General features: G+C 40.1%; 2 protein-coding genes across 3 annotated transcripts; one reads left to right on the forward strand and one right to left on the reverse strand.

Annotated features, from left to right (window-relative positions):
- Window positions 1–23,980: 23,980 nt before the first annotated feature.
- LOC120417083 (homeotic protein ultrabithorax) lies at window positions 23,981–112,493 on the forward strand. Of its 2 annotated transcripts, XM_039579061.2 has the most exons (3): window positions 23,981–25,382; window positions 49,560–49,610; window positions 110,740–112,493. In XM_039579061.2, exons 1-3 carry the CDS (start codon window positions 24,746–24,748, stop codon window positions 111,027–111,029), a joined length of 978 nt encoding a protein of 325 aa, XP_039434995.1. In that variant the 5' UTR covers window positions 23,981–24,745; the 3' UTR covers window positions 111,030–112,493. The 2 variants fall into 2 exon arrangements, with proteins under 2 accessions (XP_039434995.1, XP_039434996.1); XM_039579062.2 differs by lacking the exon at window positions 49,560–49,610.
- Window positions 47,206–49,546, reverse strand: LOC120417085 (uncharacterized). The gene is made up of 2 exons (XM_039579063.2): window positions 49,129–49,546; window positions 47,206–47,724 (listed from the first exon to the last, which is right to left on the reverse strand). Exons 1-2 carry the CDS (start codon window positions 49,242–49,244, stop codon window positions 47,394–47,396), a joined length of 447 nt encoding a protein of 148 aa, XP_039434997.1. The 5' UTR covers window positions 49,245–49,546; the 3' UTR covers window positions 47,206–47,393.
- Window positions 112,494–144,179: the final 31,686 nt, after the last annotated feature.

The following is a 144,179-nucleotide window of genomic DNA, read 5'->3' on the forward strand; positions in this document are numbered from 1 at the left end:
AATGACTAAAATGACCAAAATGACCAAAATGACCAAAATGACCAAAATGACCAAAATGACCAAAATGACCAAAATGACCAAAATGACCAAAATGACCAAAATGACCAAAATGACCAAAATGACCAAAATGACCAAAATGACAAAAATGACCAAAATGACCAAAATGACCAAAATGACCAAAATGACCAAAATGACCAAAATGATCAAAATGACCAAAATGACCAAAATGACCAAAATGACCAAAATGACCAAAATGACCAAAATGACCAAAATGACCAAAATGACCAAAATGACCAAAATGACCAAAATGACCAAAATGACTAAAATGACTAAAATGACCAAAATGACCAAAATGACCAAAATGACCAAAATGACCAAAATGACCAAAATGACCAAAATGACCAAAATGGCCAAAATAACCAAAATAACCAAAATGGCCAAAATAACCAAAATAACCAAAATGACCAAAATGACCAAAATGAAAAAAATGACCAAAAATACCAAAATGACTAAAATGACCAAAATGACCAAAATGACCAAAATCACCAAAATGACCAAAATGACCAAAATGGCCAAAATGACCAAAATAACCAAAATAACCAAAATGACCAAAATGACCAAACTGACCAAAATGACCAAAATGACTAAAATGACTAAAATGACTAAAATGACCAAAATGACTAAAATGACCAAAAATAATTAAAATGACCAAAATGACTAAAATGACCAAAAATACCAAAAATACCAAAATGACCAAAATGACCAAAATGACCAATATGACCAATATGACCAAAAAGGTCAAGTGACCAAAATTACCAAAATGACCAAAATGACCAAAATTACCAAAATTACCAAAATGACCAAAATGACCAAAATGACCAAAATGACCAAAATAACCAAAATAACCAAAATGACCAAAATGACCAAAAATACCAAAATGACCAAAATGACCAAAATGACCAAAATGACCACGAACCAAACGAACCGGTTATTTTGGTCATTTTGGTCATTTTGGTCATTTTGGTCATTTTGGTGATTTTGGTCATTTTGGTCATTTTGGTCATTTTAGTCATTTTGGTATTTTTGGTAATTTTCTTCATTTTGGTCATTTTGGTAATTTTGGTAATTTTGGGTAATTTTGGTAATTTTGGTAATTTTGGTAATTTTGGTAATTTTGGTAATTTTGGTAATTTTGGTAATTTTGGTAATTTTGGTATTTTTTGGTAATTTTGGTATTTTTGGTAATTTTGGTATTTTTGGTAATTTTGGTAATTTTGGTAATTTTGGTAATTTTGGTAATTTTGGTAATTTTGGTAATTTTGGTAATTTTGGTAATTTTGGTAGTTTTGGTAATTTTGGTAATTTTGGTCTTTTTGGTCTTTTTGGTAATATTTTGGTCATTTTGATCATTTTGGTCATTTTGGCCATTTTGGTCATTTTGGTCATTATGATCATTTTGATCATTTTGGTCATTTTGGTCATTTTCGTCATTTTGGTCATTTTGGGCATTTTGGTCATTTTGGTTATTTTGGTCATTTTGGTCATTTTGATCATTTTGGTCATTTTGGTCATTTTGGTCATTTTGGTCATTTTGGTCATTTTGGCCATTTTGGTCATTTTGGTCATTTTGGTCATTTTGGTAATTTTGGTCATTTTGGTCATTTTGGTAATTTTGGTAATTTTGGTCATTTTGGTCATTTTGGTCATTCTAGTCAGTTTGGTCATTTTGGTCACTTTGGTCATTTTGGTCATGTTGGTCGTTTTAGTCTTTTTAGGTCATTTCGTTTTTTTGAGCATTCGGGTCAATTTGGTCATTTTGATCATTTTGGTAATTTTGGTCACTTGATTTTTTAAGTTATTTTGGTCATTGTGGTCATTTTGACCATTTTAATTATTTTTATTTTTTTGATTTTTTGAGCAATTTGGCTATTTTGGTCGTGGTTCGTTTGTCAGATGCAATCAATTGTAATTAAATTTGCATGGCAGTTTTAAAATCATGATTTGAAAACGCTGCAAACTCATGTTGCTGATGTTTTATAATTAACCTAAAAAATTAACAAGATCAGTTAATTAAAATTACTACAAATAACCAACATTAGTTGCGTCTATCGCTAATACTAACACGCAATAATTACTAGCGGTTCAGCAAAATCTCAACAAACTGCCATCAACAGGTCACCTTGAAGATCCGTTACCACCAAAGAGAGGCTGGTCACTTCGCAATTTGATGACAGAAAAAAAAGGTTCATCAACCAGCACAGGGCCATAAATTTAACCCAGGACCAACGATGCAATGAATTGAAAATTGATTTTCCGTTCGAGCATTTTTGCTTCAGATTTTTTCTTCTTCTCAAGCCACTTGCACAAAAACTGGCCTTTTGGTTGACTTTTCTTGTCGCCGTCAGTTTTGCGGCCGGAGGATGGAGATAAATTATTTGCCAGCAATTTAAAAGCAATTTGCCGCGAAACGCGCCTCGATGAGGTATTGAAAGTCGTCGACGAGAAGCCCTTGTGCGCGGGAAGTCGCCAATGGGCACAGGTTATTACTTTTCCACTTATTAAGTGGCGTTGATTGCTGGTCAGTGCACTTTTTTTTACCAAATCTGGACGTGCTGGCGTTGCAGTTTGTTGGGTTCAACTTGTGTTTTAAATAACCATCAAAATTGAAATAAACTTTATTCAACCAAAAAGAATATTTTGACCTAAAACGGTGGCATTTGAGAGGCAAAAACTACCCATTTTGCCATTCTCGAAATGTATCATTAATAAAACATTCCACGGATCATCCCATCCCGACAAGCAGCAATGCTTCATGGCTGAGAACATGGCCGTCTCTTCGTTTTTGGGGCGGTTGGGCCGTCATGACCGAGCTTTCAATCATCGTGACTCCTGGTGGCAAGAAGAAGCTCACTTTCAAACGCGGCACCGGCTGAAATAACGTCGTAACTCAAGGCAGGGCTTCGCTCACCGCACACCGTCGTTTGACGTCGTCATCGTTCTGTGTGAACATCAACAGAGGGAAGAAAGATCGAAAGCCAAAACAGCTGCAATTTCAAACAATTTTCCTTGGCTGACTTGGCTTACAAGAGGCTGCTCGTTTGGTTTGATTTTTGACTCGAGGCGGTTTTTCAAAGGTGATGATACGGAGTGGAGAAGCAAAAAAATCTTAAACGGCATAAATTGTACAGCGCTACTTCTAAATCAAGAGCAGCCAGGAGTGGAATCTTGAGAGTCTGCCAAGAGATTGAGGTGTCTGTTTTATTTTCAAACCATTGGGGAGAACCACGTTATTTATATCAGGCTACTTGAATTAGTTTTTTTGTTCTCAAAACGATCCATTTCATGTGTCAATAATTACGGTTTTGATTTCCGTTCGTGATCCATGATTCGGCTTGCACTTTCCTCGAAACCACCCAAAATTCGTTGACCCCGAATCCGTTGATCCCAAATGACCAAAACAACTTTCGATTCCAAGCCCCGCCTCAGGGCAAAACGCAAAACCCCTCCGAAAATCCCACTTCTTTCGCGCGTTCTGCTCTTTTAATTAAATCAATAAATAAACGCTAACGAAAACAAGAGTCCCATCGTCAAGATGGTGGCGCTGCACGGCCGACCGACATCACCCAGATGAAAACGAGATTCGAGCTCCGCGCAACTGAAATCGTAGGTCAGAATTTTGATTTCGTCAGAGAGCAAGCGAGATCCCCAAATAAAAGAGCGAAACGCGGAGGTGCCTCGAAGCATAATTTGTAGTGCTATAAAAAGCATAAAATCTCATTAGATTGCAATTTCGATAACGAAATGAAACCCAAGTGCGTACCGAAAAAAAAAGCAGCACAACACGTTGATAAACACACAGGACACACTCCGTGCATGTTGTGGCCGTTGGCAAGGCGTTGTTGAGGGTCGGAAAAGCGTGCTTCTTCGGTCGAGTTATAATAAATTCCGCCCCTGAGAAATGAGTTCACGGCTAAGTTTTAAGAGAAATAGGGTTCTTCGATGTTTTACAGGAAACCAAATTCCATCTTTTAAGATTAAACATTTGGAACCAAAATGGTTTGTTGACGGTCTACACTTTTTAAAAGTCTATATCTCTGGACATGATAAACGAAAACTAAACCTCTAAAAGTGAGTGCGTCAGATCTTAATAATAGTTTTAACAATTGTCTTGTTCCTCAACCTAATTGCTGTAATTTGAATGAACCTCGCTGATTACAGAGTAACTGTATTTCAAAATCTTTTCTGTAAAAATAGATTTTCTTTAGTGTAAATTCCATATTTTTAAGCTGAAATCTCCAAAAGATATGAAAAAATCTAGCTGAATTTATGATAACTTCTGGTTAAAGTTCCCCAAATTAAATCAACAACAACAATATCATCCATTAAGAGTGCTCTTACATTTTAACTTAGTGCCCTGCATGCCTAAGTCTTCAGTTTTAATAGAAGCTGATTGAAAAAGTTCTTTGCTCAGTTAAAATTTTAAAATTCATCTGGAATATTCATCTTAAATATTTGTTTTTCCTGATCAATCAAGTAGTTTTGTTGCAAATAGCAAAAAAAAAATATCTCCAAATCTCTCGAAAAGTTATTCCAATTAAAGGGTTAAGATTGCTATAATTTTTCAAAATTCATATAAACAGCTACATTAGGGTCTCTAAATCTTTGAAAAGCAGACTTGAAAGCTGGAAATTTTTTCTAGTTGGTTTAAAACAAGTTTAGATTTAAATTCATTATTTTCAAAAGGCCAGGGTGGCCAATGGCCACTCAAATCGGGAAATCGGGAAAGTCGAGAATTTTTGTCAAAAAGTCGGGAATTCTGAGCATACTTGTTTCAAAAGTGATTTTTTAACTTTTGAACAATTTTCAAATTGAAGTCACTCATTTCTGCTTTAGTAATTTTCTTTAAATTTAAGGTTCTTTTGACTATTTCAATATATTTGAGTATTTAATAGCTGTTTAAGACATTCAAAATCTTAATGAATATTGGGGTCTTTGACACAGATTTTCATAATATTTTTCTATGAATCAAATGATCGCTATTATTTTTTGTTCATTAAACAAGAGGTAAAGTCAATGAAAAACTAATATAAAAATAAAGCCTAATAGATTCTATTTAATTTTGTCACATAATTGAATATTTGAAAACAGATTCCAAATTGAATGTGGCAATGGTTTTTTTTTGTAAATATTATTAATTGTTTAACTAAATTCATTAAGTAATTTAAAATATGTTTTTTTCCAAATGTTGCCCTTGAACTTTTATTGTGAGTATGGGTAAATTACCTACCATAGATAAAGCTTGATTTTCAGTTTTTGGAAAACTAAATCATGGCATAAAATCCAAAATTGAAAAAAAATACGTTATAATAATAAATAATAAAAAAACCAACAAATTTTGAGTTATTGCAAAATTGTTTAAAAAAATAGTCTCATCAAACATTTTGCTTAAAAAAGTGGGAAAACATACAATCATATCAAACTGAATTTTCATTGAAAAAACAAACAGTTAAATACTGACCACTAGATAAATTAACATTGATTAGAAAATTCAATATCAAAAAATTACAAAGTTAAAAAGGGAACTTGGCAAAAACATTTTTTTATGAATTTCTTGAATTTTTTCTAAATCCTTTGAATGAATTATAACAGCAAATATGTTTTAATCATTTTTTGATTTAAAATGATGATGAAGTTTTAAAAAAATAGGATCGAGATTTTAAGTTCAGTTATCTTTAACTTTTTGTCATTTCCAGTTGAAACGAAGTATCAAAAACTATACGTTTGCCAATTTAAAAAATAACATGGAAGTTTTAAGTATTGTTGAACTTTCGATTATTTTTTCAAAGACTAATTGTTTGTGTTTCTACTCTAAATCATAATAATGAAATTAAATTTTCGAAGTTTTTTTTATTTTTTTGTTTAATTTCTGTAACTACAAAAAAATGCCTATATTTGGTTTTTTTTTTTTTAAATTCATTGAGAATTGTTTTTTCGGTGGTTAATATTGACTTTTTATAGAAAGTTTTTTATTTGAAATCATTCTTTAGATAACAAATGCCTATTATTTGAGCATTCTGGAAAAATCTGGAAAAAAAAGTCGGGAAAAAGTCGGGAATTTGAAAATGGAATTTGAGTGGTCACCCTAAAAAGCGCAATATCTCAAGAAAAAAAATTCCCGTATTTCTTATTGGTTTAAAAGATGCCTTGGGACCAACCCTATACAAAAAATATACGGATATACGGAATACGGATCTTGGAAATTCTACAATCAGTTATAAATTTTCAGTTAACATAATGGGTATTACCCATTGGGTGATTTTCTAAGAGTTTCAGTATTTTTCTGAATAGCCCAATCCAATACAAACTAATTTGCCTAAGACACCAAATCGATCAGAAAATTCATCCCAAACTACAGGTTTTTTAAATATTGACATTTCTGTACAAGGCGATTTCACGGCAAACCTGCAGAGTTTAAACCAAAAGTGCTCTGATTTGGTTCAAATTTGAAATCATTATAATATCCGAAATAACGTGGTCCAAAAAATAAGTTTTTTGATGATTTTCGCAAAAAAAACCCTTTTTTAAACATTCTTTTCTCCGGTACGGCTCACCCAGTTTTAGCACGCTGCGTTGCAATAGATAGGTTTAACGTCGAATAAAATTTTTTAAGACATTTTATAAATATAACTGAATACAATTTTAGATCAAATGAAAACATTATATGTTGATTAGAAGGTCTCGGGACCAAAGAGTTAAAAGCTGATATTTTTATGATATTTTAAAATGCTTTAAAATGTCCCGCCCGTGTGGATCAATCGGACCGCGCACTGGACTCACAACCCAGAGGTCATACTTTCATACACTTAGGAGCCCAAGTCCTTGTAGATAAAAAGGAAGACACTAGTGGTTGGTACTAGCAATGGTGGCCGACAGCTATAAAGTCAACTTCGTTTCGTTCGTAACGTGACATACTAAAAAACTTGTGAATATCCATTAGCGGGTTTTTTAAGAGTTTTTTTTGTAAAACAAAAATTATCGAATTTTGTTACAGTATTCGCACATAAAGCACCATGCGTCTCCAGCAAAGTGTACTGGGAACTAATTTCAAAGGAGAAGCATGGTTCTTTTAGTTCGATTTGAATATCAAACAATCTAATATTAAAACATCTTTAAACAACCCTATTCCTCTCTGTCCTACACCAGAAAATCCTCCCCAACTACTCGCAATTGAGCGCTTTAATTTTTGTTTATTTTAATCACTGAAACACGTGCCGCCCCCAGCCCTGCCCTTCCCGGTCCATAGCAACAGCAACAGCAGCTCTTTCCTCCGCGTGCGCGCCAAGAAGTGCTCTTTGCTGAGCTGATAACAATCTCGTTACTTACGGCCGGGGACGTAGACTCCTCCCGGACCACGGGGATTGCAAGAAAAGCGAGATCGACGCGAAAAGGATCACCGGCGAGCAGCTTTTGGGACCTTGCATAAATAATGCACTTAGCTGTGGCCCTTCGACCGGGTTGACCGGACCGGGGTGTGGCTGGGATGTTTTTCTTGAGGGGTTTTTTTTTTTGGTTCGTTGTTGTTTGTGAAATTAAACATTAATGGAAGCTCACACTTCACTTAAGGTTGGGGCGTTCGCAACGATGGGATTGAAAACGACTTTTCGCCAATCCATTTGCACCCGAGCGCGAGAATTTAAGCTGCTCTCAGGGGGATTGAAAAGGGGTGTCGGTTGAAGGTGGTGAGCCTTTGTGAGATGCGTAATTTATTAAATTGAATAAATCGAGTTCAAGTGAGCGTGCTGGGGTTTGGGTTCTGCTCCGTACATGAGTAATGGACGGCGAAGGTTGTGACCATGCTGGGCAATGGCGTCGCGTTTCGCGTAAGAAATTGGAAGAAATAAATGCTTTATCAAGATTTATGGCCTCTCTCTCTCTTGCGGTGTATCGTGGTGACTTCGTAATGGACACTCGTAAATTTGACATTTTGCATGACCCGGTTGGAGGCTGCCTCGTGTTTATGATTTGAATTAAATCATTTTGAGTTTTATTACGCGAGCGGCAGCTTTGTTCTAAACGTTCCAAACTTGTGTGTGGCCGGTAGCAATGGAGCGAAATTAAAAGTCGATGATGAGCCATTGACCTCTTGATGCTTCTATTGACTGCGTTCTCAATCAGCAATAACTCAAAGTTATGGCCGGCGCAAGAAAAACACCACGTCCCTTAATGGCTCTCGCTGGATGCTACACGGACCGAGAGAGTTGGTTCTTTGTCTTGGTCGGAACGACCGTGGGACGGTCCGGTCGACATCGTTTCGCTTATCGGACGCACAGCACCGGGATTACACACAAAGACCAGCCAGCAGTAGTTCTGGACTGGTGTAAATCTCCGGTTATCGAAAAGTCGATCTTCTTGTGTTCTCGATCGAGCAGGAAACTGTTTCTTCTTAATACACACAGGGTTGAGTCGAAGTCCTCCCAAAAGGACAGCAGGACGTAACGTTTCTAATTTAATGTCTCAATTGTTCGCCGAAAACGAAGAAAGGATGAGCTGGGACTAAGAGGAGAAGAAAAAAAGATCAACACAAAGGTTATCGTTGAACGTTCATTTCTCCTCGCTGTTGTTGCACCACGAGAAAGCAACTTCTCTACCCTCTTCATTTCCAAGGGGTTAATAAATCATGTCCCATGTCTCTCTCTCTCTTCGGGAGGAAAGCGGGTCAGCCATGTTGGTTTTGGCTTCTTCCCTATCTCTCCTTCATCAGTCTGCAGTGTGGTGTCTCCGGATAAAAGAACAACCATTCCCGGGCTTACCCTACCCTTCAAGCTGCACACGAGATGAAGTCTCAAGAATTTCGGCGAGGGGTGAAAAAAGCCATTCGTTTGATTTATTCGGTATTGCATTACCCCGTGTCCCTCGAACTTTCTTTCCACGTATCCCAAACTTGGGCCCGTCCCAAATCTTAGGCCGAAGGGATCCCGTAAATCTTTTGTCACAAAGGGAATTCTCACACAAAATTGCACAAATAATTACTTCAACTAAATCTAATGGCATTGTTAGTTTTCGTTCCACGCTCGAAAGAAATTATTTATGCTGGTCTCCGGACTCCAGAATCCACTCACGGGACTGGCGGAACGATCCCAACTCGAGGGGAATCGATGAAATAATTTGTGAAAATGTGAGTTTAATCCTTCAACCACGAATACCGGCACAGTTGAGGCTTCTAGGCGATTTATTAATCCGCAAAATTTTACCCCGAATCCTGGAGCGACCCAAAATATCCATTCTGACACGCACATTTTCGTACTTTTTTCGAATAACTCACCGCGACTTAACGTCGCGCTTCTTCGCCAGTTTGCCACATGTAATAAACAAGGTTGTAAATTAGCATAAACTCGCTCTCGCGTTGCTCTAGCATTGTGTCATATCTGCTTCGTCCAAAACCCCGCTCCGATGGTAGGTATTTGTTATTCAAATCAATTTAAATTATGTCATTTCTTCGTGAAGATCGCGCGTCCGCAACATGGCCGGTGGCTGAACTACCTGGGGCTTATTATAGATTCAGAACTTCACAGCTCGTAGCCATTTCGGGGGTTTTGAAAATGGATTCTTATACCGTTTGCTCGAAACGAGGCAATTCAACCGATTAGATAAATTAAATGTGAACAAAAGAGCCCCCTGGAAGATGATGGCACGCCACCAGCGCAGTTTGTTCCGCCGTTTAGACATTGTTGTGGGCTTTCAGCCGGTAGTTTGGAGGAATTAAGCAGATATGATACGGAGTATAAACTTCCTGGTTTGTAATGCAGTGTTCATCATAGACTTTTAGCTTTAAGTTGACCGTTTCATGTTCTATTAATGTTGAAATGGTAGTTTTATAGTTTTGCTTTGAAAGCAAACTAACACAGTCAAGACTCGATTATCTGAAGTTTCGATTATCCGAAGGTTTGTATGGGACTTCAGATAATCGAATCATGTTTTTTTTTTTCATTCTTGCTTTTAACACCAAGTTCGAGTTGCCTGTTAGCAAACACGGAGAAAAAATTGTTTCCAAAATTTTTCTCCGTGTACCAAATACATTTTTTTTTTCAATACATTATCACTTCCATTTTGGCCGCCATCTTGGATTTGAAAATTTTAAATCATTTTAGTCATGTTGATTTCTTCAAGATCTGAAGAAAGATTAGTGAGTCCGAAACAGATTCTGACTGTACAATGGACATTCCGGATAAATCAAGGGCGCTGTATGAAGCTTAAAAAAACAAAAAATTTCAAGATCGGCAAACGATTGCTTGCATGATTGCTGGCCGGATGGCTATCGCCCGAAAAAGTAAAAAATCCGAACTAAGGAACAGATTTTTAAGTTCTTGAAGGAAGCCGATAACTGCATTCATTTGGCTAAAATGGTAAATTTAATGAGGGTAAAAAAATGTGTTAAAAAAACAGGAAAGCACATAAAACCACATGAATTCAAAACAATGCTGAAAATGTCTAATTTTCAGCACTGTTTTATTGGTATGCAAACATATGCCGTTAAATGTCTCTCAAATTAATGGAAAAGTTGAAAGTTTTACAATGGAACTGCTAAAAACATTGCAAAATGTTTCAAACATATTGAAGATTGGTTCAAATAATCTTTCGCCATCAAATCCGAATCCGATTTCCGATTTGTGCTCCATAAATTGAATGTTTTTAAAAGCATAAAAGAGACATTTTTTTCAATGCGATATATAAGCGTTATAATATGTTTCCAGAATAGTTTATTGTGTATTGTGCACATTTTTCATTGGAAAATTTGATTTTCAGCAATATTCTTTTCCTCAGATTTTTTTGGAAAAAGACTGAAAAATTTGATTTATTTTACAAAGAACCATTGTCAATTACAGAATAATCATTTCATTTGTTCATTTTAACTGAGAAAACTTTGGAACTCTTGTTCATTTGTCAAATTAGAATAACAATTTCATAGTGGGAGAAGTTATTTGGAGAACTCTGCTATAAAACCATAACATGACTTCCTCAAAAAGATTCGGCAGAAAGAACTATGTCGTTTTTAAGCTTCGATAATTGAACGAAAACGTTGTAATAGCAAACTAAAATAAATATTCTATATTTGATGTATTGATTGAGTTTGATTTTATTATATTTTTCAAAGCTATTACACTCAAAAACATAAAATTACAAACCATTTCCCAACCAGTCCAAACATAACATTCCACCAGAATATTCCACCACCCCGCGCACGCTGGTATTGGTGACGCAACAGCACATTATGGAAGCAGCTTCCACCGTTCGAAATGCAGATGTCGTCTCTGTAGCAACGCCCGTCGGTCTTCCCGTTCGTGGTGAGCAACGCAATCCCGGTTAGAACATGCCAGCAGAGCATAAGAACACACCACCCAAAGGCGCAGCATAATAACGTGAAGCAAGGTGTGGTGAGTTTCAGGCTCACACACAGCTCTCTGCTGAAGGCATGGTTAGAGAGCTTGGTTACGTAATGATTTGGTGTGTTCGTGCTCTCCTGTCACAAATGCCATTTGGTCAGATTTTTTGTGGTACCTTTTTTAGTAGATTTCGTTGAGTTAGAAGCTCAAAATAATTTCATTAAAATTTATTTTTGTTAAAATTGTTGCGACGAGCACCCATCACATCGACGAATCCAGTTCAAGTTAGCCAGCAACGACGACGCCACAGCAGAACCTCTCTGGTGGAGGTGAAACGCACACCACGAAACGGCGTGTGCGCACTCCCGCGTCGGAGCACGGGGGTTTGTGTCAACACTCAAAATTCTGTTTTATGGTACAATTAAAAAGCCATAAAATGGTCGTAAAAAGTGTGTGAGGTACTTTGGCCGCATTTTTTTTTTATTTGTCAGCCGGATTCTCTCTAGGAGTACCTCCAACCCGACCCAACTCATCCGTCCACCGTGCTTATGTTTACTACTTGTTAATTTACAACGCCTCAACCAAAACAAATAATTAAATGAAACGATAATGATGATCGTAAAAGCGAGTTGTAAGATATAATTTTACGAGCCCTCCCGTGATTTACGAACTGATCCTAGCGCCACCTCACGTCACTCATCAGCTAGGGGGAACGGAACCAGATCGCTCCGGTGTACGCCGAGTTCATTGATCCTAATCCATTCCTAATCACTAATAGGCCACCGAGTAGCGCGCACTTAACCACGCCCGGTACTTCGGTAATTGAGCCAATAATGACCCGATGTGACCGGGTTCCTAGAGTTCGCCCAAAGGGGACTCCGGAGCGCTGGTTCCCACATAAAATTGAGCGCTCGCTAGTCGTAAAAACTGAAGTTGCCATAAAAAAGTCGTAAAAATGAAATAAAAATCACAGTAAATTGTGTTCACTCGCTCGTTGCTCATATGAATTGGCCGTTCGGATCCTCGGGACGAGAGAGACAGCACACATCGCAAGTGGATTATGACGGATGAAGGCTTGTCGCCACCGCTGACTAACTGGCCAAAAAGAGGTGCCACCCTGAGTGACGGGAGGAGGTGCCTTGATGTTTGATTTATAGCCCAATCCACGCTCCCTGGATGTGTCGACCCGTAAAACGGCATTAAATGAGACAGATTAGGATTCTTGGCGTGGCGTGGCAAGTGTTAACTGCTGCCATAAAAATGCTATTAAAAGTTAAGGAAGATGCCACTGGCTGGTGACTGGTTGACTTTGTTTGTTTGTTTACACTTTTGTGGTGTGGTTTTAAGCTCAGTAAAATTTTACGACTTTTCTGGCCAACCAGATGGGCCGGCTTTGATGTGTGTTGCTTCTGTCTAGCCGTTTTGGATGGTGATTTCCGTAATTGAATCGAAATCGGAACGAGATTTGCACTTGTGCACGGATTTATGCGAAACTGGGTGGTATTTCGAGTGGTTGCTTTTTTGAGATATCGGGATGCATTTTAAATGCATCTGACTTGCATGCGATTACTGAAGTAGTACATTTACCATTATTCTTTAAATTCAATTTGCACTGTAATAAATGCCTTTATTTAATGTGAATTTCATTCTATTTTCAGGTTGCTGTCACGAGGTAAGAAACTGTTATAATCGAAATTGGAATTCAAAAGGCTGGAGTAATTATTTTCTTAGTCAAATCAAACGATACCAAAAGACCACTGATTCCCCAACTATTTTGGCCCTGACCTCACCTTTCTTACTTCAATGCACAGTGGTCCAGAACGCAAAATTAAGTGGAAAATGGATTTTTCCGAAAAATAGTGAAAATGGATTTTTCCGAAAAATAGTGATGAAGCTTTAGTGTCTTCAGAAGAGTTGTTGCAAATGAAAAACTAACTTAATCCACCTATGTGGTTGATGCCTTCCTCACTTTTTACCAACAATAGGTAATATGAGTGGTTTAGACACACATTTCAGCTATTTTTTTTTAGGTCCCGAAAAATAAGTACACAGATATAACTTAAGTGGTCAGAACACGAGACAGAGTTGTCAGATCATCAATTTTGTGGACTCGTTAGAAAGGATTTTCGATTACCTAACCAACAATGGGTTGGATGATGGATCCGGACATCGTTTACATGCATTTAAGTGAGACCCGGTTTCAAAAAAGTACATAAACATCACTTAAGTGGTCATAACTCGAGACAAGGTTGCCAGATCTTCAATGATGTGGACTCATTAGAAAGGTCTCTCGATCACCTAACCAACGATGGGTCGGATGATGGATCCGGACATCGTTTACATGCATTCAGCTGAGATCCAGCTTCAAAAAAAATACATAAATATCACTTAAGTGGTCATAACTCGAGATAGGGTTGCCAGATCTTCAATGTTGTGGACTCGTTGGAAAGGTCTTTCAATTACCTAACCAACGATGGGTTGGACGATGGATCCGGACATCGTTTACATGCATATAAATGAGATCCGGCTTCAAAAAAGTACATAAATATCACTTAAGTGGTCATAACTCGAGACAGGGTTGCCAGATCTTCAATGATGTGGATTCGTTGGAAAGGTCTCTCGATTACCTTACCAATGATTGGTCGGATGATGGATCCGGACATCGTTTACATGCATTTAGGTGAGATCCGGCTTTAAAAAAGTACATAAATATCACTTAAGTGGTCATAACTCGAGACAGGGTTGCCAGATCTTCAATGATGTGGACTCGTTAGAAAGGTCTCTCGATAACCTAACCAACTATGGGTCGGATGATGGATCCGGACATCGTTTACATGCATTTAAGTGAGATCCGGCTTCAAAAAGTACATAAATATCACTTAAGTGGTCATAACTCGAGACAGGGTTGCCAGATCTTCAATGATGTGGACTCGTTAGAAAGGTCTTTCGATTACCTAACCAGCGATGGGTTGGATGATGGATCTGGACATAGTTTAAATGCATTTAAGTGACATCCGGCATCAAAATTCCAGCACCCGATTCGCAACTATGACACTTTTTTATACGTAACTTTTGAACTACTTATCGGATCTTCAAACAATTCAATAGTGCAGTATGGGGCACCAAACCGGACCGAATGCAACTTGTTTGACTCAAATCGGATCAGCCAGTGCCGAGAAAACTTGGCAAGAATTTTGAGCACCAAGGGGAATACGCACACACATACACACACACACACACACACACACACACAGACATTTGTTCAGTTTTTGATTCTGAGTCGATAGGTATACATGAATATAGGTCTACGAGCTGTTTTTCAAAAGTTACTTTTTCGAGCAGGATTATAGCCTTACCTCAGTGAGGAAGGCAAAAGGGCAACATTTGATTTGGTTGAAAATTAGGGTTGTTCACGATTAGGGTGATTTTAAAAATCTTACTTTTTAGGAATATTTTTGAGATTTTTTTCGTTTTCTAGAAAGTCGTTAAGTTCATCAATTCATGCAACTTTGTCCAAGACACCAAAAATTTATCTCGTTATCTACGGTTTCCATTTAGTTTAATCCCAAAATATGACCAAAAATCGATTTGTTGACAATTTGGCTCAATTCTGAGGGCAGATTCAGATTCAGTGGGCAAAATTACATGGAAAAACATATATTTGGAAAATTTTCGAATTTCGTTAGGGTGGTCCCATATGGTTTCCCCTTGAAAATTAGACCTTTTCAAATGAAGATATCTCGAGTTTAAAGAAAACACCCCTGAGTTTTTTTCAGCGTTTGTAGTGCTGAATCTCCTCTTTGGAATGCAATCTGGTGCTTAAAATTTGGCTTGCACCTTTTCGAGATATTTAAGTTTTAAATTTGCATCTTTTTTACCTTAAAATGGCTGTATCTTTTGACCCTTAAGTCCAAATTGACTTGTCAAATAAGAAAAATGTTTTTTTAGAGTCCTAAAAGTGCTTCGAAGATAACTTTTCTCTAAAACTTAACCCTGAATTGCCACATTAAAAAACTAAGGTTTGTTCAGATGCTTTCTATAAATTGGTCGACAACCCTAATTTCAACCAAATTAAATGTTGCCCTTTTCCATTTGCAACAACTCTTCTGAAGACACTAAAGCTTCAAAACATCACTATTTTTCGAAAAATCCATTTTCCACTTAATTTTGCGTTCTGGACCACTGTGTTATGATTGGGTCCAGTCCTCACTTTGGGAAATAGTGGTTCAAGCTATGCAAAAAAACTATTGTTAAAATTTGACAATCAAATAAAGTTCAAACTACCCCATTATCTGCGAAATCGACTTTAATGTTTTGCTAAAACTTTGGGGCTTTCCCCAATTTTTAACTCTTTTAGGCCTGATGGGCCATATATGACCCAAAAATGAAAATTTTCAAAACCATCCTGAAATTTTCGTACGGTCATAACAATCATTCTCCCAACATTACCTAAAAAATGTGTTGAAATCATCTGGAAATAAAGGGTTAAGGCAATTGCATATTTTATTTCAAATTTTTGTCATTCTTCCTTCAAAAATTCTTCAAAAAATCAGGGAGCAAAATAAAATTTCATTGAAAATGCTTATATGATTTTTGGTGAACTCTTCAGAATACATTGTATGACGCTCAATTTTTATCAAACTTTTACACTTTTTACAAATTTTGAATTTTGGTACCACAAATCGGAACAAGACTTCAAGATTTTTTTGTAAGCATAACAGCACTGACTACACTGAAATAAAAAATAAGTACAACATTTTTATATTCTAGGAATTTTGGCTGCTTTCCTCATATAGTAATCCGAAAAACCCAATTATTAAATAAGAAAATGAGGCAAAATTTCTAGAATTAAAGACTTTTGTAATCTCTTCTTTTGATTTTTTTGATTTGAAAAAATTGGATGTATTGAAATTTGGATTGTGTTGTGTAATTTTTGTGCAATTTTTGTGATGGTGCACGGAGAAAAATTAGTTCTCAAATTCGAGAAAAAAAGTTCATAAAATTAAGAATTACGAACAAAGGGTTTAAATTTCATGGAACGTTTGAATTACGAACAAAGGGTTTAAATTTCATGGTACGTTTGTTCAAGATTATGGGAACTAATTTTCTCCGTGTGGCCGCCGGCTCGGGGCACTTCGGAGCAAAACCGCCGTCGATTCATCTGCCGGGGACAGCTCTCCAGCACTCCGGCGCCGCAGCAAGTCCATCCCAGCTCTCCTCTGGCGAAATGATGATCCGCTTCTCGCAGCTGATGAAGCAATTGATCCAGCAGCAACTGCAGTTTCAGCAAGCGCTTTCGGCCATGCAAAGCGCGATGGCGGCCGCGCCATCTTCTCCCATCATCCAGCCTGTGCCCGAGCCACAGCAACAAGTTGAGGTTATGCCGTCCACCCGCTGCGAACAAGGGCCCTGTCACCTGTGCCAGCCAAGCGAACCTCACAGCAGCGTTACCAGCAGCATCTCCACCTCGCAGCAGACCGTAAGCCAGGCTCCAGCATCGCCGACGCGAGCCCCAGCAGCTTCCGAAGACGGTCAACTATCAGCAGGTGAGACGATCAGTGACGTCACCAGCGACGATCACCATCGCCGAATCATCGTCCATGTCCCCAAACAAGACGGAGCGGACAGTTTCGGCCAGCGGTTTTGTCCCATCCTCGTCGCCACTTTTGTGTTTGAGCGCGGTACGAGGGTGGTCAGGGTTGTCCCGGTATCGGAACCGGATTAGGCGCACAAGACACAATAAAAAGATGTAGTTTAAGAACTAAAACGTGTATTTACTACGACAGGCGAAATGGTAATGAATATAATAAAACAAGAGCACTGACAGATTGCGAGCATACATTTATGCGCTGTCACGCATCACAGGGTGATAGTCTGGCCAGCACTCGTGAGCCAGCGGCGTGCGAGGGGCGAGACACCTCGCACAATTCTTCTGTCCACAACAAATGTGAAAAAATGAAAATGAATATTCACCAGATACTGATGAAAATTCATAATTTTCTGATGTAATATTACACATTTTTTGACACAAAATCTGTCACCATTTCCTGATGAATATTACCATCGTTTTTTCTGTGTACTATCAGTATAATTTTTAATTCTTCCCCTAAAGTACAGTATACAAATTAGTTTACAACTAAGTTTGATTATTTATACAATCAGATTGTTGTAGCATAGGTTTGTCAATTTCTGAACATGAAGACAACAACTTCTTTGTTTGCTGTGTACCCTTAAAACAAGTACCAGGGTTTTAAGAACCCTATTTTTAATAAATGTGTTAATATCTTAAATCATTTTTCAATTAATTTCAGAGTTTAGGTATCGAACCATAAGGTATGTATGTCTGTACTGTAGTAATGGAAATGTGGGAAGATGAATTTTATTTGAAAAATCTAGGAAGTTTTAAAAATAGGTTTGCTGCAGAATCAAGTCATTTGTCTCGTTTTAAATTCAATTCAGTCGATTTGATATCCACAAGCGTCTCTTTCCCAATCCAACTAAACATTTGTGAGCATTTCGAGTCAACAACAAAACAACAAACTCAGCCTGCAAAACACAGACATCAGAAGGCGTCACTTTCCAAAAAGAGCAGAGGACATATCACTTATCGCCATTGACGGAGAAACATACTGAAAACTGCACTTTATGTTCTGTGCAATAAAACATTCATGTTCTGGTGTGGTAAAGAGCCTCGATGACAATCTTGTTCCTGGGCCTCTTATTTTTGTCCTGTGGCAGAATAAACTTTCTCCTCTTGTGTAGCTCTTACGTAAGCGGGGACAATCGTCCTTGTGTTGCCGTCAGGCCTACAGGACAACGAAAAAGATTTTTTTGATTTATTACCCAAAACAAGCCAAAAACGAAGATGAAAAAAAGCACAACTTTCTCCTGTTATCTTGGGTCGCCCCGAAGTAGTCGCTCGATTTTTGAGGGAAAAATTATTAGGTGAAAAATCGAAACAATCGGCTGCTTATGATTTATGAATTGCTTTCGGTTGAAGTTTTGTGCCTCTTTTGCTTCGGGAGACTGGGCAGATTTAACGGTGGTGGTTTGTTCCTTTTGCGATTGAGTCCAGGGCGAAAGGAGATTTTTTGTTTTGGCTGTAGTCCTGATAGGCGTGAAATATTTATTGCTCTTTCAATTTGGGCCAGCGGATTTTTTTCTCATCATTAGAGCAGGAATTTATGGCTTGTTGAAGTGTCAAAACAAAACTCCGTCCAAAAAGCAAACGTTCCGTAGTGAATCGAGCTCTGCTAAGTTATTCAACTTCCTGCTCGAAAGCTCGCCAGAGAAGAAAAAACACCGCGCTCGAGCAAGTCGGGAGCCTCATAAAGTGGTAAATTTATGTACAGAAAATCAAAATAGACAAAAGCTAATGGGCAATAAGCAAGTAGTAAAAATCATTACGAACTCATTTTATATCTGTGGAAGGCTGGAGGGAGTCGGATTGAGAGTGACTGAGGGCAAAAAAGAGCCAAGACAGCAAACAGAGTGTGGCCAAGGATGCTCCGGCTGTCCGGTTCAAATCTCTTGGGTTTCATCGACATGTGACATCGTTCTAGTGGAAGTCAGAAGCCGGGTCTAAAGGATGTAACACCAGCAGGGGAAAGCCAGCACACTGTAGCCATGGGGGAAAACAAAGAAACAAAACAGTTTTTCTTCGAATCTTACGAGCTGGCCTGCCCGATGGCTATCACAGGATACATCTTTTATATTTTCATATCAGGGTTGCCTCCTACCACGCTGGGGGAAACTCGACAAGTGCTCTGTCGAGACTTGGCTTCCAATCAAGATGATTATTTATGGCAACTGGTGGGCCAACCAAAAAAAGAGCTGAGAGCGACACTTGTGAAAGCTCTTTGTACGCCCTCTGGAGATTTTTGTCTATTGGCGATCCCAAACTGTGACATGTTCATTCCGTCATTTTTACGAGCTGGAGTCTGTGTCTATATTGCTCAATTTTTTATTCAGTTTGTTTTGTTTTGGTATATAAATTTCGGCCTGATTGCCTCACTCGGTTGAAGCATTTGGCAGCGTATAAGTTAGAGTAACTTTTAAGTAAGTAACAATATCTACAGGGGAAGGGAAAAAATCGCCCAAGCATGAACTGGAACTCAATTCGGCACTACTATTATTCTAGGCGAATAGGGTTGTCAACCACCTCGTGGCGTTCTTCGTGTTTAGGTTTACTACTAGCTGGCAACTCTGTGCTGTACATTCCCAGAACGAACTTTGCTCTATTTCCAGCGACTTCTGGTGATGTGTAGTACATGTTTCAGCAATGGAATGTTTGACCGTTGAAGGCAAAAATGACTTAAACATCATTTTGTTATATTCTTGGTTATAATAAAAAATAGTTTCCCGGGAAACGTCCCAAAATTGATAAAAAAATATTATGAAAAATGTGCTTTTAAGCCACTCTTCTAATCATCACAACTCAATGGCAACATCAGGCACCAAACTGACGACAAAACGCCAAACTCTGACGGTTCTCCTGCCATTGCTGCTGCATCGAATGAGGAGCGAATCGAGCGCAACGAATGTGAATGCACCATGGCCAAGCTGAAAGGAGCCAAGAGAGCTCTTCCAACCCGCCGCACCCAGGTCCCACCACACCCACGACGTTACAAGCCATTGCCAGAAGCACATGTCAACCCAGGAAAAGGTTTCCCGAATGAGGTAAAAAGGCTTCACACACAGCATGTGTGTGGGGTTGTGTGTGTGAAATTCTACTAAAAGACCGACGAGGGACGCTAGCATACACACACACAACACATAAAATAACTTCAATTTCAAATTGACTTTGCTTAAGTTTTTATGGTGTGATGGTTTGATTGTCGTTTTTATCGTTTTATAGCGATATTGTTTCGTTTGTTTGTGTATTATTCCGTGTGTGTTCATATTTATTTTCACATCGTGGTTTAGTTTATGAATCTTACCTTTTCTTCATGAGTTTCCTGAAAAACACGAGTGCATGCAAATTAAATTAGACTTCATTTTATCTGCAATAATCGCTTCAGCCAATCAACTTCATTTTTTTCTCACAACAGCAAAAAACAAAAAAACACAACCTCACAGAACCAGTACCTCTCCTGCAAAACAAATAAATAATAATGATGCACGTTGTGATAATAAAGCAATTAACTCCTGGCCCAAGTCTATGACCACTTTTCCCGTCGCCAGAAGGCGGGGCGCGTGTGTGTAACCTCTACGATGGGGTGGGGTTGGTCCAGCCTGGAAAAGCCGAGGGTTAAAATTTTAAACTCACCTCCTGTTCAGTGAAGTCCAGTTTGGACCCTTTCGACAAACGTTCCCCCTCCTCGTGTGGGAATGCTTTATGTAAATAGCGATGGAGAGTCGAGAGAGAGAGAGATAGAGAGAGCAAAAGGAGTGATAATAATTTTATGATTCATAATAATTACAACGGTCGAGGTAATAACAATAATATAACAATTATGAATATCTCGGCTAGGCGCTCCTTGAAATTAGTGGCAAGATGGATAAGGGATAAATGGGGCTGCTGTTTTGGGCAAATTTCACATGTGGAGTGTTAGACTAGGTTTGATTCAATTAAAGATTTACGTTAGAATGTTGAAGATTGCTGTGAATTTGGTGTATTCAACAGGAATATCTAAAGCAGAATCCTCATTTTTTATTGGAAATGTGATATGATTTGAAAAAAAGCTCTGAGTTGACTCTACTTTTTATTTCTTTTCTTTATGAATTTATCAAAGCTTACCAGAATTTATATTCAGGGTCTTTTGTGGTCTCTGTTGCAATTTTCTGCTCATTTCTAGGCGTCCGGTTATGTGTGGTGAGTCAATCAAAACCTCTTTTACGCTAATGGACCGACGTTTTACTTCCCCATTCGATAGAAGGCATATTCATATGATCAGTGAAAAACAGAAAAATAATGCTTTTCTTAGACATAAAAAACTGAATCAACTTAGTTATGAATATTTTAACATCTTAAATGATAAAAAAAGGTTTTAATCAGTTTTCTTAAGCAGCCTTAAAAGTATTGCTTGATTTTTTTTGCTTGTTTTTGATAGCTTGTTTGGTTAAAAAACGCCATAATTTGATTCTTGATTTCATACAACGTTATTATCATTAATTTATTCTTCAAACATACGTAGACTACATGATCATTGCTTAGTTTCTAATTACAAGGGGGGGACATCTTAATTTGTAGAAATTTTTTTTATGGTGAATTTTGTCATTTTATGCTTCTTTTTAAAAAGCATACATGATTGTTTGAAAAATACTGTTTTATTTACTAATTCTAGTCTACAATAGATACAAAAAATGAACATAAAATTCCGTTAATTTAATAAATAATTTTTTTTCTATGTTATATACTAATGGAGGCACATGATCCATAAATATGCCACAAGAGGGTGACGAGTAGGAATTCCCGGGACAAATTTCCCGAAAAATCAGCCATTTTTGAACCTCTCGATTCTAGGCAAATTTTGTGAGTAAAATTTATCAAATATTCTTATTTCTTAGAACAGCCTTGCCTGAATGTATGTAAACCGATGTTTAAATCACTACACTGAAATAAAAAAAAGTACCAAATTCCTAAAATCTAGAAATTTTGCCTCCTTTTCTTATTAAGTAATAAAAAAAACCAATTACTAAATAAGGAAAAAAAACATTTTTATTATTTCAGTGTACCGAAAGTTCAACTAAAATATTGAATGATTGGATCGAAAAGAAAACTTGAAGATTAAAGTTCGAAAATTTACAATTTATTTACAAATCTCTAACTTGCTTTTTTATGAAAACATGAAATTTGTTTACGGGTACCACGATATTGCCAATATCAATATCAATCAAGTTGCAAAATCTCTTTCACGTTTAGATCAAATTTCATCAAATGTATGTATTAGATGTGTTTCATTTATGCCTTCTGAATAGATTTTAAAACACATTTTAACTCTAAATTGTGACATTTCATTAAAGCCAGAAACGAGCAACATCAGTTCCGGAGAGTCCAATTTGTATAGAGTATTACAAAAATCGTAAATTTTTCCAACTTTCTCACTTGAAATTTTTTCGAAGCGTCACTTAAAAAAACTTAAAAAAATAAATTTCAAATTTGTTTCCTCATACACGAAATCCAAACATTTTATAACAAACCAAATCAATTTTGTTTGTTCCCTTTAGTTTATTTAATCACTTGAGCACATTTTACATTTCGGTAAACACATATTTTCATTAGATTATAGATTAAATTTGAGAATCAAAATTTCAAAAAAAGGAATGATTAACTTATATTCACTGATTTAACTATTGAAATTAAAGTATGATTTGAGGGGTGTAACAAAAACTTATAATTATAAGCAAAATTACGAAATGTGCCATTTAAACAGAAACTCTTAGTACACCAACAAAACGTTCATTCGAGGATCATTTTTCCGTGATTTTTTTTGTGGTCAACATAATCTCTTGAAATTTCATAACTGTAACTTATGAAAGAAACGTTCTTATAAAAAAATCTTTTAATTTTTTTTCGTTACAATTATTTACAGAAACTTAACACCTTCAAACTATTTTTACCAATTTCAATCTTCCACAATTTATCCGAACCGAGAACCACGTTATTCCTTCACCTCTCGCACGAAGATCACCCAGAAGCCAGGACCACTTCTTCCGACCTGTACGACGATCCTCGTGTCACATCTCACGCGCCCGTTCCCCGTGTCCCTCACATGGCGTTCCCGTGTGCAAGTGAAACGGCAACAGTCGGAACCACACACCGTCCACCGACTGGCACAGGACATCCAAAAACGCACGCCAAGCTTTTTGACCAGCGTAGAGCCTCATAAAAATGAGTTATCTCTGCTCGAAAAGCCCACCACAAAAGTCGGTGTGTGTGCGTTTGTTTGGGATTTGACTGTGTGTGTGGGAAAAGGATGGGACCAGGACCCCGTGTGGTGGGAGGGGATGAAAGAGGTGCCAGAGAAAAGATGAGATCGGAGACACAGTAGGCTATTGATGAGGACGATGATGGCACACCATAAAGCCATAAAAACGGAGAATAGCAGCGCGAAACCGAAGCGAATGTGTGTGGGGGAGAGAGCGAGAGAGGGGTTGCTGGAAATGTGCAACATGCTCCGGCAGGGTGAAAGGGATGCAGAGCCCTGCTGATCGCGCTGCGAGCAAATCGGGCAGTAGTCGAGCAATCCGTCGGAACGAGAGGCAGCGATCACGTGTACGGAGAGCGAGCGAAACAACGCTATTGCGCGCAAGCTACAACACGAAGAGAGGAGATTATATTTTATTTTAATGTATTTTATATGCTCATAATAATGATGTATTTTGTCGGATTTTATGTGAGCGTGAATGTGTGGTGCGCGCTCAACAGTGTGTGCGAGAGATTCGAGCAGCCTCGCGTGCGCTCTCTCCGGTAGTGACGGATTCGAGCGGTTCACCACCTCACCGCCGCCACCCCTCGGGCAGGCGCGCGACTCGAGTTGAGTTTGAGCACGTTGTGTTTTCGGATGAGTGTGTTGGTGTGGCTGCCCAACACTCACTCACTCACTCATTCAGAAACGGACCGCGCGCCAGCCAGCCAGAAAGCACTCGGGAATCTGTTTTGTTGCTGAGAATCGGTTCGAGTTCGAGTTCGAGCGGTACACACTTTGGGTTTGCTCCGCGCTCTTGACTCTGCTGCTCTGCTTGCGCGCTCTGGGTCTGGCCGAGATATTGATAGTTTCGGCATTGTCGTATCAAAATAAAGTGAACATTCGTTTGAAGGCAACCGTTTAGACAAGGCGCGTTTTATTTTTATTGTTATTAATATTATTATTGCGCGCTCCTCTCGAATATAGACCAATAACATCTTCAACTTTTATTAGTAATATTTCGGAAGTGTTTGCAAGTGAAAGCACCGTAAAAGTCGGAAAATTTTGCACTGGATGCAATTGCAATTTTTCGGAAAATTTGGAAAATTTTCGCGAGTGACCGGTGACCAAGTCCCGTCTGAGGAAAAATGAAAATTTGCGGCCAAGTCCACGGTGAACAGTTTGAGGACTAGCACGAGGAAGATTGTGACAAAAGTGACATCGACAATTCCTGTTGAACGTCAGGTTCTGAATTTTGGGAAGAGAGATTCAGTTGTACTCCGGATGAAGCTTATGCAATATGTGTTTCGAGTGTGTGGTAGCAGTGATATGAAGTAGTTGGAATCGTGCAAAGCTGTGAATTGTCGTTCAGCAGTAGCAAGTGTAGACTAGAAAACAAAAATCATCACAACATAAAAAAAAACTCAATCTCGCACGAACGAGGGGCGAGACAGTGAGTGGTTTTAAATCCTTCCAAATAGTTACGACAAACGTTCCTTCAAAATTTTGGCCAACATGAATTCGTACTTTGAGCAGACCGGTTTCTACGGGCACCCGCACCAAGCGGCCGGGATGATGAGTTCGACCGGAACCCACCACGATCAGACCACGGCCGCTGCGGCTGCCGCGTACAGAGGCTTCCCGCTGTCCCTCGGCATGTCCCCCTACACGAACCACCATCTGCACCAGAGCCGATCCTCGCAAGACTCGCCGTACGACGCTAGCTTACAGGCCGCGTGCAAGCAGATCTACGAGGGTTCCTACAGCACCAAGGACTGCGGGAAAACGGGCAGTGGAAACGGAACCACAGACACCACCAACGGCTACAAGGATGTGTGGAACTCGACGAACGCGAGCGCCAACAACAGCAACACCAACACAGTGACTGCCGGAAACGTACCTGCCCAGCAAAACAGCTCAGTTCCTGTCCGACCCTCGGCATGCACACCGGATTCCCGCGTCGGAGGCTACATCGATGCATCGGGCGGTAGTCCGGTCAGTCGGACAGGTTCCACCGCTGCCACCGGCGTCACCGGAACGTGGAACACGAACCAATGCTCAATAACCGGTGCTACGACCGGTGGCCAACCCGCACCCACCACCGGTCTTCACCAGTCGAACCACACGTTCTATCCCTGGATGGCTATAGCAGGTATGTCGGTCACTCTATTAGTGCTAATTAATTGCTAAACAAGCTCGCGAAATTCGCCTGGCGCAGGAATCGAACCCAGGTCCTTGCACTGACCTGAAATTCCAATCGCCGAGCCTTCCTCTGTGTTTGCATCTTCACCGTGCACAGTCCATAATTTGAATGAAAATTTATGAGGGTTTGTTGTTCCGTTCGCTGTGTGTCCGCGTCTCTTTTTTTCGGGGGGGAACTCAGTGCGTTTGGTCACTTGTCTGAACCCCGAAAAAAAAACTCGTCCACACTCGTACGCCAGAGCTCGCACAAGTGTGAGGGGGAGATTATTAAAAAACGATTTCAGAAATATTCCCGCCGGTGTATTTAGTGTTCAGTGCATCGTTTTTTTTTTGTTCCTCGTGGTTCTACCTGAGCGAGACCGGGGCATCTTTCCTTCAGATTTTTTAATATATTTACAATGTGGCAGCAGGGCACAGGGGCTTGCCGTTCCGCGATCCCAAGATCAATACTATGTTGTATCATTCGCGCTTCCATCCGCGGAGTCCGGTTTTGTTAGTGCCGTCCTTGTCTCCTCTCTGCCTTGTTGTTCCGTGCAGAACCAGATCCAGAAACACGCCAGGGGGTGCACTCGTAAATTTCGTTAAGCATCTTTCAGCCTCTAATTGATTTAAAAGCTGTTTTCTATAATTATATTTGGACATTTTTGCCGATGCTTCCACGTGATTTTGACGTATGTGGGGAGAGCGTCGCGGTGCAGCTGATGCTGATTTTTTTTCTCATTTTTTTCGTGAAAAAGTTCCAAGACAATGTTTTACACGGTGCGGAGATCGCACAAGAAGGAAATATCTCCCCTGACTGGAGCCCTCTGAACTCGGGAACTTTGGCGTTTCCTTCACGTACCGTGTGGCGTATTTTTTTCTGTTGCCATTATCAGCATCAAAAGAAAAACAAAAACTGAATTAAAGGAAACGCTCGTATACGTCTTACTCCTCGCGCCATACGGACTTTGTATTTTGCGCAACAGATTCTTCTCCGTGGTGTTCTGGAAGGGTCCTCCGTCGTGGATTATCTGTTGACGTCACGATAATTTCTGTTGGCATGAATTTGAGAAATTTGTTCCTCTTCCTCCGACTGTGTGTTTCTGGGAAAACTATCCACGGAAGAAAATTGAGCTGTTTGCCAGAGTCCGTATAGTCACTCCCCTTGTTTTTATGCTTTATGCTTTCAAGTCGGATTTCGCTCGATCTCCCTAAGTCGGATGCGGTGCGCAGTAATGGTTGACAATGTTATTTTTAAATCTCCCTCCGCTCCGGTCTCGAAGGGCTGAGCGATTCGAACATGTGTAACTACACGCACAGATTGATCTCGACAAGGCGGGTGAAATTTGAGCGAAGAAAAAGATCTTCGGCCTAGAATTGAAACGTTCAACGCAGAATTCTAACAAGACGCCATTTATCTGGCTACACGCATCAAATTTGAGGCTCTTTTCCCCTCAAGAACGACAGGCCGTGACTCTTGACCAGCGCGGTAATAATCGACCAGAGAACACATGTCCAGTAATTTGTCCCGCGAAATTATGGTCCTCGCGCCTCTTCAGCGGTCACCCCCTCGTAGTACGTCAACCCCCCCACTCCGTCCATCCGTCCTTGAGGTCTTGTTCGAAAATATGTCGATTGCGTTCTCGTGATCATCGCGCTTGACGATCGCTTAAAATGCAATAAAAAGCACTTCTCCCGAGCGAGCCTCTTTTCCCTTTCAACTTAATTTCCCCCTCCGCCGCAACGCCGTGGAGTCCGCCGTGGATCGATAGCGGCGCAGGGAAATCGATACTGGCTGCGTACGTGCTCGAGCCCTCGCCTGACTTGCCCCAAGTGCGCTGGCGGTTCTTATAAGAGCCCGCAGATTCTGGTAGCGTTTCGCTCGCTTCGTATAAGAACTTCCCGTGAATTCCCCGGCAGAACGAAGATGAAAGCGAACCTGCCAAAAATTATTAGGTACGAAAAAACCACCCAAAAAATCGTTAAACTTAGTCTCGGGACCCCGGCGAGAAGATGGAAAAAGTTTCTTCGCTGCAAACTTCAGCGACGAGCGGAGCAGAATCTTACTCCGCGAGAAGCTCCGGTCGTTGGACGGCTGAAAAATGAAGTGTCGGATTCAGGGAATCCAAACTGAAGCTGCAAAAAGCTAATTTATGATTTACAAGATGAATTTCGATGTAATTGAAAGACGCACAGATCCTTGGGTGGGTGGGGTGTGGTTTGGGGTTTCGGGGAGAATGTCCAAGTCAGACGGCCGCAGGGAAAACGGACTGGAAAATAATGATAACGAGCCGAGAAAGAGAAAGAAGGAGGAAAGTTCGCTTTTTTTCGCTGCTGCTCGTTTTGTCCGTGGAGTTGGAGCCCTCGGAAGGGCCAACGACGACGACGTGCCTAAAATGCGTGCCACGGTTTCCCGGTTCCCGGCCCAAGGTGGGAAGGGACGCGTCAATTTTTATCATTTATTGAACTTTGTTTTATCTTGATTGGATTTCTCTGGGTGCGAGGCTCGAGTTCTCGCGGTGGTGGTGGCTTTTTAATGAATTTGATGTCTTGTTTTTGCTTTAAATGGTAATTTTTGGCGTTCTCATTGGCAGAAAATTGATTTTGGAAGGGGGACGTGAAGGAAGAATAACTGGGTTAATGGTGTTCTAATATGATTACCCCTCTGCGAGGTAAAGTGATTCTTATTAGCAAGAAGGTGAAGAAAATAGGAATGAAGTACGCTTTCTTTTTGCATCTTATATGGCAATTATGAACTTTCTTGTTGGATCTACAGATGTGATTTTCTGACAAAACTGATTGGAATTAAATCAATGAGATGAAATATTTCACACTTATGTCTTTCCATTAGTTTCGTGTTGTTGATTGTATATTTTAAAGATAAATTAGAAAATTTCACGTCTAAGTCAAAAATATAAAAATTGAACTTTCTTATAATGCTTTGATGAAAATGTGTCGCCGAAAAAATAAAAATAAAAATAAAAAATCTAAATTTCATATGTCATATGTCATATGTCATTCATACGAAATATTGAAGCAAAAGTATTTCAAAATGCTAAGACACTAAATTAACCAGTACAAATTCAAAGTAAAACAAAATAAAAATGTTGATTTTTACAATTTTGTTAATTGTCATTTTTTAAAGTTAAAACCTTATAGTTTCTTAAGGTTGTCGGCATAAAAAAACACCAATTAACATAATAATTAATGATATTAGTAATTTTTTTTCAACTTCGAAAATGACAGAAAGAAAATAAGTAAGATACAATGATCAAACATCCTATATGATTTAGGCTTTAATATCAAACAGGATCCATCGGTTGTTAACTGATTTTTTTATTTGTACATTATTCAACGTTTCTTTAAAAATATTTCTTTTATATTTGTGTGCATATTACATTTATTGAACGTTGCTATAAAATAATTCCAAATTTGCATGATTTATCAAATGTTTAAAAATAGTACCTTTTCTGGAATTATGTTTTGTGATAGAGTTGTTGAAATAAGATAGAATTGTTGAAATATTTTTTTTTGTTAGGATCTAAATGATTTAATTTAGTAAATTACGTGTCTTTCATGTATCAAATAATTGCTAAATTTATCTGTATTTACAAATTATGAAAACATTAAACCGATTTCTTTTTTTTTTTTAAATCGTAAAACCATGATTTCAATTTAAAAAAATAGTTTGCAAAATCTAGAAAAATCAGCAAAACTGGTTTTTTGGTTTTGATACGACAAATAGTGTAATAGTAGAGACTGTTTTATTTGATTCAGTTTTATCCAATCGAGATAATAAATCTATAATAAAGACTTTCTACTAATCAACATTGTTACTCAGTTTTGAACAACTTTAATTGAAAAATTTCTCCTTTTCTCCTATTTGATATCACATGGAAATACCGATCGTGCGATTATCGTAAGAAGAGTAACATCTTTAAAATGTAACAATATCGATAATTTATGCTCGATAAATCATCTCAAAACATAATCATATTATTTTATTATTGACGATCATTCGCACACACTGAGAAAGTGTCGTTAATCTTAACGATCTCCGATACTGTCCAGCCTCAAACACAAATCAGGGTCAATTTTCCAACCAAGCATCATTACAAACAATTTTCGTACGAAATCGCTCACCAGCGGTGAAGCTCGGCTTTGCCATGTTTCAATTTTCGCTTAATGGCACTTTTAATGGTGATAATTATCAGGTGTGTGTGGGGGAAAAAAGCCAAACCACCAACGTAAGCTACTTTTAATCTCCCCTCATATTTTATTAACGGACACTTTTTGAAAAGTACTCCACGGCAGCGGGAGTTTGAGCTCCCATCACTCCCGGGACATGCCGCCAATTACAGGCGAAATTTATGCAGCGTGGAAACTGTAGCAGAGTCAGTTCTGCAGTGGGTCGCCCGATCGCTGCTTCTGGATCGCGCAGAAATCTCGCCGGAACATGGGCGAAAACCAGCACCAGAAGGAGATAGTAGCGAGCGAATGATTCATGTGCGGTATAATTACTTGTTCTCTCTCTGGGGTAATCATAATGATAATTTGCATGCAAATCAATCGGCGCACAGTTGGAGGTTAATCCGGCTTGCGCATCTTCGCCAGTGTTTGTTTCACGATTCTTGCGACCGATCCGTTCTGGGTGCTTGGGCCGGGGTCAGGGAATTGTGCAGATTAGCGCGAGCGCCCCAGAGTTCAGAGGTAGATAAACGAAGCCCACTTTGGAGTGGTTTGATGGAGGGTTCGAGGCGAAACGATGATCACGGAACGGCAGTTTGCGGACACAATGTTGCACTAAATGGTTTCACACTCTGCCTTTATGGCGAGGACAACAACAGGAAACTACGACTTTGGAAGTAATTAGGCAAGTTATACGAATCACAAACATCAGGGATGCGATCAACGTAGCAGATTTTTAAAAGTATTCGTCAATCGGTTCGCGAAACTATTAATTCAAAATATAAACATGACATCATAAAGCATCACACATCGTTTTGCACGTCGTAATCCTCAGAACCGAATTGACGAACGTGAGTGGAATTCATGCACGGTGGTGGCCTCACCAACCTTGGCGTTGGCTCTTGCGCCAAGGTGTGATCCAGGGTAGGTGCCAACATCGCCTATTGTGGCTGCACCAAAATAATAACAATATCCAAGTGTGTAGGAAACGCACTTTTTGCTTGTTCTTGAATAAAGTAGCCAATTAATATGCGCAAAAAAAATTGCAACATTTAATTCGCCTCGACAAAACCCAGCGAGCCCCAACCGCCGAGTTCAGGGCACAACACTTTTTTTTGTTCCTTTGTCCACCTCCATATGACGACTACCGTATTACGGAACTCCCGGACAACCCCACTCACGTCGGAGGGCTATCCTTTTGGCTGTTTGTTCTACCTCACACCTCACTCACATCACAACGCCGGGGCGTTTTATTATGTATGACTGACATGAAAATATTCAATTTTTCGAATGAATATTCATTGGAAACTTTAACTTTCGTAATTGTTTTCAATATCAAAATTGTTGCTGCTGCCGCTGTGCTACTCATTTGGGTACAATTTGGCCTCGCATCCAGCAAAGTTGTGTGGCCAATTTGTAGTTGCAGTTCGGTAATGCTTCCCTCGGTGCACATCCGAGCCGAGCCAGGCTGGCAAACAAGTTCCAGCTGACCTTCGGCTCTAATGGTCGAAAAATTTGTAACGGTAATTTCGGACAGTTTTTTTTCGCCTTTCTTCCATGAAGCGTCTTCTAATATAGCAATAAAAAAAACAGTGCCGAGGTGAACAGCCGAGATTTTTAAATTGTACTGTCACGTAAGAAAACCATAAAAATGAGGGATTCTCGTCACTGGGTCACAGCTCCTACCTCTCTCTCTCCCGGGTTTGTGTGTCGTAATAAGTATGATTAATTCTGGCCGGGGGTTTTATTACTTTCTTCTCGCCTCTCTCTCAGTATCTCTTGCACACTGCTGGCAGGTCAACCGAAAATCAAGGACACCCCAAAAAGAATCGTTTCGTGATCTTTTAAAATCGCATTTCCTGCAAAAGGCACACGCACACATACACACACTCGAGAGCCCCTTTCTCGCACGTAATTACTGTCAAAATAATGTCAGTTTAGGTGAACGGCGAGATGCATTCTGCTGTTGGTGGTTTTGGTCGTCGTGGGTTGACGATGCGGTGGGGATCCATGTTGGTGGGGAGGATTTCTCGTAAGGCATGCAAACATGTTGGGTAGCATACCTGGGTGGGTGTTAGGGTGGATCACATTTTAGTTTAAACATTAAAATTGATCTGTTTCAAATTTATTTTGATATTTAAGCCCAAATACATAGAAAAAAAATTTAGCTAGGAAAAAATATCAATTTCAATAATTTTAAATTGGCAAAACTAGGAATGCCCAAGTCCAGATTGAAACTTGGATTTTGTCTCGATTTTGAATAGATTTTCAGTAAATTATTTATTGCATAAAAAATTTATTGATTTTTTGTATATCGTTGAATTTGATACACAAAATCTTCAAATGCATTTTTATTTTTTTTTAATTCTTGATCTACAACATAGTTCAAAACCAATTATTTGCGAAATCTAAAATCAACCCATTGTATTTTTGAAATAAATAAACAAATATTCAAAAACAAAACAAATACAACAAAAATATATTTATTGCATTCGAATTATTCATGTTTTGACCAAAATTTGAAATAATTGCCTTACACTTGTTTTTTTACTAGAAATCTAGTTGGTTTTTAAGTTCAATTCACCATATTAAAAAAGGCATAACAAGTATACAAAACATGTTTTTTTCTGATATAATTTGGATATTTGTCCACTTTAATTTGGTTTCATTAGTGAATACTAAAGTAACAATAGATTTATTTGAAATACATTACAGAGCTTTGAGTTGCTTCCTGCTGTTTTCACAAACAATTGTGTTTTGCATGTGTTTTCATAAATTCATAATATTTTTTTCGGTTTTCCGGATTAGTAGTATCCTCAGAAAAGCTTAAAGCTGCCAGAAATAAATGAATTTACAACTACAACAACTTTATATTCTGATAGCTATGGACATAGTATAAATATCATTAAATATCTAGTACGTATTGATCACAAAATTTGATTGTTTGTGGAAATGGAAATTTTTAGATAATACCCGTTTTTTTAAAGTAATGGAGACGCATGGTATTTGCCTTTTAATTATCGCGGCTCCTATGTTTCTAAAAATTTAAAAACCATGCGTCTCCATTAGTTTAAAAACTGGTATTTACTAAAACATCGATTTCCACTGATTATTTTATTTTTATTTTCGGCTTCTCATCCACATTAGTTCTAAGTAAACAAAGAAAGATCAGTCGAATGTTGTGGTCAGATATTTTTTTATATTTTATATTTTTTTTTTATTTGAGAAGGATTACAAAAGGTCAAAAGATTTTTTTTAAACCACCCTAACCAGTCCACACATGCAATGTGTGAGCCTTCAAGCTCTTCCCTCGGAGCTGGAGCTCGCGCGCGAAAAAGGCACCATAAATTATATTTTTGAAGGAAATCAGCATAACAAATCGTTTCTGAATAATAAATAATAACAATGATAACAACAACAACAACACTCATACACAAGAACCCTTCACTGCTGCTAAGAAGGAACACCGTGAGCGTGATTATGCCTCCTTGTGTTTGTGTGTGTTTGCAAAAGTTTGAGGATTTTAACAATAAGAAAAAGTCTCAGGACTAATAATGGGGGCCTGCCTGCTTTCGGGGACGGAAACAGTTTCAATATTAAAAGCCAAATTTATGCGTCATTCATCCATGTGACGAATCGCGGCGCGACAGGGCTGAAGTTCTGCTTTACGGGCGACGTTGATCTATGTGGGGAAGTGCGCCTATTTTAGAGATCTTCGCGCGGGAGTTAACGATAGACCCAGGCGACTGTACTCGATCATGTAAAAGATGATTATCCGGTAGGTAATTTGCGAGTGAACAGCAGTTAGTTGGCGATTTATTGCACGGGATCAGCTTAATCGGTTGAGACAATTGATTTATACGAACGTACACGCATATGGAAGCTGGCAACACTGGGGCTATAATTAGGGTCTCCCCCCTCGAGAACGTTTTGTATCCGGAGCCGGAGAAAATCGGCCAACCAGTCCAAGCCAAGTGCAGTGTGTATGTTTTGCTTATCAATTTTCATTCCGATCCTCTCTGGCCGTGGTCTGACCGCAACCAAAGGCGCGCAAGAAATAAGAAGAATTACCTTGCAAATGGATTTTTCTTGATTTATTTGTTGTGTTTTGGGTGCGGATCTTTTTCTTCGCCGATTCATATTATTATACGCCACATCTTGATGCCCCATTCCTGGCGGCCGTCGTCCGGTTGGCCACCTTCGCGAAACACAACACAACACGAGAGCAACATGAGGAAAAAATTAGTTAAAAATCGATTCGTACAAGGGGAAACGGAGAACCTCTGAGTGTTCAAGAGATCAACTTTTTTGAATTTGTATTCTCGCTCACACACGTGCCAAAATATTCCTCCAAACTCGGTAGATTTCCACTTCCTTATGGGTGCTCTACCTGAAACAAATGGCCAGGGCTGCAAAAAAAGTACATCAAATTTAGATGAAAACATTCGTTTTGAAGTGCTTTTGCCATCCCTGGCGACGACCGTCGCGCAAATAAGCCCTGCCAATCCGATCCGGAATCCACGGCCAAGTGTCGTGAAATAAGCGCGCGAAAAATACGCCATGAGTCAGACGCGACGACGATCCAGTGTCGGGTTCCTCGTTCTCATGCAGCAGACTCACCACACCAACTGGAGCAACAGCGCAAACATGGTTGTTGTTTTTTTTTTGGGGGTTAAATTTATTGGATCGAAGCTTTATTAATGTGAGAATTTTGGAGTCGATCGATGGCTTCGCTTGGCTTTCGTGAATGAGCGTAGGAAATTTGAAGTTGCAGGTGTGCTGGTCGTCATGTGACTTTACCGTTTTCTGTCAAGTTTGATCCATCAATCGTGAAAGCTGGAGGACGTCACAAGTGGCATCAAAAATATGTTGTTATAACGTTTTATTGCCCTCCCAGACAATTATGTGCGCCTCCGCAGCAGCGGAGTCACGGGGAAGAGCCATCGGCAGACAAAACATCGCAAAACTGTTGAGCAACAGGTATATTTATGAAAAATGGGAACGAAGGAATACAAGATCGAAACCGATAGATAAACCCTTCCTTCCCTTTTCGGTCTTCGCACGAGGTTCGCGGTACTTGATCCGCAGGAACTTTTTTTTATAATAAACAAAATTATTATTATTTATACATGAAGACAGCGTTTCGTCTGCCGAGGCCTAGACGGCGGCGGGGTTCATCCGAGACCCCAAAACCGCGCACGCGGAAAGCAGCCTAGTCAATCGAAATTATGCTTTCAAGAGATGCACTTAACCTCGCCTATTTTGTGGTTTGATCGATGCAGAAACGAGTACTGGAGTCGGCAGACCACGGCTTTGGAAGAAGTCCCGGAAGGGAGGTAGAGTGCAATAATAATAGTAAATAATCGGAAAATTGCACAATTCAGGCCCCCTCCTAACCTCAAAACGAATTAAACCATATGTTACCCTTCGGAGGTTTTCGCGACCTGGACTAGACTCGGTTGGCGAGCATCGATGATTATGATAATGACGCTTTTCCTGGCAGAACACTTTTTCCCCTCGGTGCAATCATTTCCCTTTTGGAATTGTTTGGCGATGTTGTGCATTTTAAATGAAGATAACCGCTTTTCTTCCCACACTGATTATAGTTTTCAGCAACTCCGGACACATCTCCGCGCCAAACACGGTGCCCCGATTCTGGGTCAGTGCACCACTTCTTCCGACCATCGGCGACGACGGTATTGGCGGCATTGATTTCTATGATTTATGTGGCACACAATGCCTAATAAAGCATTCCACCGAGCAAGCCACCTCATCGATCCCTTCACTCACCATAAATTACGACGACCAAATCGAACCCGTCACAGCGCGCTCAGCGCCGCCGCACGGGAGGTTACATAATTTCCAAAAAGGACGCCGCTTAGAGCTCGTGGAAAGGCATAGAGAAAAGTAAAAAAAAAACCAAAACACCAAATTAAAAATCGAACTTTTCTATTGATCGATTCAGAAAAATTATTAATTTATGGCCGTGCTCGATCTCGCAGTTTCTCGCGTTCTCTCTGTTTCACTATCAGCCATGTTACAGTGACGGCCAAAAGTGTTGGGACACCCCCTTAGAACACACACCACCTCCTCCTCGAAGAAGGTTCTTAGCGTTTTCTCTCGAGAAAACAGCAGGGGCGAGCACATTAAGGCACCACTTACGCGGACGAGAAAATTTGTACATAATAACATGCAAATATTTAATGAAAACAAACCATAAATCATATCGAGGGATATCACACAAACACCACACTCCCCCCGGTAGAGGAGGTCCTCGCTGTTGCTTTTGGTTTTGGCTTGGATTTTTCGTACTTGTGTGTCTGTGCTCGCATGCCGGTTTTCCTTGGCTCGCATTCTGCATAATCACAGGGCACACACAGAGCGCGGTCGTCGGAGTCATGCCATCAAATCGCGTCCAAGAAACGCCGAGCTCGCGCATACTCCGCTGGGGTTTTGGTTAAGGTGGAAACATAGTGAGGTTGCGAAACTTTGGATTGAAGGAATTGGTTTTATTAGTTTGTAAAAAAATAAAAATTAAGATAAACGTGTCAGAATTTCATAGATTTTTAGGACATTTTCAAAAAAACCTTAAATTTGAACTTAACTTCCATTTTTTGTTATTTTCCTATGTTCAGGAGCTCATTTAGCAGGTTCTACCTACTATTATTTAACTACTGAAGTCTGACAACGGCATTTGGAACTGTTGATCAACTTGTCTTCGAAATCCTTCTCTAATTGTGGGTTTTAAAATATTGATTTAAAGATTGAGATTAATTCGTCTAGTGGTATAATGCAATGATTAGTGCGTCCATCCCGGGAATTCCCGAGACAAAAATCCCGGGATTTTTCCAAAACCGGGAATTCCCGAATCCCGGGATTTTTCATATTTTGTCCCGGGAATTCCCGAAATTGAAAACATATCAAATTTTGGTCTAGAAATTCAGATTTGGTTGTGGAAATTAGTAATCGATAAGCATTTTAAAGCATTAAATTTTTTATTCGGCATATGACAACATTAATTTGGCAGGGAAAATTGTTAAAATTTTTGTTTACAGATCCGCAAAATGCTTTGCGCCTTAGATAATTTCTACTAAATTTTATTTATTTAAAAAAAGACTTTTTATTATATTCACGTTCATTTATGACTTTAAACTTGAAAAAAGCATAATATTTTAAAAATTATTTAACTTTTCATCATAAACCGGCATCTGGAGCAAATCAGGAAAAAGTAACGAATTAAGACAGCTGTTTAAGCTAATTTGTTTTTGAATAATGTTCTGATTGTTTTGATTGATTTCGATTACAACAGGAACAGATCAAAACAATTAGTACACAAATTTCCAAATTTATTGCTCTAAAATCTCCTGTACCTATTCAGACTGTAGTCCCGATTATCCCCAGTTGGTAGTTGATTGGTAGTGACTTAAAGATAGTTTTTAAAATATGTTTTTAAATATAAAACATAAAATTCGAAACTTATCCAAAGTGTTGCATTGTCTGGTATAATTTTATTTCTTGTTGTTTTAGACACTTTCAATGAAATTGTATAAGCTTTTGTAGTTATATTATGTAAATAAAAAAATAAAAGAAATATATTCAAAATTCTGGTTCAATTAAATTCCAAAGCACATCAAAGAACACATTTTTTAAATTGTGTTTTACACTATCTAAAGACTGCTGACCATGTTCAGATTGAAGTGTAGCTTATCACCATTAACAGTTTTGAGCTAATTCTCTGATTTAAGCTAGAAAAACGTAACAAATATAATGAAAACATAGATTTTATGACTGCTGCAAAAATTTCCCGGGATCCCGGGAATTCCCGGGATTCAAAAAATATTTTTCCCGTTTCCCGGGAAATTCAAAACCCGGGAAAATTGGACGCCCTAGCAATGATTAAAACAATGTTTCAGTTAAACATAAGCAGAAATGCCAAAGCGCAGTTGCTACTCCGTTATTGAACAGAACCTTCAAAAGTTACATCCACGTGCCTTTGAAGATAAGTGAGAGCTATCTTTCCTCGTTTCGCAACTTTTTAAACAACTTTTTAAAGGCCTGCTGATCAATACCGGTGCCGGCTACGACCAGTGGTAGTAGTGTTAGTCCGATACTTTAGTGATAGAGTCTCCACCTAACGGTAGTACAATGATCAAGACAATGATTCAGTTTTTTTCAAAAAAGTCATCTTAATACCGTCAATTGAATTTTTTTTTATCTAATCGATTCACAAATTTCAAATTTAATAAAAAATAAAATAAAATACTGGCATTCGCATTCCGTAACGCATTCCGCGCTCACATTGTAATCCATCCTTAACCTCCACCACGACTTTGCTGCCGGGGCCGAGCCAGAAACACGTGCGTGTGTGGCTACCATCCAGGGACGTACCCAGTGGATCTGCCCATGCTGATCATCCCTCCCAACCTCAGCAGACTTCAACCCTCACAATCAAGGAATGTTGTTGTCGGTTGCACTTTATGCTGCATCATCGCGCGCCAAGTTTTATGAAGTGTTGTTATCTCTTGTACCACCACCGCGGCCACCCTCCAGGGTGGTGGTGGCCAGGTTGTCGATTTGACAGTCAGTGCAGCGGTGCTGCCTTCGGTGTCTCCCCGGTGTTATAGATTCATCATTTGGAACAAGTGGCTCGTTCTATTGGCCGACGAATCCTTGCTTGGGATTTTCCGTCCGTTATCTTTTTGTGAAGAGGGTAGGGGGGGGGGGGCACCCCCCGAGGGGCTCTTTTTCTTCGGTTAAGGACGAATCGCACTCTCACCGGAAGGTAAATGTAGTTCAGTGTGTTGTTTCGCTGCGGTAATGATTTCCTACGGCGCTCTGTGGTATGATTTATGGCCGGACCGGCCGGTTGGAGTTGGGTTGGGTTGGCTGTGTGGCGTGAATTTTGAGTTTTGAGGGCCTCCGGTACGTTCTGGTAGTGTTTGTGTGGCACTTGGATCATAAACTGCGGCATAAAAATTAATCAAGCAGAACTAGCAACTAGCGGTTCTTGCAAAAGTTTCACCAATTAAAGCAACTGATTTTCTTGCGGCAAAATTACAACACCAAACAAGCGTTATCTACGTTCACCGCGCACTTGTCACTCGTGTTGCCACTGGAATTGGCCCCCGGGGACCTCCCGCCGTGTCCATCAACCAATTTTATAGCCAACTTTACACCGCAATAAACACTTCATTTGTTGTAGTCCAAACGATTTGCACCCGTTTCATTATGGTCAGGCAGCCGGCAGTGTCCGGCTGTTGGGGGGACAAAAAATACCTAAGGTATTTCCCACCAACGACACACACGGAGGAACTGGTCACTGCTAATCCGATAAAGCTTATTTATGAATAATTACGTTGACCGTAATGGCAGCGCAAACTCGGAGACGATTGTACCGTCGGCACCTTGCAGCTTAATTCGGGGTTCGAGCAAACGAGCTCGAAACTGTCGGGGAAGAATTTCTGTGAAAAAAAGGAAAGAATTTTTAGAAACTTTTGACATTGATTAAGCACTTAATTTTGCTCGCGTTGAAATGTTTTTTTCCCGAGTTTGCTCAAATATGGTTGGAATCGTGCCAGGAACGCCGGCCAAACTTAAAGTGACGAGCAGACTAAATTCTAACAAAAAAGAACACACATTTTTCGGCAAAGGTGTGTGAATGGCGTGATAAAATGGTTGTTGTACCTTATCGTTCTGTGGTGTGGTGTGGTGTGTTGAGTCCAAACTGCTCACTCTGTTGCATAATCCGCCTCGTGCCAGCCCGCTCGCACTCACACCTCTCACACTCATTCATGTGCCGTGTGTATTTGTTATTCATATTTCTGCTTTATTCACATTTTTGCCCTGGTGTACGTTGTTGGCAAGCCTCAGGTATGCGTCCGCTGCTTTGTGTGTATGCTCTCCTTCCATTGATGTGTTCGAGATATGCTATCGCTCATTTGCACTTGGCCGTCCCTTTCCCGCTCAAGACGGTCAGGTTGCGATCTTTTTTGGAGGTTCCCCGAGGCCCTTAAGACGACAGGTAAGCACGGCGAAGTTTGACTTATGGCCCACGGGCCAAGTTATTAATAACCTTTATCAGCGAGTGCCGCTAGGAGCATCTTCACTAGCTCCGCTAGTATCAGAGGCATGTATAATTTAGCAGCTTCGGTAAACATTTGTGGAGACAAAATTATGTTTACTCGCCAGGGAACTCCTGGAGGCACCGTCTGGCAGTGATTGCTCATAGCTCTCACACGGCGAGGCGAGATTCTGCAACAAATTTTCAACACTTAATAAGTTAGTGGAAATTTATGAACCGACTCTTACATCGGGAGAATCCTCGCAGATTTCCTTTTCTCAAAGCGAAATTATGACCACTACTTTGCCCACTGTGTGCGCGCGCTGCTCTCGATGACACCGTGGAAGCAGAAAACTGCACAAAAAACTACACCACACCAGCGGAGCCGAAAATTATACACGTGTTCTATCAGGCGATATTAAATCATTCTTCATTTGTTTAATGGTGTTAGCATTTTTAGCTTTTCCCGGTGAAGGCGGAAAAGTTATTGCCCCGCGACGAACCTCGTCTCCCCCCACCACGTGTGCAAACTAATTTTTATCCAGTTGCGAAATTTGAAAGAACCGACCGAAAGGATTCCAGCTCAACCCAACCCAGCTTGGTGTAGGTCATGGTTTGGACCCTCGTTCCGAATTTCATCGATGTGTCCCAACCGCATTTTTACCCAGCACATTGAGAGGGAAAATCACACACTCTACTCCAAGTCGTCGTCTCCAGGGTGGAAAAAAGGAGGAAAAGTCCTTTTCCACTCTTTTTTTTTTTGTTTGCCGCCCAGGACGACGACGCCGCCGACCAGGATGAAAGCGAGTGTCCAACAGATTGCATGTGTGAAATAAATTTTCCCATGTGAAAATATTTACTCTTTATTACTTGCAACACCGAGGTTTTTCCTGGCTGCTGCTGCAGCAGCAGTGAGTCGTGAATCGTGAGACGTGAGCGTCTAGCCGCGTCGACGTCGCTCGCTCGCTCGACTTTGGGAAGTGTGAGCAAGAAATTATTTATGGTGTCTGTCTGTGCGAGGAGAAGAAAATAAATTAAACTTTACATGCTGACTGGACGGGACCACGCTGCTGCTGGAACTCTCTTGAACACGCGGGACAGACGGTTGCTGCCGAACCTGATTGACCGATAGGCGCGGAAGCTGGTCACTTTGGCCAAGGTGTGGGGGGTTTTCGCGCGCGCGTTTTCTCACGTGGTACTGTTTCAAATCAATTACCTAGAAGCAATCACTCAGTTGAGTAGAGGGACTATCGTTAGATATGGTCAAGACGTGATGACTAGAGCCTTCTGTTTTGTACGCAAAATTGTTTGGAATCACGTTTAAGATGTTGATTGCGTCTATTGTTGTTACAGGTTGATTTTTCCATAATTTGAGGCGGAAATTTCATGGTTTTTATTTGCGATCTAGCTTTAATGAAAAAGGTTACAATTTTGAATAAGAATCCGCGTTATTTTTTTATCTAGTGATTAAAAAAAAATATTTCATAACTCGTATTCACAGAAAATTTGATTTAGTGATTTTAGAAAAATATTTCATAACTCGTATTCACAGAACATTTTTATTGTAAAATTATTTTCTTAAAAATATATTTTTAGAATATATTAAGACAGTATTCTAAACCTAAAAATTGTTTTTAAAAAAACCTCTGTGAAAAAAATAAAATTCTGATTATTTTTTTCCCTTCAAATTGTTTAGACTTATATTGAAGGTTGCGACATACCTTATGTAATATTTGGCTTGCATCAAAAAAATTTTTTTTTCTAAATTTACAAATAAATTTTAAATCAAATGAATTGATTTTGGTAAAATGATAAAACAAATTAAATTCTTTAAAAAGTTTAAGACAACTTTTCATTAAAAAAAATCTCTTTTTGGGAACAATAATGACAATCCTCATCCATCTCTAAAAACCCTTTGAGAAAACCAGCTCGAGTTTTGAGCCAAGAAAGGGGAAATATACCCATTTTAATCACTCTAAGCCGTTCGACCAATTCTCATCACTATTGCCGATTTCGGCTATTAAATCAACATTTTAAGATGTATCAACAATGGAGAGTTGCTTGCTTACTTTTATTTGAGCTATTTATTACTTTGGAACAGTCAAAAACACTTGATGAAAGCTGTAATTCATGATCAAAGTGCTGATAGGCTGATAATAGAAATCTAATCTAATCTAATCTAATCTAATCCTAGCGCAGCCAGTCTTTCGAGGGCATCCTGGAAAATGCCTTAGGTTGATTAACGCCTAGCATCCTCTTGTCATTATTAACAATTGCAGTGCCCCAATGCAATAAATTGCTTTGAAACATCACAAACGTTTAAGCGGCCAGGCCAACTGCGTAAAGTTTACCGCAAAGATGATTCGTTGAAGTGGGTTGAGTTTGAGCACGAATGTTCAAACAGCAACACAATTCTGAACCTACAGGGGAGGAAGAAACGTGGGGATCCCCCGCTCACGTTCCTGTTTGTTAGAGCAATAAATCGATGGGAGCACCATGCTAAGAAGTTTTGGTGCTCCGGGACCCTCGGGGATGGGACATTGTATTTCCACAAATGCCCTGGATACTATTTGCCGTGGTTATAGCGCCACAACTCGCTAGCTTATAGGCTGATAATAGAAATAGGCTGAAAAAGGGTATAGTTCCCCTAGTTCAAATTCGAGTGAAATTTCAGAAAATTTTCTCTTCAGAAACAATTAAAAAAACAATCATTATTGAGTAAACATTAGAACCATTTAACAGATTTAGGGGAAATTTTCATATGTTTGTCAGGTTTATGATTTGATCCTATTTCCGTCCTATTGCCAGATTTTCAGAAATGTGTATGACAATATATGGCAAAACTCTTTTGCAATCTTTTGAAGAAACTTGGTGAGTTGCTTGCTGATATCCTACTGAGTTATTTAATTCTCGATTTAAGCTGAAAACGCGTTTTAGAATCAAGGTTAAAATTAGATTTATTGACCGTTAAATTACTGAAATACAAACATCAAGTCTCAATGTCAATATTTGCTTGCTTTAAATCGACTTTAAATAAGTTTTAAAATTTAGATTGAGGTTTTTTTTTGTTGGTTTATTCAACTATTGAATTTTATTTGAATTTTGTTATTTCAAGGCAAAATGGCTAAAAAAACATTTGCATACCCTGTAGTCATTGGAGCGAAAATTAATAATAATTAAAATTAAAGAGGCTCCTCCAAATCGCTCATCTACGTAACAAATAATAAGCAATAATCCTTGGCTCAATATTTACTACATTAGCGCATGCAAAATCGATGGAGCTGCATACGAAAAAGGGCCGCCAGTTTGCAAAAAAAAGTGGAGTCCATTATAAATAGCCATAATTATCCCTCATCCGCCCATAGTAAGTAGTAGTGCCAAAGTACAAACCGAGCTAATTTCGTACTGTTTCACCTGAGCAAAACACAGCCACTACAAACTACGCGATCACGGGGGCCCACCCGGGCTTTGAGCTGGGTGGCAAAAGTGGGTATGTGCAATAATCGATGTAATTAACAGCACGATACAACTATTTCCCCCTCTGCCGGGGAGTCGGAGTTTGAGTCGGAAAGGTCGTCAACTCTTTTTCTTTTTTTAAGGTTTTCCTCGTTTTCCACATCACAAGAAAAGAGCAAGGGGGGAAGGCCTTGCCGTGTGCGCCTTTAAAACAAACACCTCGTTAATCGAAATGAGTTATGAGACGAGAGAACCAACGAACCACCAGACGAAATCGAAACGATTTGCGGTGATGATGAAGCGTCCAGAGTTATTATTTCGCCGGGCAACCACTTCTTGTGAAGTGAAATAATATTTAATAATTTTTACACTCTTTGAGCTCAGGTCGTTGAGGCGCGACGCGACTTGGAGGACATCGTCGCCGGGGTGACAGTGGCCAACATGTCGAGCTGTCATGTCGCTCAATTCGATCGCGTTGACTTTGTGAATGTGCATCTGATTATGATTAACTTATTACTGCTCGGGACGGCTGAAGCGGCTGACGTTCTGCCAGAGAGTTTGAGCGACTTGTCGTGTGGCATGTGATTGAAGGCGGTGGGCGGCAGAACATTACTGCACTGTTTAGTATTCACGCCCTCTCGTTTATTATTATTACTGTTATTACTCCGTGTGTGCGAACCGATCCGAGCAGAAGCAGTCTCATTCGTTTTCGCGAATCACCTCTATGAACGAGTCTTCTTCACACGATGCAACTCCATGACGTAGTAGCAGGAGCAGCTGTTTTGAACTCCGCACACCTGGCTGAGCCAGAACACGAACTCGGCCGGATATGAAACAACTCTTCGACGTCGATGAAGCAGTGGAAGTGGGTCAACCCGGCGATGCTTATGAAACTTCCGAGCCGATCTTCTCGCTGGCGTCGGGACGGAACAGACGTCGGCCCAAACTGGCGGGAAAAACTCGCAGCGCGGCGCCTCCCGATGCAGTGTGTGTAAAACATTAACCAAGCGCGGCGCGCGCGCTAAGCATCTCTTCAGCTCCAGTTCAAGCCGCGTTGAGTAACACCAGTAGTGTGGCGCCGCTCGACGACGACGACATCATCCAATCAAGCAATATCGGGTATGAAGTGACCACGCGGTGGCCTCGACCGTCGCCGCCGGCGGCGTATGCACACGGCGTGAAATTAATTTGTATTTTGCATAAAATATACAAACACACACTGACCGACGCGATAAACGCGTAAGAACGTTTGAGAGCGCAGTAACTGCGGTGAATTTTATGAAAAATAAAACTCAAAATAAGTATCAATAAAAGCGCCATCAAAATGATAATCTCGCGCGCCGCACCGCAGAGAGTCCGATTTCCAAGCTGTGTTGGCCACGCGACGACCCCGCCGGTGCCAAGCCGTTGAGTGACTGGTCATCTTTATAGCTCCATTCAAGCCATCGGTATAATCAGCAGTGTCATAAAATTCTCATATAAATATCACGGCGCTTCTTTCACGACCGACTTCTTCGCCGAACTCCGCGGCAGCGTCGGTAATTTGGAGTCTAGCAGCACCGCGTGCTGCAGTTCTACGTAAACAATGCGCTCACCGGACTGGTTCTCGGACTGGCATGTGCTTGGTTCGAGTTCTGCTCGATGGTCTTTTGCATATACACAACCATATCCATGACCGCCGCGCATACCACCGCACAGACCACGTTCCATGTGTAAACATATACATATTTTCTCATATTCCGCTTTATGCTGGACGGAACTCAGCGTTGGGTGGTGGTAACTCAGCCCCGGCTCAGCTGTTCGCCGCTGGTGAGCGACTCCCTCTCAAGCTGAGTGGTCACGTGACGTCACGCGCTCGGTTGTGTTGGTGTAACTTGTGCTGCTACCAAAACTTCTTCGGGTCGAAGAAGTTTTGGGCGCTGGAAGTGGAAGTGTGTGCGCACAGGATAAAATGTGCAATTTATGGGACTGGCTGGCTTTTTCGTGTTTTTTTTTTCGTTTCTCGTTTTTCTGCAATCAATTTTTATGGTCTTAATGCAGGTACAGACTTACGATAAGAAGGTTAATTAAGCCATCACCGTATGCCGATTGGTCGGGGACGGTCGCGCTTTGCATATGTGTGTGGAGTCGGTAGTCAAATTAGCTCATTGCATTCGACGGGGATGGATCAGGACCATTGCGAGATCTTTGGTTCGTAGGATGTCTTTATCAGCTGTATGAGATAAGAGAGCTACACGGAACTTTACTCTTCGACATTTACGTCCTTCTACGTTTCTATCGTGGATCTGGAACTCTTCAAGAAGCTTTGACAACCAAAGTCAGAAGACGACGTTCTGACTTCCAATGTAGTTATAGAGATTTGAACCTCTTTGCATGAGAGTCTATCTCTTTACCTCTGAGCCACAAACGCTGTTACGACCGAGCTAAAATCTTGTTTGACCTGGCACTGTTGTGAAACTTAATTTAAGAAAAAAGAGCGATAGGGATTCCACAGAAATCTCATAACTTTATGATGAATACCCGAATAAAAAACTACCACAAAAATACCATTCAATAAATGGTTAACTAAAAAGTAAATAGTTTACATATGGTAGTTGTCTTTGCGTGTAGTGTCATCAAAACGCTTGAAGTTAGCAGATATTCAGAACGCAACTATGTTATTGAATGTCAGTACACGGAGAAAATGAGTACTGAAAATCGTGAAAAAGAGTTAATGAAAATGGGAACCATGAAATTTGAACACTTTGTTCATGGCTTCCAATTTGAAACGCATGTTCATGATTTTGAGAACTCATTTTTCTCCGTGGTAGGACATTGCAGCCCCACTGGATGACACTTGATTTGGGTGTAACAAAGTTTTAAGAAAATCCTCAACTATTCCAGCAAAATGTGATTTACAACCATCCTTAATTAATTTATGCCCTCAGCTGTCCAATTTATTAACCACCAGGGCAGGCAGAAAATGCAGCGCCGATTGTGCCAAGTTTTTCTTCCACCAGCCGGACTTGATTCCGGCGTCGCCACAACAGACCCTACCAATCCTACCGGGCTTGCTCGCAGCAGCAAAAAAAGAGAAATGCTTCCTTTCGTCCGATTCAAACCGCCTAGGAAAAAGCCCATTGTACGACGACTCCCGTGTGATAAGTGCAACCGCGTGGCACTAGTTTAATTTAATATTTATGACCGCAATCTGACAGCTTGGGTCCCCCTCTCAAGTCTCGGCGGCGTTTGCCGATGACGGAACAGGTTCATCGAATTTTCGGCCTTTGCGAACGCGCAGAGTACTGAGTAGTACTCACAGGGGTATGCAAATACGCGTTTCCCTCCTCCGACTCCGTCGGCCACCGTTGGCTTTCCCCGAGCAGGCAGGTTGTGAATATATTTGCGATGTTTGCTTTACATGCTAGCTGTCACACATGTCGTTGTCACAGCATAATAAAAACTTGAAATGTGGCGAGCGGTTTCGAAGGGGTCGACTTGCGTTTTGTTCCATCGAATTTGCGTCGAATACGACCTTTTGAGAAGTTGGCTCAGCAAACATGTGCGCGCGTCGAGACGAAACCTTGAATAGAGATGACAGATTTTGCGCACCACAAGGCGATCGCGCGTAACGTCCAAGAAATGAACTCGATACTCTGGCGGAGCTTTTTTTCGGGCCGCGAGATTAAACGAATAAATTATAAGTTTTGTTCGCAACCGGAGCAACGAAGATCGCGCGAAATAATGCAGCCCGAAGGGAAGATCACACTCTCCCGTGGAGAACTCTCAGGCATGTGCAGGGAGAGTGGAAAATGACGATCAAATTCAAAAAGTCGTAAATCTTACTTACATGACATATTTCGCGGTAAGGACTCTCGCGAAGAGGTTGGTGGGACAGCTGAAACCCCAACTGCGAGGCTGATTTCTGTGCCAGGTCGAGACTCGCACTAACTAGGGGGACGGGAGGATCAGCATCTCCCGGACATGTGTCATGGGCTCACCTTCTTTTTTTTTGTTGGCTGGAACACGAGATAAGCTGGAGGTTGTATATTTCATACCGGAATGCCGATTCCGGGGTCTCTCAAACAGAGTTGTTTGCTTGCTTCGGGAAGGCGTCATAACTCATTCCCCGTTGGTCACAATGCCACTTGAGGGTTGGGAGGGTTAGAATCCGAATTCCGCTTTGACTTGCAAGTTGCAACGCAGTTTCGAAAGGAAAAGAGAGTGATAAAAACAGTTAATTAATTCTTTTCAATTAAAGTTTAATTCGGAATGGCCACTTGTTCCCCTTCTTTAATCCTATTTGTGACAAACGTGAAGAAAGCTAATGAATTCAGTTCCACCGGGAGATAGTGAACGCCTCGTTACGATTGGCAGTGTCAAGTCCCAAAATGAGGTGCCTAAAAGCGAAATTACCCAACCGATAAGTCCCAAATCCCTATCGCAGCCCAGCAGATAACCTCGCCAGATAAGCGCGACACTATCAATTCCCACCGCGGGTCGCGTTCCGTTTCGAATGCCCCGACCACGCCGACTCCGGGTAGTTGTTGTTCTACATTTTGCTCCGTTCTTCAGGGCTTCAAACAACTTCAAATGCCTCCAATGGAACCGGTTATCTTCGCTGTCGAGACTGGAATACAAAAATTAAAACGTATAAATAAAAATTCATTCCTCCACACTTCACACACATACAACTCAAGGAAACTCCCCCTCCCCCTCCCACCTCCCACCACATTCGATTCACATCAACCAAAAATAAAAATTTCGTATTCGTTGTCGTAGGAGCCGCGCGCGACATACTCCGAAAAGAAGTTTCATTTTTTATATATGTAAATTTCGTCTTCCCCTCGCCTGCGCGAGCAGGCACTTTCTTCCTCGAGCCCCCTCGGGAGAATCTCGCTCGCTGTCTTTTCAGCGGAAAATTTATGGTTCCACATCCAACCATTTTTATTGCTTCATTTTATCAAACATGATTTAGAGTCACAAGGTCCCACAGGCCCACCACCACACCCTCTCCATGAGTTGAGATTACGCCGTCGATGGGCTGCGTCCTGATCGCGCTTAAAAGTTCGGGGGGCTCGCCGATCGCGTTTGAACTGTGAACTTTGCTGCCGAGGGAACGAAGACCATTTTTCATCGTCTTATCCATTAGGAAGCGGGTTTGTGTTGTTTTCGGTTCAAATCTCAAGAGCGACATCGTGGGTCTTGCGAAATTTTGCTAAAAATATTTCCAACCCAGACGTGTGTGAGCAGCATATTGAGATATCACGCTGTCACGACCGAGCTGAAAGCTTGCTGGCACTGTTTTGAAACTTAATTTAAGAAAAACAAGTCGAAATGAATACCCGATTATACAACTACCACAAAAATACTATTGATTAAATGGTTAACCAAACAGTGAACTGTTTTCAAAGGACAGTTTTCTTGCAAATGATACGAACTTGATTTTATTGATTGGCTGCGTACTGCGTTCAAGATTTTGCAACTTTTCCTATCAGAAAATCGTTCTTACAAGAACTAGGACCCTAATGGAATCCATTTTCTTTCAAGGACTGTGCTGTTTTTGCCGCCATCCCAAGAGATTAAAAAGATTTATCTGAGAAGGGTTGTCCATTGCTTCTCCTTCGTCTCGCTGAGTCACTTCCTCATTTCTTTGTTTCGCTTTAAAAAAAAAGAGTAGCGAGTCGTTCGAATAAATTAATTACAAAAGTAGGGTTGACTATTTTAATTATCTTAGCGGTCAGCCTTCTGGATTAGTGCTCGCACTGTGATTACGCTTTATGCAGATTTGACCGAAACTGATTACCATGCGTCTGATCCGCGGTGGGACGGACTTTTCTCTAGTTGAAATATCTTGCAACGGTCCGTAAAATTAATGGTTTTGCTACCCCAAAACTAGCCAGTTTTCAAGGGGTTGAACGTTACAGTTAAGTAGCGTTTTTTCGGGAAAACCCCTCTCGCGGTCGTAAATATGGCCTGCGCAACACGATGAAATACACATTTTGTTTAAAAATTAATATTTCATGTAAATTACCTGCAATTATGTTGGTACACCTGTGCGCACACGTCCAACTCCCCCACCGCAGAGACCTGTCCGGGGTTGAAGTCGCAGCCAGCGTCGGGTCTAGGATTTACGGCTTGTTTGAGCATCCGAGGAGATCTTCGAAGACGACGACGACGCTTCTCGAAGACGACTTCCTCCGCAAACGTGATTTTTCCGGGTTGTGTGTTTTCAGCCGGCGGAGGGAAAGGCCTCACGGGAATTTATGAGCGACGTGCCACGGGGCCGAGATTGAAAGTTTTGCTACTGGTTTCTGCTGGCCGGGAAGTTGGCTGGAAAACATGCGCCGCCATTTTCGGTGGCCGTGAGTCGAGAGAAATGAAGATTAATTGTAATTCATACATGATTATGCGCCGTAAACTAATGGATGGTTTTTTTTTTTCTTTCTTTTTCTTCGTTTACAGGTAAGAGATATTCAGAATCTCTTGCGGGCACACTTCTTCCAGACTGGATAGGTAAGTCGCTTCTCTTTTTTTCTGTTTATTTAAGTTTAAGTTTAGAGTATAAGTTTATTGTCAAAATTATATTATATTTAGTTGCGATTTGACATTTTTGATCTTTTCTCTAGTTTTCTAATACGATATTAGTTGGTCAAAATTTTACTAATTTGCCTATTTTAGTTGTGTTACGTTGGAATAAATTTAGTTATCTTGGTTTTGATTGAATCTCTTTTGGATTACTTACTTAAACCTTTTGTTAGTTCTTTTGATTTCCTTTATGCTTCCTCGTTTAACCTTACTAATCCACTGCTGCAAAGTGTGTTGCCCGTTGGAGGGAGTGATATCACATAGAACCCAGTACCCCTTAGTCACTACTAAACATTCGGTTGCGTGTAAGTAAGTAACGTATTTTTGTGTAACTTAATAAATAGGTCCATGGAAGTATGTGGAAAGGTAATTCAACTCGACAATAGCACTTAGACCTATTAATTCAAGCTCGATGGGTTAGGATCGGCGTGGTTTTTAGCGTGCGTGAGCTAATCCGAGAACCTTTGTACATAAAATTGGTGAAGAAGCATGAGAATGGTTTAAAAACTAGTTCTTCCGTTTGCTAACCCAAATTCATGACATTGAACCTACTTGTTGGTTGGTTTATAAATAATTCCCCCCGCCTGGCACAAACACCTCACCACCAATCCACCAATAATTTGAAAAAAAAAAAAGAGAAAACACACATTCCGTGCCCGGCTCCTCAAGCAAAACAATCAACTTCAATCGATTTTCCCAACATAAAAAAAAACTTCATCCAAAATCAAAGCGCGCCTCAGCGGCGCGTGGGCCCGGGGAAAATTGTTTATTTAAACTCCAAAAGAACACCAAAACACCCACAGAAAAAGTGACGTGCTGTTGCACTCGTCGGAGTCGTCGTCGTGGCTGCAAAGCAAGAAGGCGCCACTTAAACACTTTTTCGGAGTAAACAAACACTTGAATGGCCCGCTCGGGGGGGTTATATAACTGTTTACGTTACACGGTCGTCTTGCTTTTATGCTCGGCTCGGAAGTTGGTCGAGCTGTGATGCTGGAGAGCGGCTCTTTGGAGATTTTTTTTTTTTACTTTGACCAATTGGTTTTTTATTAGATTTGGAACATTTGTTGAGAAGGAGATGAATTTGATAAATTTTGATTATTTTCCAATCATATAAGAAGAGAAAATTAAGAAAATTTCAGAGACATTCCATTTCTTTTGTGAAATTTTTCAAAGATTTGTCTCAGTTTTCAAAAAAATGTTTCAAAACTCTTCAACCATGGCGTTTTTTAAAAAACAAACTTTTCAGGACAAAATAGTCATCGCGACTTGAAAAAGAGTCTTATAGGAAATTTTCTCAGCTTTCCGATGCTTCATAGAGCGAAATGTTTCAGCGAGGAATTGCTAAGAAACCTTTTTTTTAGTTTTTTGCTTAAAATTCCATCATTTTGTTTTGGAAACTTTTTCATAACAGCTCAAGGAACTTCTCAAATTATGTGTTTTATGTGTCAATTACTCATCAAAATGTACAAAAAAAGACAAGAAAAAACTTTGTGGAGATTACAAACCACTAAACATTTTGAAAATTAAGTTTTAACTAAGTTTTTGAATATGTAGTATTAGTTCAGAAATGAAAATCATAATACCTTATTAAAACATAATTTTATAAAGAATAAATAAGTAAATACTGATAGGGTACATTATCCATTAGTGGACCTCTTTCCTATAGTGGACCCTCTGAAGGGTTTTTGATGAAAAATTCAATCAAATCAAAATTTCAAGCGTTTTGTTGCCTACAAATCTTTTATTTGGCATGGTCAGCATCATTTAAATCAATGTTGACTGATATTGAATTGTCCTTTTCGCCAAAATAGGTGTTTTGAGTTCGACATCTGAAATCAGCCATGGCCACTAGCATTTTCACGACAAAACTGCATTTAGATTTTATTATTGAATTAACTATTCAATCATTTTTTGACTGATTATTTAACTTCAGCAAGTCGAAATAATGTAAGTTTAAGGAACTTTACTAAAATAAAGCGAAGAACTGCTCATTTTCGAGCAAAAATTAGGGCTCCAATATAGGACAACGAAAATCCAAACTTTTCCAAAAGTGGACCCCTGTTAATTAAACCTTCAAAAATGAAGAAAACTGTGTATTTAAGCAAAAGTTTCTCTTAAACATACAATAAATGCTTGTTGTTATCAACCCAAACGCATATTTTTTTCAATTGTGAGTACAAATATAGCTGTTTTATGTTAAAAGTACCAAATATACTTAACTGAAGCATCATAATTGCAGTTTGAAATGATATTTTATAATAATAAATCAAGAACAAAACTTTTTTTTTAAATAAACATGCGTGGTTTTATCAGCAACTGTAAACAAATCTATTGTTTAGTTTCGGACCACCATTTATATAATTAATATAAAAAAATGTGCATCAAAATAACTTTTTTTAATTATTTTTATGTTTACAGTGGTTTTTGAAACGTTTTCTCTGATTTTTTTTTCGAAAATAAATGTGTTTAAATGTCTGTTATGTTTTTTGTTGTTGTTTAAAGCCAAATTTGTTAACAAAACATATTTGTTCTTTGATGAAAAGTGAGCAAAATCCATCTTTTATTCATTATATCTATCATTAGACCTACACCATGCATCAAAACATCAAATATCGGTTGAATTTGGTATAAAAATAACAGTTTGCCTATAGTGGACCCGGGTCCACAATCGGATTATGGACCCGGGTCCACTATAGAAAAAAGGGGTCCAAAACCGGCAAAAAAAAACTTTTTTTCAAAGGACTATTTTTCTGCTCAAAAACAAATAAACTGATGAAACAAAGAGTCAAAAAACTTCAGTTTTCATTTTTTTGTACAAAAAGTTATGAAAAAGTGCTTAAAATATTGAAAATTTGTGAAAAATGTGCTTCGGCTCTACTAGGGGGTCTACTAATGGTTAAAATACCCTATCACCTGCCAGCTCTGATTCAGTTGATGTGTTCAAAACTCAGTCACAAATATTGTTTTATATTCAAACAAAATTAAATATTATTTTTAATATTTTATCAAAAAAATCAACAAAAACATTCATTCCAAACTATTTGAACAACAAAATAATCAAGGTAAAACAAAATTCGAATAATCCTGACAGGGCGAAACCAAAAACATAAATTTTGATCAAATATTGATCGTTCATCTAGATCCTTTGAAAAATGCCTTCATTTATCTAATGCAAATATCAAAGATTTTTTGTATTGATTTCTGCTAGATTTCGAAAAAAAAATATTCAAGAAAGTGATTTTTTGTAGTAAATCGAAAGGAGGCGCGACAAAAGTATTTTGTTATTTTGACTTGTCCTAGAATTCATTGTTTTTGCCAGCATATTCTATCATTTGAGACGTAATTATGAAGATGAGAAACCCAATAGTAGTAAACATTGCCAACAAAAGCAATAATATCAATATTTAAAAATGAATAGAAATTTTCAATTGTAATAAAACTTTATATACTTCAAGAATTTTATTTGTAAAAATCTAAAACTGACGTACTTGATTTTTTTTTTTTAATCATTGAAAATGGCTATTTTTCAAACAATTATTTTCTTTTTTATTGGAAATTGCGATGTGTCATAAATAGAGGGTGACGATTCTCGAGATTTTCAATTTCCCGGGAATCGAGAGTTGAATTTGGCTATTTCCCGGGAATTCCCGGGACCCGGGAGATTTTTTTTTACTACGCCAACAGTGTCAAAAATTTAAAATGAAAAGTAATAAATTTGTTTCTTTTAAATGAATTCAGTTACTGTTAATTCATACTAATTCTATGAAACGTTAATTTGAGCAGCCTCATTGTTTTGAGGAACTATATAAAACTTTTGATTTTTTTTTCTGAATCTGCAAAAACAAAATCGTTTCTTGAGTTTTTTTAAGACTCAAAATTGTAGTTTAAAATATTTACGAATCTTAATTCGCACTGAGTGATTTTTCAAAAGGTTCACAAACTTGTTATTAGATTTTTGTAAAAAAAAACTGATATCTATATATATAAAAAATTTCGATGGTTTTGTTCGAACGCGAATCAGTTCAATACGAAGCGTCGGATCGAGGTGCTTTTTGTTGCGTTGGGTTCGTATAAGCCCAAGGAAGGTTCTTACGCTAACCAATTGACACTTTGGCCACTCTGGAACTGATTCCGGAACACCTGTCGTTTGTATGGGAAAAGTTGCTTAAAATCAAATTTTGATCACAGGAGGCTGAAAAATCAAACAAGTAAAAAACGTCAAGAAATCAAAAAGGGCAGGACGAAGTTTGCCGGGTAAGGCTTGTAGCTTATATAACGAAACTATTGGCACTACGCCCCCCGGGGCTTGGCCTTCCTCTAACGTGGGATTTCTGCTCCAGCGCCTCTGACGAGACAGGAGAAACCGGGACCGACGTTTTACTTCACCATCCGATAGAAGCTCAGTGGATAAGGCGGGAATCGAACCCGCGTCTCATAGCATCATCGGGATCGGCAGCCGAAGCCGCTACCCCTGCGCCACGAGACCCAGTAGCTTATATATAATTTCCCATTTTATCGGGAATTTTGCAATATGATAAACAACGACTCAAGACAACAAATTAAATTGTTTTTTGTAATTTTTAAGTTCAACATTAAATATATATTTACAGTTATCAGGAAAACCCAAATGTTCACAAGAAACTAAATTGGATTGGTATGTTCAAGAGAAGATATGGAAATTGAACTTAACTTGAAAAAGCTTTTCCCTTTTACAAATAATTAGAAAACATAATATTTGAAAATAAAACATTTGATTTCATATCTAGGGTGTAACTGCTAAATAATGTTTAAGGTGAATTTTTGACAAGTTAAAATATACACTTTCTGAATAAGAAGATTAGAGAAAATTGGTTTATTCGAACTTGAACATCGAACAATGGACATTCAATGTTCTAAACAATTTTGAATTTTTCAAATGTTTTTCTGGTTTGTTTATATAATTTTGCGTCGATATTTATAAGTTTAAATTTCCCGGGAGTCTCGACCGAATTTCCCGGGAATCGAGAGGTCCAAAAATGGTCAATTTCCCGGGAAATTTTTCCCGGGAATTCCCGCTCGTCACCCTCTAGTCATAAACATAAAAAAGTGAATTTAATCGAAATATTTGGCAACATTGCTCTAAATATTCAAACCCAAAAAAAAAGATATTTCACTCAAATTGATCTGAAGTGTTCTGGGAATTTGTAATACAATTTGACTGATTTGGCATCGCTGAACTCAATTTTGACTTCGAAAAAATAGTTTTGAAAGTAAGAAAAAAAAATCTAATTTGTTGTTACACCTCAAATTCCTCACCTCATAACAACACTCCTTGTCGACAAACCCTGCGCAGCCATAAACTATCGGGGCACGTTCCACACACCACTAAGTGGACCTGATTATTACTACTGTTGCCCGTCGTTATTTACCAATAATCACAGAGTATGAAACTGCCGGTCACTGTCGACACCCTTTTCCCGATGGCCGTCATCGTTGCTTTTGCTCCACGCGAAAATCCTTTTTCCTTTACCCTCCCCAATCGCGCTCGACGATCGGGAATAGAAGGAGAGCAAGCGCGATGGCGAGGTGTTTGCTTTATCGATGTTTATAAGAATGATTTGTAAACATCGAAAGCACCTCCGGGCAGCTGGTGCGAAAACCCGACGTCCGAGTTGGTTTCGTTAAGGACTTCATCCCCGGTCATAATTGGCGGCTAGGAGAACCCACCCCCTTGCGGGTGAGTGTGAAACATAAAAGAGAATCGATTTCTTGATTTTGATGTGGCCGTTTGATGTTTATTGCTGCGCGCGGATTGGAGGGTTTCGATAAATTATCACTGATTTATACGCGCCGTCGGCGCTGCCAGATCAATCACGACCGTGTTTACGTTTCGCATCGCTCAGCGCAAGCGGGAATTAATCTTTTTTCCCCTCAACTGCGTGCAGAGTACATTACCTGGCTGGGATGAACTTCCTCAAACGAATGCCGCGCGTGTTTTTTTTGCCTCTATTTTTCGTGAATGAACCGTTACACAATCGGCCCCGGCGACAGGTTGGAGGGCCCCGAAGTGGCGGCCGTCTGACGATCGATTCGATTTTCTGTTTGTTTGCTTTTCTCGTGGTTGGTTGGTTGGAGCATTCCCATGCTACTGCCGCTGCTGCTGGCGGAGTTTTTGATCTTGGTGAACCCCACGGTGGTACGGAGGAGGAAGTACTTCCTGGCCAGCTTCCACATCTGTGACGAAAAATGGGAGGGGGGATGGGGGGCTTTTATTGATCTACAAACTTTGTCTAGACGATGGCCCTTTTTTCCCTAAGCGTATTATGTAACAATTTGTAGGACCACACTCGACGCTTGATCTCGTTGTGACGCCACGGCCTGAGAACATCAGTAATCTGGAAATGTATTTTTCATATTTAATAATTTTATTCAGCTACTTAAACATTCAGTGCGCTCGCGGCAGTAGCGGGACGCGTCAAGAGGGCAAGCTTTCGCGCCACGAATTATGATGGCTGACGGCGATTCATAAAATACAAAACATCCATTTCATTACGGTTTGTTTAACTTTTGGCCACTGCCGGGGCTGATTGTTGTAGCGATTTGAGATTAAGACCCGTGATAGCACCTTTTTATGGCTTGTTTTCACAAAATCAACGGGCTCACCAGCTCGGCTCTGTCTCTCTCGCTCGTTTGGAATTATGATTAATCGGAACAAGCCCGGGGGGAACACGCGCGATTCGAGATAAATTGTGAAGTGTGTTGAATATCATTGAAATTCGTCACACACAAAGTGTGCAAACCAAGTGGCCGATGTAAAGGGCCTCCGAGATGATAATTGCCGGTCATAAATCGCCTGCTGGAAAAAACGAAGGAGCGATAGGGTGCACAGTAATTAAAACAACTACCGAAGCACATTGGAAGCGATTACCGCAAAGGGCTTAAACAAACAATAAAACACTTTTAAACAACCAGCAATAATCGTTAAAGTTCGACTTCTGTTCAACTTGCGAGTCGGGCACTTGCAACTCCTTTTCACCTTTAATTACCCTACATTTTGCCGCCCTGCCTGCATGGGAATCTGCAGCGGAACCTTCTGGCCGTCGTCGCACTACCACCAACCGGTTCGGGGCCAGGAAAGTCGTAAAACACATAAACACATCGAAGCATAAGCGAATTCATGCTGCTTCGAGAGCAACTCCTCGAAATCGAACTGCTTGACTCCACTACTCTCACGCACACGTCGCCGCCGCCGACCATAATAAAGCAGAAAATCAGCAAGTGAATAATGGTATCGCCAACAACAACAACAATAAAAATAATGACTTTAACCACGCCCTAATGTATTTTATTTTTATACCTCTCTCATTTATGCTCGACTTTTTTTTCTTCTGCCTTCTTCTTCTGCTCCCTCTCGTACGGGTTTTCCTTTCGAGCAGTCCGTCGTCGTCGTCGAGCCACCAATACATCAACATAATGTGCTCAGAGCTCTACCATCTTCAGCAGAACCAAACTGACTTTACGGGCTGCGAAAATCCCATCCGCACCGGCCCTGATCAGAAGCCGTTCGCACCCCACATAAACCATCGAATATGTGTGAGTGTGTGTGTTCGTTTGCGTTTGTGCAAAATTCCGATAGATTTCGAGCTGAGTCGGAAATTTTCATACATCAAAGGTTTTTCCACCGTTGGCCGCGGCCGCGGCCAAATCGAGCTTAGAACCGATTTTTCGACGGTAAATCTGTTTGTGTGCGGCCACGCGGTGAAAATGGAAAATCACTTATCCACATACACACACATACATGTACGTGTGTGTGTGTGTGCGGTGGCGGCCATGAGTTAGAATCGGGGTGCGCGCTCCAAACAAACCGGAGTAGAGCAGTGCAGATCAAAGCCGCCATCCCCCTCGACTTCCCGGCTTCCGAGGGACCTACTTTCGTTCTGTGTGCCATCCACATATCTGTGCACCGGCAGGCAGTGGTTTCGGTCCTACCGCGGCAAGTACCTCTACGACTAGAGAGCTAGGCGGGGAGCAATACCCCAAGCAAGAAGTTGGATGATTTATGTGTTGACATAGTTTAATTCTTTTTCGTTTCCCCGCACCAAACCTTGTCCCCTTGGCTTCGCCCGAGTGTTCATTGTTGGGCCATTGTCGACGACACGATTGTCCTCCCCTTCTGGCATCCCCGTCCGAGGTTGGGTCCGTGGACGGAACGCGGAGATAAGCGGCGCGAAGCGACGCATGGACCGAAAAATCCATACACATAGGGCAAAAACTGTGTCGCCAGAGGGATTGCGGTTTGCTCTCTGTGCAGCATCAGCCGGAATTAAAGGTGACCGATTGGTGTGCGAAAAAAAAAAAACGGAATCGACGTAACACCTTATAATGTGGCCCTCTTAAACCTTGCGGTTTCGTCAACGGATCCACAGGCGTGTATCGTTCTTTTTGCGACAAGACTCCGCCTCCCGGGTCTCCTAAGTGTGAAGGTATGGGCACGGGGAGAGGGCACCGAATACCTATATTTACACTTAGAATTTTTTGCGTCCGCCTCGGGATTCGAACCGGCGACCTCTGGATTGTGAGTCCAGTGCGCGGTCCGATTGATCCACAAGGGCAGACGTGTGTGCGATGTGGAAATGAATAATGGGTGAAAATTTAGGCGATTTATTAAATTTGAAGCACTTTTTTCTCAAATTTCCGTTATTTTCAATTTAAAACAAACATTCTCACTACAGTTCAATTCAAATAGCAATCAAAACAATTGCAAACAACTTCATGTTTAATTGAGTGATACATTAGAGATAACCTGCAGCAGACGGGGGCTAGGTTGAGTCGAGACTCACGAACCTGCTGAAATGATAAAACGTACGTCAGGTGGGCGTTACAATCAGATAAGCGTAATGACTATGTACCGGTCCTAATCATAGAATCAGCCGTATTCGAGTGAATGGAAACGCACTCCGGTTCATCTTTGCTGAAAAAGCAAACAGTTCAATTTAGAGTTTCAGTTTATTAACTAAAAAAACTAGTTTAATCATCAAACTAAAATTGGTAATTCAAAAGATCCAAAACAATGTTTTTTGACATCAAACTAAAGTTTTGGTGCAGAATCAACTAAATCCAAAAGATCCGGCTTCAAGAAATGCATCAAAATCACGTAAATGGCAATAACTTGAGACAGGGTTGCCAAATCTTCAAACTTTAAGATTCGTTTGGAAGGTCTTTCGATTACCTGTCATACGATTTCGGAAAATTAATCCGGTTATAGTTTTCCTACAGATATGTGGCATCCAGCTTTAAAAAAGTACATTTATATCACTTCAGTGTCATAACTTGAGTCAGGGTTGCCAGATTATCATGTTTTAGGATCGTTTGAAAGATCTCTCGATAAACTATCCAACAATATGTTGACATATGGATCTGGACAAAATTTTCCTACAAATATGTAAGATCCACCTTTAAAAAAAAACATAAATTTTAATTTAGTGGTCATAACATGCGACAGGGTTCACTCTACAAAATTTTTGACGCATAAGATGTTTTATTGACTTTGTGATCTCATTCAAATTTATAATAAAACAAATTTCATTCAACTTTTACACCTATTTATCGGTTGAGACAAATCAATTAAGATTCAAATGGGCACCGAAATCCGTATTTTGGGCTCCCAAGTTGAACCAATAAGGGTGCGGAAAACTAAGTTAAAATGTGGACCACAAAAAAAAATAGAAAATTGTCCAGTGTTTATTTTCAAAACTGTAGAATGCAAAAAAAACTCATTGCAGAATTCTATCAGTTTTATACCTATCTATTATTTATCAGTATAAGAATATATCATTTGTTGTACATAATATTAATATAAACAAGTCTTAAAATCTGCTGATTTAAAAGTAGTTACACTTTGTATGATTATGAAAATATACACTGAAATTTTGAAAAAGTACCAAATTCCTAAATTCTAGGTATTTTGCCTCCTTTCCTTATTAGGTAATCCAAAAAAACCCGATTACTTAATAAGGAAAAGAGGCAAAATTCCTAGAATAAAGGAATTTGGTACTATTTTTTTATGTCAGTGTATATTGTTTTAAATATTTGTTATCATCAAATTTTTATAAAGCAGTTGTTTCTTGTTTAATCGACATATTTTCACAAAAAATCTTTGCAAATTCACCTGATTTTTGTTTTAAGTCACCAGTATTTTTTTTCAATTTGTTGGATACTTTTTTTTTCTCAAAAGATAAGCCTTCTAAAATCTACTGAAAAAAAAGGATTAAAATTATTAAAATAGAACAATATTCTGAAGAACTCAAATTACTTGTTTCAAAAATAGAAAACGCAATCGAATCGATCAGCGTCTCTGCCGTCGGGAAATTGAACAACACATCACAAGCCAACATCAACGTCAAACCAACCCGTTTTCAATCAACTTCCAATCAGTGCGCCGCAGTACATTGCGTGTCAAATGAAACACGAATAAAGTCACAATTGTCAGCGCATTGTTGACAATAATCGGATTGCATTTGTTCAAACACGGTTAGTTGAAAAGCAGAGAAAAAAAAAATTTAAATCCAGCACGCAAATGGCCCATTACGAGGCTCTGACTAGTAGTTCCCTATTTGGGTGTTGTTTGATGAACTGCAAGTTTTTTTTTTTTGCTACTTTTGGTTAGATTTATTTCATCTAAAACAGCAGAACAATTCCGATGCATGCCGAAAAGGCGTTTTTGATCCGCGACCGCGGCAGCATTTTAATGGCCGAAAATAAATTTCCTCCATTTATTGATTCGTTCTCTCCCATCTTCGACCAACACCACAAGAAACGATGACGTCACAAACATCGAGTGTCACAAGTTAAGAAGCACTGGCCCGCGCTGTATTGGTGCGCTCTGGTTCCACGCGCGCGGGTATTGGTGAACTCGCGCCGCGCAACCCCGCACCAAAAGTTATGGCGTCGTTTGGGGCTTCATCGCGCGAATAAATCTCCGGGGCCGGTCACTTTGCACCCACAACACTGCATCCATCACACTGCACTCGCTCTCTCCGGGAGATGATTTGTGACTTTTCTGACATTGTGGCCATTAACGGAAGCCATAAAATCACACACAAAAAGACACCGAAAACCGCGCGAAGCGAACGAACGACGAACGCAACATATGCCGCCAGCATCAACAAACCATAAAAAGCGGCGCGTCGCGATAATAACAAAACATAAAACCTCTTCAGCCAAGAAGTGGCCGCTCTCTCTCTCTCAGTTCTGGGTGGCAAACACCGCTCTCCGAGAGAGCGAATGCAATATGGCTGGCTTCGTCAAGTTTGCGCTCTCTCTCTCTCGCTCTGGCCCGAGCGCGAGCTGCTCTCGCGACGTCTCACTCCACCAACACCATCAAAGGAGGCGCGCGAGCATAAAAGACTTTCGTCAAGTCGCGCTCTCTGGAGAGCGTTTAGCGCGATGGGAAGCATGGCTGCCATAATTCAAGCTCTGGCGGGAGGAAAAATAAATGAAGTTCCGAGGAATAAATCGGCGAACGAGCAAAAACGCGTGCGCACTCCTCCGGTGAGAGGACGTCGTAATCTATTGCAATTGCCTTGACGGTAATAAAGCAATGGAATCCTGGACGAGCGGTGGATGGATGTTGGGTGGAAAAGCGCGTTGCCAAAGCTATCATTACGGTCGTCGGCAATCATGGAAAATTGCGCGATTATAGGCAAATATCAATTTGTGATTTCATGGTGCATTTGGCGGGCAGATTTTTCGCTGTTAAACGAAACGACTTCATTGAATGGTTACGATCGTGTTGATTGTAAGTAAATCTTCACCGCTTTCAAGAAGATGATGATCTTTTGAGCATTTTTCATAGTTTTTATCGGTAATTATGGGTGCGCTCCGCTCAGGGTTGTCCCAACATTCCGTAATACCTGGGAAACACATTTTTCGGCTGTCGAACCCTTTCTCGATGGAAAATTATGTTGCTGACCAAATTAAGATCCCGATCGGAACCCGATGATGGTGATCGACTTGACCGCTTCGGCCTCTTCGAGGCTTTGAATAAATTCATAATGCCCCGCTCGAAGGGGTCCGCAGTGGAAATTTATGTTTATATGCAATTTTGAATTCCTTTTGTGTTCTCGCTGGGTGCTGTATCGAATTTTCCTTCGCATCTCCTAAGCATCGCGCACCGGCTTTAGCATTAGGTTTTTTTTTTTCGTTGAATGGAACCGGTGATTTAGGGTACCGATTTCTCGGAGTTTTGTGTTAGCCGGGGTAGCAAAACAGGACTTAGGATCGACCCGGTAATCTCCAAAGTCGTCGTTTAGTTTTTGCTGAAATTCGGAAAGGTACAGTTCGGTTTCGTCTCGCCGGAAACAATGTGCAAAATACGCAAAATTCAAGCTGTTTTGCACTTTTTACCGTTTGGAAAGTGTACCGAAAATAACGCATCGGGGGTCATAAAAAATATGACACACACCGGCTGAAATATGATTTAATGGTGTGTCCGGAGTCCGGAGTCTCCGAAAGTGATACAATAAAAAGCAGCAAAACTGTAAACAGAGCAAAACAAACCACCTAATTGCTTAGGCTTGTCTTGGGCCGGCAGGTAGCACCTTTTTCCTTCTTCTGGTGGTGCGTTATCATAAAAATATAGTTGTGTCACCTGCAGTGATGTGCGGAACGAGTTCCCGGAACGAATCCCGTCGCCTGTGGCGGACTTGGCAGTGTTTATGTTGCGAAATTCGAGCCAGCTACCGGTGGAGTGGAACAGCTGAAATTACTCCAAGAAAGCTCAAAGTGGAAGAAAACGTGAGTTCAAAAAAACATTGGGATGCAAACATTTGAACTGGTAATAAATCTCCCAAAAATGAAAATATATTAAGGTGGATAGAGAAAAAGAACAATTTATTATGCATGTAGGCGTCGGTTCGAGTGTGCCACCTCAGCACACCATTTCCAACGATTTCAAGAAAGTCCAACTGGGGAGGGGGTGGAACGAACGTGAAATCCTTTGGGAAATCTTCCAAGCTGGGAGAACACGATTCGTCCCTGGGCGCAGTGCGCCCGGCGACGGGTGCAAACGAAAATCCCAGTGAATTTACTGCCAGTTTATGCTTTATTTCTACGTGAATCGAACTTGAGCAAAATCTCACCATACCGGCTGGCTGAAGGAAACTCTACTCCTAGGAAAATGACTGAGATTTTCCTTCCGTTTTTTCCTAGCCTTCTCTCGGTGGAGCTCACATCCCAGTGAACAATATAAAGTTTTTGTTATTTATAACTTAACTCCGGGCTCCTCCAGCAGTGTTCTGAGACAAGGAGAGTGCGAACTGGCCAAACTTCAGGCGTGGCGGACCGGAAGGACTTTTTTGCTGTAGCCACTGCCGAGAATAGGAAAAGATGCTTCAGCAGCAGATTTCTCTGCAGAGGAGCAAAAAAATGAAGTACGAGCCAAAGGGATGTAATAAATATATGATTTGAATAATAATTTTCCCGTTTTCTGTGCATACATTTTCCGGAGGTTCGAGAGCACACGCACATTAAATATTCGCTGAGCATAATCGAAATCGTAACTCAGCTGGAAAACTATCTTAATTTGGTGTAAAATTTGGCCCCCCACCACCATCTTGAATGAACGTCGTCGTGAAAACGTGGGGGCGTTTGCAAACCACAAGTAGTCCCACCCCTCGCCGGCAAGACAAAAGCAATTATCTTCAACGCTAAGAAATTGTTTTTCCACCACTCGCCTTCGATTGGAACGCGCCAACCAATTACCGGATAGATTCACTGGATGTGTATCGAAGAATGGCACTGAATCTTCCTTGGGAAGAAGTAAAAAAACCGCCGCTGCTGCTGGAAAACTCCAGACGGATTCGAGGAGGGAAATTAAATTACGATAATTCGAATTTAAAGTAACACTGGCAGGGAGATAATTTTAACTTTATTCTTTATTTATGCATCGATTTTCCCGCTTTCCAGCGGCGAGCAGGTGAATGGGATGGGATGGGAAAACTCTCTCGAGACGAACCTTAAAAGCGAAGGAGAAGAGCAGCAGATTTAAACGAATCGAGATAATCACATACGTAGACCGGGAACGGAAAATGCTCTTTTTCTACCATTTTAAAGAAGCTTGGTTTCGGTAACACCTACTCTGTTTGATCGCTTCGCGGTTCCACCCACACCGGATTTTCAATTTCACCTTGTGTGGGTTAGTTTTCCCGGTGAAATCATCTAAGTCACCGGCAGAAGCGGCTCAATTCCGAAATGTCCTGTTAGCACAAATTGCTAACAACACTCGGAACATGTTAGTTTTCTATTTTTCCAACTCTCTCTCTCACCCCCCAAAAGCAACCAGCAAAACAAACAAACCGGTGCACAAAACCAATTTATCTAGGTTTGTCGTTTCAAATAAAACAATAATCATTACAATTACTCCAACTACGAGCGAATTTTCTCACCCGGCCCCGCAGGGGGTGGGTGGCGCGCCATAATTTCCTATATCAGAAAAAGGACACACAAACTCGCACACACGGGAAAATGGCAAAAATAACTCCACACAAAAACGGGGGCTGCAAAATTTGCCCCCCGAAAGCACCACAACCCCGCGAGGGATGAGTAATGTACCATATAGTGTTTATTATCTCTCTATTATAAATTTCCAGTGTTGCGAGCAGGACCCACTGTGTGGCTGTGGGAAAATGGAACTGAAAATGGGGAAATCATGCATGAGTGTGTGTGTGTGCCATTTCTACTACCCGTTTTTGCTGCAGTTGTGTCGCTATAAAAGCATTAAAATATAAAATTTCACACAATTTCGGGGTGGCGGGCTGCAATCAGGAGTCAGCCCACTTTTCGGCCTGGGCGAAGTTCGAACCGCGAGGAACGGGATAAAACACAGAAATATTTCTGTGTATGAATAAATAAAGTCTATAAATTTATGCAGAGGAATAATTTTTAAAGCACCCCGAAATATTCCCGGGGTCGCGAACGAGGAAATGATAGTGCGACACTACAATAAAGCAATAAAAGCGGGATGAAATAGAGCTGATTTTCCTATAAATAAAGGCGCAATGAAATTAATACAAAACTAACTATTGTTTGTCGCCATGCCGGAATGGAGTCCTCGGAGTGGGGAGGCGGTTTTATGGCCGCCCGCAAATGTGATATTTATGCACATCCTTCGGCCCCAAAATTCGAATGCGACCGCGCCCGGGGACCAGAACTCAGGAAGAAACTGTGTGTACGCGCTCAGGGACGAACAACGTACAAATTTTATAATTAGCATTGTTCGCGCCCGTTGTACCCCTAACGCCGATCGGAAATGATAAAATTCATTTGATTATACCGGGGGAGTTCGGGTTTTGCGCTCGCCATCGTCGTCGTAGCCCAATGGAGCTCGAAGCTCTGTAATCAAATATCATTACGAGGCCCCGTAATGGCAAGGCAGGAGAGCAATAATCGGTACACTCCCACTGCAGCAGCAGAGTGCCGATATTCGGCCGCCAGTAATAGAGCGATAAATCATGCCACCTAATTGGAGCTGCACTCTAGCCCCGGAGGCGACCTGGTGCTGGATCACGCCAGGTGCCGGCCAAGACTGACATTTGGAACACTTTGATTCGTTTGGAAAATTGGCTATAAATTATGCAGATTGCTTCAATTCTCTGTTTTAATACAGTTTTTATGTCAAATTGATCGTCAATAGCCATGCGTCTCCATTAAAAGCGCGCGGTTGCTTTTAGTTGCAAACTTTTAATCCCCAGTATAAATTTGAACTGTGGCCAACCGGCCCAAAAAGTACAGCCTACAGCGCTCGCTTGATGATTTACATCCCCGAAGCCACCCAGTACCTCGAAACTGGCGCGAGTCCTTGCTCGCGAACGTTCACATATTTGTTTAATCGTCGCATTGCCTGCGGGCAAAAAATCTCGCTCACATTTACGTGCTGTGTTGTAGGGTGGAATGCCCTGTTTTTGCTCACTTTTTGGATCCAAATTACGACAATTTATCGTTGAGTAAGTTAGTCAACACAAATTTAATTATTGCTTGAACTCTACTTTAATTTTAATGATTTGAAGTTTACATAAGCTTGCGAATCAAATGTGAAAAAATGTTTATTTTACGAAAACATAAATGGCGTAATTTCAAATTATAAAACTGTAAAATAAATGTATCAGCTGCAGTTTTTTTTAATTGCAGGTATTTTTTTTTACATTTTTGCCATTCAAATTCTGGAGAACAGAATATTAAATTTTTCCAACAGTTTTATTCACTAGGTTAAATTTAAAAAAAATAGCAGAAAAACAGCAATTTTCTTGTCTCAACCAACAGATTAGGCTGTACAATATGTAAAAAAATAGGTACTCAGCGTGGTCTTTAACTGAATTCACTCATATTTTCACATTATTTTTTTTTGTTAAAAATATTTTAAAACAGGTGATTTGTTGTTGTTGTGGATTTTATTAGGGGAACTTTAACCCTATGGGTCATTCGCTCCCGTACAGTTGATTTTAACTTGGAGAAATGGAATATTTTAAAATATAAATCGTTGCAAAGAAATTATTGCACAATTACACAGTTCAACAAAAAATCAAATGTTTCTTGTCTCTGAGACGAGAATATGTGTTCCTAGTAGATTTTTGCCTGCTGAATCCGAATCCGGGTCCCGAATTGCTCCAAATGGTCCCAATTTTGAGATACACCCGTTTGAAATGTTAGTTTAGGCCAAAATTAGCTACTTTGTCGACTATTTTACAAAAGAACTATTGAATAAACAACTAAACCAATACATGTATCTTAAAGTTCACGTTTTCCCCTTTCTGAAACACCCCTGATTTTTAAAATTTGATTGTTTCTACGCATATTTATAGCCATTTTAAAATTAGAATTTGACTTGCATGCAAGTTTAAAAAACTTGAATGAGAACCAACTGAAAATATAATTTTAAAATGGCTATAAATATGCGTAGAAACAATCAAATTTTAAAAACCATGGGTGTTTCAGAAAGGGGAAAACGTGAACTTTAAGATACATGTATTGGTTTAGTTGTTTATTCAATAGTTCTTTTGTAAAATAGTCAACAAAGTAGCTAATTTTGGCCTAAACTAACATTTCAAACGGGTGTATCTCAAAATTGGGACCATTTGGAGCAATTCTGGACCCGGATTCGGATTCAGCAGGCAAAATTCTACTAGGAACACATATACTCGTCTCAGAGACAAAATCTTGTTGGACTGTGTTATTCACCAACTTCAAGAATATTTTAATAAATTTTTGACAGCCTGAATCAGATGTAACGTTCTCAATTCGTAACCCAAATGTCATGAGTTGTGTGGTTTATAAGTGCAAAAAAATTGGGGCCAGAATATAGAATATTTTACGTCATAATATTTTTTGACAAGTTTTTGACGAAATTAACTTTTTTAAATCACATTCACACTTAGGAAACTGTTTCAAAATAATAGATTTTTCAACGAAATATCTGTTTCGTATATTCAGGATCAAAGTATGGATAAATCATTAGTTTTATGTTAACAAAAACTGAAAATGTTCACTAAACCTTTATTTTAAGAATTACGAGATCCAAAGGGCCATTTTACATTATTATTCAAAATAGGTCCGCGGGCCACAAAAAATCACCTCTCGGGCCATACTTTGGTCACCCCTGAATTAATTCATTTTCATAAAAAAGCTTAAGTTTCCATGTTTTTGTACTCTACTTGACTAACTTGATAGGAAAATCAGGAAGATTAGAACAATAAAGCAAACGGTAATCGAAAAGCTACGAAAACCAGGAGCCTCCTTCGATCCATTTCTAACGAAACTCGACATTTTGAAGTTGATGTCAGTTAACGCTTCAGTTTCGTCAAGGTATGATAGATTTGGGCTCCCTGAACATGCTCCAATCGATAGAATTGAATTTTGGTGAATTTCCTGCTAATGAATAAAGTTGTAATTTTCAGGTGTAACTGGTATGACGTCATCTTGAGCAACCATGCGCACCCTCTTATTTGTGCTAACCCCACAGATCATCTTCAGGGAGTCCAAAGTTACTGGAAATGAAGAGAAAAAATGACTTTCAGAATAGTTGATTTTTTGTCAAATTTCCACGATTCCCAACTGTGGCCGACTTCCGGACCATCCACCCTAGCCGTCACCAGGGCGGCGCGGCCGCACAGTTTATGACAAATTTACCGTCCACGGCGAATCTCGCCGTTTTTATCAGCTCATCCCAGGGCGCGTCCTTCGCTGGGCTCGAAGCATTTATTTCTCGATTTGTGTAACTTCCCACCCCACTCTTTTAACTGATAATAAACCAATTATTTTTTTCTGCTGGCTCCACACCACTGCCTTGACTTGGTTGCGATTTCGTGTGCAACGTGCACTTCCCAAAGTGACTCCGGACGGGCCACGTGAGAGGTGCGAAATGTGAAGCTGCAGTGAAGGTGGTGGAGGCAGGAAAGAACAACAATTGGAAAATAATTGGGAAAATGAATTATTGATTCGATTTAAATTACAATTGAAGCGTAATTTTTAATTATTAAAGCGACGTGATTTACAATCGGCTCTGGAAGCTTCAAAGTTCTGGGGTTGTAAATCAAGCTGTGAATTGCGATGACAGCTTCGAGAGTCAGGAAGCAGGTCGTTCTGGTCTAATTATTTATGAAGATAAGAGAAGCAGAAGCAGGGCCTGAGTGAATGTCTGATTACTCGCTGATTTGTGGCCTTCTGGCCAAGTTGAGATGTTTCGCTGATTGCCCCTCTCTCGGGAGGGAATGGGACTTGAAAATAAAAATGTTAAAAATCGGTCACGGGAGATATCTGTGGAATGAGCCATCTTTCCATATTTGAGAGCTTCTGGCTGGCGGTCCGAGGGACCAGCGTATGAATAATTTATTAATTTCAACTGAAAACTGTTGTCACTCGGGTGCTACCTGGTCTCCCCGCGCTCGACATGGTTGAAGGCCTGAGATGACCATATCGGGAGCGGAATCGGCATAACTTGGAGCGAGTCGTCGACCATTTTGTGTGCCATTTCCCGATTAAAGCAAAATTAAAATACATAAATTATTCATAAAGATGCCAAACGAATAACGTATCGATATAAATCAATTTGAAGAAAAAGAAACGAATAAAGGCACGTTGAAAGCTTAACAAGCGACGGACTCGACCAGTTTTCGCGGCAGTCACCAATCAAATATGGTCGACGATGGCTGACTTACGATACATACATTTTCATCTCATTGCTCGATGCTGCAGCGCGGCTACTGCAACTCTGCAGCAACCCACAAGAGACACATCGCTCGTGTGTCTAATGGCTCCGCGCAGATAACCTCCTTTCTCGCGCGCAGCCTTAAACGGGACACACATGATTTTGAACTATTTCGGACCCAGGACCGGTTCGTGACCTGAGCTTCCGCAAATGGCACCCGAGCTTGGCTAAATTGAATATGTATTTTTTGCTGTTGCTGCAGCGCAGCGCAGCGATTGTTATGCAGCTTCCCGCTTCTAGCTCTCGAACAACAAAGAGGTGATTATCTAAGCATTATTCATGCTGCCACCACGACTAGCTAGGTACTTGCGAGTGCTGACATGTCGCGGGGAGGGCAGAAACCCTTATTTAAAGTGATTGCAAAATCCCAATCGAGCAGGAAAGAATCCGAGTTGACTCACCAACCAACGGAATTCGAAAACGGGTGGTGGTATTTCGGTTGGTCCAGCCTAACAGGTAACAGTGTCCAGTTTTTCCGCGCCCGCGAAAACCAAAGGAACGTTGCGGACCTTTTTCTCCCCCGTTGCACACACAAGTAGTCGTGGTATTTCGGAAGCATCCACGAAGTTCGCGCTGGGAATAGTGGTTTGGCTACGGAGCGGATAATTTAAGCTTCAACCAAGGGATGCTGCGGAAAACGTTGCCTGCGAATAGTTTTCTTGTCCCGGCCGGGTTTGTAGTTCTAGAGCCAGTAGTGATAGAGAGGAAGATAATGAGAGTCATGGAGCGAGGCCAAAGGCTAATGCTTGTCGAAGTGGTTTACCGAAGGGGGCTGGGTGGGAGGCCAAGGTGGGGTGTATTCAATCTATTTTGCATGTAGCCACGCTCTGCACTGTATGGGTGTGTGTGTTTGTGTGTTGTTGGTTAAATCTCTCATGACGCTCGGATGCTGCTGTGTTGGTCGGTCTGTTTGCGAGCTGCCTGGGAGATGTTTTGTAATTACTGCATTAATTAAGTGGAAGTCTTAAGAGCGATAATTCTAATAAAAGGTCGAATGTGTTGTAGAGGGACGAGCAGGCATTCCTCATTCCGTGGCAGGAGGAGCCGCACTCGGCTCTCTGATGGAGAATAGTGCGGAGATGCGGTTGCTGCAACAACAAACATGATAATTAAATTTTTGAAATAATTCCCTTGCCGGCCAGAGCAAATATTCCATCCGCATCGGGCTCGATAGCTGCAAACCGCAAGCTCTCGTTGCATAAACTTTTAGTTAATTTCCACACCTCGGAACTTGTGCGCAGAGTTGGACGCAGGACGCGGAGGAGCTGTTTGTCATTCAATGTTCATCTGCTTCCGCCAGCATAATCAATGCTCGACATTCGCTGAAATCTCCCCGGCCATGAATCTCTCCGGGATCGATCGATACGCGGTGGCATTTCGAGAAATTCCTACGGAAACAGAACATTTACACAAAAAAGTCATTCATCCACTATCAGACCTTAACCGATCTCTGGTGCGGAATACATTACCGGAATCGAGTGCTGCTTCCGAGCAGGAGGAAACACGCCGCGCGTACAACATTCTCATGAATAATGGATCGGCAGACTCAGCGCAAAAGGAGGAAGCTAGATTCCCTATCATAAATCTCTGATATGAATTTCTTTCCTCCATGACGCATGACTCCCGAGAAGCAGCGAACCGCGCGACAGGCCAAATCTCACGAGGCAAATGGCTTCACGAATTCCTTCCCTCGGAGAAATTCCTGCAGCCTTACTAATTTGACACGTAATTCCAGGGCCCCTTGAAAACAACCCATTTTCTTATCTCCCTACTCCCAACTCACCAAATGGGACCCTTTTCCCGTCATAGAATCACGTGCCATCTCTCCACCCCCGTAATCAAACCCAGCTAAGTTTCCGTAAAATTTGATCTGCAAGAACAATAATTCAATTTAAGAAAGATTTATGCTCAGGAGAAAGGCAATTCCTCAGGTTTTCGGACTCCGGGGGAAAAATTTGCTCAGCATAAATTCAGCAAAACTCGTATAATCTCACGTTTGCCAAGCAATTGGTCGAAACTTTCGTCCGAGGTCGTCGGTCCTCGGTCGCCAAACTCCCGAGCGGATTAAAATATGAGCCAAAATTTATGGCAGTCATGGCGCCCTCAAACCGAACACACATGGTCGCTCGAAAGTTGTCCGGATTTCGTTCCGGCGCTACTTCTGCCCGGCGCTGCCCAGGATTTATCGTCTAATATTGCTTCCCTTATTTATACAATCGATGGTCATTGATAATGAACTCTCTTTGCTCGTTGCTCGTTGCGACGAGGACGACACTCGGTTTGGCCAGAAGGTCCTCCTCTGCTATGAGCCAAAAGTCCGGGCCCCGAAGTGCGAGACTTCGATACAGATAATTTTGGTGTCTCTTCGGTTTTAGAATCTAAATTGCACGCATATGGTCAATAAATTTTTGAAACGAAATTGAGAACGCTGCTGCTGCACTGCACACTTCGAAAAAAACGTGTAATTTTCGGTCAAATTTGATGCACATAACTGGAGCGTCAAATTAGACGTATAGTTGTGTCAAATAAAACGGAAAATTACACGACCCAAAATTATCCAAGGTCGTGTAAAATTACATTAAACGCATTTTGGTTGATACGTATTCTAATAGGAATCTTGGAATTCTTATTGGATAAACAAAAACGTGTTTACATTATCTAAAATCAGTATTTATTTTTATTGGAGCACATCAGAATTGATCACACAATTTTCACTTATTTCGCGAAGTTTCTTGTTTTTTTCCTGCGATTTTTCAACTTATTTTGCTGCCTTGTAGTTTTTGTCCACTATCACTATTTTCTTCCGGCATGCGATTTGTACCGAGGCGGCCACCCCGCCGGAGGTGACACACCTTGCGCTCGTCGGCTTTTAGCCGGTTCGTGGTGGCCTCCAGGGACTGAAATGAGGGATGACCATTGAGTTGAACTTCTTGGAAGATCCAAAAACGCCCGATGAGTTGGCCGAATCGTACTCGCTCCCATTCTTCCACCTGAAATTCTGCAGCTGGAAACTGTTCAGGATGTTCGACTCGAGCAGCCCACAGCACTTGTACCGGTCATTCTTCAGGCTTGATTTACTCCGAAAATCCCCCGAACTACTACTTCCGACTCGCAGGTGAAAGTGATCGTGGCCACCTTCCGCACCGTGGTCACACTCCGTCCCGTGGCATTCGGGTGAACTCCGCGAAATGCACGGGTCATCGTCGTCGTCATCATCTTCGCTGGGCACGCCGGAATCTCCACCGGCCCGGGGCCGTTCCCTCGAGATGAATTTGGACTTTGGCTGGTGAAAGGCGGCCACCCCGCCGGAGGTGACACAGCTGATGGGATCTCACGATTGCCGCACCACATTTTTGATCCACTCCGGGACCATCGGAACAGCAGCTTGGCGGAAAGGTTTTTTTTGAGTTTTACGATTTCCGGAACCTTGCCGTAACCTAAAAAGAACGAAACGGAGAACGACAAAAAATGTTAAAAAATTTGTCTCACCATATCAAAAATAATTAAACTTACCTCTTTCAATGATTTGATGACAGATTCTGGCCAGAAGAGGCACAGAATTGATAAAATTTATCGAAAAATTCTACTGCAAAAATATTCTTTGCGGCGGCACACATGTTTTTCGTTTTGACGTTTCTCCACTCTGACAAGCGTGTAGTGGCCAAGGCGCGTGAAATTGGGTTTCATTTGATGTAATATTCCATCAAACTTGATGCTCCAGTTATGTGCATCAGATTAAGCTTAAAATTGGGTTATTTATAATGTAATTTTAGGTTTCGCATAATGTCTCGGAATGCCAATAGAAATTTTATCAATTTACGTCAAAATAGACATAATTTTACAGCTGAAACACATTTACATGATTTAATAGTAGGTGCAATCAAGGATTACGTTAAATGTAAAATTAATTTTTTTTTAGTGTGTGTGGCACTGAACGCCCAGCTCTTGGCAGCTTCCTAGACGCACAAGGGGGAAAAAATCGAACGGGAATAAATTTGCAATTGGCCAAAAGTCCGGAGCAAATTTCATTTATTACACTTCCTCTGGCGAAAGGGTTCGGCTACAGCTGCGCTGACCCCTTTTGGCTGCTAGGGTTGGGAAGCTTGTTCATTATACCATTTCCACTCCAATTAACTGTTTTGATCTAGATTTGTGAGGTTTTTTCTGATATTCTACAATTTAATTCAACTAAAAAGATTAAATTTGTAACTTCCCAATCTTGATCAAAATATTCAAAGGCCAATTTTCAACCCCACATCGTCATCATCACGTTCGCAGATTCTAATTTATATGCGAAAATCCGTAGAGTGACCTCCACATTTTAGAGACAAAAGGCAGCCCACAAAAAAAAAGTTTCGCGCTACCGACGTGAAACCGGAGAACAGGAATCAATAAAATTACTCTTTCTGTAATTTAAATTGTGCCCAGCATCCACAAACTCGTCCAAACTCGCGCGCGGACGAGGAAGAGTTAATGTGCGACCATATTTTTGATCTTCCATCTCCAGCGCGCGGGTATGCTCCCTCTCCCTCACTCTTCCAGTGTCGTCCAAACATAACCCCGGAGTCCGGGAACGCTGCTGCATCGTTTCCCAATTCGCTGAATCGCCCGGTCGCGATCGGTGCATGTTTTCTCCTTCTCTTCCTTCGCTCGCTCCTCGTGGTGGCTCTTGTTATGGAAGATCAGAAACATGGCCTGATGGCGATGCGCAAAAAGGGAACGAAGAAAAAAAGTTGTCGTTGTAGGTTTCCCCTGTCCTCCGCCAACCTCGTCTTCCGCCCCGTAACCGGTCTCCTTTTGCAATGCTTCTTTTTTTGATTTAAAAGTTTATAATAAAAATGGATCTCGGCACATCATTAAGAAATACGATTTCTTAAATTTATTGCCTTCCCGCATTTTCAACCCAAGTTTCCGCGCAATGCAACGCGGTTTGTTTTTGTCCGCTGGTTCTGCACTTCTCGGATCGATCGTGGATCAGCGGCGCAGGAATCTCCCGGAGGTTTTCGTCATGCTCTGTGTCGCGCGGGGAAATAGCGGGAGACACAGTTCCATTTAAATTCCTACTTTGGTATCCCTCCGCGCTGGGGAGTTCAATGGGGGGGACTCGGGAGATGAATTTCTGCACCGTCGTCGTCGTCGTCGTCGGCAATGTTTGTCGACGAGCATAAGAAAAACTTTTTTTGTGTCGGATGCTGGTGCTCTGAGCTGTAGGGTGGTTCTACCGACGAGCTTCTTCCAGCTTGATAAGAAGTTCATCCTGGGATGGTTTGGAGGTTCCTAAATTTTCCGATCACTTGCACATCCCTAACGTCGTCGTCAGAGTGGAGCATACTCCAAAAAAAAATACTGTAGCGATTTTCTAAATTATGGAGTAAAACGTGACAAGAATGAAACCGATAAAAATGTACCAGAAATTGTATTAAACCTTTTTTATTGTAAAATATTTCAACATGTTTTCAAAAATGAGATACATGTTTCGCGTCGCTTTTCCTCGCGCTCTTCACTCCGTGGAGTTGCATTTCGCCTCGCCGAAAAACGCGATTGGACGTTGTTTGGGCCGAGTCTGGAGCTCTTCGCTGTCGTGCTCTTATTTGGTCGATGTGCATGTGCAACGTTATGTATGATATGCATGTGCATAAAATAACGACGACGACGTCGACGTTGGCCAAAACGGGGCAAGAAACCTGCTGAGGGTAGAGAGAGAGAGCATCGCGTAACGGAAAACACTGCTTCAAGAAGAAGCAGAAGAAGGGCATGCAATCTTTCTCGGTGCAATCGCGGAGTTCCTTCCCACAAGAATTTGCACGGCTGGCCTGCACTCTGCACTTTGGAAGACAACCTCACATATGCTGTGCGATCTCTCCTACTCGCAGACTTGCAGACTTGCTGCTGTTGTACATATGCTACGGGATTGCGCGAGTTTTCTCCATAGGTCTAGGAAGTCCGCGTCCGCGAGGGGGTTTCAAACCTGAAACAATTGTTTGTCAACGAAAGGCCATAAATTTCAATTGTATCCGCTGCCATTGCCCTCTCGTCCAACCGAGTCGACTTACGGCGTACAGTTTTTCCCCGTTCCACGTTCGCTTCACTGCATCAATTCTTCGAAGAAACGGCAAACTGGCGTGACTTTATGGCCAAGCTTCGATCAAACGTTGCCAGCAGCCTTTGCAAAGCAATCACTTTTCGTCAGCTTGTGTGGCACCACCATAAATCATAACTACCCATATTCATAAGACCTTGAAAACACTCGAGTCATTTTTTTTTTTTTTTGCTCGAAACTCAAAGGATAACGATCAACCTTGAAGTTTCGTAAAAAACCGAAGCCCAATATGTTCAACGATTATTACTGACCCCGTCCTTGCGAAAAACCCTCCCGCCGATGAGGTCCTTCTGGCCTCAACTTACAAGCCATTGTGTTGTTTCTCCCGAAACCCAAAACCAAACACCACTTCTATGCGCTACGATTGCTGTGCGCCGAGAGAGCTAGGCTACGGCGACCATAATTTAGCATTTAAAAAGGATATACGACTAAACTGCAATGCATATAAATTTTATGGTGTTTTTTACGCTCCCTTTGCTTCTCCGGTGTGAGTGTGGGTTTAAACCCCGAGGCCAGGGAGCCGTTTTTTGCGAACGGGAATTGGCAAACAAAAAAAAAATCTGCAGACAAAATCACCAAAGTAATTCCACACAAACAGTGTTTTTCCTTGCCGGCAGTCCTTCTTCCTCAATAAACGGCTTTCGAGACTTTCAGCCTGTTACGTAAGACCGAACCCCGGTCCCGGCGAAGAAAGGAGAGACAAACTTTCTAATTTGGCCAATAAATCATATTTTCGGCTTTTGACCTCAAACTTTCTCTTTGAAACGTATCCTTGCGCGCACCTCGAGGGGTCCTTCGGCAAAAGGTAACTTTCACCTAGTTTAGACTCAACTCGACGTGATTGCTGAAATCAGTTGGCAACAAGCTGGACCACAACAAGCACATCAATTTAAACGTTGCGCAGAGTCATTAGTAAAGTAAACTGCCCAAGATAAATACTGTCCCCAATGCAGTGATTGTTTATGTTGTTGAAAAATATTTGCAATCGCATTAACGAAACAAAAAAAAAGCCAGTGCAATCCGTTCAACCAAAATCGAATAAATAGTGCACAATGTTTAGTTTATTATCGCGAGCCAGGCTGTGAAAAGCCATTTCCGCGAACCCCTTCCCAGCAACAATCTGGCCTGACGCCAGCCTGGACCGAGTTGCTCCACCCCACCGTGAGTAAAAGTGCCCGTGCGAAGCATAATATTTTAATAATATAATTTATAACTCAATATGGGCTAATGTGATAACAAACGCATTAAAACAGTTTTATTAATTGCGCTCATTTTTCGGATGCTGCCGATTTTCCACCCGGGTCCGGGTGGGCGGGAGGGATGCCTGGGTTTTGGGGGAAGCGACTCACACACGACTACCTCAGACTACGGTGGACGGGCAGTGTTGCCAGCTTATTGAAGTTCATAAATGTTTTAAATTAATTTGAAATTAAAACATTTTTTTTCTATTTGGTATGTTCAAACAATAAATTACAAAAATCCTGAAAAATTAAATCTTTTAAAATTGTTTTGAAATTTGAGACTTTTCAGCCATACTTTTCAAAACATGTGCCAAGCAAACTGCATTTAACATTAATCGTCCGGGCAAATTTCACCTGTTTTTCTTCTGTTGGGTAAAATAAATTTAAAAAATTAAACTGAATTTAAATTCTATTTAAAAATCGTGAAACATTATGAAATCTTTAAAAAGTCTTGAAATTCGAGACTTTTCAGCACTCGTTGAACTATTGACAACAGTGAAAATTTGACCATTTTAATATGTTCAAACAATAAATTAAAATTATATAATTAAAACCGTAAAAATCATTAAAATGTTGAATAGTTTTGAAATTTGGGACTTTTCAGCACTAGTTTTCAAAACTTTTGACAAGCAAACAGGATTTAATATAAATCGTGAAAAGTCTTCAGAAATGTGAAAATTGGACCATTTTCCGGCAAAATTTTAACAGATTTTTTCTGTAGGGTTTTTTAGCATGCCAAACATGCTCGAAAATAGCCACCAAGAATTTGTTTTCTTCTAATTCCAAAATTATTATTCATACGGACCCAATCCTGCAACAATCTGAGTGTAAAGATAGTAAAATTTTGTTGTAAATAATTGTGTGTGAAGTACTTGAAGGGATGAATTCAAAATTGTATTGATAGTTCCCGTAGTCTTCAAACTACTTTAATGTGTGTGACAAAAATGTCGGTGTGAAAAGCTCTGATTAATGTGCCCTGGTAAAGACGAGTTTTATTTTTTGTGAAAAATACAGAATAAATCCGGTCAATAACATTTTTTGACAGCTGGAAAACCCACCTTACCTTATCCAATCTACATATCTTGGAACAGACTCGTTTATCCGAAGGTTTGTGAGTCTTCGGACAATTGAATCATGAACAACAATATGTGTTTTTCGTATTTCTTTATTTTCTCGCTTTTAACATCAACAATTTTCTCAATATTTCATCACCGCCATTTTGGCCGCCATCTTGAGCATGAGCAGAAAATTCTAAATCACTTTAGAGTAGTTTAGGGGTCATACTTAAACTCGACAATCGAAAATAGTCGACAAAAAAAAAGTTTTTTTCGCGATTCGGTTATATGACGATTTGATTATCCGAAGTGAATTTTTTCCAAGGCCTGATAATCGAGTCTGGACTGTACCAAAAAAAATGGTTGCAAAAACTATTAGTTTAGTCATTGTGGCCAAGTTTAGTCATTGGGCCCAAGAATGTTTTTTCGTTTATTAATTTTCATTAAAAGTTTTCTGAACTCACTTGGCTAAACTTGTTTAAATAATTCGTTATAAATCCAGAAAATATCATTTAAACATATTTTTTCAAGTCCTTGAAATGAGCATATAAAATCATCAGATTTATTTGAATGTAAGACAAATGCTAAAAAATTAGCTTTCCAATTCATGTTTTTTGCATTCGCAAAATACTTATTTTTAAGTGACCTTTTTCTGAAATTATTCTGGAAAAAAACTTTCCCGTAAGCTGGCACCACTGCACGACTCGCTCGTTGGAAAACCCTCTTTTTTCCCCGTGCTAGAACCATGTGACGGTGCTCCGGTGCGGTGGCGGCGGCATCCGCTCGATGTATCCGATGCTCCCGAGGGTTCAATATATTTCGGATGCCCTCTGACACGGCACTTGCAACTTTTCAACCTTTTGTGAGTGTGCCCTGTGCGGGTGTGTGGGAAACGTGTGTTGACGTACCTGGGAGGAGGGGGCGTGATAAATTTTCGTGACTCCCTCAACCCCGCGGGCAATACACACACATACACGCTGGCCATGGAGTCCAAAGTTTGAAGCTCGCCGCGCAAAGAACGCAACATCAAGAGCCTCCACACACGCGGTGGGTGGTAAACAATGCCGTCGTCCTCCCACTTGGATGCTGCTGCTGTTGCTGCTGCCGTTGATACATAAATACAAACACTGATAAACTCGAAATGGTTTCATAAATTATACGGCCTCGGGTTTTTCATTCAGCAGCCCCAGCATTTCGCAGGATATTCAAGCCTTGGGAGAAATGTGATGCACCCCCCCCCTCCCACTCACACACAGGACTGCGAGATAACCAACAAGAGCGAGAGCGAGGAGAGAAAGTGAGGAGAAAGCCCAGGACGACGACTGAGCATCAGGAGATAAACGCACGTGTGAGTGTGCACACACACACACATTCTCACGTCGTCCTGAGGACCAGGGTTGATGGGTGAGGCGAGTCGAGAAGGGAGATTTATCTCTCCAACAAAATCAAAGGACATAAATTGGGACAGTATCTAATTTTAAATAAATCGCCATCGACGTGACCCGGCAGGCCGGCGCTCGACTCTCTCGCCCTGCCCGGTGGGAATTGGACGCAATTTTTCTAGACTAACGCACAATAAATTGATCATTTTGAGAGCGGGCTCAGGCAAATGCGACAAATGATGCTAAATGGGGGTGGGTGAGGGTGGTTGTAGAAATTGGGTAGTGGAGAGGCATGGTGTAGATTTGAATAACCTAAATAATTCTATTGGAGCTAGAAACATTGATTGCTCATGGAGCAGCATGGTTCTTTTTGGATGAATTAGAAATACTTATTGATAGAAAAACCAATATTTTTAGTTAAGAAAACCCTTTTCCGTTTTATTATTTTATTACCATCAATCGTTTCTTTCTCTTCCAGGTGAGTAATTGTTCTGTTCACAAATCGTAAGTAAACAAATAATGCTAATCCGCCCCTCACAACGCCATTATCTAAACCGGTTTCACCACATACGCCAAGGCTCTTATAAATAATTCATTCGCCACCGGAGTTTTGCCCCGAATGCACCCGAAAGAAGCCCAGAAAGAAGTGTTTCATAAATTGAATTGCATGCAAATCAAGCCCGAGCCAGAGAATAAACAGAAGCTTTTTTCGTCGGAGTTTTTTCTCTCGTTTTGTGTGCCTGTGCCAATTGTGTTCCGCTGATTGCAGATAATAATGAAAATGGAACTAGCGTAAAACGGTGACTGGCGGAACTTCCTTCAGCCCACCCCCCATCGGCATCGTTAGACTGTTTGTTTTGGATAAGTAAATGAAGAGGAAAAAAAAGTTTGGTGGGGAGGGAAATTCTTCAGGAGGCAAACAAGCAAAATAAGTTTTTCTCTGGTGCTTTTATTTTTATTAAAAAAGCAAACAGAAGAAGTGCGTCGCTTTTTTTTCTCTCTGCTGGCACTGCAGTGTGGAAGGTAAAATTCCCATATATTTCCTTATTTTAACAATCCGTTGATTTTATATAGCAGTACGTTTTTTCCACCCTGCCTTTTGCTCTTTCGGAAGACAAACAAATAAAGTAAAATGCTAAGGGAACTGAGAAGGAAGCGAAGAAAAAAAAACGCTCCACTTATGTTGCAAAAATAGGAAACTCTTCCCACCTACCTTGACGCCCTAGTCACGACAGTTGGGAGTGGGAGTACGAGTGTGTGCCCATATTCTGGTGGTGGCGAACATGGAAAGTAAATATTTTTATGCTAATATTATGATTTTATGTTCCGTACACATTCATCGGGAAGGATTTTTCCACTCCCATGCAACGGGAGATGGGATTTGAGTTCGAGACTGTGAGCTCAAAAGTTGGCGACTTAATGCAGCGTCGCCCAAGTTGGTGCTGCGATTTGACCCGAGCGGGGAGAGATGATAATATCCCCTGATGTATGCACCAAATGCCGAAGCGGAATAAAGTACAATTGCGTGGAATCTATTTTGTATTTATTTAAATTTTCCCAGATAAAACTTTTTCATGCTGGGCGGAAAACCCCTCGTTTGGAGTTCGACAGTGTGGAGTCCAACTGTTTTTCGAACTGTGTCTGAATCTGGCTGGATTTTCGCTGAATTTGAATGAATGCATCAGTCTCCCCGTTCCTTACAAACGACTGTGGTCGTATGTGAACTGCGCCATCAACCAGTCAGCCAGCCAGCCAGACGAATATGTTGAGCATGTACGTATATAGACAGATCGGCAAACGGCATCGACGCGATGTCATCGTTGCTCATTAAAATTTATGATCTGCAAAGATGGCTTATGCTTCGCGATTGGATCTTACTTCGTTCACTACGCGCAGATGGCTCCAAGTTTTTCCCGCTCACAAAGCGAACCATGAATCATCGCCGGATTTCGACTTTTACTACTCTGACTCTACAAAAGGAGATAAGATAATCTGGCCGAAAAACCACACGCGAGAGACTTTCAGTTTGTTTCGTCAGATAGAAAATTCGTCGTTTCCTGTGTGTGCCCTTCGAGGCAGAAAGCCCCACCGACAAAACCCGTTTTTCGTTCTTTCTTCAGATTCCCTTTTTTTTTGTCTGATTTATCGGTTGACCTCAATCTTTGCGTTCAATTTGGAACACACCAAAAAGCCACCACCACCATGCATAAAGCCAGTGGTTTGCTTTTTCTCGCTGAGCTTTTTGTGTGTGTCCTGAAACAAAAGAAGCTCGGAATTGTTTCATTCCGACCGAGTGTGAGAGATAATTCATGCACTTTTTTTTCCCTTTGGGAAGCCTTTCACGTTGTTTCTCGTTTCTCAAAAAAAAAAAATGAAAAATCTTATTTTATCAAACTATAAGAAAACCTTGACTATTTCAGTTGATTTAATCGCATTTTTTGCTGTTTTGAATTATTCCGATAACGAAACCACAAAAAAACACGATTTTTTCGTCACAACTCAGTGTGCAATTTAAGGCCACACCAAACCCCCCAAAAGAAGAGGGAAAAGCGAGAGATGAATCTCATTTCGATTGTTTTCCGGGACGACCCGCGCTAGTGTGACTATAACGATTGACCTTTTTGCGATATCGAGCTTTGTTATTGATTTTTTTTTGCTTTCCCGCTGCAGCGACGATGAAAAATGAGTGCAAAGAGGAAAAATGAAAAATTAAGCGCAAATTCATTTAAGGGTTTGCCTTTTGGTTGGAAGATTCTCGCCCGAGATGAAGATGGAAAAAACGGGCCGTTTTCTGAAACACCATCACCGCGGTAGCCATCGGTGGCCATAACAATAACATTACCATAAAATTTATCTCCCGAGTGGAAACAACATTTCAAAAATGTATTTTTAATTGAAATTTTATACCATTTTTAACAAACATGCGCGCGCGCGCCTTTGCGAGATTTTTTCTTCTTCTGGAAAGGAATTAAATCTGCGCCCGGAAAAGGACACAGAAGACGCGCCAAGAAAAAGATTGTGGAGGACGCAAAAAAAGCATATTTCTCGATTAAATTTTCAAAAGGTCCTATCTGCATAGGAAACCCATGAGGGATAGGTTGTTTTGAAAATTTAATCTAGATTTATTATTTTCGCTCCTTTCGTGCCAGCATTCAAGGGTTCCAGAAATGGCATTAGTGGGCACACGGCTGCCGTTATCGGGGTTTCTGCCTTTGTGGAGTCGGTTTTCGCCTTCAACAGGTTCTTCACAGCGAGAAGTGAAGTGGTCCTTCTTTGGAGTCGACCACTCACTTTGTAGGGTGGCTTCTTCTGAGTTGGAATGATTTAAGTGAATTATTTGAATTTTTATTCAACGGCAAAACTATTAAAATCACATTTGCGAAAAGTTTTATGAGTTTTGCTAAATTAGACATGCTCCATTAAAGCTCCAATGCGTTACATTGAGTGATTCAGTTGAGCTCTATTTTGTATCAAGTGACTCGGATTGACCAAATTTAACCCATAAATCATTTTTATGTCCAATTTTCGGACCAACCCCCATCAAAGTCTGTGAGAAAACCGCTTTACAGTTGGCTGATCAGACTTTTATGATGTCTTCATCGAGTCTCAATTCCAAATCCCTAAATGGCCGCCAAAATGTGGTCGGCAGTGATTTGTTGTGGTCAAAGAGGTTGCTCCAAATTGAGCCGCTCGATCCGGAAATCGACTTTTCTCTGCCATTTTCTTTCGACCCTCCCCGTCCCAGTAATTTCGACGTCGATGGATGGTAAAATCGAAGAAAATGGCTCCCCATAATTAAGGTTATCATTAAATGGCTAGAGTGCCGAAGTATTTTGACGCTTCAAGGCCCCCTCAACATGATTGCAATGGGCAGAATAATTCGCCTGCATTACCCGTCGCCAATTTTGGGCTACGATTGGAAAGCTCGTGAAAATAACACGTTAACGAAAAAAAAAGCAGGGAGAGAGAGGGGGTCCATAATAACATCCACGTAGCTGCTGATCATGTCGACGATGATGAGCTTGTGCGCCATTTTCCTCCCTTTTCTTGGGACGTGGCGGGGGGAGGACCCCCGGGGCGAAATTGGTCTTTTTCGGTCAAAACGATACACGTTCACTTGGCGCTGCTCAATAATCACACAATATTAAGGTGTACTCACGTACCAATCAACTTCTGCGCCCCCCCTCGCTGCTCAGTCTGGACCCCGCCCCGTGTTGGTTGAATCAGGTCAAAATTGTGGCCACTTTTCCACAGAAGTGCACGGGAGATCCTCCAGCAATAATCATTCCCTCATCTTTTTTATCAGAATTTAAATTATTTAAATCAACCCTTCCAAGACGGCCAGGGTCTCGCCGCATCCTTACGTGCAAAGGAGAAGATGAAAAATGTGGTTCAGGAAAAAAATAAAATCATTGTTTGTGGTCATTATTTTTTATTCGACCCCCCTCGCGAACCCCTCCTGAAGGTAGTCCTGAAGTCGCTCAGGACCCCCTTAAAGTGTTTCGCCGGAGCATGAGTCGGTGCGCAAGCATAATTTAGAGCTCACATCATCGTTCACGTACAGAGTGGTGTGGTTAAGTGCGGACCCCGTTGTCGATCACCTCTCCTTACCGGGCGAGCGAGCTCGCAGCGAAAAAGGATTTCGTTTTAATTTCAAGTCTTGTCTTTGCTTTTTTTTCGCTCTGCGAGCAAAACCGGACGAAATTCTTGTTTTTTTGTTCGCGCTTGTCCTTTTCTGCCGGGTTGTTGTTTGCTGCAAGTGCAGCGAACGCGAGTCTGCAATTCAAGCTTTTGCAGTCAAGTTTAATTTTCTTTTAAAGTTGAATTAAATTAAATGTAATTACAGACCCCACTCGAGAGAGTGTGTTTTCTCCCCCTGCGGCGCGAGCAAATCGTTTTCATCGATTTTCCTTCACTTGGAGCGAGTTCAGCGCGTTTACACGGTTCGGGTTCAATTAATTTTAATTTCGCTCCCATAAAACTGGTTCCAGCAGTGGCAGCAATCTCTTGAGATGCGTGTTTGATGGATGTCTCGTCCCGCCATCTTGACGTCGGCTGCCTTTTTAATGATGTGACAATGGCACTTGGTAGCCCCCCACCGGAACGATCTTAGACAGTCCGGTTGCAATAAATATCTCGAAATTTGAAAGTTTATGCTTTATCTGCATGTAAGTCGCTCCTTGGGGCATTGTTGTGCCGGACCCGACGTCCACTCTCGTATGGTGGCCGTTTTCCACTTGGTGCCATCAATTTTCCGCGCTTTCCTGAGCTCGTCGTTGGCCCGACTGGCCAACCGGTGTGTGCCGACCGACCGAGAAAGGACAAGCGTTTTTGCGCCACCACCCCAAAGTCCGGATTTCACGTGTCGTGCGGCCCCACAATGGCCTTTCCGGCCGCTACAACTGCACGCCGTACGACGACCTCCACCCCACCGGAAAAACGTGTCTTCTCTCCGTGTACACGATATATCCTTTTAATTTAAAGGGTGTCATCCCATTATTATTTAACAAAAACGTCATATAACATTGCTCCAAGAGAGAGAGGGAGTGCTGAAGAACAAGGACACCGGGATCACCTCCCAGACCCCAGTCTGTATGTTTAGTCAAATGTTGCGACGTGTTAAACTCACACGAAACCAGCTCCCCACGTTTGTTTCCCACGTGGACGACGACGACGTGGTCAGTAGAGCCGCATAGTGCGACAATGGAGGCCATTATGACGACGACGACGACCGGGCTCCGGGAGATGCAATTTTCCGTCCAAACGACCAAAAATAGACTGCAGGACAACCCGACGTAGTAGCGCACCAGTGGCAGGGCACAGCAAAAAAAATGTTGTCGTACGAATTCGGGGACGGGAAGAACACAGTTTATTACGCTGCTCTACCCCCGAAAAACTAATGCCGGTACGAGCAGAACACGTGCACACATACACACACACTCACACAGACACTTTACACTTGCTTTAATTCCTTTCTTTATGTAGTGTGCACCTTCCGTCCCCGTGCACGTCCTCTCGGGAAATTTATTTATTTGGAATAGATATAGAAAATGTCTAAAATTTTATGTGATGTAATTTATTTTAAAGTGACAAATGTTATTCCAAATCAAACCATTTGCGTCCCCGGCGTCCGCGCCGGTGGCACCGAAAAAGGACCCGCACAACAACCCCAAGCCAACGGTAGCGACGGAGCAGATTTATGACTCCGGTTCAAGATTTATGGTTTATTTTCCAAAAACGACACAACGCGACAGAAAATGGGAAATGCACCACCAAGCGCTGCACACACACACACACACAGGGGTTGGAAAAATAAACAAGCAAGTGTTTTTCGATGTGGCTTCGTCCACCCCTTGGTTCCGACTTGAACTTTGTGAACCTCCCCGCGTGGAAACCCCGTTCTGACCAAGGGGGTGAAGTAATAAGAAACATTTCATGCTGAATAAATTTCGGTTCCGAAATACGCACCACCAGCAAAACTCGCAGTCTTATCTGGACGGGAGCAGATTTTCCACGTCCCAATCGTCGAGTTGGTGGTGGTCGGGGAAAACTTAATCTACCAAACAGATGTGACTCGCTCCGTGGAATTGTAGAAAACGGACGCCGGATTTATTAGTTCTGAATTAGGTGGAGGTGGTGGTGTTGCGCGCGATGGGGAAAACTTCGTCCCACTTTACATCCGTTTTTCATCGTCAGATTTATCTAGTTTCACCTTGGGCTAAAAGCGCTAAATTTCCACCATCAACAATGAGTTTGAGATTGCGTGGTGGGTGAGGGAGAGGGGGTCTTTTGGACGGCGCTCACAAAAAAAAATCAACCTTCGATGGGTCGCTTTTCCGACTATCGCACTCGCCCCGGGGCGAGGATTCTATTCAGAGTTGGGTAAGGGAGTAAGTCATCTACTAAGGATTTCGAGTTTTCTTATATCTTCCCAAAAAAAGTCCAACTCCAAGCGCAACTTAATTGGGGATACCGTGGAGATTTTCCCTTGTTCCCTTAAAAAAGTGGAGAATCAAATCTTCCCGTTTTCCGAATTCTTCCGTTGTGTTTAGAATTTGGTTTAAGTGGAATTGTTTTTATTTGCAATTAGCAATTCCTGAGCAACTTGTTCTGAAAAAAAATCATATATTCATGGCGAAGTTCAGTCTACAATCCGCTAAAACCGTCGTCTCCAAGCGAAGCAAAGCGACTAGAGATTTGAATTTTTCTTGTTCTCAAATTTTCCTTAATAATGGCTCAGACGGATTTCTTCAAAAAAAAAAAAGCAAAGCAATCCACTTTAACGACCCCCGAGTCTTTTGTGGGCTCTGTTGCAAGTTTCTACTCATTTCTAGGCGTCCGAAAATTATGTGTGGTGAGTAGGGTGCCCAGAAAAAATGACCCCCTGCTCCACAAGCAAAAAACGGTTTTTGGGTTATTTTAAGCATCTGTGTAAATTTTGAGCGAAATTGGATGAGATTAACCCATTGATACCCAAGCCTAAAGTTGGCGAAAAAAATGTTTTTCATACAAAAATGACATTTATAAATCTCTAATAACTTTTCAGGATCGGGTTTTACGGCTTTGGCATGTTCTTCAAAGTTGTAGAACATTAAATTTTCAATAAGAATCTCACTTTTGGGAATATTTGGATGGAAGTAGCGCACCGTGCAGACCAAACCGTAAGAAAGTTGAGTTTTCCATACATTTTTTCGATTTTTCCCATACAAACTTCACCTCCGAGTATCAATGGGTAAATGATGACCGATTTTGCTCATATTTGGCCCAGAGTCCTAAAATAGGTCAAGGAACAATATTCAGCTTGTGGAGCGAGGTTTTGAAAAAAAGTCCCATATTCTGGGCACCCTAGTGGTGAGTCACCCAAAACCTCTTTTACGCAAATGGACCGACGTTTTACTTCCCCACCCGATAGAAGGCGTGATCAGGCAAATCTCGTCTCGAAAAATGCCACCGGGCCCGCCTGGGATTGAACCCAGGCCATACTGGGATTTAGAGGCTACCACCCTAACCACTAAACCACCGGACCCGGCACGGATTTCTTCATTATCGCTTTATTCACTGAAAAAATAATTCATAGACCATGCGATGAACCACAACAAATGTGTAAATTATGGCAACTCTGTTTCAAAATATACTCGTATGAGATATATAAATATGTTATTAGACGATTTCGGAAATCATCTTGCGCCCAGAAGTTCGATATGTTACGGATAGTTTTTTTCGATATTCCAGAATTTTGAAAATCTGGCAACACTGTCTCAAAATATAGTAATTTAAGTTTTTATGTAGGCCAAACCTTAGTAATTTCGATGGAAATGATGTCCATAATTAAGACAATAAAGTTTTTTTGATGAATCAAAAATCTTGAATATTTGGCAACCCTGCTTCGAAATATACCCACATCAGAAACATTTACATGCTTCTTAGAGGATGTCGGAAATTATCTTGCAATCAAAAGTACGACAAGTTTTTGCTATTCCTTTCCGATGTTTCGGAATTTTAAAAATCTGGCATCACTGTATAGAAATATAGTCGCTTAAGCCAAAGCTTAGTGATTCGAATAAAAATAAATTACTAGCCAGTCGGATGAAAATGATGTCCTAAGTCAAGATAATTAATAGACTATTCAGATGAGTGAATTCTGAAAATCTGGCAACCCTGCCTTGCGATTTTGCCAACTGAGTGCTTTTTTCATGCGTCTTTCAAGCCAATTCTCAGTAAATTTAATGAAAATGATGTCCGAAACCATTCTATAAACCAATATTGTAGAAGATTTGAAAACTCTGTCTTTCGGGATATTTTTCATGCTTTGCAGGGACAAAATTCTGTAATGATGATGAAAATGAATTGAATGTGATAAAAATGATAAGAATTCTGGAGCATATCGGGTCAGACTTTCAAGCAAACACAACACTTTCCCTCTTCCAAAAACCCACCTAAACGATCTGAATCGTCCACAACTTCACCAAAGGTATCACCCAGCGCCGCCAAGAATATACATTTTATTATTCCCGATACGATTTTTCCGTTGACTCTGCGACTCCAAAGAATAGCTCGCTGCCGCGCGCGACACAGGATGCTTTATCGGAGCGCGCCCTTTGTGCTTGCCCTCGCCCCGCCGGATGAACTCTACCATATCCCGGCTGGAAAAGCTCCCCTTTGAATGGGGGGAGCAGTTTTATCGCATCTCGCCAAGATTTGCAACTTTTTTTTTCTGCGCTCCGCGCCGCCGCGCGACATCCATTCTCCGTAAATCCTTAAATTCATCCAATTTCCATTCATAAACATCGCCGTGCGCCGGTATTTTCGCCACAGGCTTGTTTATGGCGCGCCGAAATGCGTCACCGGAAGGAAAGGAAAAGGCTTTTTGTGTGAATGTGTGTGTAGGTGGGTGGGATCGGATTTTTCACACGCGCGAACCACCCGCCCTGCATCGCTCCAGGGAGTCCATAAGAACTCTGTAACCTCGGCTCCCCCGGATGACTAATGTCGCCATCAACAATAAGTAGTAAAATTGTGTGGAGCGGAACTGGCGCTGCTGCTGCGGCCCCAAGCTTGGTGGAAAATCTCGCAATTTATTAGGACTTTTCCACACTTTATTTATAACGACATGAGCGTGCACGAAAAAAAAAAGTTGCGGAAAAGCCCTCTATCCGATTCTATGGTTAGAATCCCAGAAGTGACTTTCCTTCTCTGTCTGACCGGACACACAATCACACACGTTCAGAGGATGTGAGCTTTTCCGAATACTCTCGCCAGACAGCCGAGCGCCACTCGGGCAGGATCTATTGAATTAGGAAAATTTATTCCCACATAGATTTTTCCCGGCCAGGATTTATGCTGACAATTGGTTTAAATTATGAAAAGTATACAATGAAGCGAACACTCTCCAGTAATTTCATTGTGTGTTGTATAATTCACATCCTTTTGTGTTGTGTGACTGTGTGTGTTTGGGGTGTCGACCGCATTTTTTCTCCGTTTCGCTCGGCTTTTTTGGTCTAGCTGCAGCACTATACTGGCACTAGCACTAGCACTAGCGTGTAGCGAGCCACATTTGTAGCATTGTCAGTATAATTTATCTTAAAAATTTCGCTCCGACTTTTCTGTGTGTGTGCTCTCTGCAGCAGTGCATGCCACACGCCAGGGACCGCAGCCACTGGTCCGTGTCGCTATCGAACAAATTCCTGGCTGCTCCTCCGAATGTTTAGCAAAACTTAATTATGTTTCACAGGAGAGGAACGACGGGAACAACTGCGAAAACAATGGCACAGGTTTATCTCCACTATATCTTTGTGTCCTACCCCGAGAGTCAGTGCTTTGTCAAGGATGTATAGAGCGCCATTTTTCCTCGCTAAATCAACACAAACACACACGCTCTCTCGTATCGCAGGATGTTTTCCCCAAGTGGCCTGAGGAACAGCATATATCTCCGCAAAAACAAAGAAACACAGCAAGATTTACAACTTTTGGTTTTCTTCGCTTTTCCCTCCCCAATCTAGCTCATCTCCGAGCTGAAGCCGGAGAGGAAAAAGATTTCTGTATCGTAATTATTTATGAAATTCCCCCCCCCCCTTTCCCAACCCCAAAAAAAGCCATCCGTCTTCCACTCCCTGCGTCTCCAAAAAGGAAAAGTGGGGAACGAATTTGAACTTTTACCAAAATTTTCCTAAAGCCAAATCCCCTTTTAATACCAAGGACAAGCTTTTTCGGCATTTCCTCGAACCCTCTCCCCGAACCGGAATCACCGGAACAAAAACCAGGAGCTCGGAGCAAAGTTTCCTCCAAAGGATTTAACCTCTCCGTGCACGAGAGCAAGAAGGATTTTCGGAGCGATTTACGATCGATGCCGGGTTGCCTCCGCACTCTCTCGTTGTAAGGTTGAGGTTTGGGGGTAAAGCTTCCGAAACTTGTTTTTCGGAACAGAGGAGGGCTTAGATTCCGCACGAGTTTTAAAGCTCTCAACCTCAAAGTTTAACTTTTGTCCCTGTTTTTCGGTCCTGGCTGGTGGACATGGCCACAAATCAAAAGTCATTATGGGACTTGAGAATACTTGCCTTGCCGTGTTTATCTTTTCACTTCTCACCTCGCAAGCTCGGTCGGCTCGGTGCAGGTCGAGGAACTACTAAATGACTCTCCTGGGAGTAGTGGCGTAAAGTCTGGGGCTTCATTATTTACTCTCTCTGTCTTGATTTATGTCGATATTAAAGTATGCTAGGTATTTCACTTTGCGAGATGCACTAGCTGGTATGTAACCGGAGTTAATTTGCGACAATGGAAATTGCAACCCCCCTCTCTCTGTGTGCAAATAAATTGAAAATTCATGACTGTTTGGAAGATACTGACTGACTAAACAAAACGCAAACCTACTTCCTACTCACTTTTACTAAACGATTTCTGAAATAACAAAAAAACGCATGAACTATTTTGTAATCAAATAAAGTAAGAAATGTGATAAATCTTGGAGAAATTCCAGAAATAATAACACCATAAATTTCCTTCCGCCGAGGCAATCCCTTTTATGTGACCCTCCAACAAGTTCAGCACGGCACAAACCGTACACAGTAGAAGAAAGCAAGATATCCTACATTTACACGGGCTATACTTCTCTCGGGATGTTATTATTTATCTCGACCTCCCTCTCTCGTTCACACACCCCAGCTTGCAGCATAACTCGAAAATTCTGCATAGTTCCCTTCTGTTTCAAAGAAAAAGTAGAAAGCTGCTGCTTTCTTCCATTCTATTTCGGTTGATAAACGCAATCTAGTCAGAACACAGGCAAGAAAAAAAACGCGATAAGCAGAGAAGAGATTTTTAAAAATGTCATCAACGAATAGCTGCGCGCGCGAGCGTGACTTAACTTTCCACCCACTTTCGGAAATGACATTTGGGCATTCTTGAGCGTTTCCCAAGGAACCGCGACCCCACTCTGAAGACAACACACATGACAAATGACGCGGCGTGAGTGAATTAGACTTCTGGCTAGCCATTAGTCTTCCTTTTTGTTTTAAAATAAAGTAAGAACCCATTTGTTGAAACTATTTCCCCCGCCTGCGGCGGGTTTCCTCTGAAGTCGGAAAATCCTCACCCCCACAAAAGAGTTTATAAACAAACAATCAATTTGGTGGAAATATTCTTTTTGAGAACTCGAGCGCAGCTCGAAAAATAAAAGAACGCGATCCGACCTCGGCCTAAGAACACGCAATTTTTCCTCTGTCTTCTCGGAGAGTTGTGTGTGCTTTTCATGTACGGCGCGAGTTGGGGGGTTCCTCGCCGACGACGACGCCACGCCATGTTTCACCATTGGAGATCCCGCGCGTACGTAGTAAATTTCGCCTGGAAGCAGACGGGGAGGGGGGAAATTGAGCCAAGATTTACTAGCTCGATTAATCGAGTAAGCGGTTAACTTTTTTGATCTTTTGCTCTGGTTGTTGTTGCGGCGTAGGAACGCCCGATGTTCGGCGAAGGATTCATAAATTTTTGCCTGTTTTAATTCACTGCCTTCACGGTGGCTGGCTGCTTAGAGATCGCCCAGACTCTCCCAGGGTAACTGGATATTTGATGTGTGTCCGGAGTGAGTAACCATTTTTTGTGAAGTTTTAAGATTCTGTCAAACATATGAGTAGAGGGCTTGCCAAAACATGAACACCACTCGTTATCTTCCATCCATTGCCCACAACATGCACTACCTTACCACTTGGGCTCGCCCCCTCTTGCTCGTTGGGCTTATGCTATATTAGGTGTTAAATCAGATAACATTTTCTGTATTATAACTCTTTTGTAACCGCATAAATTGGTCATATTTTATGCAGAGCAAACAAGCTCTCTCGCCTCGGCCAGACTCTCTGCATAAAGGGGGTAAATGCCAGCCAGCAGATCCCTCTTTATGGTGGAAATTGCTTCCTGTGTCCCACCCCGGACACTTCTTGGTCACCCACCGACCAGAGGAGTACTCTCGCCGGAGAAATCCAGCCTTTTATCAGCTGCACATGATCACCGCTCCATATGGTTATATTATTTATTTGTGCCAACTTCTCCATTGTGTCTTAGAGGACACATTCCTGCTGGTCGGAATCAATCACGATTTTCGCTGCATGCAAACTCGGTGAGCGCTCGCTCGCTCGTGAAAAGGAGTTCACTAGGTTATCAGCGGATCTCCCACCTATTTCCTCCATACTTTTTTTTTTTCGCTAGTTCGTGCTTACGAAATTCAAAGAAATCGTAAATCCTACCTACGGGGGCTACCTTTTGAGCAGCAGCAGCAGCTATTGAACGCCGATCACTAATACTCGTTTATTACTGACACACGGTGTGCTGAACCCCTCATGGCTTTGCGCGCGCTTAAATCAGTGCTCGTTAATCTGTGCGGTTCGAGGTTCGAGCAGCGAGAGGGATCGTTTTTCCGCGTTGACGTCTCACGGTGTCTGGTTGTTTTGGTTAGGGTGATCCCCTTTAGAAAATCTTAAATTTTTGGTCTACACCCAAAATATTGAAATACTGCAGCAGTTGCTATCCTGGTTTTGCTACATCGAATGACGACTTTTTTGTCAAAGTGTGCACAAAACTAATCGATTTTCTCATGTTGCAAGTTGTTTTGGACTTATTTAAATTAGAGGTGGGCAAAACCGCTCTTTTTTAGGAGCCGCTCATTTCCGTTCGCTCACTAAAAAGAGCCGCTCTTTTGAACGGCTCTTTCGCTCTTTTTCAAAATTTTGATAAAAAGGTTATTTTTAAGAATTGTGTGGTTTTGCGAACTCTTTTCTAAATTCTGATTTAATAGACGAAGTCTATTAACACTGAAGTTAAATCAGGCAATTATTATTATTATTATTTTTCCATAATCTCTCAGCTATTTAGTAGATTTTTGGTAATATTTTACAAGCTATGCAATTTTAAATGCTCAAATTTGTATTCGGATAATATAGGAGCGGCCGTGGCTGACTGGTTACGGTCTTCGCTTTGTAAGCGAATGGTCCTGGGTTCGATTCCCATCTGCTCCCACCGAGAAAGTATAGGAAATATAAATCTCGAAACTCTGAACATGAAAGAAAAATCAAAGTCGCTCGAGTCGGGGTTCGATCCCCCGTCCTTTGGATCGGTACGCAAAAATGCTAACCACTAGGCCATCGCGACTTGGTGAGCTATAACTGGAATTAGGAATACTGTTGCTACCAACTATATACGCGCTGGGTCCTTGTCCATTTGACAAGGGTTCGGAAGTTCTAAATAACGTTTGAACCCGATTGGTGCAAACGTTCTTTAGGGCGGGGCTTGTCGATAAAGCTGAAGTACCTCGCGCTCGGCTAGCCAGCGTAGAAATGGGTCACCGAAGCTCGGCAGAGCTAACACCTTCCAAATGCCTATGCGAGTTATTTGCATGTATAGAATGTAGATCTAAAAATACATGGAAACAACTCAATTTGTAAGAAGCGGCCGCGCGGTCCCGTTTGGTTGGTTGCACACACACACACACACTCAAATTTGTATTCGGATAATATTAATATACTTTAATGTACGATCAGTTATATAAAGAAAAGCTTTTTCATTTTGTTTAGCAATTCATTTACTTTTGGAATTTCAAAGAAAAGTAGGAAACTGAAAATAAGTTTGAAAACTTTAGAGTGGTGTTTGGCAGCAATGCTATTTTGGGATTAATTTTTATAAGCAATTATTTTTCAATTGAGAATTGCATTTTCAATTCTAAAAACAAATTTTGTGATGCAATTTGTTCGAAATTCGATAAATTATATTTATAACAAGTTTAAAAATCATTCTATCTTGGAACGGTTCGGAGTTTAAAAAGAACCGCGGTTCTTTTTTTATGAGCATTGGTTCGTTCGCTCTTTTTAGTGAACCGGCTCTTTAAGCGGCTTGCTCTTTTTTTGCCCACCTTTTCGCATAAATGTCCCATATGCAAAAACAGCAAGCTGAGAAAAACGCATTTGAAGTTTGTCCCACACATAAGGCTATGTGAAAAGTTTTCGCGAAAAAACTGGATTTCCTTCTGATTTCTAGAACAAAGTACTGGATGTTGTATGCTTTTCTGAAAAAGCACACGATTTTGAACCAAACTGCATGAATTACTCAAAAGCTATGAAATTGCATATGGGACATTTATACGATCAGGGGCAGTATACCTTTACAATTTTATTTATTGGCAGGGAATACACTGCAACTCAATTCTGTGTCGAGTTGTGAAATACTACAAATTTGGCAATTTCAATCTTCACATGAAATAACTACAGTGAACCACCCTAATTTCCCTAGAAACGCTCAAGAAACCCACAAGGATCGCCACCCGACGAGGTGGGGCTTGGGAAAACAAACAAAGCCGGGTGTGCCAACGACGCGACGACAGCCAATGATTATAATAACACCTTTCCTCGCCTTTCATCTAATGGAGTTTGTTAGCGCGAACGAGTTAATGCTGGTTTCATGTAACGCCAGCAACCGGAGCCCGAACCCGAGATGAAAGTTGGCGAAAGATAATATTTTTGCCCGGGCGCGCGCGCTAACAACGTGGTCTAAGTGTGCGAAGATTGAAACCAGATGAAAAATACAAAATGAAATTAATTAAAGAAACATAATAGTCATATTAATAACAGCTGTGTGTGTGTCTGTGTGAGAAAGAGGAAACCCGGGGCTTGAGTCAAACGCCTTGGAGATAATCTCGACTGCGTCGAGACCGAAAAAGGAACTAGTCCTGAGCGACGCTTCCGAGAAGACTAGAGGAAAATACGATTTGCGCAAGATGGCTATCGTTGTTGTGAATTATAAATTCTGATAGTTTTCATTTATGTTTATTATTTATGAACTGTCGGTCGGTCGGATCACTTGCGGGCACAAATTTCTTCATCTTCGAGCCTGGTGTTGCAGCCTCCTCCATGAATGGAGCGGAATCGATGCTACTGCCTCGGTCTCTCTGACGAACCAAGAAGATGGAGAGACCGACTGGAAGATCGTTCGAGATTGAATTAAGATCATGGCATTCGATTACGGCGATTATAATGAAAGCTCTCTTCGGCAAAATTATAGACTAAATTTCGCCACACAGTTCGTCTAGTTCGTCTCGGAGAGACGGAGCTCCAGTGGGAGTTCGATAACAGCTTGGATTTATGATTGTTTGGATAATACCTATGAGTGCATTCCCGGTCGATCCAGAGGAAGATTTACAGTTTCGATTAAAAAACACACCCGCCCTTGGCGGCGGCGGCCGCCCTCTGTGTACTTTCCACAAACTCGTCCGTCATGGGAGGGGACACCGCTGTGGGGGATCATTTATCTATCCGCAACCATTATAAACACTTCATTATGGATAATGTAATAACGTTTTGCGTATTTATGCACCGTGACTGGTTGCACTTTTTCTGCCCTCCCATTCCACACGGTGCAGCTTTGGCGGCGACTCGGACTCGACCAAGTCGACGGTTGGGTTGTTTTGCATCACGTTTTGAGTTTTCCCCCGTCTCACAGGTCGTCATCGTCGTTGATGGATTTCTATTATCACGTCGCTCTCTCTGGTGGTGATATCGCGCGCGCAAGTGTAGACGGAGATTGATTTAAATGATAATTCACCTCCTGCGGCCAATTCGCGCCATTTTCCTGCGTGCGTACTTTGGCATGTCCTGCAGGAGAAACTACCGCCGCCACGTTGATCATGAGTTATTGGGAACGCATTTTGATTTACGATGTTTGATGGTTTATTAATTGACCAGAGGTTATGTGAGTTATGCAGGCCGGGATCAATACCTGGTGGCGCGTGTGGGATGCGTGCTAATTTATACTGCGTGCGGTGGCCAACGGAGCGTCGTTCTCGTGGGATGTCTCACTCATTCCCGACCCCGGCTACGGGCGCCCCAGAGTATATAAATATTCCCAGCGTCGATTATTTATGCATTTTATTCAGGATATTATGTAATAGATGCATATTTTATTATATCGGATTAAATTAAACAATGTTCGATCGATAATGAACGGTCCGGGGATAGACGACCATTACAGTGCACATGCACAAAGCGAGCGTTCCGAGCTGGGCTTCTTGGCATACCCGGCCGATGCTGTATCTAAACAGAGCGACTGGGCCACAGAGAGTGTTTTGCTATAAACAATCCTGTCCCCACCCCCTCGCAAGCCACCTCGCATCCAAAATTCTCACAACCACTAGATGCACTTCAATAGAAACCACTTCTCCCTTTGGTATCTCTCTCTCTCGCTCTGCTATCTATGCATCGAGATCTCGTTAAATTATACATGATGCAGTGTTTTTGCTACCACGTTTTAACGTACATAATTGGATATATTTTATGCTACCTCGGGCACTCCGCCAGCCTCGCCGGTGGCCGATCGTGTAGAGGGCCGTTGTAACGTAGTTAATTGGAATCCCGTACGACAAGCGAGCACCGATTTCTTTCAATTATCGGAAAATTCGCTAGCCAATCCCCTCAAGGTGTGGCCCCGCGCTGATGGAGTGCCCTAAATCAACAGCCAATTGGTTGAGATCGTTAGTCACTTGGGCAGCAATTTTTCTTCAGCAACGACCAAATTGTACAATCCGTAAATAACCCACTTTACGACTCTAAACATGCCGAATCGACAGATAATAACTTCCCTAGCAGTTTTTTAGTTGTTGTTTTGTGTATCGTTCCCAAAGAACCATTGGCACTTGGCAGAATTCTGGACACCGGGATGCTGCATCCCGTCCCCGCTACCGGTGCCGTCCAACGGTCCAAAATACGCATCGTTGGACACATCCGATAGTATCTCTCGCAGGAAGCTCGCTCGGTGAACGGAACCAGCACACTCGCAAAACTTTATTAGTCTGACGGGAATTCGCCAGCGTTGCGTCCTGTATCCTCTCTTACGGTCGGTGCTGCTGCTGCTGCCTGCTACATGTTCGACCTTTGAGGCTGGCTTTTTGCAACAATACCCCCACTGACTGGGGAGGCAATGTTGGTCAAGAATACATCGTAGAACACGCACACACACTCGTACACAGGATGCGTTTCATTAAAATTGACTGCATTTCGTTTATCGGGCTGAGCCCGAAGCCCACCAGGAATAAGTTCTTTGTGCTACAGCTAGAAATTTACTTCTGGGCACACTCGACGGAAAAGGGGAATTTATTCCACCAAAATAAATATTTGTGTATTTATGCAATAATTTATGCCGGATTGTATGTACCTTACTCCGGTGGAATTCTTGCACGTTGATTTCGTTGCGAGCAGGTAACAAACGCCTACGCACGGGCTTAGAACGAATTGCAAATTTTAATAATATTAAGCCCAGTCTGACATTTTCCTTTTGCGGCCATGTCTTAGAACACGGAACACGTGGAAGCAAACAAGAACAAACGACCGCACGCTTTAATCGCACCCCAAGAATAATTCAAAACGAGAAAAATTACCACCACTCTCCTGCATAATGCCACGCGGGCCAGGTCCAAAAAAGTGCCACATTATTTATAGGACATTTTTCGCCTCCAAATTTATTTTTCGCAGGGCATTATAAACACCTTGGAAGGGCCGCCTGCGCGCACTTCTCTCGCTCCCTTCCTCTTAAGGGGACATAAATCTGCTCGAAAAAAAAATGTGGAAGGCTTTCCCCGCTCTCCCTTCCCGAGTTTGTTCTGTTTTTCTACACCTTGGAAAGCCTCTAAATTTCCTCGACCCCGGAACCACGTGGCTGCCGGCTGAGTTATCGCAGCCCGAATTTCCCGCTGTAATGGATTCCCCCCATCGAATTTTCCAAACAAAGCTTCCCAAAAGGATCTCAAATTACAGCAACGCTGTTGCTTTTTCGCAAAAAAGCCCTTGATGAAATCTCATCAAAATTAGCTTCCCGCTCCCCGCGGAAACCTTCCCCCAGGAGGTCAAGTTGCAGCCGCGCGGCGGCGCTCGGAAAAACGCCAATAATTCAGTTTTAATGAGCTCGTTTGCGGCGGAATCCACCCCCACAAACGGAAAAAAGAAGGCCCCGGGAGAAAGTGAATCCTTGCCCGAAAACGGGAGCTTCAAGTATCAATTTATCTACTTTTATGGCTGCCATATGTTACAAATGGGCATACAATTATTTGTATTCGTTGTTTTCTTGCGTGTTTTTCCAAGCGGCAATTTATCATTCCCGGGCCAGAAGCTGGAAGGATCTGTCCGTTTTTCCTTTTCGGTGGAAAAACTAAATTAATAATGGTTGTTATTTCTGGGATTTATCTGCCGAAAAAGGCAGCTTCGCTGCGTCTCTTCGTATGGTTTGAAACAAGATGGCATTCAATTAGGGAAAAGCATCTTGCGAGAGATAACAAGCAACCGCACACACATATGGTAAGAGGGCGGAAAAAGGCACCCACTTTCTCCGAAAACCCACCAGCCAAAAACGTGGGAGTGAGATGAGCTACAGATGACAGCCTTTCGAAGCCCATAAATCATAACTAGAACAAGACATTAAATTATTTCCTTTCGGACGAATACGATCCTCTTTTCGGGTCCATCCTTTTCCTTGTGCAGCGTTGCTGCTGCACCAGTCCCGTTAGCTTCGCAACCAGAAGAAAACTGGAACGAAACTCTGTTCTCGATGTTTTCACGACGATGGCCAGCTGTTATCGCAACCAAGGCCCCCCAGATAATCGATCCAAAGGCATACACTGATGAGGGATGGCTCCCCGGAGGGGGCGGTCATCAGTATCGGTCCAAATGTCGTAAACAGTTGGGTTCCAATTAATCTCCCCCAACTGGGGTTGGAAGAGGAAGAAGATGTGGAAAAAAGAAGGCCCTTTTGCAACGATGGAGATGAAGATGGAATCGAAGACCACTTTTTTGCTGACAGGGCGCGATAGCGCGCTGGAAGGGAGTAGAAGGAGAAAAGCTGCCTGGAGGAGGAAAAATGATTCTCTCTCTGTGTGACAGGGTGATATATCATTGCGAATGTATCCCATGTGGACCGTAAAATTAGAAATTTACTGGCTGTGGAACATTTTTTTTGGGGGAGGTGACACGAGACGGGAGATTTGCGGTACGTTGAATCATTTTATTTTAATAATTTACAAAAAAAAAGTTTTCTTTAGATTGCTTTTCCAAAATACTATAAATTATACGTTACCAACCATTTAAAGAAGACCAAACCTTCCTGATTTAGGCGTGAGGAGGGCCTCTTTAATTAGGGCTTAGTGATTTTTCACGTTCAAAAATTGCTATTTGCAGGGGGACCATAATTTGTCCGGGTACTTAGCTACATGGCTAAGCGATCTGCCTTTCAAGCAGACGATCAGGGATCAAATCCCGCCCAGTCACCTCACCACCGAATTTTCAGTCATCATCCCGGGGGCACGGGAGTGCCGAAACCAGCCCACGGCTGACAGCGCCTGTGCCCCGGTTCCTGGTCTTGCCGCCCAAGAACCAGCCGCCATAAAAAAAATCCAAAACACGAAATTACACGGCCGCGTCGCCCAGCTTCAGCACTGCATTGGACGTCGGACAGCACATCGTACGCCAGAGGTGATCTTTTTTCACTTGCTTGATCAATTCACTGCAATCAACTGCTGGACTGTACGCACTCACTTTTTAGCAGTTTTACTTTAATTTTCACATATTCAATAAGCATTTAGATTCATCAATTGGCAGAGTTCGTCGTTCGATCAAATTTTAACAAAAATCAAAAACAAGGTCAAAATAAATGTCACGCCCGTTCATTTGACAATTCAGCCCTCAAGAAACGTAGCATTCGCGTACCGCTGTCATCGATATATGGCTCTGCGTACCGCTACGAACTAGAACGTTTGTTCATCTTAAAACTTACCTTTGCATTTTGTTATACTTTCATGATTCCGAAAACATGTTCTTGTTCTTATTTATATTATTTTCGGTATTCGTAGCATTAATTTCGTAATAAATCTTGTAAAAATATTTGAATAACATATGTTTTTTTTCAACTCTTCAAATAGTTAACATATTTCGAATTCAAATTTCACCAATTTCTAGCTGACTAAGAAACCATGAACTCAAAATTCTGAAATAAAAATACTTAAGGTTTTCTAACAAAAATCGAGTGCCTTCAGTTTAGTCCTGCTGACGCAGCGAACCATTTCAAATGAGCCAACACTTTGGCATCCAATTAAAGGAAGGCCATAAATAACTCCTCGGTGAGTGTGCGTGGTGTTGGTTTCCAGTCCAAGACGTCGACCGACAAGAAAAAAAACCAAAATAATGAGGAAAAAATCATCTCCTTCCTATTTGTTTTTCCCGATCCCCCAAGGGAGCAACACTTTTCCCTCCCGTTTTTCCTGTAGCAAATAAAAGGGAAAATCATTCACCCTAACCGGTGTGCAGTGTGAAAACCCCGGCATATTTTAAACATATGCGGCGTTGAACGCCTTGTTTGGGATTTGTCTTGTTTGGCAAACCCGGGCGCGATTTCCCGACCGCCGAGATTTTCCGCGACGAGTTCAGGTGGCGCGTTAAGCCTTTTCTTCCTGTGCGTTAGAGTGAGCGAGCTGCTGCTCGTAAACATGGATTCTCAGGAGTGTGTTTCCCGTTTTTCTCATTTTCCTTCTGCACTTGTGTGCTCGACCTGGTCGTCGTCTTAGCGAAGAGAAGCGAACGACGAGCGTAGGAATGAGAGGGTATTAGGAATAAATATGGTTGAAAATGAGTAACGAACGGAGGAGGGACGACGTAAAAGAGAGAGAGGGAGAGAGCGGTCGAAAAGAAATAAAACATGGTGTGAGTTGGTGATTTATTACCATGCTATATCAGTCATGAAATTTTCTAACAACTTTTCGGGTGCAGAGTGAGAGAGATGGCAGAGGGGGACAAAGTATTAAGTGGCGCGCGAGAGAGGGAGAGAGAGGGAAGAGTTATGGCTCAGGACGGAGTGTGCCGGCATACGTACGTGAAAGGGACCGATGATCCCTTGTAGGAAGTCGGTGTGAGGGTGGGCACTAAATTGAGAGCATCCCTTATTATAATGGCATTTTTATGAGGTGCCGTGCTACTTTCACTGGCTGCGTACTTTTTTTTTTCAGTGTGTGTCCTTGCCGGTCTTCCGGTTGATCCTTAAAGTGACGAATTCTCCGGGAATCGTCGGGAAGGCGAATGTAAATTTAAACCTCCATACATATTTTATCGCCGTGAGGTAGCTCCTTCGAAGCTGTTACAGGTTACAACGCAAGCTAGCGAGGGTCCTCACGGCTATTAATTTCATATGTGAAAGATTAATGTGCTGTAGAAAAGTAATTATAATCATTTGCTGCCACCCGGATGACTCCCGGGCAACTTCTAGCCTGGAGGAGGGGGGATGGCAAAATTTATACTCCGCGGCGAGGGTTGCACATCCCTCGCTATTTTCGTGGGGAGGCGGCAAACGCACGGAACCGAGGGACTCAATTAGGCTTTACAAGATTGATGGCGAAATGAGCGCAATAAGGTGCGCCCCACCACCACCATCCATCGCCAGCTTAGCTTACTGGAATGGGCCCGCGGTGGGGATGCTAAATCACACTTTGAACTATGGTTGAGTGGACGCATGGCTTTAATGTAAGCCGATGGTAATTTTCTGGAGCTTTAACAATTATGGAATTTGAGAGGGGAAAAAATGCACAAATTTCTAGGTAGAACCATAAACAAAGACACACAAATCTCAACCAAGTTTTCTCAAAAGAAGTTTTTGTGAAATTTGTGGGTCTTCTCAGAAACTTTTAGGAAAAAATCGTACCATTTTTTGGTACGTACTTGTTTTTGACCTCAAATAAAATATGATTGCATTTTCTGGAACAATTAACTCAATTTTTAGTACAGAAAAATAGTGAGGAAAGCAACGCACTTTTTGTTGAGTTAACTTGAATCTAACCCTCTACAGCTCAACTCTGTTCCTGGAAGGGCTATGACTAAACAAATGGAAAAAATAATTTTTTTACCAATCCAGAATCTTAAAAAACATTGGAAATTAGAACTCTTAAATTTTAAGAAAATAAAACTTCAAGAAATTTTACCAATGCACAGTCAAGATCGCAAAATTAAGTGAAAATTTGATTTCCGAAAAATTGTCAAGATTTAGAGCTTTGGTGTCTGCACGATAATTGTTACAAATCGAAAGGGGCAATTTTTGGGTTGTTCAAAAATTAGAGAGGTTCACGATAAGGGTGTTTAATGAAATCAAATTTTCCAAGAATATTGTTGGGGCTTTTCTCCTCTTCTAAAATCTCAACTCAATCAACTTTGTCGAAAAAGCCAAAACTTTATTTCGCAATCTACGCCTTCTATGACTAATTTAGTCAGTAGCATCAGAGTCAAGGGTGACTTCAACCGTGTAAGAGGGAGGAGACGAATCACGCAAAAAAAAGAAGATGCTTTGTGAATCTCATTGATTCCGAGAAAACTTTAAAATTCAGTAGTAGGTAGCAATTCAGGGTTAATATCAAGAAAGAAATTTCAAGTGAAAAGTGATATTAAAAAAAAATGATTAGCGGTTTCAGGGTCAAAAGTTACAGCAATTTTAAGGAATATAACGAAAAAGCGAAAGCCAAATTTCGATTGAAAGGGGGAAATCTAGTACAACAAACGCTGGAATAATCTCAGGGGTGTTTGTTTAAACTCGAGACATCTTAATCTGAAAATGTCTAACTTTCAAGGTAAAAGTTTATAGGACCGCCCTGAAGAAATTCCAAAAATGTTCAACTAATTATTTTTTCGTTTAATTTTGCTCGCTGAATTTGTCTTTAAAATTGTCAAAAAACGATTTTTGGTCATATTAAAACGAATAAAGAAAAACATTTAAACAATATTACTAAAGATGCAAAATTTTTCTTGATATAAAAGTTGCTTAAGACGGGAAAAATGAAAATTTCTGGAAAAAAATTGTACTGTACATGGTTAACTAAGGCTGTTACAAATATTTTTTCTTAGTTTTTTTATCCAACGCCGAAAAAAACTACTTTTCCTTTCATTCTATAGTTACGTAATGGCTTACTTATCGATACCAAAAATAACAGTGCTGAAAAATTGAGTATAGCACTCGTTTAAGTGTTTTAAAGCTTACTTTAACTTTTCAGCACTTGTTTCGAAAAGTCATAATCGAAATAGTAGTTTATGTATTCATTAAATTCACCGTTCAAAACAAAAAAATATTGAAAAATGTTACATTTCGATACTAGTGTTGAACAGTTCAACTTTTCAGCACCCATTTCAGTGCTAAAAAGTTGAACTTTTCAGCACTGATATTGAAAGTTATTAATTTCCTATTCTGTTATTTTTAGCAGGGAAAAGAAGGCCGTTTCGTTTCTCCAGAAGGACAGGAAAAGTTGACTGTTTGACAGCGGAATTGCAAAAAATACTTTTTGAACTTTTCAACACTAGTATCGAAAAGTAACATTTTTCAATATGTTTCTGTTTTGAACGGCGAATTTAATAAATACATGAATGTTTGACATAAAATTCCATTCTAGAAGCGTTTTTCGAAAAGGCAAAACATGTTGTAAGCAACTCGTTGCAAAACGTGATTTTTTCAGCACTCGTCGTATTGATGTTCGATTAATGTACGCCTCGTGCTGACAAAATCTTCTTTTTGCAACTTGTTACAAAAACTACTATTTTGAGCTGACCAGAAACACGAAAGCTAATGTTTTAAGTGTTTGAAAGTTAAAAAAAAAGTTAAAAGCAAATCTTTCCCATTTGACCAGAAGTCGTTCATCACAACAGCACCTTTCCAGCAATCAATCAACAGCCGCGTGTCGCGCTCGGATGCCCGATATGACTTTCGCATTCGTCGATAAATCAGATATCGTTCTCGAACCTCCCCCCCTTTCGCAAATATATGGCCCCCAATAAAGTGCACTAAAATGACGTTTAATTTTCCATTCAGCTTCATTTGTTTTCCGCGCGGCGATCCATCGCCGCTGCCCGACGACGACGACAACGACGATTTATGACCTATGGGTCATTGATGGGGTCATCGCTAAAAGCTCGGCGCGTTTCTTCCGCTTCTTTCGAAAGGAGATTTTTTCTTCGCTCGCTCTTCTTCTAATAAACCTCTCGCTGAAGGTGTTCATAATTTTCGCTCGATTTATGCTGGGCGCGCGCGTTTTCATCACGTGTCCGACGACCGGCCAACGAGGATAATCGATTTGAGTCGATTCTCCGGTGTGCGCGCCCGGGAAGGTGTTTATGATTGAAGACCACTCGGTACCGCGCGCCGCAAATGAACCTCTCGGAGGCTGCTGGGCTAAACGCAAGATAAATCATCGATTCCTTCCCACCGCCAGGGAACCTCTTCGGCACGACGACGACGACGAAGCCAAAGTTATAGAGTACGGCCAATGATTTAAAATTGTTTAGCGCGGTCTGGGGGGAGACCCCTGCGCGAGTCGGTCGTGACAACTGAAAGAGGCCAAGAAATGCTGGCCGCGGACCTACGGGAGGTATTATTCTGCTGCTCCGTGTGGGTACTTGTACGCCTCACTTATCGCAAAATTGAAAAATCCCGCCAAAGACTACGTGAAAACGACGACGACTCGACGACCACGACCAAGATCACGGCAACATGGCCCGCATGTGGGCTCCGAAAACTGGATTGGAACATTGTAGAGGCTTCGCGAAGAGTTGGAAAAGGTATTTTGATAACGAAAATAAATATGGCCGAACATGACTCGTTCGTTATTTTCAGATTGTCATTTTTCTTCTGGTCGAAGAAGTTCTTGTGTGCTGGTGATCTTCTTCGTCGACTGATTTTTTTTTCGTTGCAGTCATGTTTTTGATTCATTTGTTGCGATTCTTTCCGTTTTCTGAAATGTGTTTTTTTTGGGTTGCTCCAGAAATGACAAGTCTCGAACCAGCGTCGATGTCGTCGTGAGAAGGGAACCACATGTCGTTTTTTTTTCATTCTTACTTCGTTAAGCTTACCAGTCCTTCCATATATGTCCCCCAGACAACACTATGTCTGATGGCTTTGAGTGTGTGTGTGTGCATCCAGCATTGAACCATGGCTTCATTATTGTAATTTTCTCAATTGCAGGTTCGAGCCACTCTAAAACACGCCATTGACGGGGAGAAATCAATCTAGTCAGGGCTTAATTGGTCTCGCTTGTCTCTTACTCACACAATCAAGTCGATTGCGATTGATTTGCATCGCTTCGGGGTCGAATCTGAGCAAAGATGGCGCAACTCGACGCTAATTGCTCCTCCAATCGCCAAGGGATGTTTTTGAACTTCACTCAAAAAAAAAAAAACAAGCAGCAACTTATCCTGAAGGCAACCTTTGAGAAGGAGATAATTTATTTCTCAATTTCAGTGCAGCAGCAGCGCTAATGTGTAGTTGCTGACAGACAGGATACACCTTACCCCAGCTGCAGCTGCCGAACAAATTGCTCAAACGCCTGTCTAATTTTCCAGTGCCGGCCGTGTTGCAACCGCTACTGCATGCCGTACAGCGTTATCTGATCCATCCGAAAGTGACTGACTGGTAACGTCCTCCGCTTGTTTCGCTTCAATTTCAAGTGCCGTGACGACGACGTCGTCGTCTCGTTTGATTAGTGTCCGTTTTTCGGGAAGAAACATTCTTAATTAGTCATTGCAGCCGTCTCGTCGTAAATCTGTCTCGTAATTATACGCGGCGTATCAGTTCAGGCTCGCTGATAACATGGTCAGAAATTGGGCGCCGATTGGCTTGAGGGAGGAGTTTGCTTCTAAATTGATGTCCAAGTCAAATTAGTTTCCAAAAACTATCTGACCAGCCAGCGAAAACATTTCTCTAACCTTGTCCCGGACCATGATTGGTTGACTCCGGGAACATTTCCGCCATCGAGAGCAATTAAAAACGGTGGGGGAGGTAAAGAAATGCCTGCTGCTGCTCCTAATGAAAATTGTCACACGAAGACGTTAATTTTCCGGCCCGTTGTGTTCCAAATTGTTTATCGGTTCTCGCAAAAGAAGGGGAAAGTTGATTTACTGGCCAAATTCCTTGGGGAGTTTTATCCCCGAAAGTGCACCATCTTTCTCCTGTTGCGGATAAATTGGGAGTCGAGTAGGATAAATTTCTTAATGTTTGGTGACTTCATGGTTATGACTAAAACAAGAGTTATAGTAAACGTATAAATATTTTTAAAATGCTTCAAAATAAATTAAAATAAACAATCTAAAACATTAATGATTTAAAAAAACATCACCTGCAGGAGGTATTTTACTATGGAAAACTTAGTTCAAAACTTTTCAAGACTTAAATCCAAAATGTTGAAAGAATCCATTGAAAGGTAGTTTTCTTAAATATAGCTTTAAGAAATAGGGAAATTTTCTTCCACAGTGGAATACCACCTTGAAAACTAATTTAATCTTTTCAGACCTGAATTTTGATGAGAAATGATTTTTAAGATCATCCAAACACTATAGGCTAGTTTATAACATTTTGAAAAAAAAATAAAAAAAATATAAATATTGAAATAACAAGCATGGAAAAAGTGTTTAAAAATGCATTTTACACTAGTTCAGTTGTTTGACAATCATTAATTTTCAAAAAATGAAAGATTTGTAAAATACAAAATTTTAGCAAAAAAAAACTAATACATCGAAAATTTTCAAAAATTCAATGGATTTTTAAATCAACTCAAACATGGTAAAAATGAATCTAAACGCAGGGAAACGCATTTTAAATTGATTTCAGCTGATTGCACTTAAATTTCCATTGAAATTTTGAAGTTTTTTGAAAAAAAAATTTTGCCCCCTGATTTCGTGCCAACTTTGAAGGGGGGGGGGACAAAAACTTTAAAGAAAATTTGTACCAGCCTTACTATTAGGGTAATTCTCTACCTACTCACACAAAATCGGGAAAAGTTGCCCCGACCTCTTTTCGATTTGCGTGAAACTTTGTCCTTAGGGGTAACTTTTGTCCCTGATAACGAATCCGAGGTCCGTTTTTCTCGTAACGGAGAGAAGGTACGGCCCCTTTCCTTTTTTGAACTTGCGAAAAAAAAGGTGTTTTTCAATAATTTGCAGCCTGAAATTGGTGATGAGATAGAAATTTCGTGTAAAAGGGACTTTTATGTATAATTGGACTCTCGATTTGATGGCATACTCAAAATTCCGAAAAAACGTATTTTTCATCGAAAAAATACTATTTTTTTAAACACTGCCATTTTCCGTTACTCAACTGCATATTTTTTTGGAACATGTTATTTTATGGGAATTTTTTTTGTACTTTTCGAATCTGCACTAACCCAGAAGGGTAATTTTTCATCAAAAACAAACATGTTGATTTTAAAATTTCGTGTTTTTTCTAACTTTGCAGGGTTGTTTTTTAGAGTGTAACAATGTTCTACAAAGTTGTAGAATTGTATATATATTTAAACATAAGGGGTTTGCTGACAAAGTTTCACGCAAATCGAAGAGAGGTTTGGGCAACTTTTCCCGATTTCGTGTGAATTGGTAGAGAATAACCCCAAAATATATAGTTTTTTTTTGCATAAAATAAAAAAGTCATTAGAAATGGGATTTAATCGTTTTTTTACTGTTGTTCATAAACATTGACGTAGGGCTTTAGGATCCTTTTTAAACGTAAATTTCTTTAACCCTTTAGGCCCGAAAATATATGTAATGAAAAACAATAATTTTGTAATTTCAACAATTTTTGTTCCTAATTCAGTGGAGTAATCTGAATACAGTATGATTATGGTTATTGACATGAGGTTTTTTTTTACTATTACGCTATAATTGGAACCAGAATATTTTTCATTTTTACAATAATGTCCAAACAACATTTTAAATTTTCGTGGTCCCGCTTAAGATCGGATTTTGGTAATAATCTGCAAACATGTTTTCAATTTTATTTTTTTTAATAATCTGTTCTGAATTTCTAATAAATTTAATTATTTTTTAATTTAGTTCCTATTTTTCCTTTTATAAAAAAGTGGTTTTTAAAGAACAAGATGCAAGAAAAACATTATCAGTACGAGTCGTACATTTATCTAACGAAGTCTACCGAGTTGGAATAATACATAAGTGCTGAAAAATCAAGTATTGCAACGAGCTTAATACAACACTTTTTTGCAACTCCGAAAAACGCTTTTTGAATGGAATTTTATGTCAAAATGTTACTTTCCGATACAAGTGTTGAAAAGTTCAACTATTCAGCTCCCGTTTTAGTGCTGAAATGTATGACTTTTCGGCACAGGTATTAAAAGGTATTGATTTTCAAATCTGTTTTTTGCTGGTCGTTAAAAGTAGGCCGTTTCGTTTCTCCAGAAGGACAGGAAAAGTTGACAGTTTCACAGCGGAATTGCAAAAATATTTTTCAAACTGTATTTTTTGTTTTTTTCCTGTCATTCTAGAATGACAGGTATAGAACGTAGCTTCGCAACGGAATTGCATAAATATTATATTCAAAGAAAGAATGACGAACAGTTATTCCTATTTTACGAATATTGCAATAAATGCATTTTTCGAAATAAATAAAAAGTCACAGTTTCTAGCATTCCAGAATTTTTTTTTTGAATTAAAATTATCAGAAAATAAAAAAAAATCATAAATTTTGATAAACAAAATTATAAACTCTGATAAAAATACTTGTGAATTCTACATTAAATTCAAAAAAAATCCAAATTATTTCCTCCTTTATATTTAACCTGTCTCATTTCCAAAAATGATCATAAAATTTGTCATAAATCGCGTATAAAGATAGAAATAGTAGTTTATGCAACAAGTTGCAAACAGATTGGATACATTTATCCAACGAGGTTCACCGAGTTGGATAAATACGACGAGTGCTGAAAAAATCAAGTTTTGCAACGAGTTCCATACAACATTTTTTGCAATTTCGAAAAACACCTATTGAATGAAATTTTAAGTCGAATTTTCATGTATTTTGTCAATAAATCGTTTAAATCAAAAAAATGTTGAAAAGTATTACTTTTCGAAACAAGTGCTGAAAAGTAGAACTTTTCAGTATTTATTTTGAAAAGTGTTGCTATTCGATTCTGTTATTTTTGGTACAGAAAAGTAGGCTATTTCGTCGTTCAAGAATGACAGGAAAAGTAAGTAGTTTCACGACGGAATTGCCAAAAAAAAGTTTTTAATATTTATTAAAGTAATTGAATATTTGCCAAAGTTTACACTCTTAATTTGCCAGAAAAAACACAATTTGTCAAATAGGATTTCAAGAGTACCTTTTCGAAAGGGTTTTACCTAAATATGTTAAAAGTTTTTGTTTTGATTCGTGAAACTGAAATCTCCAGAGTTCATTTTCCTCAATTTATCGACTAAATTAAGCCATATCGAAAGTAAATCAGCCATATTTCTGGGTTTATTCATTTTTAATAGTGAGTCAATAAATCACAAAACCAAGATTTATTAACAAATATATAACTCTTTTTTTTTTTCGTTATCGACTCCACTATCTACGTTTGAGCTCATGTGTTTGTGCGTGCTTCAACAGGGGGACCAGCCAAGCTTACCCACATATTCTCGCGTGTGCGTTTATAAATATATTTATTAGTATTTCTTCATCATCACAAGTTTTTTTTTTTTTTTGGTTCAGTTCGGGAAACGCGCGCGGTCTCGTTTGAGCGCGCATCATTCTGCGCGCAACCCAGCAGATTTGTGTTCGACTTCCATTCTCTCCCAGTGTCTGAGTCGTCTCTGTGTGTAGAAGTCAGTAATCCGAAAAAGCGAACCAAAATATTCATTAAGTTGGTATGTTTTTACCCCGCGGAACTCCCCCCGCTCCGGGACTCCGGAAGATAACTTCTTGAGAGGTTCGCCCGAACCGCAGGACTTTTTTTTCCATTTAAAAGCGACTTCTTTTTTCCCCTCTCTCTCTGAGTCGGTTAATTTAGTGAAACGAATCTTGATTTATGTCTCTATTTCTCACACATGTCTCCATTTTTTACCCCGCCGCGGGAGGGGGGTGCCCCCCCCCCCCTCCTGAAGCGTTTTTGGAGCAAGGTGGATCACAAACAGAATAGACTCATCTATGGGAAACTGATAATTATAACTCGAAGCTCGTTGGTTTTGCTGTGCCACCGCGCGCGGTGGGGTCGAACCTCAAAAAACGAGATTCCACCGCGTATTTTTTTTCGTGTCTTAATTTCGTGATTTCTCATGGCGGCGCGCAGATTGAGGTTTTTTCGTTTTTTGCGTGTCCCTTTGCCGCAGCAAATAACAGGAAAATAGTCGAATTTTCGATTGAGTTGAGAGGGGGGCGGGGGGGGCACCTCCCAAAATTATAGCCCTCAAAAAACCACTCACGAGAGAGTGGCAGATTGGGCGAGTTTTCGTCAGGTATTTTCGCTTTCCCAGCCCGTGGTAATTATAGTGCACACGCAGCCCTCGAACCAAACGAAAAGAAAAAGAAAACTCGAACCTTCCAAATTCCGGCCCTGGCTTCGCCCTCGGAAGACATTTCCAATTGTCGGTCGAAAAAAGAAAACGAAAGATGATAAAAGTGCCGCGCCGCGATCAACTCGGGCCGTTGAACTTGTTTTTCTCCCCTCGCGGAAGGGAATTCTGGGCACAGTAGACGACGACGACGACGAAGCCAGAGAGTGCAGGGGAAAACCGCTTTTTGAAAAATGCTTTCATGGCTGTTTCAGCAGCAAAAAAAGGGGAGAAATTTCGAAAGAACCGAGCGAGATCCTTGGGATTCCTTACGCAACTTGGCTGCCTCCGGCAGCGCGGGAGAATTGCTCAACAATTGAGCCAATTTCAGGTCGCTGTGTGTTTGTTCATGCATTTTTTAATATAATTACATTATAATTGATCAAATAATTCGAGCCGACTCGAGTCGAACTCATTGTTCGGTGGGGAGGCTCCCCCGAGGGCAGCAGGTTGGCCATTTTTGAGCAACAGCAAAACAACAGAGGAATAATTTGAATAATTTCGGGGAGGCCGACCAAAATAATAATAACGTGATTACAAGCTTCGTGCGCCCTTCGCTTTTGTAATGAGGGTTTGGTGGTCTGGTAGTGATAAGGCAAGAACAAAACCGCAACAAAAGCAACCTCAATCTAGAATCTCAGCCCAAATCATCTTGTATTGATTTTTTCGTTTGCAATTTTTCTCTCTCTCTCTCGGTTACAGGTGCCAACGGGCTGCGAAGACGAGGCCGGCAGACGTACACGCGATACCAAACGTTAGAGCTGGAGAAGGAGTTCCACACCAACCACTACCTGACCCGCCGGCGCCGGATCGAGATGGCCCATGCGCTGTGTCTGACGGAGCGGCAGATCAAGATCTGGTTCCAGAACCGCCGGATGAAGCTCAAGAAGGAAATCCAAGCCATCAAGGAGCTGAACGAGCAGGAGAAGCAGGCCCAGGCCCAGAAGGCAGCGGCGGCGGCGGCGCAGGCAGCGTTGCACGAGCAAAACTAGGGGTTAGACCATACCAATCACAGTAGTTCTAGTAATTATTTATACTAACTTTAGTGACTTTTGTTTTTACACGTCGTCAACCGGAAGTTGTTTTAGTTTTTTTTTCTTTTTTTTTAAGTTGTATTTTACCTACGCGTTATGTTTCAACCCCTATTTTTAACAATTTCGTTTTCCCATCAACGGCGGAAAGAGGTTTCGTTTTTAAGTAAATTAAATTTGTATAAAGAAATGTTGCTAAAGAGATTAATTTGAACTACGACTAAAACGCTAGTGAATGGTATAAGGACAAACGAACAACAAAACACACAAAAAAGAAGCTCCCCCCGCTGACGCGGGAAGCACTGTAAAAAGATTTGCTATTAAGATAATTAAAACTACACACGATGAAAAAATGTGGGAAAATGTTGTACAAAAAACAAGCTGGTGAAACTATTTTTGATTCTCAACCGTAACTCAGTTTATCAAATAACCTTTGTGATGTGGTAATTGCAATACGTAGAAATATCCACGATTGGAAACAGATATGGCTATCGATCGATATTATTTTGCAGTTTTCGCCTTTGCAGAATGCCAGATTTCTTTTCACTGTTCTCTAAATAAGATTTAGGTGGTGCGAGTCCTTGGTTTGTTATCAGTTCCCAATTCGCAACCCCCTTGTTTTGTACATATATTTTAACGAAAACACGATCGACACAAAAAAGGGAAGCTTTTCCTCATTTCCAAACTTACACTCACACAAAGTAGCGCTACAAACGTTGAACAATGGCTATAGGTTCAAGGAACGTACTTTTAATTTCTAAGATGTGAACTCAACTCGTTCAACCAACTGAATATTTTCCTCCTGTCCAGAAGACTAAAGAGCAACAAAAATACGTAATATTTATGAACCAACAGCGGCAACAACAAGCAAACAAACAAACACATGTTCGTACACTACCCTATAATTAGTGTTGGTTGATCCAATTTCCAAGCAATCGATTGCAGTAGTAATATATTGTTCATGTACTTATTTATTGCGGGAAAAATCTTGTAAATAGCCAACTTTCCCCAATCAAAATTTTCTTTAGTGCAATAATTTTTAACACAATTGTCTCTGAAAAAAAAACAAAATGAAAAACAAAAACATCAGGTAATATCAGTCCAGCATTCAGTGAATGATGGTGGAGCAAGCAACAACACAAAACACTAAATTAAACAAAATCTATCTGTCACTCGAGTTAAGCAAAGCTGCATGTGTAGTGAACAACCGCCGTAGTGTAGTGTAATCTTCACTCTTAGACCCACCCCAAAACAAAACATTCTTTTCACTCCCCCCTCCCTCAACCCCTTTTTTAAAACTATGTGAACGATATCTAAGAAAAGCCAAAATATTGTAAATTTAAACGGTGGAAAGTGTTTCTAATTTCCAGACACCACCAAAAAACACCCACAGATATCTCATAGCGAACCTAAAAAAAACAAAACCATCTAATATTTATTTTGATCGTCCTACTCTATCAAGGATATCTCCTACCTTACGCTCTAAAAAACTCACCCTTCACCTACAACAAAAACCCAGTGAGGGACGCTCCTTAATGTGTAAAGGCAAACAAAACAAAAAAAAACTAGGTCGAAAATACGTAACTAGACGAAACTAAGAAAATAATTCAAACACACAAATGGAAAACAAATGTATACGTAACTAGCCGTTAAGGATAAAGTATATTTAATATAATTAAAACAATTGCAAAAAGAAGTGGAAAACGTGGAAACCAGAAATGTGGAAAAGTTACAAAAAAAGCAGAAAAACAGAAGAAAAAAAATAATTCAAAAGTAATGGAATGATAAACTAAGTAAATAAGATTTTTATAGTTGATAAGTAACTTAATTGGAATGCAACATTGAAAAACACACCCACACAACTACACAACACACATTCACACACACAAACAGACCCAGAATGAAAAACAAAAAAAAACAGTAATATATTCCAGTGAGTAGCGGTTAGAGGAAAACGCGCGCGCGCGCGCCGTCGAAAGAATGGCTCCGCGGCGAGGGCTGTCAATATTTGACGACAACAAATAAGCAAGAAGGCAGTTCCTAGATGTGAGAAAATTAAGCTGAGAGAAAAAAAAACCACAAAAATAAACAATGAAGCAAGAGGAATCAATCCTAGCAAATTCGATGTGTGTCGACTTGTGCGCGCATGGAATGTCTCATTGATTATGATGGAAAAAAAGAAACCCTATGACAAAATAAATGACTATAAAAAATTTAAACGGTGGCGTTTTTAATTTTTGCGGTCGCGATAGAGTGAAAGAAAGTCCTTGAAAAGGAGTCTAAATTTCCACTAAAAAAGAAACAGAGTTGCCCCCTTTCCCCCAGGGACGTCCACGTGGTTTGGATGGCCCCTAAAAGAAGTGATGCAGGGATAGAAAACGATTACAGCGAAATCGAAACAAATGTTGATGATTTTAGAAACATTTCTATGTTTTCAAATTTGACAACATATAGTTACCGGATTAGCTTACAGGATTTATATTCGTGTGTGGTTAGCATTTCGAGATGTTTGAAATTGACGGTGTGTTATTACCTCTTTTACTGTAATTTTAACTCAATATATGTAAGAAGAGTGCAGTTACACAGAAAAGGAGGTAAATTTACATATTTTTCATGTAATATTTTATACTGACACAAAATCTGAACGCATTCCCTATTGTAACAAAATTATGATGGTTAAGATGATTTGTCGTGTGGATATTGGATGCAACTTCTGAGTTGCATATAATAAAAACGAACATATCTTATTTTTCGTCAACCTGGATCAACCTTTTGTGGAATTTTATTTTTAGTATTTTATGATTTGTCAAATATTAACTTAAAACGAACATTTCGAAAGGGCCTAATTTTACTTCTAAAAAGCCATTCAAATGCTAGTCTTTAATTTAAAATTCTGATAATATTTTTATCGGGTAGATCATAAAATTATATGTTCCTTTTTTTACATTCTTATTCGGATACTGATATTACTGAGATATCAGCATTTGAATTTTGTGTACAATTAACAAAAAAAAATCATAACATCAGAAAAATTAACTTTTCTCTTCTATTTGAGTGAGAACATATAAACATTTTTTTGAAAATATTTTCAAATCTGAGCAACCACGGGCACTGTTGAAAATAACCATCATTGGAAAATTTTCCTAAAATCATATTTTTGGTGAATTAATGTCAAACCGAACAAATTTGTTTTTTGACCAATTTTTATTTTTTTTCCGCAAATCATAATTTTCTCAAAAAATTGGAAACACTACCAAATGTTTTTTGCCCTTGCTGTGATGCTTGCAAAGAAATTAGCGAAAATTGTTGCTATATTGCAACTCCTCTCTTTTCCGTGGAAGAAAAGATTTCTTCTGAAAAATTTACTTGTTTGACTTTGCCTAAAAACGTTTGAAAAAAAAATCAAAGTTCCCGTGATCTGGAGACGGTTTAGTTTATGCTTCCCCATGATTTGAGAATATGCAGCAAAAATAAGTTATCTATGATATTATGAAGGCTTGACTTCTTGAGACGCAACGGTTAATCTTTATGGTCGTGATTGTAATATTTTTTTTCAGTAAAACTAGGAGAAAATTTGATTTTATTAAAACTTGACAAGCTGTGCATTATAGAAGAGTTTAGAGAGTGTGCAGTAGATAAGAATTTAAAGACTTGATCCCTGATCCATGATCATATTTTATATTAATTCCAATCGTATTGTGTTAAATTTATGAATTTTGAATAAAATCAAAGGATCCCATGTCGCATTTACTTCCACTTCTTTCATTTGAAATTAATATGGTAATTTTTTTTTGTTCAAATATGACTTCTACCTACTACATGTTCAATGTTTTATTGTGCATTTGACAACCCATTTTCACGAAATTGTTGAAAGCATGGCATATTATTGATCTATTTTTATTTTTTATGTTTTTTATTCGATACACTGAAATAAAAAAAAAGTATCAAATTCCTAAATTCTAGAAATTTTGGCTCCTTTCCTTATTTAGTAATCGGGTTTTTTGGATTACTCAATAAGAAAAGGAGGAGGAATTTAGGAATTTGGTACATATTTTTTTTTATTTCAATATATGGAATATTGGACAGTCAAATCATGTTAAGATAAATCTAGTTTTCGTATTTATTTTTATTTTTAAAAGCAAACTTGAATTCTAAGATAACACATTAGTCAAAATCGAGTGATTGATTGCATGTTTGATAACCAAATGAAGATTTTTGTAGCTCCGTTGTAAACAAACCATCGTCAAGTGCAAAAAAACAATGCTGAAAAGTTGATTTTTTTGCAGTGTCAAGGGCCTTGTCTGCCCATGATCGCATAAATGTTGAATTGAATTTACATTGATTTAATGTTTATTTTCTATTCCCTCTTCTTAGCAAAAAAAAGATGCTAAATTTGTTAGAAATATTTATCAAACAACTAGTCCCATAATATCCCACACTCCCCTAATTCCAGTGTGCTTTCTGCGCATGTGCTGCCACCACCACCACCTCCAGCACCAGGGTGGGGAAACCACCAACAAAAAGTGCCTGCCCTGACGGATTTATGTGCCAAAGGAAGCTTCCAACAACCGCACGCAGGATACCGTCAGGTTCGTTGCCACGTGGCACCCGGCACAAGGGGAAAAAGCAAGCGCCTAGTTCATCGAGTCTACAACAGATGACGACACCGGAAAATTCTCTCCGCTCTCTTGTGTTTTCGTGTGTTTGCCTGGAGGGGGCCAAGGGAAAAGCACCAGCACCAGCATAAAAGGAGCAAATAAAATATCCTTGAATGCTTTACGAGCTTCTGAAGGAATGATCGTAAATCGCTTGCCGGTGGCGCAAGAAAAGGGGATTTTCCTTCCTGCCTCTTTGGGTGATGGGAAATGAGAGCAGGTCGAGAAAAAAAAACTAATTTAAAAGCTGCTTTGCATAGATAAACAGGTCAAGCGGTGTAATTACGGGTGAATTAGCCGCTCGTACTTAAGTCTGATTGCTCGTCAAGATCCGGCTAAGAATGCGTATCAAAATCACACCTCAATTGCGTGGTTCGCACACGCGGTTGTTGTTTGATTTTTGCCAGCTAATTATTATCATCATTAAACGCTGGAAATCAATTACCGACAAGCGGCTTCACCATTGTTTAGTGAAGGGAGGGTCGAGTGAGGGACAAGCATAGAAGAAGAGTAACGAAAAAATATGTAATTGAATTCATGTTCTAGCTCCCTTTGCTGCGGTCGAGTAGTGCAAAACGATTCCGTGCCCAGCTGAAATTAGGCTCTCATCTCTCTCTCTCTCACTAGCTGTCATGAGGTGGAAATTGGTGATGATAAGAGGTGTGGTGTGGAAAAACCTGTTGGACCGGTGGAAAATTATGTCTCATTTTTTCGTCCACTGGAGCGACGCTCGTGCTGGACGCCGGTCCAAGAGCTGTGAACAATTTTCGTTTGGGCCATTCGTTCAAACGGCTATAGCAGTAAATTCAATTAAATTTTTAAAATGAAGCATGTTTTCTTAAAACGCGCGATCGTGAAATTTCCTTCCTCATTTTTTCTTTCCTTCCTTTGTCTAGGACTTTGGCCACTGCCGATAAACCCGCGCAGAACTTGGTGGCAGGTCATACCCAAGCTGGAGGTGGTGGGGCGTCGAGGAAAAACACAGAAAACGTGATTCACTCAATTAATCTAAATCGCCACACGGTTTTCTCCGGCTGCTGCTGGATCTCTCACACAGTGAGCTCGTGGAACGATGCCGAAACGGTTTAACGGAGAACGAACATGAAAAGCATGTTTTCCCTTTGCTTCTATTGCTTGACAACACGAAAAGACAACGCCAGAACGGTTTGCCAAGGAACGACGCGAGAGAGGAAAATTATTGATTGCCCGGACCAAACCGCGCACGAGGGGGGGAGAGGTAAACGTTGTCACATGTTTGGTTAATTAAATTCATGAGATTTTTTCCTCCGCCAATCTCGAGACAAGAATTCGCCCAAAAAGAGACGAGAGAAAATTATTTCTCGTTAATAATCAGCGACGTCAAAAAGTGTACATAAATAATTTATAAGCGCTTCTCCTTTATTGTGTGTTTCTTTTACGAGTCCTTGTACAGGGCTGACAAAAATGGAAAATAAAATTTAAATTAAATCAAAAAGTCCAAACACGTTCCACCACAAGAGACAATCACCACAAAAAAAAAAAACAAAACCCTTCCACCTTATAATTACCATCAGCGAACCAGTTTGGCCCTGCCAATAATGTCAAAAATTACCTCCAAACATTAGCACATGTTTGAAGCCTCCGCAATTTTCAACCCAACATAAGAGAGAGAGCCAACATAAGATGACACGAAAAAGTATGGCGAAACATGGCGCGCAAAACAAAGCACACAAAAAACTTGATCAACAAGTTCGTGCGCTTGGAAAAGCGACGACGAAAGAAAAGCACTGAAACTCAGAGAGAAAGAGAGAGAGCGAGAGATGCATACGTGATGTAGGCTCAGCAGCGTAGCCATCTGTTGGACAATAGCATAAGCTGAATGAATTAATGCACACGACTACCGATAGGCAGTTTATGGTTTTTGCATGCTAACAGGGTTGAAGTGATGGGGTCATGCTTCGGGCGCTATGGTAGAAGTTTTATGTAAACATGAGGCATAATTTAGAAAACAACAAAATGCATAAATGTATACAATGTTTTTTTTTCATCGCGAAAAAGCTAATTTTGTTGTCCCGACTTACAAAACAATAAATTTCTTTGAATACCTCTGATTCAAGGCGGTTTCAATAGCACCCAAAAAGCAAAAGAATAAATAATTTGTCTATTTAATCTTTGGTCCGTTTAAATTGTTATGCTTCATTTCTCATTTGCTGCTTTCACCTCGGCCTTTTTGCAGAAAATTCATTTTTGCTCAACGCACCCCGCAAAACGATCATCAAGCGGTAGCGAAGCTTGCGCATAAAAGCAGAACGCGTGTGCAAGAGCGAGACCGAAAAACACCTCCGAGCGAAACAAAATGATGTTCCACTCCGCGCGAGCAAATGGCCGAAAAACTTTCGCCCGCGGGCAAGCTTTCAGAGAAGTACACTCTGGTGGCCGGATAAAGAACGATCGTGCGTTTGTTTGGTGAAGGTCAAACAAAATGGAGTCTTCGCCGGGTGCGGTTCGCGTCGTTCGCTTGCTTTGATTCGAAAGATTTTTTCGCGATTTCTACGAAGTGTTTTATTTTCTGTTTGGTCCGATGTCCGCAGAATATCAAAATGTGATCGTGGAACATCGATACGCGGCGGAATATTGTGAAAAATATGATTTAAAATGTTGTGTCTTTGCGCCGCTGGTGCGGTAGATTTTGAGCAGTCTGCAAATCGAAAAGAGAAAGCGAAAGAAGTGCTTGAGTCTCGTCGGTCGCAGGCTCATTTCACTCATACAAGTGTGTTGCTGTTTTGGTTGGTGTGCGGTGATCGCATGAAAAAGAAGAAGGTGGCGACGTCATCAGTTGCAAAAAAATCGGCTGAGCAGTGTGGGGGATGGTGAAAAGAAGAGTTACCAAGTGCTACCGGCGAGAGGTGAAGCTTCTCAGCTGTGCGAGTGTGATTTTGATTTCGGTGTGTTCAAGCGTTCGTTGTACTCCGATTTTGTTTTGAAGAAGTGAAATGTCTGGTCATCAGACAAACCCTTTCGAGCAGATCCGGTAAGTTCCTCATTTTTGCCGTTCGTTGCTAAAAATTAAACATGTCGTCTGTTGTGACAACGACCATTATGGACGAAAATGAGTTAATGGTGACGTATTTTTACACCTCCACGAGATACTTTAACCCGCTTTTGGAAATTCGCTTCCGTTTCCCGGTTATCGCAAAACACACTTGTGACATAGACCAATTTCACGTACAAATTGTCAATGCGGAAAAAAATCCTATTTTTCACAAATTTGTGTTGATACACATTTTTTAAAAGCAATTCTATCATTTGGTTAAAAAAAACTACTATTTTAAGCTTATTTTAGTTTGTTTGGAAATTCTGTGCACACTTGTAACACGTAGTACAGATTTTTGTGTACATTATTTGCTGTATCCCTACACTTGTGCGACCAAAACACAGACAGACTGTGGTTGAAACTAATTGATCGTTGTCACAAGATAGCACACAGCAGACGATTTAGCTTGAAAAAAAGTACATTCCAGACTCGATTATCCGAAGTTTCGGTTATCTGAAGTTCGATTATCCGAAGGTTTGTATGGGACTTCGGATAATCTAATTATGATCACAAAAATTTGTTTTCGCATCTTTCCATTTATTTGTTTTTTATTTCAAATTTGAGTTCTACGACCCCATTTTAGTCAAATTTGAGATTGCCTATCAAAAAATAAAATGCATGTTTTTCAGTTTTGCATCACCGCTATTTTGGCCGCCATCTTGGATTTAAAAATTCTAAATCAATTTTGCGTAGTTTAGGGGTCATACTTAAGCTAGACAATCAAAAATTATAAAACCAAAAAAATCGTGTTTCGATTATCCTAAGTTTTGATTATCCGAAGTGATTTTTTTCCGAGGCCTTCGGATAATCGAGTCTGGGCTGTATCATAAAATGCTTGAAACATTTAATCTTCAGATTATCAATTCGTAATCATACCAGAAATATTTCGAAAAAAAAACTCAAAAATGTCGTGACGCTGCAATGTTACACCCACAGTAGAAAGCCTCTACCAAAATTAAATGGAAGAATAAACTTCTCCCGGGTGAACCACCACGAAATTGTGTTCATTTGTTCATTGAAACAGTTCATCCCATTGAGTGGCTTATATTGCCAAATGACCATCTCATAGTCATCGAACTTTGGTGGCCGATACGGCAAAGGCGCGGTTCGATATGTCAAAGGTCTTGGGTTCGAGTCTCGATATCGGCACTTTTTTTTGGTTGATGAACTGTTTTGAAAATGAACCCATGAGAATAACGCTCTCGCCAATCTCGGGATTTATCCTCTGTGTCCGTTCACAGTACCTTTATACTACCAGATCGTGTTCTTTATCCTCTTGGATGGCGCTGCCCAACTGTGGGTGTAGAATGTGTCTCATATTTCTGAGAATCCATACCCAGTCACGAAATATTCTAGCAGAGCTGGTTCTGCCAGAATCCTGCTGGAATGCTGTAAGAATATTCAGCTCTGTAAGAACTGAGCTACAACTCTGCTAGAACGTCGTGACCGGGTGAGTTCATGCTTCCTCTCGAATTGAGCATACGAAAAAAAAAGTTTGTTGGTGTATTTATACACTGAAACCGCAATGGTTTGACATCAATTGTTGTCAAACAAACGGGGTCACTTTTTAGTTTGACACCCTCTTTACACGGAGCTCACACACACTACCAAACGTTTGGTTTGATAGTAAGTGTGAGTCTCGTGTAAAAAGTGACAGTTCGTCAATTTTTAGTTTGACTTTGACCAACCAACGGGGTACAAACTAAAAAAGTGTCAAATGAAAAAGTGACCAACCACAGGGGGATGAGTGTATTAAACTATGCCACAGAGTATCCCAGAGTGACCAGTCCCAAAAAAAGTCAATTAATTTTTTGGCTCCATAAGGTTTGCTGGTGGCAGGCGTGCGATGTACCACAAAGTTGAACCAAAAATCAAGAGGCAGTGGTATTCTGTGTTACTCTGTGATTATGCTATCCCTCGAACAAGTTCTTTCATTAGTTGTTGATTTGCGTATTAGTCACAAAATATTCTTTTTCGTTGCATGTTTCCGCGCTACATTATAAGTTAATGAATAAAATTGCGAATCAGGCGATAAAGATAGTGAAACAAAAAACTACCCAGTGAAGAGCATTCTGAGAAAAAAAAACTTGAATGCAATAAAGTAGTGCTGATTGCATAACCAATGGGCGTTTTTACCTGTTCTGTTTTTTTAAATTGTCGATTATAGATTACGTAAAAGTGAATATGCGAAAGAAAAGAGAAAAAAAAAATCAGTAGTTTAAAATCAAGCATTTAGAGAAATGATAAATGTTTAAAACAAATATAATAAAGTCGTTAACAAAATAGTTTACATTCCCTCGACGCACCCAGAAAGAGATTCCAATTAGAATCGAGCAAGCACTTTAGCTCGAAACAATCTTGCTAAATGATTGGCATGGGATTTGTGGTTGTTGTGTTTGGTGTAATTCGTCTTGAGCGTGGTCCAAGAAGTGCAAACTGCGAAAAATAAAATATACAGCGGCAAAGAAGGATTAAATTAGCGTAAAAGTCCCCCTCAGAAAGAAATAAAAGTAGTTTCCTTCGAAAACAAAGAAACCAGGAAGTCGAGAGAATCTTAAACAAATAAAACAGCAATAAAAAGAATCGTAAATAAGCGAGAATGTTCGGGTTGTAGAGTACCGTCGAGGAGCACTTTGTCATAATTTGCTCTGCTATTTGCTATGCAGCGTTTATTGAAACAAGTATTATTTTTTCCGAAATCGGATTAAATGATGCGCGAATAATTTTCAACATATTGTTATGGGGTTTCTCGAGACAGTGTAGTAACGAATCGCCCAACGGGTATGCAAACAAATTTATCTCTTTTATTGTATGCAAGAGGAAACGATAAAATGACAATTTCAGGGTACCTCAAGTGATCTCTCATGGAACACTTTGGATGATCGTTTTTCTTGAGCATTTCTTTTAAGAACCACAAAAAATATGTTTCGTTGCCTTATTTTGGAAAGTCGGGCATAAGTACCATTACACGACGATAAAATGATTATGAAATTTTAACTCTAAGATGGCGGCCAAAATAGCGGTGATGAATTATTTAAAAATGCATTTAGTAATTTAAAAGGCAATCAACTATTCAAACTTGACTAAAACGGAGAAAATAAAAAAAATATGAAAAAATTGTTCATGATTTGATTATCCGAAAACCTTCAATAATTGAACTTCGGATAATCGAGTCTGAACTTTATCAAAATTATCTAAACATTTAAGAAAATAAGTTGAACAAATTAAATTTTTGGATTTTTGGATAATTCAAGCTTGTATGCTTGGTTAATGATGGGAATAGGATTCTTATGACCATACGAAAATTATAGGCCTGAAAGGGTTAACAAAATTTCATATTCAATAAAATTAATAGAATGCTAGTTAATTGAATTGAATTCCAAGGTCATTTTACCAGTCTAGACATAATGCCTAAATTGAAATTTATTTTTGCAAATAAAGATTTTTAGAATCAGACTAATGCAAAGTCGTTCCAATCCTTTAAGACCCTCCGTTTCAGTTTGAGTCACGTTTGATTAATAGATTCGTATTATGAAATTTCGTTAATCCGCTGGCTTCAAAGGGAACAGCAAAAAAGTGCCACTGAAAAATCTCCAAATGGTACCATGTAGGAGATTACGTTGAAATCTCCTGGGGGACTTCACACAGCCCACCACACACATGCAGCCAAGTGATATACGACAACCAGTTGGACAGTAGGAATGAACAGCCGGCCATAACTAGAATGAATTCAGTGCTCTTGCTACAACGATGGATGAAATATTATGCAAAAATGGATTAATGTATATTTAATAAACATGCTCGAACCCGACTTTATTATTTTAAATATATGAAGGTAGCAGCACCCACATGTATGGTATGTTCCCTGTAAGCTGGTCTTTGTTTCGGAGGGACACAGTCATGTGTGGAATTTCTCGTAGTTCGGCAGAACGTTCATCAGCCCCACATTCCAACCCCGGGATGTTTCCACTTTGAACCATGGACCATGGCACGATCCAGGCTGGGAAAGCTTGGAAAAAGGAGTGAGGTGCTAAATGAACGAATTTTCACGGGCCCACTGAGGACTGAGGACCGGCCGACTGGCCAACAGCCGACTCCATGGCATTTAAATTTATCTCCTTTGGTGCAGAATGTGTGTATGGGGCCACGTTGCATAATTTTAGGCGTTCTACAGTTTACGGTCCGCTGCGCCTACACGCACGCACTTTTGTACGGACACTGGCTGCTGCTGCATGTGGTGCACTCGAACGATAAATGAATTTAGGGACGTACTGTGTGTCCAACGGCCACGTTCCTGCTGCTGCTGCTGGCAGAAAGGTCCTTTTCGACGGCGTGGTCCATCGTCAGCGTGCGTGCTACATCCGATCGCCGAGGGAGGCACGAGATTTAAAACATTTTATAATGCATTTTCACTTACTTGCAGTCTGTGATCGATTCCGAAAAGTGCACGGCACAGAATCCGATAATAATTGGAAATCCGACGGGCCGGGCACGGACCACGACCTGCAACGAAACCAAATGCTGGGACAAAAAATAACATTCGGTAGATTTATGATTTTATTATGACAGTTGCCCGTACCCAGATATGCTATTTCAATTAGCCTATGCTCACCTTCTGTGCCCTATAGCGTGGGCTTCCTAGTTTCGGGTCGTCTTCACAGAATATCGGTTTTATTTTTTTTTTCTCTCCAGTTGTTTCGCAACTTTGTGACGAGAATGGGACCGGTCCACAAATTAGCACATGCAATCGCTCGCAGCGGAGTGAAGAGAAAGAGAAGTGGGACCGGTAGTAGCGGACGGAAAACAGAAACGATGTGGCATATGTTAATTTATGTAGTTCAAATAGTGATCAAATATGTAAAATATGATTTACAGCCGACCATCCCGGGAGAGACAGAGCGTGTCGAATCGAGCTTCTGGCTGTGAAGTGACAGCAGTTGAAGCGGCAGCAGCCGGAAGGTTGTGCTTGCGGGTGTTTGGGCAAACAATCACTGTCGGATGTCCGTCAATTTTGTGGACAGGACACTTCTAGGTAGCACTGATGGAATGAAGGGTGGTCGGTAAAAAAAACTGTGTTTCGTGGATGTAATAAAAATGGGATATTTACAACTCAGGACATAGATTTTCACCGCTGTACAGATTTGAATTGTTTATGATTGCATTGTAAAGTGGCATTAATTTGTGTTGTGTTGCAAAATTACCATTTTGATTTCTTGAATAAATATCAAACCTTTTTGTTACAATGACAATTGATTGCCAATTTTCATTTTTTTTTTTTTTGCGAAAAAGTTGAATATCCAATTTGCTAAAAATTTCTTAGTTTCAAAAATAATACAGCCAAAAAATATATGCATCCAATTCTGTAGCATTGCTACAAAAATATAACCAATTTTGCCGTCAGCGGTCTGCAACCTTTCACCAATACACATGTCTGCTGAGTTGTCGGTTCAACGGAAATTCATTTTTTTTGCCATTGTGGTCATTTTGTTCATTTGAGTCATTTTGATAATTTTGGTCATTTTGGTCATTTTGGTCATTTTGATCATTTTGCTCAATTTGATCATTTTGGTCATTTTGGTCATTTTGGTCATTTTGGTCATTTTGGTCTATTTGGTCATTTTGATCATTTTGGTCATTTTGGTCATTTTGGTCATTTTGATCATTTTGCTCAATTTGATAATTTTGGTCATTTTGGTGATTTTGATTATTTTGGTCATTTTGGCTATTTGGTCATTTTGGCTATTTTTGTTATTTTGACCATTTTGGTAATTTTGATCATTTTGGTCATTTTGCTCAATTTAATCATTTTGGTCATTTTTGTCATTTTGATCATTTTGTTCATTTTGGTGATTTTGATCATTTCGATCATTTTGTTCATTTTGGTCATTTTGTTCATTTGAGTCATTTTGATAATTTTGGTCATTTTGGTCATTTTGATCATTTTGTTCATTTTGGAAATTTTGATCATTTTGATCATTTTGTTCATTTTGGTCATTTTGTTCATTTGAGTCATTTTGATAATTTTGGTCATTTTGGTCATTTTTGTCATTTTGGTCATTTTGGTCATTTTGATCATTTTGCTCAATTTGATCATTTTGGTCATTTTGGTGATTTTGATCATTTTGGTCATTTTGGCTATTTTGGTTATTTTGACCATTTTGGTAATTTTGATCATTTTGTTCATTTGAGTCATTTTGATAATTTTGGTCATTTTGGTCATTTTGTTCATTTTGGTAATTTTGATCATTTTGATCATTTTGTTCATTTTGGTCATTTTGTTCATTTGAGTCATGTTGATAATTTTGGTCATTTTGGTCATTTTGGTCATTTTTGTCATTTTGGTCATTTTGATCATTTTGCTCAATTTGAACATTTTGGTCATTTTGGTGATTTTGATCATTTTGGTCATTTCGGCTATTTTGGTCATTTTGGCTATTTTGGTTATTTGACCATTTTTGTAATTTTGATCATTTTGGTCATTTTGGTCATTTTTGTCATTCTGATCATTTTGATCATTTTGTTCATTTTGGTAATTTTGATCATTTTGATCATTTTGTTCATTTTGGTCATTTTGTTCATTTGATTCATTTTGATTATTTTGGTCATTTTGGTCATTTTGGTCATTTTGGTCATTTTTGTCATTTTGGTCATTTTGGTCATTTTGGTCATTTCGATCATTTTGCTCAATTTGATCATTTTGGTCATTTTGGGGATTTTGATCATTTTGGTCATTTTGGCTATTTTGGTCATTTTGGCTATTTTGGTTATTTTGACCATTTTGGTAATTTTGATCATTTTGGTCATTTTGCTCAATTTAATCATTCTGGTCATTTTTGTCATTTTGATCATTTTGTTCATTTTGGTAATTTTGATCATTTTGATCATTTTGTTCATTTTGATCATTTTGTTCATTTGAGTCATTTTGATAATTTTGGTCATTTTGGTCATTTTGATCATTTTGCTCAATTTGATCATTTTGGTCATTTTGGTCATTTTGGTCATTTTGGTCATTTTGATCATTTTGGTCATTTTGGTCATTTTGGTCATTTTGGTCATTTTGCTCAATTTGATCATTTTGGTCATTTTGGTGATTTTGATCATTTTGGTCATTTTGGCTATTTTGGTCATTTTGGCTATTTTGGTTATTTTGACTATTTTGGTAATTTTGATCATTTTGGTCATTTTGCTCAATTTAATCATTTTGGTCATTTTTGTCATTTTGATCATTTTGTTCATTTTGGTGATTTTGATCATTTCGATCATTTTGTTCATTTTGGTCATTTTGTTCATTTGAGTCATTTTGATAATTTTGGTAATTTTGATCATTTTGATCATTTTGATCATTTTGATCATTTTGATCATTTTGATCATTTTGATCATTTTGATCATTTTGATCATTTTGATCATTTTGATCATTTTGATCATTTTGATCATTTTGATCATTTTGATCATTTTGATCATTTTGATCATTTTGATCATTTTGATCATTTTGATCATTTTGATCATTTTGATCATTTTGATCATTTTGATCATTTTGATCATTTTGATCATTTTGATCATTTTGATCATTTTGATCATTTTGATCATTTTGATCATTTTGATCATTTTGATCATTTTGATCATTTTGATCATTTTGATCATTTTGATCATTTTGATCATTTTGATCATTTTGATCATTTTGATCATTTTGTTAATTTTGTTCATTTTGTTCATCTTGTTCATTTTGTTCATTTTGATCATTTTGGTCATTTTGGCAATTTCGTTCATTTTGGTCATTTTGGTCATTTTTGGTCATTTTGGTCATTTTGGTCATATTGTTCATTTTGGTCACGTTAGTCATTTTGGTCATTTTGGCCATTTCGGTTATTTAAGTTATTTTGGTCATTTTGGTCATTTTGGTCATTTTTGCATTTTGGTCATTTTGGTCATTCTGGTCATTTTGGTCATTTTGGTCATTTTGGTCATTTTGATCATTTTGGTCATTTTGGTCATTCTGGTCACTTTGGTCATTTTGGTCATTTTGGTCATTTTGGTCATTTTGGTCATTTCGGTAATTTTGGTCATTTTGGTCATTTCGGTAATTTTGGTAATTTTGGTCATTTTGGTCATTTTGTTCATTTTAGTTAGTGTGGTCTTTTTGATCATTTTGGTCATTTTGATAATTTTGGTCATGTCAGTCATTTTGGTCATTTTGATCATTGTTGTCTTTTGGCCATTTTGTTTATTTTGGTCATTTTTTTTAGACAACCAAATGGCGAATGAAAAAATGTACTTTTTGAACGAACGAAAAAGGCTATAAATTTTGTTTGTTTTTATCATTCTTCGATGTTTTTTTCTTCTTCTTCTTCCTTTCTCTCCTACATTGTGAGCAAGAAGAAAAATTAAGAAACTTATTGGCAGCGCGTCAAGAAAGCTGCTACACAGACACGATGGTTTGCTGGTTTTCAACTCGGCACTGTTTGACCAACCCAATAGGAGAGACCACACATGTTTGTCCTGTCGAAATCCGCGCCAGGGTTAGAGGCCATGTTTGCTCAGATTATTTCTGTACGACAAGCGCCAACCTCGCGCAAAGATGAATCCCTCTAGCAGTCGGGTGGATGGAGCTTCTTCACTTTGGTTTGTGTTTTTTATGGGTCATTGCAGATTTTCTCTCCAAGAAGGATGCTCGCTTGAGACGTTGGGGTACCCCCAATTCACTGCATGATTTATTCAGTTTTGTATCATTGGCGAGTTCTTCTTTGGCAGTCAACTGCGTGTTTGTTCGTCTGGGGATGCCAAATCTCGAACGGGGAGACGACACATCCTAGCTTGCTCTATTCATCCAGTTTAAATAGTGGTTCGCTGAGCTCTAGCAATCGTCATGAATAAACACACATTTTTGGCGGCAGATATAAAAACTCGCAATAGTTGCGATCGAGAGAGAGAGAAAGAAAAAAACTTTTCTTCTCCAGCTTTATTTACGATTATTTTTCCAAATGTATACTCATTTTTATTCTGGCAGTGCGGCGACCACACAAAAGAGCCCGGGCAGCCAACAAAAGTGCCTCAAGGAAAAACAGCAAGAGGAAAACCGCCACAGATTTTGCCTTTTTCCCCACCCGAATCTCTGCTAGCTTTTCAATGCGATTTGAATGGCGGAAAGGAAAATCTTTTCCCTCATCCTGTTGAGGAAAATGGAGCACAGGAAGGGGGTGAAGGAGGGGGAAGGGGAGCAAGATCCGGGCCAGTAGTTTCCTCGCTGAATAGTTGCAGATTTTTGCGTAACGGAAGGCACTCCTGGCCCTGGGGTTGGAATACGAAACGATACACCAAGTCAAATGGGGTAATTCATGGGACTTTTTAATAAACCAGAACTAATTTTTGCTCATTACGGCGAAATATAGTCGGTCGGGAGTGGCTGCTGGACCGCAGCTCTTGCCACACTCAGACATTTGCGTGCCGTTGCCAAGAAGATTGTGTCCTCCCTCCCCAGTCAAACAAAAAATAACCCTGCGCCACCATCTATGAAGCCAACCAGCGCCAAAAGCAATAAAACATCAATAGAGAAAATGTACTCAACATTTTCCTTTACACCATTAATGTCTGCACGAGTGTTTTCCCCCCCGTAGCTGTTGTAATGGAGAAACTTGGCTGTCGCCATTTCTCTGCTCAATGATCTTTCCTGGTGCTACTGCCGTGGTTTGTGTGCACACAGAGTTCGTAGAGTTGGTTGGTCCTTCGAGCGGAACGCAGCAGCAGCCAGCAGTCCAACAGGTGGCCAAATTTCGAGGAGTTAATTTTTCATTTTCTCCTTTGGTCCCACATTCTCCCATCGCTTCCTTATTACTGCCATCCAACTAGCAACGTGTCCTGGAGCTGAGCAGTTTGAGTTGGTTGCAACCTTTCCACAAAAGGATAAAGAAAGTGGGCGACCCCTCGCTCTCTGCGGAGGTTGGCGCTGTTGGTGCGCTGGTAGAACAATTTGTAATTTAATTTCCTATTCTCGTGACTCTGTGGTGCTACTGTCCGGATGCACGCGGAGATCCTTTTTAATTTCTGGCTCAATATAGCGTGTGATTCACCCATAGTGTCGTTGCTCCGTGCGCGCTCTACGTGCGATTATTTATTACCTGCTATGGGAGGTGGGGGTGCAGGAAGAATCTTGAGCTCACCCCTTGCAATGAAGTGGTGAAAGTTTTCCATAGGGTTTGGTGAGTTACGTACTGCGATAAAATTTTACAAGGTTCCTTACATTCTTTATTTTTTTTTATTATTACCTACTTACACCAAGAAACTTGTTTTGTACATTTGTAAAACATTTGCAATTTCATTTGACATTTTTTTAGGACCGAAAAGTTTTTCTGTAATTTAAATGCATTGTTTGCTTGTATACAATAGCAACGAACCACCCTAACCATCCAAAAACCTTTCGACCAGGGTAGAGGGTGACGATTCTCGAGATTTTGAATTTCCCGGGAATCGAGAGTTGAATTTGGCCATTTCCCGGGAATTCCCTGGACCCGGGAGTTTTTTTAACTATGCCAATATTGCCAATAATTGAAAAAGGAAAAGTCATAAATTAATTTCTTGTCAATGAATTCAGTTACAATTAATTCATACTTATTAAAAGAAACGTTAATTTACGTAGCCTCATTACTTCAAGCAACTAATTCAACCTTTAGATTTTTTTTCTTAATCTGCAAATACAACCCAAGTAACCGCGAGGCACTAAATAGCGGCATTAAATCAGCATTATATTGGCATTTAATACCAGCAAATAATGCTTCAAAACATTAAATCAGCACTTTTCCCTTGAGAAATATTTCAAGTGGCGCACAGTGATGCCGATTTAATGCCTCACCGAAAGCTCGAACAAAAACAAACTGCTTTATCGACGTCAAGGCTGGGGGAAAAAAAAGGACAGCTAGCTGCTCCACACACTTGGTGGTGGGCCTCCTTTGTTTTTTTTTTCTCCTGTTGCGTTTCATGTGTGAGTGTGACACTTTGATGTTATTCTTGCATTTTTCTCGTCGATCTCCAGGATGCGCGCCAACCAACTGATGTATTCTGAAATGAGTGTTTGTTTTGAAAGTTTTAATCGATGTGGTTGATGCATCGAACATTAAGGAAGACTTTCTTTCTGCTGTTTCGAGTTTCTGGTTCATGAGAAAAACCCGTTGTCATTTTGTTGGACGAAAATTGTTGACGAGTCACTCAGCAAATTGCGGCCATCCAGTCAAGTACAGTACAATCAATTACGGAAGGCTTGGGGTTAATAGGGACAAGTAATGGCTAACGGCTAACCTAAACTGTTTTTCCGAGGAGTGCTTGGTCCACGGTTGGCAAAATTTCACAAATTGTATCAGACTTCCGGAAAGCAGATTTTTGCTTGCGAGAAAAGTCATTCAATTTACCAAAGAACTTTTGATAATGTCCTTTGTGCTATGGGCATATGTTTTGAAAAATTTGGCTTAATTACAGGCTGCAGTTTTCCACAAAAAAAAAATAAACAAAAAAAAACACTTCAGTCAGCGGGAATTGAACCCAGTTCACGCAAAAATAAAACTGTTGCACACTGGGGGGAATGCGCCTTAGCCCGCACGCTTATTGGAACAGTATAACGGGAGAAGGATAAAAGTCAATAACAGCGTGACTGGCTGAAATATTTTCCGTATGGATGGGTTACTTTGTTGATAAACATCAAATGCTTTGAAGCACATGTTCAAGGTCGTAAATGGTGATTTAATGCCAGTTGTAATGCTGCAAAGTTTTGGTACTTTGAGGCATTCGCAAAGCTTATTTACTACTACAAAGCATTCGAGTGCTGATTTAGTACTGAATAAATACTTCAATTTAGTGCTTGTGGTTACTTGGGAAGATCGTTTTTTGAGCTTTTTGGGACACAAAATTGTAGTTAAAAGTGTTTACGAGTCTTAATTCACACACACTTGTTATTAGATTTTTGTGAAGTAAAAAATAGCAAATATATAATTTCCCAGTATCGCAATGTGATACATAACAGTTCAAAACAACAATTTGAAATTGATTCATTTCTTGTTTAAGGTCAACTGAAAATATTCATTGAAGAAATATTTACAATTATCAGGAAACCCCGAATGTTCACAATTGGCGGACCTTAAGAAAGATTGAGGCAATCTTTACAAATTGCCAGAAATTTTTCTTCCAACATATATTCTAATATTGAGGATGATGTGAAAAGTGTTTTCTCTATAACAATTAATAATAAAAAAATAAAAATTTACATTTCATTTCTGCTAAGGATGCTTTAAGGTAAATTTTGGGATCCACATTTTTTGGGCTTCTCTCAATTATAGTTATTGGAACGTACGACAAGTGAACAGCCAATGTTCTAAACCATTTTGAATTTTTCAAATGTTTTTCTGATTGATTTATAACATTTTGCTTCGATTTTTATAAGTATAAAATTTCCCGGGACTCTCGACCAAATTTCCCGGGAATCGAGAGGTCCAATAATGGTCGATTTCCCGGGAAATTTTTCCCGGGAATTCCCGCTCGTCACCCTCTAGACCAGGGTTTCCAGATTTGCCAGGTTGATTTGCTAGAATGAAGATTAATCATTTCTCTGTTTCAGGTTTTGACATTAAATTAAATTAAAAAATATAAGGATTGAAATAACAAGCCATAGTCTCAACATTTGAATGAAAAAAATATTTGCAACGGCCTAAATCAGGGGTGCCCAACCTTTTAGCCTTGCGGGCCAGATCTGATTTTTCTAAAACAGTGGCGGGCCGGAACTAATATTTGATAAAAGTTGAAAAAATAAGTTTTTTTATGATTGGGTTCTTTTAAAGTAAATAAATAGAAGAACTAGTGTTGCAAATAGGATTCATATATCTTGATTTAAAGAATGAAAAACAAAGATAACTTTCAAAAATGTGTTTATTTGACTTATTTCAATTTTTGTTTGTTTAAAATTGTATAGTACAATTAAATACCTTGATATAATATTTAAAAAAACATTCTAATTTTTATGGTCGTTGCAATTTTTGTTAGTTTAATTTCCTCAACACTACAATATAAAAAAAATAATGAGACATAGTAAAATTTATTCAAACGAAATTTGGATTCGAATATCCTTTACAGAAAAAACTTTTCGCGTTGTTGTGCACCTTTATTCAAATAAAAAAAAATTAAATGATTTAAAAAAACACAAATTTAAAAAAGTAAAAAAATAAATGATTTTATTTTTTTACTTTTTTAAATTTGTGTTTTTTTAATCATTTTAAATATTTTTTTTCGCTATTCTTCGAAATTCAAAGCTTATTAAAAATATATTTTTTGCTCCCTAATTGCTTGACTCATTTTGAGACATTTTTTAATATTCAGTATGAATAATTTGCATTTTAAAGCTTTTCTCAAACTGAAAAGTTGTTCTGGAAAATACATTAGTTTTTGCTTACATATTTATTTAAAAAATAGAAAACAACTTCAATTTGAAAAAAACACAGTTAAAACTGAAAAATATTTAAATTTAGTGTCTTTTTGTACATTTTTAGACAACAATCCAAGTTTTTTCATAAATTTCACAATTTTACGAAATGGACAAGTTTTCAGTTTAAAAATATCAATAAAGAAATTATAAGAATTAAATTCAAACATGAAGAATGTTGTATAAATATGTTAAAATTTGATCTCAAGCTTATTTTGTTTATTTCAGACAATCAATTTATTTATTTAATATTTCATGAACAGCCTTAAGGGCCGGTCATAGAACTATTTTGAAAAGCCGTCGCGGGCCGGATGAAATGGCTTCACGGGCCGGATCCGGCCCGCGGGCCGGACGTTGGGCAGGCCTGGCCTAAATCAAACCTTAAAATTGAACAAAGTCAGACCGTAATAGAAAAATGCAAAAATTCAAGAAAAAATGCACTGGAACACAAAAATGCTAAAATACAAGGAAAAATATCAAAAATACTTATACTAAAATACTAAAATACTAAAATACTAAAATACTAAAATACTAAAATACTAAAATACTAAAATACTAAAATACTAAAATACTAAAATACTAAAATACTAAAATACTAAAATACTAAAATACTAAAATACTAAAAATACTAAAATACTAAAATACTAAAATACTAAAATACTAAAATACTAAAATACTAAAATACTAAAATACTAAAATACTAAAATACTAAAATACTAAAATACTAAAATACTAAAATACTAAAATACTAAAATACTAAAATACTAAAATACTAAAATACTAAAATACTAAAATACTAAAATACTAAAATACTAAAATACTAAAATACTAAAATACTAAAATACTAAAATACTAAAATACTAAAATACTAAAATACTAAAATACTAAAATACTAAAATACTAAAATACTAAAATACTAAAATACTAAAATACTAAAATACTAAAATACTAAAATACTAAAATACTAAAATACTAAAATACTAAAATACTAAATTACTAAAATACTAAAATACTAAAATACTAAAATACTAAAATACTAAAATACTAAAATACTAAAATACTAAAATACTAAAATACTAAAATACTAAAATACTAAAATACTAAAATACTAAAATACTAAAATACTAAAATACTAAAATACTCAAATACTAAAATACTAAAATACTCAAATACTTAAATACTAAAATACTTAAATACTAAAATACTAAAATACTAAAATAATTACATACTTAAATACTAAAATACTAAAATACTAAAATACTAAAATACTAAAATACTAAAATACTAAAATACTAAAATACTAAAATACTACAATAACAAAAATACTAAAATACTAAAATACTAAAAATCTAAAATACTAAAATACTAAAATACTAAAATACTAAAATACTAAAATACTAAAATACTTAAATACTAAAATACTAAAATACTAAAATACTAAAATACTAAAATACTAAAATACTAAAATACTAAAATACTAAAATACTAAAATACTAAAATACTAAAATACTAAAATACTAAAATACTAAAATACTAAAATACTAAAATACTAAAATACTAAAATACTAAAATACTAAATTACTAAAATACTAAATTACTAAAATACTAAAATACTAAAATACTAAAACACTAAAATACTTAAATTCTCTGAATACTAGATTTGTCATATCAGCCAAATCTTCAATAACGTTCAGTTTATTAAGTCTTTTTTTTAATTCTGTCAAAGTTCTCACAAACGAAGGGTCATTGAAGCATCATTTGTAGTTTTCAAAACTTTAAACTTTGACGATGGTGATTTAAAGCTAAACTTCAAAAAGAATCTTTTTTCAATGTTTCTGAACCCTCAAAAAAGTTGAACGTTGAATGTTGATCGTTGAAAAAAAAAACAAAATCAAAAATTCCGCGATCAGTTTTGCCAATTGTCTCGATTAGCTTTTCACAAAAGCACCAAAAGCTTCTTTAGTTTCGCACATGTCCTTCTATGCACGCGCCACGTGCCACGAATCAAATCCGAACACCGACACTACCCGGTTCTGTTTTATTTGGCCCATAAATTTGCGCCAATTTTGGGCCGCTCGTCAAGGTTGGAAAGTCGCGGCTCGGGACGAACTCTTCGCTGGACCTCACACTGCCAAACTGCGACGTTTTGTGACTTGTTTATTACGGCCGCCGCCTGTGAATGTTGAATGACAAAACTGCATTTTTCGAGCTGCTACACCTAAAACATGGAATATTAATTAGGCAGGGGCCACGCGCCATCGCGCGCGATTTCCTTATTTCTTTCGCACCGGATTAATTAGTTTCTTACCTTTTGCGGGGCTGGCCGGTGCTCTACCACCCGGGTTGTCAATGAGAAATGTGCGCATCGCTCTTTCCTTCGAATTTGACGACGGTGGACGGTTGATTGATTTTGCTAATTTTTTGAAACAAATTTGTTTTTTTTTTTAACGTTGCATCTGATCAGATTGGGTCTTAAGCAGGTGATTATTTGTTGAGATATTATTTGTAAAATTATTCTTAACTTGACCCACCGTGCACAGAACAATTGAACCTCGAATGGATCATAAAAATTTACGAGTGTTTCTGTACGCAGCCCTGGCAGCTTGAAAACAATAACATTTGGGCGCCGTGGAATCGTCACCACATACACACAATAGCAAAACAATCCGAAAATAGATATGGTTTTTTGTTGTGGTTGCCAAAATAAACAACCGAGCAGCATTGGGCTGATTTTTGATTCGGGTTTGATGCGCTGCAAAATTTCCAACTTGGAACCGCCAAAACAGCGCCATTCAAACCGATTATTAAGAACCTCTCCCGGTTTGGGCACGTCGAGGAAGGAAACTCCGGCCAGAGTACCGAGACATGTGTCGGAGGGGTTCAACAGAATACTGATTACGCAAGCTGATGGCCGGCTGTCAGTGGAGGAAGTTCTAGGCCCCCAAGACCAACTGGAAGTGACTGAACTCCGCGTTACGGTACTCTATGATTGACCCGAATGATAGTTTCGGCGTCGGAAGCCGAAAAACGTGCCACTAGTCACGTATCACCCGCGGAGTCCGCGCGGAGACGGTTTTTGATGCAACGCGGAATGTTCTGTAAAGAAAGTGAAAAACAACACTTTTTCCCAAGCCCTGCCGCCGCCGTCGCGACGCGTCATTCTAGAGCGTCGCGCACGCAAGATTAATGGTCCATTTCTCCGCCTTGGGAAGATGATGCACGTTAGAGTGGTTCAAATTTGACTTAACCGCCTTCCATTGCAAGGTTGAATTGTGCGGGTGTGCTGATCTGATACCCCGAATATGAGCGTGATTGGACTAAATAGAAGAATTTAAAATGAACCACCCAAATGCACATTCTTCAGACGAGGCGCGGGCATCGCTTCGGACGTTTCCGCCCAGAATCCCTCCGTTGGACGTCGTCGTCGTCGACAGCGCTTGACGATCCGGCGCGTGTGTGTTTTCGTTTTCACTGCTATAGTTGAGAGACTCATAAATAATACCGAAAAAACGGAGAAAACTCTTTCGCGCTTGCTGGGCGCGTAGAAAAGAATGATGAGCTTTCTTCTTTCTTCGCCAGATCGCGCTCCACCACCGACTCCGATCCAGAACTTTCAAGGAGGAAATTCAGCGCTGGGACAAGAATAATAGCTTTTTTATTCATGTTGAGCTGTATTTTTTTCTGTCCAGTGCCGGGTTTTTCTTAAACTTTGCGGGTCCTGCGTGGTCCTGCGAAATCTCCAGCCCGAGGAAAATTATGGTGCACAGTCAGCATCGTGAAAGCTTTTCACTGGAAGCCTGGCAGCAAAGATATATTTATTTTCTTTCTATTTTTTAAGGGAAAAACGGAGTAAATGAGGAAAACCCCCTTCTTCAAAACGAGGCAAACGAAAACAAGGGTGGTAATGTCAAAGATAAAGCTTGAGCTTGATTTATTATATTTACTGCATTCTGTTGGAAGATTTGGCCTGATTTAATGTATGTTGGTTTTTGGGTGTTATGTATCTTTTGATTTCTTCATATTAGGATTATGGCCTTCCCTATAACTTATAGGAAAGATGTGACAAAGTTCAAACTTACTTTGCAGTTGTGAAACAATTTGTTTAGCCCATTTAATTTTATAAAATGCATTTTTATGGTCAAATAAATATAAAAAAGCTGTATACAAAATAATATTAATTTCACTTATTGTTAGAGAAAAAAAGGTCTCAGTACAGTCCAGACTCAATTATCCGAAGCCTCGATTATCCGAAGTTTCGATCATCCGATGTTCAAAATTTGAACATGCATGTTTCTGTATGGGACTTCGGATAATCAAATCATGAGCAAAACATTTTTTCGTATTTCTTTTATTTTCTTGCAATTTCATTTTCGTCCAATTTTAATGGTTGTTTGCCTATTAAATTGAAAATTGCATATTTTTTTCAATATTTCATCACCGCCAATTCGGCCGCAACCTGGGATTTAAAAATTCTAAATCACTTTAGAGCGGTTTAGGGGTACACTCAAAAAAATGAGTTCGCGTAAACGTGAACAGTTTTCATGCCAACGGGAACCAGGAAGAAAACTGTTCACTTTCATGGTGCAATGCACTATAAAAAATGAACAGAATTCTTCCTGGTTCCCGGTGGCATGAACGCTGTTCATGTTTACGCGAACTCATTTTTTTGAGTGTATCAACAATCCAAAATGGGACAAATTTAAAAAAAATCTGATTCAATTATCCGATGTGAAATTTCGCTCTGGCCTTCAGATAATCGAGTCTGCACTGTATATGTTGAATACATGAAATAATCATGATCTACCAAAAAATATTAGTCAAAATCAGAACACTTCTATTGACTTTTATTTCTACCCTCCTAAAACTATTAGCAGAAGTTCGTTGGTCACTACTGCCAAATGACTGAACCCTGACGCTTTTTGCCGAAATTATGCCTCTTTGCAAAGGATAATTAGCTGCGAAATGGAAATGTAGCACACGAATACTGCCTATCAAGATTAATTATAAGCCACTATGTGGCGTACCTTGTTCTGAGTCGTTGACCAACTCGACTTGAAATTAGGTAGAACCATTTCAATAGAGATTTAGAGAAAACGCTGGTTTTTGGTTACAATGCCAGTAAGCAGCTTGTCAAGAATGAAATCAGCAAAAAAAGAGTTTTTTTTTTATTAGAAATCATGCAAAAATTTCGCAATAGTTATCTTCAAAGCCTTCAAGCTGTTTTTAGAGTTTCAACGAATTCAAGATTCAATCAATTAACTTTTTTATTTTGTAAGAATTTTTGTGAATTTTTGTAATTTTTTCAAATTTTAGGCTTGTAGCATATTCCAGCATTTAGGTCGAACACTATTCCTGAGCGATTTTGAGCAATGTGTGTGAATTTTGGTAAATTTTAAACCCTTTAAGAGCATTTTCAGGTCATTGTAGTGCTGAAGTAGTTAGAATCATTTAAGGGGCGATTGTGAACCTCTTCTTTATGCCACATAAATGATTCAGATACCGTTTTTTCCCCTTGTTCCTTGCAACTTTTCTTAGCAAAACTCAATCAGCAATGTTTGCACAAAATATAAACCTATTTCTTATATTTTGGCATCTCACGCACTCTGCCAACCCAAAAGCTCCTTCGCCGGCCTTCTTCGCACCACACAGCATCACCATTATTCTTCATAATGTATCCTGAGTTCGATATTAAATCAAAATATATTACAATACATCCATGTGATTTATTACCTTCATATCTTTCGACCATTCAAGATCGAGCCCGGGCCAGAAGAGAGAGCCCAAACGAGAAAACTGTAAGATCCCGCACGAAGGCGAGATACAGACAATTCGACAACAAGAATACCCTAATTTCTTCGACTTTTTTTTCCTGCCCTTCCTTGGTTGCTTTCATTTGCTATGCGGGTCTCCCATTTTTATCTCGCATGGCCTGACTGACTACCCCCTTATTTTTTCCCCCTCTCTCTCTACTGTGGTGTTGGACCTCGTCGTTTCGGGTTCCTGAAAATGCGTTCTTTTTTCCGGCTCCGCTCCGCTGCTGTCTCGAAGAAGAAAATATCTGTTTTCATTATCAGTGGCAATAAATTATATCGGATGAAAGAAGACGAAGGTCCTTTCACGCACTCGCGCACCACCTCCACCCCCCGATCCCGGGAAATTCCTCCCTTCCCTCCCCCTTTTTGGACAGCAACGCCGCCGCTTCTTATCAACGATCCCGTGGCGTTCAAAAGGACGATTGAAGAACACGCGCGCCTACCACCTTTTATTCACGGGAAAATAGCCCAAAAGTTCGAAAACCGAAACCCTTCGATTTTTCAATGGCAGATGAATAGTTTTGCGTACGCCACATACACAAGAGATGCCGCTTTTCTGTGGGGAGAGATAATTTCTTGGCTGTGTGAATGAAGAGGGTTCTTAACGGGGCAAATTTTTGGGTGTTCTGCGGTCGACGATAGAGGGTAGAGCAGGCTTAAAAACGGATGCGATACTGGAATTCGCTGCAGGGAATGTGATAAAAGTGTTGCCCACACTGAGAAGAAATAGGGGTGAACGATTAGAAGTCAATAATTGCCAGGGGCGCTTGGGAGGACTTCTCAGGCCTTTTGAGAGTTGATTGAAACACGAATCTTTTTTATTACATTATTCTTGAAATGAATAAGTCAGCTGGCAGGAAAATTTAAACACTCGACATTTCATGTTTTCTTTTTATTTCAAAAAGATCGTTAATCACTTTCAATCAAATGTTTTACACATCTTGGAAAATAACATAAACACTTTTGAGAGGTCTTCCATAATAACTGTCTCATATCAGAGTAAAGCGCATCAATATGGGTATCAAAATTATTCAATTTGTCAAAACATTTCAAAAATTATTTAAACATTTTTGAAAATGGTGCACCTGACCAAAATTTCTGGAAAGTACTTTTTGATTACAAATTTATTTTACATTACAAACTGCAGTAACAAAAATTCGGTAAGATTTCCATTTTTTTCCAAAAGATAATTTTTTGCTAGCGAAATTGTCGTTAAATGGGCCCTAGATGATTTTTGTGGTGTAAGTGGTTATTTTTACTGGATTTCTGGGACATTTTAACATAAGTTAAGTGTATTTTGGATGGCCTCATAAGGCCTCTTTCCTAAATACAGAGAAATTTTAAAGAAAAATTGTTGAACAATTGGGAATTAGGGCAAAATTGACCCTTTGCCGTTTTGTTCGGTGGATGAAACCATCACCAATCGATTCCCCGGATTTTTTTACATAAGAGTCGCTAGTTTTCATACACGGGAACCAGCCGCTATTAATAAGTCCGATTTTGGGTCCGATTTCGCCCACTGTGCATTGGCCATAATCCTATGAAAATTCATCAAAACTTCAAAATATTATAGTGTTTTAGATTCGGGATGATGTCAGTTATCCATTGCAATTATGAGTACATGAAAATTTTCACAAAAATACATATTTTTCTTGCATTTTGGAAACACATTTTTTTTCAATACTAAAAATTATTGCGTCTGCTAACTGAATAGCAAATGATCGGGATGTTTTCATACATTTCTAAAGTTATAACACACATTTTTGAAAACACTCAACATTTTCACAAAACTACTTATTTTTGGAAAAATAATAAAAATTTCAGTTTTCTACAATATTTTTTTATATAATCGAATGTTATAAAACATTTCAGTTTTTACAATATGGGTATCAAATGATCGGGATTTTTTTCATGCATTTCGATATTAATAATATTTTTTTGTGAAATAATCAAAATTTTCACAGAGCAAAATATTTTTTTTACGTTTTCCTCATAACAAATTGCAATTTTAATCAAAACGGTGCAAGGAAATAACATGTTGAAAATTGCATTGTTATCCGTAATCAATTTACAAAATATCAATGAACTTATGGACATATCTTTCGGATCTGTAGTCTATGATCTTTGGCAGTCATCAATTATACAATGTACTTGTTTTTTGTCAATGGAAATTTCTATTGCTGTAAAAAAACAATGGAATTTGCTCTAATATGAGTTTTTTTTTGTCATAAAATATATTCACCAAACTGATGTTTTGAAGTATCACCAGCAAGACAGCAAACTGCTTATTTATGTTAAAAATGAATTTAAAATGAGACTGTAATTTAGGGGTAAACCTTGTACCGCTCGTCGTTCCCCTTCGGGGAAAGGGGGCGAACACACAGGTGAAATATGAGGCCTGCGAGAAGGACTTTCGCTCTCATTCTACCCCATACACGCGTACGCCCACCCACTTGGGGGGGGAGGCGAGCATTTCCCAACGCTCCTTAACCTGAGATGCTGTTTTCTCCGTATGCGTAATAAAAGCAGAAGACGGGTGGTGGGCGGATTTGTGCGGGCCGTAAATTATGCTCCTTTTCACGCCCGCCATCGCTTGTGTTGCCGAAGCGAGGAATCAGGTTCTTTTCTTCTCCGATGGCTTTGTTTTACGGCAGGTTTTAAAATAATGCGCGCGAAAATATTACACAACTTGAGACGGGCCAGGGGATGGAAATTTGATGACTTTTGTAATTAATTAAAATTAATTATTATTAGAGCTGTTCTGCACACCGTATTTTTTTCGAAAAAGAAAAATACCTAGACAAGTGGTAGGCTGGAACCGATTAACAGGTTTAGAGTGACATTTTGATTGGATTATCAAAAACATACATTAATCTCGAACTGGTGGGTGTCCTTATTTGCTCAATACATCACGCAATGTTTGCTGTTTAGCTATAGGAAACAACTTCTCAAAACAGATGTTCAAAAAGACTGCTGTGTGGAACCGACAACGTCCTCATAATTGATCAATTCGATTAAATTTAGTACATAAATAACGAACAGTAGCGAAAATCCTGCGGGAAAACAAAAGAACCCTCAAGCTCGATAGATTTTTCTCCGTTTGATTACGTAACTGAGAGAGGAATGTTCTTCACACAGTGGGAGTCGTTTGACTATATCTGGGGTCAAAACAACTCGAACATTTCCCAATGGTTGCGCTGTAACTTGAGAGTAACTCATTTGATTGTGGCGGCACACAATACCGCCCAGGACAAAGCTTTGGTGGTGGTCTGTCCTGAAAGTGAGCTGAGGCTGTCCGAAATCGCAAAATAGCAGCAGCAGCAGCAGCAGAGACAAAACGCGCGTGGCAGGGCGGTACCGAGGGGTTGAGAAAGATAAAATATGTCAGAAAAAGAAAATTGCAAAGAACAGCGATAAATTTTCATGAGAAAGGAAGATCTATTGCTGATACTTTGCGCGCGCGGGAAATAAGACAAACCCTACGGAGAGCACTGGAGAGACACCGCTGCCGCCGACGACGACGACGACCGGGAGATCCCAACTTTGAGGAGGTACCGGTGATGCTGCTGACGATGGGCTTTTGGGTGTTCAGGGTGGAAAAAAAATAAGATAGAGGAGGAAAACAGAGTGGAATTCGACCCGGGGAAAACTTCGGGGTGGCGTGAGGAGGAGACAGCCCAAGAAAGTGCCCTGGAGAAAAAAAGAAAAATTATTGGGAAAAATCAACAAATATATCACGTATGCTTGACGTGGCGTAACAATTTTATTTCAAATTTATTCAAGATCGAGACTTATTATCATAATACTGATAAATATGGATGCTGGAGCATATAGGCAGTGGAAAACTCTGGAAAAGACATCAGGCACCAAAACAACTTCCAGGGACAGTTTTTTTTATTCGCTCTGTTTTGTTCCCTGGTGGAAAGGGAATCGATTTCGCATGGTGCAATTTCGGTAGACCAGAGCAAATCCATTTCTCATCGCATTCCGATTTGAAGTTTTACCATCTCACACGAGCCACCAAGTAGAGAGCGCAATTTGAATGAAAATTTGTCAAAGGTCGTTTGTCACAAATTTTAAATCCTTTTAAAGAGGGATTGCCATTTCTTCCACATAGATCATGTGACTGTCTTCAGAAAATAAAGGACGCTTCACATGCAAGGCGACAGGAAGAAAAGCGACTTCCGGCTTGGAGAAAAAAGTTTCATTTTCTTCCCTGCAGGATCCACTTGAAAGTCTAGATATCGTTTTTCACTGCTGCTGCTGCTGCTGGTGGTGTTCTGTACCGATGGTGCAACATGGGAAGATAAAATGAAAGTTTTCCCCAGCGTGCTTGATACAGTCGAGGAGTAGTTTCTTTTTTTTGCCTCTCTTTCTCGACAAGCTTCCCCACTCCGAGTCCTGCAAGATGACAAATAAAACGGCCACAGCGAAGAATTCCAAAGTTTTGTTTCCTCTCCCGGTTGCCTTTCAAGCGGAATGATTTATTCCTGACAAGATTAATCAAGAAAATATAAATTGAGAATAGTAATGACTGAAGGGAAAATCCTCCCCCCGAGGGAGAGTGGGTGGCAATTACAATCGAAGAATGTAGAGGGTTGAGAGAGGAGGTGAGGTGAAGAAAAAAATAAACCCGGAAAATTTATAGAGAAAAGTTTTATTATTTGTTGAAGCAAAGTTTTCTACGAGTTTTTTTTTTCTTTGCCGTCATCCATCTTTCGTTCGGAGCCTTCGCCATTTTCCTCATAGAGATGCCTATGCACGTTTTCGTGGTAAATTTTCCCAGCCGCGCACACAATTAATGAAAATATATTATAATTTTGCGAATCATCATTATTCCTCCAACTGTCCCTGGAACAAGATTGACAAAGAGATTCTACGTGATGGGTGCTGGAACCGCCATTCCTGCTGCCAATCAGTGACTATGAAGAGCTAAAATCAAAGCACTATCGCTGAGAGCAAGACACCACTTGAGCCTGCCGAAGAAGGCCCCGCTGTTAAGATAAGCCTCGTTGATGCGGCAGCTGGACGTAGACTATGATGGATTAAGATAGAAGAACCGGCAGTGATAGCCGACAAAGTTCTTTTTTTCTGCTGCTCCACGCTGATCCACCAAATTGGTACTCGCGCTCGTCCCAGAAGGGTCATAAGTGCGTGTCGTAAATCTTGAGTAGTTTTTTTTTTTCGTTCCTTTCCCAGTTTTTCACAAGAAATTCTCGTTCTGCAAGACTTCACACGGAGTTTTTGTTGCCCCGTTTTTTTTCGGGGCGGCATGGGTGCTTTGTGAGTGGATCTTTCCGGCGAATCCCCACGCCCGGGGAAAGCTGACACTACACACTGGTGGCGCGGCGGCCATGATAAATTTTTCACGCACATATAAATCGGAAGCCCGAGCTGTGCCAAAAGCATAAATTTCCATATCTTCTCACCCTTGGGTTTGGATGCGCCGCGCGAATGGATTCAATAAAACAGTGTACATGTACACTGACCCCGCTGGCAAGTTTGGGCACTTCTATGGCTGCAGCAGCAGCGACGTGTAGGCGTTTGCATTTGGCCCTCTGGTCCGAGTAGACGAATGTGTCCTTCCTTGTGCGTGGATGCAGCGTAGGGTCATACGCATCCTTGTGGCAATTCTAGCGGTACGAATATCTGAAATTTTTGCAGATAATTTTGAAAATTACAAACAAATCAAATAGTTACACTTAGACCATCTCCACCGGGCGCGCGCAGTAAGGATTTGGAAGCGCTCCACCATCACTCATCCCCACACCGGTCGCTCACAAACGCGCTCATAAAATAGCAGCTCGACCCTCGGTGAACAGCGGGTGACCAAATTTAGTCGCCCGCTAGTAGGGCACACAAATATTTGACGTCTGCTTGAAGTGAAAGGAAAATCAAGATTTTTTTTTTAAATTGACTTTTCCACGGAACTGGACATTGATGATGGACATTTTCATTGCATTGGCCACAACCCAGATTGGCCCAGGTTCCCCGGGGGATGTTCCGTTGAAAGGATATTGGCGGAACGATGAATATGGGCAATATTGGTGTTAAATTTCACGATTTTCAAAATCACATATGGAAATCACGAAAATGGACATTGTGAGTGGACTGGCC

This window comes from Culex pipiens, chromosome 1, assembly GCF_016801865.2.
Source record: "Culex pipiens pallens isolate TS chromosome 1, TS_CPP_V2, whole genome shotgun sequence".
Lineage (NCBI taxonomy): Eukaryota > Metazoa > Arthropoda > Insecta > Diptera > Culicidae > Culex > Culex pipiens.

What these genes read in the sequence shown, in the direction of transcription:
- LOC120417083 (XM_039579061.2), top strand. Translation starts at nt 24,746, where the DNA reads ATGAATTCGTACTTTGAGCAGACCGGTTTCTACGGGCACCCGCACCAA. An exon ending in TCCCTGGATGGCTATAGCAG is followed by an intron (nt 25,383 to 49,559) that starts GTATGTCGGTCA and finishes CTTCGTTTACAG; the next exon opens with GTAAGAGATATTCAGAATCT. An exon ending in ACTTCTTCCAGACTGGATAG is followed by an intron (nt 49,611 to 110,739) that starts GTAAGTCGCTTC and finishes TCTCGGTTACAG; the next exon opens with GTGCCAACGGGCTGCGAAGA.
- LOC120417085 (XM_039579063.2), bottom strand. Translation starts at nt 49,244, where the DNA reads ATGCTCAAACAAGCCGTAAATCCTAGACCCGACGCTGGCTGCGACTTC. An exon ending in GTGTACCAACATAATTGCAG is followed by an intron (nt 47,725 to 49,128) that starts GTAATTTACATG and finishes TTTGTATTCCAG; the next exon opens with TCTCGACAGCGAAGATAACC.